A 144179-nucleotide genomic window follows, 5' to 3' on the forward strand; every position below is an offset into this window, starting at 1 on the left:
CTGTCTGAGTAGCTGTCTGCCTGCCTGCCTAATTGTCCATGAGTAGCTGTCTGTCTGCCTGTCTATGAGTAGCTGTCTGCCTGCCTGCCTAATTGTCCATGAGTAGCTGTCTGTCTGCCTGTCTATGAGTAGCTGTCTGCCTTCCTGCCTGTCCAATTGTCCATGAGTAGCTGTCTGTCTGTCTATGAGTAGCTGTCTGCCTGCCTGCCCAATTGTCTATGAGTAGCTGTCTGCCTTCCTGCCTGTCCAATTGTCCATGAGTAGTCTGTCTGTCTATGAGTTGCTGTCTGCCTTCCTGCCTGTCCAATTGTCCATGAGTAGCTGTCTGCCTGCCTGTCCAATTCGCCATGAGTAGCTGTCTGTCTGCCTGTCTATGAGTAGCTGTCTGACTGCCTGCCTGTCCAATTCTCCATGAGTAGCTGTCTGTCTGTCTGCCTGTCTATGAGTAGCTGTCTGCCTGCCTGCCAGCCAGCAAGTTGGTTAACAGATAATAAATTGTTATGGCTGAGTAAAATAAAATACAATAAACACAATTTGCCTGAAAATAGATTACCCAGCTATGACCTTTTTCATGAAAAAAAATGAGTAGTGATATGGCTGACTGAGTAAAATAAAACAATCTACCTGAAAATAGATAGCTATAAGTGAAGAGCAATTTCCGCAATTTCCGCAATTACCATTTCCGCAATTTCCTTTTCCGCAATTTCCTCAATTTCCATTTCCGCAATTTCCGCAATTTCCGCAATTACCATTTCCGCAATTTCCGCAATTTCCATTTCTGCATTTCCGCAATTTCCATTTCCACCATTTCCGCAATTTCCGCAATTACAATTTCCGCAATTTCCGCAATTTCCATTTCCGCAATTTATATTTCCAACTATTAATGGCAGCTGGGTTTCATCATTCAAATAAAATAGAATTCTGTCCGTTTAGCTATAAAATTATGTCAGGGAATAGGGATACACAGTATATGTCTTTCATTTGCATTGCATCTCCCCCCCAAGCTTTTATTTTCCTTCGAGTAATAGTACATCTCTAATAGTATTACTTATAATAATGTAATTAAAGATAACTTCATTCAGATTTATTTATTTTTATTTCATTTTCCAGATTTTTTTTTCTTCTTTTTATTTTTTTTTCATTGGTGGTCATAATGGTCCCGCGGGCCTGATGTGGCCCGCGGGCCTGAGGTTGAGTATCACTGTTCTAGGTGAAAGATCATGCCACTGATTGAGAACATTATTTCCACCTGTGCTGATTAGCAAGATCCCCTGCAGCCTATTACAAGTCCCCTCCTAAAACTTTAGTTTAGTTTGTATTTGTTGACCAAATTGTCACTATAGGCCTATTTAGTCTTGGTTTTAGTCATCGTATAGCTTAGTTTTAATTTAGTTTCCATGTAGTTTTCGTCAGTGAAAAAAGGTAGTCGACGAACATTTTTTGTCATAGTTTTAGTCGACGAAAACAACATTGTGTTGTGTTGTAGTAGGGCAGGCGGTTGTTACACAGTATCCAATCTGAGAATCCCATCGTCAAATATTCGGGAAAACAGCGCCTCCCCTGTTGTTCTTGAGAGACTACAGTATCAGAGTTGTCAAAGTCTTCTTGGCCCCCGGCTCTTCATTCATATAACATGATACAACAGCGCCCTCCTGTGTTTGAAGCGCAACACTGTCCTATATTGAGATCACGATTGAGATACAGAAGTGGCAAGAAAGAAAGAAAGAAATGCTATTCGCCCAGGGGGTTAGCAACCTTTTTGACATGAAGTGCAATGTTTTAATTTTCTTATAGACATAAGTTCAATGATGAGTTATGACACCACATCAAAAATGTAATATGTCCAACTGTTTTTGATTGTCGATGGGCTATAACCTACATAACAACCTTTATTTTTTTCTTTTTGTCAGGCATTTAACCCAAGTATCTCTCCTACCTAGACCACACATGGACCACTGGCGGCCCCCCCACCATCACCTAATGCTGCCCGCAAGTTATCACAAATTATGTTATTGATTTCAGCTGTTACAATTTCAAACATGCAAACATGACCCGCTTTAATTACGTCAGTCTAAATTAGTAGCTGAATGTCACTATAGGATTAAAAAGAATGTCTTTTTTTATGTCCAATGTATGAAGTATTTGTTATAGTTCTTCAGGATTTCAATTCAAATATAGCTAAAAAATAGCTGATCTACAAGCTCAAAACGTGTCGCAGAGCTTGTAGATCAGCTATTTTTGCTACGACTGGAGTGAGTAAAATATAGTCGTCAAGTCATAATAAATTATCGTCAAAGTTGCCTATAGACTCCCTTCCCAGTCAGAGTTATCCATTTATTGATGTAGAATAATGTGCAGGATGTCATTTGTATATACAGTATGTGAGGGCACTTCATTTAACGGACTAAACCTTTTTTTAATGCTTAATTAACACACTCCCATGTGCCAATGTTGCCACCTGTGCCTATAAGGTTGCCTATAAGAAGTGAAGTGTGGTATATCATGACAAGGAAGGAGAAATTCCTTCGTCAAAAAAGTAGAGGAACAGATATAAGTATACGTATATTATTGTCAGTCCTCTGACTCCCGACTAGTGAAGTCTTATATGAGTGTGGCCGCTTCAGTCTAAACGTCTAGCTCACTATAAAACAACAAATGAACTTGTGACAGACACCATGAGAAAACAAAGGTCAGGTGGATTATCTATTGCACGTTAACTTCATTATCTATACAGAGAGGCAAATACAGGCCCCATAAAACTCGGCTCTATAAACACATTAAGCACATTTAACAACAATATCGTATAAACACTGATATGAGATGATAAAGATAATGTTTTGAAGCATGATGAATGTGAAGGAAAAAAAATATATAGGCCTGTATTTGTATTATTGTATTATTATACGTAGGTCTACATAATACACCATACAATACATGTTGTATTCGTTATTTTCACTAGCTTTATACGTTTCTGGGGAAAAAAAGAAAATATTCACCTATAAGGGTTTTGTTTTCAATTTTTTCATTATGTGTCTTCAGAGACTTTAATCCTAACGTTAGTCACTTATGATTGTTTTGGATTACTAACTTCACCACATATTAGAAGATGCAACAGTTAGACACTACTACTACTACTACTATGAGAATGCTACTGTATATTGTTGCTTGCATAAACTGTTGCGTAAGCTGTAAAACAACCTGCTGATGACATGTCGATCGAGGGAAATGATGATGTAATTTACAACCCTCACTGGGAAAGCATAGGGAAGGAGAGAGATAGAAAGTGAATGAGGGGGAGAAGGAAACGCCGGACGTGTGTCGTGTTTTGATAACACGTTCGAAACCATCAACGTCACTAGTCTAACACATGCCTATGCCATGAAACCGGTCTAGCCTGTCTGAAGACAAATGTGTGTCACAGACATGAAAGAGATGGGAGGAAACCGAAATAGCAGGTAGAGATATTTGTAAGAGATTTTGTAACCCATTGTTCACCCCTGTGTCAATTATCTAATGTGATCCTGGGCTCTACACACCCTCCACCAACCTGGGGGGTGGCAGCGGACTGACATCATGCTTCCTTCTATGCATGAGGAGTCCAAGCTGCTTCTTTTCACCTGACAGGGGGGGAGTTTCCCTGGTTGGACGTAGCACGTGGAAGGACTATGTTATTCCGACCAGTTCCTTTCCCCTCCATCAGGCGCCCCGGCTGGCCAGGGGGAGGCAGTTGAGGGTGCGTTCGGAAATGCGCCCTGAACGCACTGGTGTGCTCTCTTGTCGTTCGTTTATTCAGTGCACTCGGTGCGTTGTCGTTCGAAAATCCAGTGCGCTGCGCACCGGGTGTGCCGAGTGCCCGCACTGAGCGACCCGGCTACCCTGAAGCTGGGGTGGTCCGGTGAGAATGCGTCGCAGCTGTGGTCGTTCATAAATAAGGCACACTGAATGCACTCTGTGACGTCACCGCCCACCACACTCAAGAAACTGGCCACATTCCCGGTGCGCATTTCCGAACGCACCCTTAGAGACCAGGATTACTGCATGTTTTTTGTGATTGTACCTACCCTAGGGGACACGGGGAGAACATGCAAACTCCACAGAGAAAGACCCTTTCGCCAACTCCACCTCGGGTATGGGGGAAGTCATAATTTAACTTAGGTTTCTGGTGGAAGGACTTCAGTGTTTTGTACCATACAATTGTATGTAAGTACAAAACAAAGAATCAAGGTTCAAGGTTCCTTATCATTTGTCTTAGACAAAGGGCCCGCATACAAACGTAGCCCTTATGCCCTGCATGTCACCGCAGAGCAGTGCCACATACATCTTTCTTGCAACATCAAACGACCGCCTTCTTCAAGTGGCAAGCAAATGTTCCTTATTTTATGAATTAAAAATAAATAAATAGTGAAAATAGTCAATCTACAAGCTCACAACGCGTCACAATGTGAGCTGTTGTGAGTTTGTAGATCGGCTATTTTCACTTGTTTTGGTCCCAGTGAGACATTACATTTCTCTTTTGGGCCTACAAGCTAATAGTTTGGGAACCACTGCTGTAGAGATCATGACAGTTTCTCTGCGTCAATCAAACCACAGGCAGACAGACGGACCTGACCAACACTTCCTCTCAAGTGGAAACTGAACTGTGGTCCTAGACCATATACAGATCTGACATGCATGTCATGTGGTCTGGCCTTCCACACATGCTGCACTATAGTAGACTAGACCTGCACCACACTGGGCCCATTTCTTCAGAAGAGGAAAGTCGAAATCAAAATGGAAGTGGTGACCCATCAATAAAATGTTTTAACCTGCATGCGTCAGAAATCTGGCTATAGGTTAGGAATTAATTCAAATTGACAAAATCTGTTGGGATGATCAACACAAACATAGAAGATAAAAGTGAAGACGCGGAAAAGTGAGGCCGCAAATTTTGATTGGCCAGAATGAGATGATGTATGATGATAAGTTATTATTAATGTGGCACTATGTGCAACTTCTTTTATGAATCAAATGTAATTTTCTACCTATAATGTATACAATATCGGTGTGGTTTTATTTCATCTCCCTCCATGGTCTATAGACATTTAGATCGTGTCAAAGGTCATGTCTCACCAATCACCTAGACCAGTGGTTCCCAACAGGGGGTCAAGGGACCCCTAGGGGTCCTTGAGAGAGTTCCAGGGGGTCCCCAGCCGAATGATCGTTTGGACCCAAATGGACCCTTATGGGTCTGTAGCTCTGAGAGTGTACAAATGGAAACTCTTATATACTCGTGGACACTCTCAGAGTTAAATTAACATTGATTTTACAATATACATTGGGGGGTCTCAGTCAGGGATATAAATGCCATTAAATGGGGGTCCGTAGCCTGTTATCATATTAAACTGGGGGTCATTGGAATGAAAATGGTTGAATATCACTGCTAGAGCTGCAAAACATCTTCTCTTATTGGGGGTCCTTGGCATATATTCTCAAATGTGGGTCCAAAGATCTTCTCTCATTGGGGGGTCCCTGGCATGTATTGTTATGGGGATCTTTTGGGTCTTCCTTAGCACCACTGTGCTAAGAGAGCCTACTCACCACTTGGCACTGGTGCAAACCAGGTTCCAATGCAGGGGAGAAGAGGAGTTATATACATATAGTGCAACTTTAAACGATAAAGGGTGTGTTTGATCCACGGAAATAAATAAATAAGTATAAACAATTCAATTATGTAATCTATCAATAGTCATTAGTTAGATGTTTGATTGTTTCAGCTATAGGACAAATCAAATTGTCACGTTAAATGTAATTACAAATAAAGCCTATATTTTTCTGCCCTATATATATTGTTCTATGGCTATATAGAATTCATCCATTATGTTTTTGTTGCAAAATCTGGCAGGACTATATACACTCCAGGATGGAGTATGGCGCATTGGAGCTCTGGGTGAAATAAATGAGGGGGCAGTTGAAAAAAGATACACTAAAAACAATATTATGAGCATAAGCCTTACTTGAGGAGGGATAATGTGACTGCAGAGCCAGCAGGCCATATACAGTTCTTGTGCAGTCCTGAATTCATGCATACTGTTGTAGGCCTATACACATATATGTCCACAATCTGTTTTGCAAAATGATTGATTGCTATAGGACATAGGCCGGGCATAGGCTAGGGTTATACATAAAGAAAGAAAGAAAGAAAGACGTTTAGAATCAGTTTACTTTTCTCCTTTAGCCTACTCCTGCCAGTACTTAGTAAATTAGATGTTCCAGAATGTATGTGATTAATTATTATTACATCATATACACATCTGAATTCAATTATCAAAAAATATGGCACAGTGTTGTAGGACCTACATGCTATGTAGCCGTGTGCATATTAGGCTATATGGCTTACACAGTAGACTAAATGATTAATTCAATATAGGCTATACTCTTATATTTTATCTGCACCAAATGAATTAACCACATCTATTAATATTTGGAAATACCTGAAAGTCTGAATTGTTGTGAATGTATTCAAGCAGATTAGGCTTGTCTTTGTTATTTTGTTCATTATAATGAATTAGCCATTGGTTTCACGCTCACGAGGCTGTCCATATCCATCACTTTCTTACCTGCGGCTTGGTTCGGCAGGTATATTGAAAGCAGCGGGGATTTCCCATTCTATTTCACTTTTCAACTCGATTTAGTTATAAACTGGACTTTACAGGTGAGAATGGCACACAACAAATCAGCAGCACTCCACCGAACAAGAGCTTCTTCTCTGCAACTCTTCATACCTTCGCCAGAACAGCGAACTGCTAATTTTATATTGAACAACAAAAAAAGGGACTCATTTCTACACCGGTATACCAGCCTACAACAGCATTTGGTAAAACAGCGATCCTCTCGTCTCCGTGGTAACTTAGAGCTATTGCAGTTTAATACAACAAAATGAACAAGCCTGTCATGATGATGAAGATGGTGATGACGGTGATGATGCTCGTGGCCGTGGTCGAGGCCGAGAGCGCGTGCATGTGGCTGAGGAAGCAGAGGGACCACACTGGGTCCCAAAGCTCCAAGTTCCAGGAGTACAACAACTACACTATCTCCATGCTCAGGAAGATGCAGGTATGTTTACTTGTTTACACTTTATTGCAATATTATTTAAAGGCTTAATTTTGCATTTGAGTTTTATGCATTTAACTATACGTTTAGTGGTGTAAAAAGCATTGTTATTATTATTATTATTATTATTATTATTATTATTTTTTTAGGCCTAAAACTATTATATCAAAACGCATTTCGTAAGTTCTAAAATGTATACAAGTCTTTTTGAAAATAGCAGATCGACAAGCTCGATGCATTGTGAGCTCGTAGATTGGCTGTTTTGTAATAGGGCTGAATGTTTAGTGCATGTTTTATAATAGTAATCAAAATCTACAAAGTAACTCCAGTTTTCAAATAACTATGGACTAAATGTACAATATCTGCCGGGATGTAGTGGGATACCTATATAGAAAAAGTACTGACAATTGGAAATACTCCAGTAAAGACATACCTCAACATTTTTACTTAAGTACTTGACTAAATGATTATACTTTATATTGTTTCAATCCAAAATCTGAGTCATGATAATGAAACATTCAAATTATCTCTCTCTCTCTCTCTCTCTCTCTCTCTCTCTCTCTCTCTCTCTCTCTCTCTCTCTCTCTCTCTCTCTCTCTCTCTCTCTCTCCAGGGTAACAGCACTAACAACAGCTCTGCAGGTGAACTGCTGCATTTCCCTCATAAACAGTACGACCACGCCTCCAAGCTGATGACGGTAGGCCTATTACATCATTTCTGGACATTGACAAAAGATGAATATTGTTCTTATTGTTGCATTATTATTCATAGTTAATAGTATAGACTATAGAGGCAAAGAGACCACCAGGTGCGCACGTACGAGTCGATAGTTTTAAACCATTTTAGACCTGACACTATAGATTCTACAAAATGTCTTCTGTAAAAACCTGTTTCTGTGTCAGTGGTGCTCAAACTATGTCATGCATTTGGCTGCGGACGCCTATCTGAAAATATGTAGTTCCGTGCAGGGAGCAAATATTTAGAGTTAAAAACATTCGAAGATTTGCGACACATTTTCATGATTTAAAAAAGAAATAGCAGATCTACAAGCTCATACCCCAGGGGTCCTTGAGGGAGATCCAGGGGGTCCCCACCTAAAGGATATTAGTAACCAAATTGACCCTTATGGGTCTGTATCCATATAGCCTCGGAAACCGGACATTTTTAGTTCCAGGAAGAAGAAAAAAGTATCCATAAGGATCAACATTGATTTTTATCAACATTGATTTGATCAACATTGATTTTACAATGTATACATTGGGGGTCCCAGAGACAGAAATGCCATTGAATAGGGGCCGTATAACCTAACGCGTGTCAAACTGGGGGTCCTTGGAATTAAAATGGTTGAGAATCAGAGCCGTGATAGAAATCTTCAATTATAGGAGTCCCTGGCATATCTTTTTCAAATGGGGGTCCGCAGGCACAATACATGTCGATTTTGACGTCCTGGACATGAAAAAGTATAGGCTATACATATAAGGTTATATAGTACAAGTATAGCATTAGTATACTACTGACCGATAAAGGTATATAGATTCAGAAGACGCAGCAGCAGACACATAAACCCTCAGCTAATACAATGGACCGCTTTGTGCTATCTACCTATATACACCAAATCTATTCAGCAAAAAAAATAGCCAATCTGCATGCTCTCAACGTGCCACAATGCAACACACTGTGAGCTTGTAGATCTATGCTATAAAGTTCCACCCAGAACATGGATGCTGCAGTGTAAGGCACTTTGATCTAATCTCCCTCTTCCTCTCCCTCTCTCTCTCTCTCTCTCTCTCTCTCTCTCTCTCTCTCTCTCTCTCTTCCTCTCCCTCTCCCTCTCTCTCTCTCTCTCTCTCTCTCTCTCTCTCTCTCTCTCTCCCTCTCTCTCTCTCTCTCTCTCTCTCTCTCTCTCTCTCTCTCTCTCTCTCTCTCTCTCTCTCTCTCTCTCTCTCTCTCCCTCAGGCCGATGAGAAGCTGGTGTTCCTCGTGGACACCCTGGACAAGGTGTCCCGCGTGTTCGACAGCGAGAGCCTCAACAACACCGACTGGCACCAGAGGGACGTGGACATGTTCGACAACGAGCTGTTCCGTCAGATCACCGAACTGCGGCACTGCGTACGTATACAAAACTGTGTGTGTGCGCGCGCGTGTGTGTGTGTGTGTGTGTGTGTGTGTGTGTGCTTGCACTGTGCAGGAGGAGGGAGCGAGAGCGAGGTGCTAATTTGTTCTTCTGATATCCATTTCAGGTGAAGATAATGGCCGTGGCTCCATCTCACTCTGTCACCAAGCTGACACACAAGACCAAACTCCACTTCAAAGCCCTGGAGAGAACCCTGAAAGACAAGGTCAGCATTGAATCTTTGAAACCTGTCTGTCTGTCTGTCTGTCTGTCTGTCTGTCTGTCTGATTTTGAATCCATGACTTGTAACCCGTTCAAACCGGAGAACAATCTCTGTCATTTTAGATTTGAAAGGTCTGAGAACGACTGATAGATATAGATGCTATTTGTAGAATGGGCCACCCTCAGGTGTTAATTAATAGAAACTTTTTTACCGAACTAGACTATAGCCTAGAGTGTTGTGATTAACTTAAAGTTAAATGTGTCTCTCTGTCTGTCGTTGCAGGACTACAGCGCTAGCGTCTGGGAGGACGTGAGAGTCACCCTCCTCACCCACCTCCAGAGACTGGACCTGTTCGCTGCAAAAATCTGATCTGACACACCACACAGACACTAGATGTGCGTGTGCGTGTGTGTGTGTGTGTGTGTGTCAGTGTGTGTGTGTGTGTGTGTGTGTGTGTGTGTGTGTGTGTGTGTGTGTGAGTGAGAGTGAGATAGAGAGATATTAACAGACTATTTATTTATTGCTTTGGTCAATTGAGGATCACATTGTTGCCTTTTTTTTTACAACAGAGCTTTATATTTATTAATATTAATATTTATTTATTATGTCTATTTATTCTGGACTCCTATTCATTTTCTTATTTGTACCGCCTGTATACAATAAACTGTGCAACTCATTGAGCTTTGTGTCCGCGCAGCTCTCTTTCAATTAAGGGGATGATGTCCGGTTCTCTTTCAAATTTGAAATGTTGATTAATTTGTCACTGTTGAGAGGAAGAAACGAGAGTGAGAAAAATAACCTGTGTTTCAATGGATCTAACGTGGAACTTCATTATAGTCACAAGCCTCTTGCTCATTGGTTACAATACCCAACCCCACACACATACTTACTTTAATAACCCTTTTCAACGTAGTGTTACTATTTTCGGCATAACCATTAAAGGCAAATCCTTTCATATTGCTAAATTGTCTCTCCACAAAACACAAGAGAATAGCAAAAATAGCAGGCAGGCAGGCAGGCAGAATGGCAGTTGTAGATTCTGATCTACCCTTATATATTTGCCACAAATGTAGTAGCCTACATTTTAGGCTACTACATTCAACTGATAAAAAGTAATTGGAAAAAGTAATAGAACCACAATAGAACGTATATGGGAAGGGAGCGTGTGTGATACAATTTATATCAACTATCTAAATACTGAATCAATTAAGAATCAACTAAGCCCACAAAAAGCCCGAGTAGATGTTAAAATGAACCCAAACATGAAATGACCTCCCTGGAAAGCATAGCATTACTGCAGTGACCAATACAGCCCGGGAGAGGGCGCTGTCATTCCACAATCCACACACACACACGCGCGCACCCGCACACACACTCGCACGCACGCGCACCGTTTCGTATCGCCTTTTGAAGTTTGACCCAGCAGAGTTGCCGTCACGACCTTAGCAAACAGGAAGCAGCATGATGCTGCAGCAGAAGTTAGAACCTCAGAGCCTCAACGTTTTATTCACACACACAGTGGTGAGTTATTCATATTAATTATAATTATAAACATACACTCAGTGAACGAAAGTTAAAACGGGGGAAACAGAGCACACGGGTTGCACGCCCCCCCCCCGGGGACACGAACTGTTGTTATATATTAAATATAATTTAGTTTTGTTTGAGATTCAAGGACAAAGCATGATTATTCTAGCATAGCCTGAGATTTAGACTCTCGTAGATAGTATTTGATCGATTTTAGACATTTTCAATCCACTCCTATCATGTCCTCTTCCCCCTGTAGACCTTGGAGTGACACTTACAACTCCAGCTCCGAACATGTATGTACACATGTAGCCCCACAAGTAGCCCCTCTCGGAACCCTCCATAAAGCTTTTATGAAATTTGGATGATCGCTTTATGTAGGGTTCCTCGACATTACAAAATTTTCTAATGCAATTGTTGGAACGCGGATATAAACAAACTCCTCGTTTAGTCTGTCTGCGCGGTATTACTACATTTTTTCCTGTTATGGTTTCCGAATGTGCGAACTATAAGTACCTATACATACCTCTGAGAATATCTCCTGTGTCGCGGAAGCCGTTAAGTATTTTTAATCCATGTTTGATTAAAAATGTCGCTTTGATTTCCTCTTGTTTATTTACCGTTTATTGTACCGCCTCCCGATGTGCGGTTGGCTTTGCCGGCTAACGTCATAGCTATAGCACCACTAGCTAGCCAGATAGGCGGTACAATGAGGTGTCAATAAACAAGGTAGGAAGAAGCGACATTTTTAATCAAACATAGATTAAAAATACTTAACGGCTTCCGCGGCACAGGAGAATTCGCAGCGGTATTTATAGGTACTTATAGTTCACACATTCAGAATAACTCAAACAAACAGAAGCCCTCAAACGGCGCCGCAACGACGTATCCGACGTATTTATGTTTATTTCTGTTCGGTACCAGGTGGCACCCGACCGTGGAATAGGACCCAATGGGGTAAAGTCTACCAAATGCCAGAACTTTAGTACCATTTGGGTTCTGCTTGTGGGGCTACCCCACAAGCAGAACCCAAATGCTACTGAAGTTTCTGACATTTTTTAGACTCAGATAGAAGCTTAAAGTCCAAATTTCATAAAAGCTTTATGGAGGGTTCCAAGAGGGGCTAGTACACATGCAAAAGACGCCAAATTGTTAAAGAGGCTACCATGTGGCTGTGCGATGCATTTTAGTCCGTCGTTTTCAATACATTATTGATTTTAGCCGCAATTTGCAACTCTAGATTTTTTTACAATTGGCTGAATCTAGAGTTGCAATAACCTCCATCGACTTCCTATGCATGGTTTTGGTTTTGCATTGGTTTGTGATCTCCTGGTCTTAAATTACGTTAAACTCACCAACATTGCAGCTGTAGTCCAAGCTTGAATTATCCTCTTTCAATCTGGTGTCGCTTGTTTATCATAAAAGTCCCCCGTAAAGATGTTATGAGCTACTTTCTGTCCAAAATATTCCAAGAGTGACAATATCGAGCCGCCATTTTGATTTTTGCAACATGCCATAAAACAAGATGTGAGGGGGAGTGCTTGTTTAATAGCGTCCCTCCCTCCCTAGGGCGTCGGCCTCTTCTTACTTAGCCCCTCTCGGAACCCTACCTAAAGCTTTTATGAAATTTGATGTCGCTTTAGGTAGGGTCCCTGGTCATGCTAAGATTTTCCAATGCGATTGTTGGAACGCGGATATACACAAACTCAACCTTTCTTCGATCGGCGCGCTATTACCGCGCTTTTTATTGTGTTTGTTTATGAATGTGCGAACTATAAGTACCTTACATACCTCTGATAAAATCTCCTGTGTCGCGGAAGCCGTTAAGTATTTTTAATCCATGTTTGATTAAAAATGTCGCTTTGATTTCTTCTTGTTTATTTACCGTTTTATTGTACCGCCTCCCGATGTGCGGTTGGCTTTGCGGGCTATGTCCCTGCCTCTGATCTGCTCCGTCATAGCTGTAGCACCACTAGCTAGCCAGATAGGCGGTACAATGAGGTGTCAATAAACAAGGTAGGAAGAAGCGACATTTTTAATCAATCATGGATTAAAAATACTTAACGGCTTCCGCGACACAGGAGATGTGTCGGTATGGTATGTAAGGTACTTATAGTTCGCACATTCGTAAGTCAATACATGAATAAACATGGTAAAAGCGTGCAGAAGTCCGTCTCATGGCGTGTTTACATTGTATTTGTGTGTGTGTAACTGGCGGCAGCCCAGCGTGGAGCAGGACCCAATGGGTAAAGTCATAAAAGTGTCAGAAACTTTACTACATTCGGGTTCTGCTTGCGGGGCTACACGGGACTGTGCAGCAGCAGGCCAGCAGCCTTCACATATCCCACTTCTGATTAATATTATGTGTACTATACTACAGTTTATTAGAACAACCTTTTCATGTCATTTGAAAATAATATGTCAGGGACTCCCATAAGAGAAGAGTTTTACGGCTCTAGCGGTGATTCTCAACCTGTTTAATTTCAAGGACCCCCATGCTGACCTGCATATTAGTCTACAGACCCCCATTCAATGGCATTTCTATCTCTGGGAAGCCCAATTTATATTGTAAAAATCAATGTTAATTTAACTCTGAGAGTGTACAAATGGAACCAAATTGACCGGTTAGGGTCCATTTGCTTCCATTTGTACACTCTGAGTTTCATTCCATTTGGTTCCAAACTATCATTTAGCTGATGGGGACCCCCTGGAACTCCCTCAAGGACCCCTGGGGGTCCCCGGACCCCACTTTGGGAAGCACTGCCATAGGCCACCTTTGCAGGCTGTGCACGTGACCCCTCAAATTAATCATATTTGAACTGGGTTCATATTTAATGTTGTATACTCAAAATGTTTTTCAAATATTTGTGGAAAGATCAGATCTACACGCTCACAAGTCACAATATGTCACGTTGTTGTGAGCTTGTAGAGCTGCTATTTGTACTATTTTCTGAAAATGTTTCACAATGCATGAACCTTTCTCAACATTATGCAAAAATGATTATCTCAAACAAGTAAGACGCGCAAACGCGGGAAGCGAACGCAGCTCGTACATATTTGGGTTTTGGACGTATAGCTGCTTTGGGGACTCCTTATATGGTTATGGCTGAGTCATGGTGACGTAACAGCGGGACAGACACAGACACACACACAGACAGACATGATCTGCTAGGTCTCATAGTTAGTGCTCACTGCGTTCGCTACAATGGAATCATTGTGACAGGTGTGCCCATATATGGATATAGCTACTGTATCTGTCTGTCTTTGTCGGTTTGTCCCTTTAATGCTCATATGTGGAGATCCCTGATGTCATCCGTATAAATGGTCACACAGGGGATGTATATTAAGTTGTATGCCCTTATATGGCATTAATGGCAATATTGTTCGGATTGGTGGTTCTAACTTCTGTACAGTTGGATGGATTTTTCCATACATGCCTGTGAGTGTGATACACACGACACATTTTAAGATGATCGCTCAGGCGTTTCTCTCGAGATGCGTGAATGTCTGAATGACGGATACGTATTATACACTAACATGCACGTAGAGATTTCGTGTAATTATACTTGGATAATATTCTGTGTCATACACTATAATCATAAATACTGAAGTAAGACCTATACCCTTCAGAAAATCAATAAATGGACTTTACCTTGCCGTAATTGCAACGTGACTATGGATGAGATATCTGTCACTCTTAGCCCAAATGAATAGACTTTTTTTTTTTTTTTTAAACCAAATCCTTTCTCTTTTGCCCTTTTTTTTTTTTTTAGATTTGAGTGTGTATGTCTGCCTGGGAGCCCTGTCGACGCGCGGCCGGGCTGCGCCGTCTCTTCCCGCCGGGCGGACGGCATTTCCTCCGGGCGCGACCTCTGCACCGGACAGCCAATCATGGCAGACCCGAGGCCTGTGGCGTCGAGCCGCCACAGGAGGAGGAGGAGGAGGAGAGAAGGGAGGCGTCCATACCAGGTAGCTACAAGCTGCTGTACAACCCCCCGTCCTACCCTCGGGTCGCCCGACCGCCGCGCGGGAGCCAGAACAGGCCGCCGCCGCGCGGGAGAGAGACGGAGTGGGGAGCGGACGACGAGCGCTGTTCGACGACGTCCGCCCTGGCCGCGGCGGGTGCCTTCAGGCAGCAGAGCAACCGCTACAGCGTGAGCTCCTCGCGGTGGCTGTCCAGCACCAAAAACACCCTGGTGGACCTGGCCTTCTTCGGCAAAGCCTCCGAGGACGAGCCGTCGTCGTCGTCGTCCTCCTCCTCCCGTGACGCCGTGCAGACACCGGACGTCGTCGCCGGGCACGACCCGCGTGCTTTCCAGCGGTGCCGGCCGGAGTACTACGCCTCCGTGGCGCTCGACCTGAGCTGCCGGCCCACCGCCGTCGTCGACGTCGACGAGGCCTTCCTCCAGGAGGAGGCCGCCATGGACGACCCCGGCGCGTTCACCGAGCTCCTCGGGCGGCTTGCCAGCCTGCGCGCCGACGACCAGACGCCCCCGGCGGTGCTGGGCGACGCGCGCTTCGTCGCGCTCCTCCGCGACCACACCGCGGCGGAGAACCTGCGGCGCTTCACGGACGCCCAGCTGCTGCGGGCGCTGCGGGCCTTCGTGTGGCTGGGGCTGCCGCGCGGACACGGCGCGCTGACGCTCTACGAGGCGGAGCTGTGCTCCCGGGCGGAGCGCGGGAGCATGGACCTCCGCCAGCTGCTGCTGGCCGCCGACCTGTGGCGCTGCCTGGGGAGACGGGCGCCCGCGTTCCTCGAGAGCCTCTACGCCGCGGTCGGCTCGCGGCGTCTACTGGGACAGGTCGGCGTCCCCGAGCTGGTCCAGCTGCTGTACGTCATGGGGGAAGGCCGGCGGTGCCCGGCGGACCTGGTCCGTCCCGTGGAGCAGCTCCTGCTGCAGCACCTCTCCGCGCTGCAGCCGGAGGAGGTCGGCGCCGTGTGCCTGGCGCTCTTCAAGTCCCAGACGTCGCTCTCCGACGCCGCCGTGTACTGCCTGGTGGACAAGGCCCACTCCGTGGTGGCGGACATGAGCGACTTCGCCGTGGTCAACGTGATGAAGCTGCTGCGCTTCAGCTGGCTCGACCACCGGCCGTGGCTGAAGGCCATGGCGCGGGAAGTGCCCCGCCGGGCCCCCGACATGAACGTCCAGGGGCTGATGCACGTGGTGCTGGCCTCGTCCGCGCTGCATTACCGCGACGACCGGGTCCTGAACGCCGTGGCCGAGCGGTTGCCCTCGCTGGCGTCGCACTGCCGGAGCAAAGACTGTGCGAAGCTGCTGTGGGCCTTCGGCACGCTGGGAGTCCTCCCCAGCCAGCACCCGGCCCTCTACTCCAGCCTCACGCAGGCCATGAGGCGGAGGAAGGACGAGTTCCAGCGTCACCCGGAGCATCTTCTCACCGGGCTCCTCGGTCTGGCCTTCGTCTCCGAGCTCCCGGAGGACCTGCTGGCGTTGGCCCTGAGCCCCGAGTTCATCTCCCTGGCGACGCAGCTCCCGAAGCTGGACCTGAAGAAGGACCTGTTCACGTTGGACGGAACGGTGGGCCTGGAGCTCCCTCGCTGGACGGGCCCTCGGCTCGGCCGCCGGCTGAGGGAAGAGGTGGCGGCCACGCTGTGGAAATACGCCCAGTCTGACGTGTGTCGGAAGCTGGAGGTCCAAGAGGCGGAGTGTGCACTGCGGGATCTCCTGGGAGGCCCGCGGTTTGTGTCCAAGCGGATGATCCTCCCGCACACGCGCTCCATCGACCTGGAAGTTCATCTGGACGGCGCCGGGCGGCCGCTGCCGTTGGAGGAGACCTCGTCGTCGTCCCCGCCGGAGACGAGTTTCTCGGCCGGTCCTTCTCCGGTCCATCACGGCTGGGAGAAAACCAACGCGGGTGTTGTGCTCACCGAGGAGCTGCTGACACAGCTGACCAAGTCCAGAAACGCCACCCGTCCCGCCGTCCACCGACACGCCCCTCCTCCTCTTCGCGGGATGGACCCCGTAGAAGGAGGAGGGGCGGATTTGGCCGAAGGGGCTTTCCCCAGGACGGTTCACGCCGGAGAGCCCGATTCCCTGAAGGCGTCCTCGCCGGTCAAGCTAGCCATCCAGGTGTCCAACAGGAGCCATTACTGTTACCGCTCGCACCAGCTGCTGGGCCTGCATGCGCTGAAGAGGAGGCAGCTGCAGCTGGCCGGCTACAGGCCGGTGGAGCTGCCCCACTGGGAGTGGATGCCCCTCCTGAGGAAGACCCGCGCGGAGAAACTAGCGTACCTGCACTCTAAGGTCTACGGTGGCCCAGCGTACCTGTACTCCAAGGTCTACGGTGGCCCAGAGTGACTGCACTCTAAGGTCTACGGTGGCCCAGCGTACCTGTACTCCAAGGTCTACGGTGGCCCAGAGTGACTGCACTCTAAGGTCTACGGTGGCCCAGCGTACCTGTACTCCAAGGTCTACGGTGGCCCAGAGTGACTGTACTCTAAGGCTGCAACTTCCCACGTGTGCCTTCTTTAGCCCGAATTATACTTATAGTTGCGTGCCGCTGTCGGGGGGGGGGGGGGGGGGGTAAAACGCGTCACAAATGGCACGCGTGCTTGTAGATCTGCTATTTACTGCGCGATTTATTATTGACTTTGCGATGTATTGAATCGTAAACTCTGTATCCGATTTTGGGTTTATCAGAGTCAACGTGTGATTTCTGTTGAAATCATATTTTTTTGACACGCGGCGAACTATCCCAATGAAACTGTTTATGCACCATTAAATGTTTCACCTCTATTCCCTGTAGTCTGAATGACAGTGGAAAGTACACTCTTGCCGCGCCGGCCGCCCAAACACCTGGAATTGAGTATGTTCCCTTGCCAGTTTTCAATGATTCACGGTCGTAGGGTAATTTATTTCTTATTTTTATTAAGATTTATTTAATGATAATGCAGACATCATCATTTAAAACAATGAATTACAGAATCATCATTTAAAACAATGAATTACAGAATCATGATTTATTTTTATTTTTTAATAATACAAGACAAACTCAAAAAAGAAAATAAAACGGCAAAAACAACAAGATCGTAGGGTAATTCTAATTCAGATACATTAATCATTGCTACAATAACATGTTTTTTTAAATGTATACAACAGAAATGATTTGATGTGTGATTCCAAATCGCATCCTGTGGTTTTGGTATTTGGTAAACGCTGCCTAAATCAAGTTTATTTCAATGCCATGCAGCAGGACGGACACACAATTACACAGTTAAAGTGTGATTCTGCAGTTTTACCATATTGGTGTTAACACCTCTCCCCATTGAAACGAATGACAGGAAATGTGCCTGTCAAAAGAGGACGTCTCTATTATGATGACAACTAATTAGGTATGATGATTTTGTTAAGGATCAAACAAGCGTGTCGGGGAAAGGATTAATACGTTCTCTTCTGGCGTCACTATTGAAATGGAAGCACTAGGAATGGATTAAAAGCACATGTGTTTTGTATTTGTGTTTGTGGGGAGACGGTATGAAGGCTCATTCATAGTCTGGACTTTCGGTGGCGGGGTGACCACCGAACTACAACATGACGTCACGAGCCGCGGTGAAGAGCAAACCACCGCCACCGCCCTTCTCTCTGTTTTTACTCGCCACCGCTCAACGTCATTCCAGTGGTCACCTCACACCACCGAAAATCCAGACTATTAAAATAGTAAATTATGCCTAAAAGGTTTAGGCATGAGGGGTAAAGTGGCGTGCAAGATAAGGCCCACCATCTGTGCTTACCAGATAAGGGCTTTGCTATACCATTTCATTGCTCAACATACCAAGTATGTTTTTTTTTAATGTCATCCAATAAATGTGTCATAACTTCCAGGGTCGTTTCCTCCTAATATTCGTAATGGCTGCAATGCATTCACAGAGGAGAAGTAATGTTTATTGTTCTTCAATGACAAACGTCTGGTGTGCAAGCAAAATGGTATTCTTGCCCTGTGTGTAAAAGTGACCATTCAATTCAAGTCAAATGTACAAGCAAACTAAGTCAAATACTGGACCTCTAAATTCACAAAATGTGGTGTAAAATGTCTGTACACACATAGCAGTATGTTAAATAATGCAACACAAAATGACATTCATGAGTAAGTAAAGATATGCTTCCATGAGCTGGCAGCAATATATCGTTGGGTGATTCTGATTTGTTATATGCAATACAAGGTTCCTCCTTATCTCAAACTAGCTCCCTATTCTGAGGCGAACATTCTCCATGAGTTCATGCGTCACAACAAGACACGTGAGCTTGTAGATCGGCAATTTTTTTGGCCAGGTTTTGGTATAGAGGGAAATGCTAGCATACCAAGTATATAATATAAAGCCCTTCGGTACTCTGATCAATAAAGTATATAGGGTTTAACCCTTTAGGACTTTAGGTCTAAACATGTCTTCTAAATCCTAGCTTTGGTATCAGTCGTTCTCAAACCTATTCGTGTCAAGGACCCTCGAAATTATATGAATTTGGCCCCAGAAGAGACCCGTCTCAAAATATTTCTATATATAGCACATTTTTTGAAGATAAATTTATAAAAAGCAGATCTACTGTGCAAGCTCATAGTGCGACTGTCTGCTATGTATATCTGCTTGTATATCTGCTTTTTTTTGAATAGCCAAAGTATTAAATAATGGTTCAAATCTAATGTTTCCCGGTTGAATCATATCACCCCTTCTACAACCTCTCAAGCGTTTCTCTTCTGTTGTCTAACAAAGCATGCATGCATGCATACTTTAATAATAATGATAGTGTTGAACTAAGATGCGTTTAGAATGGGCAAAGGTAGCTACAGTATCAGTAACTTCTCCATCCCATTTAAATTTAACTTGAAGTTCTCTTCCCGGAGGTGATTATGTCCGCGACCACGGAGCTCGTATTAAAGAATCGGATGGATGGAGTGAATCACACAGAGAGAGAGAGAGAGAATCATGTTTTCGGCCAAGAATGGGGCTCAACCACCTGTTGGACTTTAGCCACTAAAGTCAGGTGAATGGCCACTCGATTGCATCCGTATGCTTATCTCAAAGCACACTTACATTTTCCCAGTGATCCGTTCCATAATGGCACACAAGGCACTTTCCATCTAACACCTCCACCTAAACGGCGTTCCCTGTTAAGCTGCACTACAGCTGTCTTCATGGGTCCTTGACCATTGGATATCTCATAACTGCATCCCCAATACCGAACCGTAATCCTTAAGGCTTCCCTAAGGCTTCACTTAGCTTAGCTATACGTCACACTTGGCTACGTCACACACTTGTGCATTGTCAGCTGCTGCTGTTAAGCAACACATTAATGCTACTGTAACTTGGCTATATGGGAAGGGAGTCTTGCCACAATACAATACCTATAACCTCTTCACCACACAGAGTTGGTCATTATTACCAACTTAAAACCTATGCTCCATTATTATGACAAATGGCAAAAAATATTAAATTATCAGAATGTATTTTTATATTGTTTTGTTTTATGTTCACCTACATGCCTGAAACAGGGCCCCCAGCCAGGTTTAATGTGTGTTAAAGTTTTATTTAAAAAGCTGTTTTAACATTTAATAGCTAGACTGGTCATATATGTATTCCAGATATCTGTAATTCAGTTCTTGCTTAGTCAAAATGAACGTTTCAGATATCCACAATGACATTCCTCCTATCCACAACTGTCATTTAAGCTATGCACAATGACATTCGTCCTATCCAAAATGAATTGCCATGACTCCATTCTTCCTAGGAGAAATTGCGTCGCTGGTTTGATTAAAAGTTAAAATGGCTTGCCGCACGTCTTCCTTCCTATGACTGATATCCAGCACGCTACAGCGAGGGTGTGTCAGGACACACAGACCCACATGCAGATTGTTCCCTGAACTCATCCAACTAATCAGCTTTACGGCGAGCAGGTGTGAGCAGCCAGATGGAGTTGAGTTGGCTGAGAGAGAGGGTGCAACTATAGTAGAATCTGACACAGTTCACAGGACGGAGAGATAACACATTCTGGAAGAACGGAAAGAAATACGTGCTGGAAACTGTGATGCTTTTCTTCCTCTGTCGGCAGATGCACTGCAGTCATAGCCACCTTCTCCTGACACTTCACCTGAGCGACGCCGCGTGATGGCAGAGTTGCGGAACGTCCAGTACCAAGGACACTTCGGCAGGGCACGAGGAACCAAGAGGAAACTGCAAAAATCATACAGGTAGTAAGGCTATATTTCTTTTCTTTTCGAACATGCTTAATAAAATGTCTGATGTACAAGCTCACGACATATGGCATGATGTCGATAGGCTATATGTTGTGATCTTGTAGAACGTTATACGTTTTGAAAAATATGCGTTTCCATTCTTTCTTTTTCTTCCGTTTCACTCCAGTGTGCATATGGAGCACATGAACTGAGCTGAGCTGCATGTGAAACAAGCACATGTTTAACCCATTTGGGCCCTTTGGTGTTTTAAGCATTATGTTATATTTTAGCTATTGAAAAATAGCAGATCTACAAGCTCATAGCGCGCCACCGAGTGGCGCGCTATGAGCTTGCAGGTCTGCTATTTTTTTTTTGTGAAAACGTGGCACAAATCTGACATAGAAACATGGGTTTTTCAGAAAACTATTAGGATTTAGAAGCCTTATTCTTTTATCGACCTCAGTCCAAAATGGGTTTACACACACAGCTGTTGCCAAGAGTCTTTTGTTGTTTTGGTGTGCAGTTTTTGAAAGTGTCACAAGGTGGAACGTGAAGTGAATGTTCCCCTAGTAGTTCCGCGCCATACTGTTCTGTGCGTTGGGAGAACGGCTGGTGGCTGTTGTTTTTTTGAGTATTTAGTATACCATTCTACAACTTTAGGTGGTGAGAACAGGAGAGAGAGTGAATCATTTGATTCTGTGTCAAAACATATTTGAATCCTTAATTCTATAATAGCCTCTACTTTAATAGTATAATTAGTAATATATGCCCCCTTTTTTTTTGCGGTTTTCAAAATAATATCATCATTTAATATCATAAATATGAAATAATGTTCACTGCCCTATTCTACCTCATTACTGGTTTACTGTTCATAGTCATCGTTCAATAATCCAGGAGCTGGAAAGTTGAGTCCAGATATAATATCGCCAGGAGGATATCTCAACTGGCTGGCTGGATGTGTGAATATATATATTAGAACCTCCAGATAGCCAGGAGGATATCTCAACTGGCTGGCTGGATGTGTGAATACATATTAGAACCTCCAGATAGCCAGGAGGATATCTCAACTGGCTGGCTGGATGTGTGAATATATATTTCCCAGCTGGAGGAGAGGGAGGGGGCAGTGAGCCTCTGTTCCCTCGACCTTTAACCCTGACGTTCAGAAAGTCTTCTGAAAGAATATATATATTCAAAGATTTGTGCCGCATGTTCATGATTTTTCAAAAATAGCAGACCTATACAAGCTCGTATAGCGCGCCACTAGCTTGTTGGTCTGCTATTTTTAAGTAGCTAAAGTATAACATAATGCTGAATTAAAACACCAAAAGGGGTTTCGTCCAGAATGAGTTAAACATTGATTTTAAGCCGTATCTGTTGCAACTGCGGTTGTTCCCGCAGAGCAACTCGGTGTTGTAGGTCAACTGGAACGTTCACCATTCCCTCACAAACATGGAACGTCGATTTATTTTCAGCGAGAGGCTGTTGAACTAGACGTGGGCCTCTGGGGCGGCCGCGGCAGTGCAGGTTCCGGGTTAGAGTGACCGGATGGGAACCGCAAGGTTCCCAGTTCAAACCCGGGGCTCCCCCAGAGTTAGTGTCGAAGTGTCCTTGAGCAAGACTCTGAACCCCTAATTGCTCCCGATGTGCAGGTTGGTGCTTTGCATGGTTTCCTTTCCTCCGGCATCGGTGTGTGACTGTGTGTGTGTGAATGTAATACACAATCTCTGTAAAGCGCCTTGCATAAAGGCACTAGCGCTACGTCGTTTTCATTGCACTCTACTTGTAACCATTTACCCATGTTCTTTGTTTGCTATAGGGGCTCATTCCAATTACTCTGATTGTATCCCTAATAAGTCACGCTAGACAAGAGTGTCTGTGAAAATGCTTGCCAAATACCTACAGTACATTGACATGAAAACATTACACATTTGTAACATACGTGTTACATGTGCGTGATGGGTATATTGTATAGCCTTACTTATAAACTAAAATGTGCTTGTGTGTGATAGGTATCGCATATAGCCTTACTTTCTTTCAGAAACCACGCAGTCGCATATCTTAAAGCTTATCTGAGAAGATAACACTAATGCGTTCTCATGATTTGGCCAGTTAAACGGACTCAAACGGACGGTAATTCTCACAGCAGTCTTTCATTTCACTCAGTCAGTGAGTTCTCAGTTTCTCTCACACTCAAAGAACCTGCTGATTCAGTAGAGGTGTGCATTAATGGCACTGCTCTCACAATTCAATGCGATTATGATTCACCAGGTAACAGTTTAAATACTAAAATACTAAAGGGCTTTCTTACCTTTCTTTGTAGTTGTTACGTCCCCACCAAAGAGGTCCAGGTGTTATTTTGTGCAAAAGCTCCTTATTGGCTATTTCCCCTACCATAAGCCCTAAATGAATTGCATTGAATTGAATGGGGCTATGGGGTGTTGTGCTAATTCCCTTATTTCCATCGCTCAAAATTATAATTTCTTTGTATATATCCTCTCTTCATAATGTAAATAATATCCCAAGCGGCACACTTTACTACTTCTTTCGATGGAAATAAGCGAACTAGCATAACACCCCATAGCCCCATTCAATTCCCATTCAATGCAATGCAATTCATTGAGGGCTTATGGTAGGGGAAATAGCCAATAAGGAGTTTTTGCACAAAAAAACACCTGGACCTCTTTGGTGGAGACGTAACAACTACAAAGAAAGATAAGAAAGCATTCTAGCATGGAATTCTCCTTTAATTTCTATGATGCTTTGCAATGCATCACACGTTTCTATATTACTTCCGCACAACATGGCACACTTTTCATCAGTCAATATCTGACTGCTTGTATAATCATTTTTTTTTCTTCCCCCGACCGAAAGTCACACTTACTATGAAACCCTGCGTCTCGCGTCAGTCCGTCACACCACCATATACGGTTGCCAATCCATCATGCCTTGTGACATCACGTGACATCCTTAGATCTCCATGTATGGATCTGACCTCGTGACATCACGGAGACCCTTAATTAAAGCCTCCATATATGGTCACGCCTCATGACATCACACCCCCGTGACATGACATAACCACCATATATGGCCATCTCCATATATGAAGACCACGACACTGACCTCATCTAACCCTGGATAACCACACACAGAGAAGGACTGGATCATCACCTACTGTAGATCCGCATATATGGAGTCGGCCCGGCAACTCTTATTGATCTGACCTCATCAAACCCTGTACACTCAAGACACGCTCCATATATGGCCAGTACGGAATTAATTCCATATGTTGATCCGAACATATGGAATATAATAATAATAATAATAAGGGTAATAATAATACACACACACACACGCACACGCTCGCGCATGTTACCGACGTTAACTAATCTTTTAAGGACCCTCCTTGATTACAACCATTCCATAATCCCTGCCTTATGGACTGACGCAGGTGAAGGTGAAATCCCTTCTTAGAACGGGACCATAACAACGCTCTACTGGTGCCATACTGTAATGTCCAATACTCCAGTGTGCAGTGCTCTTGAAGGGCACATGGATTTCCATAATGTGAATTAGAATCTTGTAAACCTGCCATGGTGGAGAAATATTTGCTTCTGTCTGTCTGTCTGTCTGTCTGTCCTCTACTAATAGAACTAATTACTATTACAATAGAGTCTCTCTCTCTCTCTCTCTCTCTCTCTCTCTCTCTCTCTCTCTCTCTCTCTCTCTCTCTCTCTCTCTATCTCTCTCGGTAAAGTGTTTTGGTCCATTCAGGACGGGAACCCCTTTTGGTGTTTTAAAGCATTATGCTATACTTTAGCTATTGCAAAATAGCAGATCTACAAGCTCATAGCACAGCACCGAGTGCCTATATTTCCAGATGGAGGCCGGCGGACAGTTACATATAATTTGTGGGGTACTTGACATGAAATTGTTTGAGAACCACTGATATTAGCTATATTCACACGGCTGCCATCTTGCCAGCAAGGTGATACCTATAGGTGACACTTCCCATAGACAACCCATTCATCCAAACAGAAAAGTCCTCTCTAATTATATTAAACAACGTCAAAATCACCAACATTGCAGCTGTAGCTCATAAAAATCCACCGTAGACATTTTATGAGCTACTTCCTGTCAATAAATTCCTTGCAGATGATTCTTTCTAAGTGCTGGAGTTTGGAAGTGCTCGTTGACTCTCACTCAACGGCCCATGCGTACCACCTGTTTTCAATGTGCACATAATGCAGTAGGAGGTTGCTTTACTGATAACGAGCGCTTCCATACTCTGATACTTCGAAAATAATCATCTGCAAGGAATTTCTTGACCGGAAGTATAGCTCATAAAATGTCTACGGTGGATTTTTATTAAACAAAAACTTTACAGATTGAAGGAGGATGATTCAAGCTTTCCCTACAGCTGCAATGTTGGTGATTTTGACAGTGTTTAATATAATTAGAGAGGACTTTTCTGTTTGGATGAATGGGCTCTCTATGGGAAGTGTCACCTGGCCACCTTGCTGGCAAGACGGCAGCCGTGTGAATATCATCAATAGAAGATGTTCTTGTGACCACCGCGCTCTGGCTTGTCCTGATATGTAGAAAATACATTTGTTAAAAAGGAGTTCTTGGTGTGTCTGACACCGTACCCTCCTATTCTAGAACCAGTGAACCACTGACATAGAAACATAGGTTTTTCAGAAAACTGTGGATTTAGAAGCCTTTTTTTTTTTTTTTTAATCAATTTCTTTTAACTAGAAAGCAGGAGAGACGGGGAGACCCCGAGAGTAAAGTCTAATCCAACACTTCAGTGCCGATGGCGGAGATCTCTGTCTTGTGGTCAGTGGTTTATGATAGATTGTGTTCCTCGCCAAAGTATGAATGGTTCTTCTAGCCTAGGTTGCAAAAAGCAACGGATACAACCGGAAATTAACTGGAAGTTTATTTTTATTTTATTTTTTAGCATTTTGGCCCTTTTTTGACAAACATGTATTACAATACATTTCAATAAGACAATGGAACGGCACCGAAAAGGTGCAGGCTGAAGCTAAAAGCTCATCATTATACCTACCCCATTTGAAAGCAAAATCAAATAAAACAAATCAATACGTTGACCCATTTTTTTTTTTTTTTCAAAAGAACGTGCCACTTTTACACCAAGTAATGCCCTGTTTTTTTTTCCCCCCCTCTCTCTCTCTGGTGTCTCCATGCAGCCTGGACGTGGGCCCCAGCGGGCCAGCCGGGCCAGCCGGGCCTGGCCTCCCCAAGCCACCAGCCTTCAGCCTCCATCAGAGCCAGCGGAGGGAGTCCTTCCTGTATCGATCAGACAGCGACTATGAACTGTCGCCCAAGATCAGGTCCAGGGACACCGCTGCTAGCGGCGGTGACATGTAAGCTTTCGAGTGATTGATTGATTTGCATTTATTAACGGTTTGCAAGAATTACAGTACATTTACAAGCACGACTCGATAAACTGTTAACTGTGAGCGGACGACCCGATAAAGCACTATACACTTGTTTATAAGAGGGTCCACCTCATTGTTCAATTCATCATAACATTTAGAGACATACAAATATACACTTCTATATAGCCCCAAAACAGGAAATCATCATCATAGAGGAGGTAAAAAGGGAAAAGAAAACGTATACAGTGAGGGGGGGGGGGGGGGAAGGGGGTGCGTGGGGGATTCAGATTTTACGGGGGCCTGTTTCGAATCGCAGCCGTCCGTTACACCACCTGTGTGAGAGAGAAAGGGAAAACAATAAATAGAAAGAAAAGGTTGATTGACTATATTTACCTTGAAAAGAAAAAAAGAGAAAACCTGACAGCCGCATTCTGAAAAAAAGTTGTTGACCTCAAAATAAACACATCTATATTGTTTAATTCCAAAAGGTGGCATTTTCTCTGTGTCTGTGACCTATAGACCTGAAGATGCAAGTCTTTGAAATATTTTGATATTTATTTGCTAGGCCAGCTCTGCCGTCGCGAAGGTTTGAGTCTGTCATTAGTGGAAGGTGAGTGATGATGAAGCTTGCCAACGCTGGCAAATTCTGTTTAGTTTGACATTCCTTTGTCTGCAATATCATCAGCTATATAGTGAAATAAAACTGGCGGTCATAGTAGGCTGTGAGCTTATTAGAACTGGCTGCTGGCATAATGCTTGTTTCTTATTAGACTGGTATAATGCTTATTTCTTATTAGACTGGTATAATGCTTGTTTCCATGCATTACAGCTAGTTGACTAGTGTGTAAATAGAGCTGGCTAAAACATGCTTTAACAAGTAAGGGCAATATTGACAAGATATACACAAGAACATTGTGATTTGGTTTAAGAATACACACAAACACCATGGACATCATGACGAGGCATATAGTAGCCTTGTTGAAATTGTGTCACATATATAGCTGGTCAAACTCACGTGACATCTGCAATCCACAGGTTGTGAGGCTGTTTTCCCCCCCAAAACATAAAAGTCAGCATGCGATACATCATAACTAAATGAACCCATTTAGGCCTGACGTCGAAATAAAAAAAAAATCTTCTAAATCAGTGGTGCTCAATATTTCATGTCAAGGACCCCAAAAATGTAAGTGGCCACCGATCACCATCTGAAAATATGTTGTTCCAGGAACCCCTCAGAAGCAAAGATTTCTGTTAAAAACCTTCGCTCTGATAGAATATATATTCAAAGATCTGTGCCACATTTTCACGATTTTTCAAAAATAGTCAGACCTACAAGCTCGTAGTGCGGCACTCGGTGCCACGCATATGAGCTTGTAGATAACATAGTGCTTAAAACACCAAAAGGGGTTCCCGTTCAGAATGGGTTCATGTTTGAAGTATAACAAATACAAATATTATGATCGGAAGGTTAACACACTCCTGTTCTTTACAGCTACACAGGGGATCTAATAGTTACACCGTTTGCACAGGTGAGTTTTGTTGCATGCATGGCCGGGGCTTAGGTAGTGGTGTGTGTGTGTGTGTGTGTGTGTGTGTGTGTGTGTGTGTGTGTGTGTGTGTGTGTGTGTGACTGTGTGTGTGTGTGTGTGTGACTGTGTGTGTGTGTGTGTGACTGTGTGTATAAGCAATCATTCAGTTCTGCAGACTACTAGATGACGTAGATGTGTTTATAGATGTAGCCTTATTTTAAGTGAATAGCACTTCAGGGTCCTGGCCTGGTAACAAGACTATTCGCCCCGTTTCTGTTTTCCTGCCAGAATTTTCCCCAGTGAGGGGTGGGAGAGGCTGGACAGCAGACGGCTGGACTTTGAATTTCTCTAACTATAAACTTTCATGACAGCAGAACAGCCTAAGTACAAATATAATTTATGAAAAGCTACTACAGTCTGTTCACAGAAGTTGTTGTAGGATATGTGGGGATTATCTGACGAGGTACCATTTGAGGGGGCAAAACCTTACATATACTAAATAATACTAAATTGTTTATAGGTTCAATATAAGTCAAATAATACAGCCTTTCCACAGCAGTATCTTTTTATATTTTTCCAAAAAGAATACAAACGGCCAATAGCATATTACAAAGTTATCCCCCTCACTGGGGAAAATTCCTGGAGGAAAAACGGGCAAGCACCGGGGCGAGTAGTCCAGTATTCCCTGGCCTGAAGTGTCGGATCCCTGGGGGTCCTTGGAGCTCATTGGTATAGACTCAAGCGTTGCAGTCCCGCCCCCTTTCATGACGACGCCAGGCCCAGGAAATAATTCCCAATGCATTTTTCCCCATAGACATTTCGAAACGTATTTATTTAAAGACCTTATAAGCGTCATACAATGCCAACTCTTGTCGTGACAAATAATGACAAACACAATATTTTGGACCAAACAAATAATTACAATTATTATAATGAACCGTTTTTTTTCTAGTTTGGCCCAAAACATTGTGTTTATTGTCATGATTTGTCACGACAAGATAAGAGTTTGCTTTGTCCGCATAAACGTCTTTAAATAAATACTTTTTGAAAGGTCTATGGGGAAAATGAACGGCGATTTATTTTCCTGGTCTCTCGAGGGGGCGGGACTGCGACGCTCTGTAAGTCGGCCCTGGTGACATATTCGCAAAACATTTCTAAAATCACGAAACAACTTCCACCTGTGAGTTGTACGATGTATAAACAAACAGGATTGTGATTAATTATACTATGAGGTCTGTTTTTTTTTGGTGAATTTGCTGCTGCATTATTATAACTGCATCTCCCTATCACTGCACAGGTACTCGCCAGCCTGAGAACAGCACGCAGCAGATTTGCTGCATTGGCCAACATACAACAAGACAGATTCTCAAACAAGTAGGTATATCTATATTCTCAAAATCTCTCATGTTAATGATGCCTGTCCGAAGCCACAAAATGTCAACCACTTATACCCTGTACTTCGTTTATCCTTAGCTGAGTAATAATATTACAGTAATATATTACTATGCAACGGGTTACTGCCCAACAAACGAGGTCTTTGCTGAAATAGCAGACCGACAAGCAGATCTACGTACGTCTCCATTTCCGTGAAGGTTTGCGGTGCAAGTGGTTAACCTATACGAGCAGATATTTTCAGACGCTTTCTCCTGGACTGGTCTGAACCGAATCTGTGTTCCCCCCCCCCCCCCCCCCCCCCCCCCCCCCCCAACGCATTTCCCTCCTAATTCTCTTTGCTCACAGACGGACCCCCGTGTCTCACCAACCTCCAGATATCAAGGCTCCCGTGCCAGGTGAGACGCATACCGTCGTTAGCCCGACATCACACTGGATGCAAAGTAACTCAGAATCAGATTTTATCGTCACGTCCACAATATACACTGGGCACACATGGGAGCAAAAAATACCTTTCTCCTCAATTCATGACGCTTCACATTTAAAAAAAACGATAGACACATTACAAAAAAGTCTTTTAAAAACATTACAAAGACAACTTTGGCAGGAGAAAGTGCTGATGCATTCAAAGTGCAATACAGATAAAGTGCTGTTCGTCTCTCAGGACGTTGGCCTATAGGGGGCAGTATATGGCGAGCATTCAGTGTCCTGATGGTTTTGGGGGAAGAAACTGCTGGACAACTTGCTGGTGCTTCCTCCTACATGTCAAGGACTGTCTAAAGAGGACGAGACGCGAAGACCGTGCGAGCGACGCCATGTTGCTCCATGGTGCTCCATGGAAGGAAAGAAACATGCGCAGTTGAGACCTTCGCGTCTCGTCCTCTTTAGACAGTCCTTGCTACATGTAGGCTCTTAGAACCTCCTACCGGAGGGCAGGAGTTCAACGAGATGGTGGGAAGGGTGGGAGCTGGGAGGGGTCAGTCAACTCATGGCCTTCCTGACACGTCGGTCTGTGTATATGTCAGATATGTCATGACATTCTGTAGTCTCTGGGAACACACCTAAGCAGGCAGTGTTAGTTATTATAGCATTACAAATGTACAACCTCTGTAGATGAACCCTATAGTCTGGGTCTGGGGTGAACAATTCGGTGAGTAAAAAGTAGAAGAACTGGAAAGTAGCTGATCTACAAACTCTGCTATTTTCCCCCTGGGGACCCCAGGTCACTGACGTAAACCCTACATTCTGATACTATAGCGTGTCATGGTTATACTTCTGAGATGTGACGTTGGTTCTGTGTCTCTCTGTGTGTCTCTCAGCGGAGGACCAGCAGAAAGTGGCCCTGGAAACCCTGGAGGAGCTGGACTGGTGTCTGGACCAGCTGGAGACTCTGCAGACCCGGCACTCTGTCAGCGAGATGGCCTCCGACAAGGTACCGCGTTTTGCCTTTCACCTCATTCTTTACACCTTTGAAGCTGTACATTCAATAGAGGAACAGGGCCAGAGTTGGAAGATGTTTAAATGGAGGTGGTGTAATGATGGAGGTGGTATATGGAGGTGGTATATTGGTAGCCTGGCTAATAAGCCAGACTAATATCACACAACACTGTCGGGCAGGCAATTTATTTTTTGCCAACGGCTGATTCGGTCTGGCTTATTAGCCAGGCCAGTATATTGGCAGGTATAACTGTCAACAAGCTCACAACGCGCTGCTCTGGGACGTGTTGTGAGCTTTTATTTAAAAAAAAGAAATTGTCATCAAAGTTTTTTTATTGATTTTACAATAAAGCATACAAAATACACATGACTTACACAAATGAAACGGACAAGAAAAACACACAAAAAACAAAACACAACTAGCAGTCAAAAAAAAAAAAAAAAAAACACCCCTCCACATTCTGTTGTTGACAATAGTGATTATATCATCTGTAATGTTGTTACAGATGTTACAGTTGTTGTGGCTATACCGCCCGAGGCGCGGTGGTATTCCTCTTCTTAACGCGTTTATGGAACGTTGTGTCTTTGTGTTTGTCTGTGCAGTTCAAGAGGATGCTGAACCGGGAACTGTCCCACCTTTCAGAGACGAGTCGCTCAGGGATCCAGGTCTCCGAGTTCATATCCAACACATTCTTAGGTAAAACAAAAAGTTAAAAGAAAACAAAAAAGTACTATATTGTGGTTTAATAAACCAAAGATCTTAAGGGGACACTTCACCCTTTTTGCAAAAGAATATAGACAGGGATCCAGGTCTCCGAGTTCATATCCAACACATTCTTAGGTAAAAAAGTACTATATTGTGGTTTAATAAACCAAAGATCTTAAGTGATTCTGTTTAGTTAGTTAATATGTTAATATGTGCTTGTGTGTTTGTGTGTGTGTGTGTGTGTGTGTTAGGTTGCGCGCAGTTTTCGTACTCATACCCACCCACCCACACACACACACACACACACACACACACACACACACACACACACATAGTCACTTAAGGAAGTGGTTGCACCACTTAAAAAAAGGCAATACAAAAATAAAAATGGTAAAACCAAAGCAAGACAAGAAATAAACGAAACAAAAAATAAAATAAAAAAGGCTGCATTATTTCATATTACAGGATACATTCATTGACATCCTCATACATTATCGATAGGCTGGAAGAAGAGATCCCACTTGAGCTGCTACTTTGATACGATTTTACGGATTTACGAAAAAAACAAAACAAGGTTATAAGAAATAATGCTATTCTGCCTGACCACGCTAATATCAGTTTATTTCAACAGAGGGATTAAAAAGAAAATAAGTCTTCTTAAATCTTAACCGTTTCCAAAACCTTGTCAGTGGTGCTCAAACTATTTCAGGTCAAGGAGCGCCACAATTATATCTATGTGGCCGCCGACCCCCCATCTGAAAATATGTTGTTCGTATCGCGCCACTCGGTGCCGCACTACGAGCTCGTAGATCTGCTATTTTTCAATTGCTAAAGTATAACATAATCCTTGAAACACCAAAACGGGTTCCCTTCCTGAATGGGTTATAAACCCACACGTTTGTGAACTATAGCGGTCTTCATCAGGGCCGGTGAAGACCGCTATAGGTCGAAACATGTTGCTTTAATAAAGAGTCTTCTCCTCTTTTCAATATTTGAGTACCCGGATCTCCGTCTTTCTTTTTTCTTTTTCAATCTCATCCCGATTGATCCAGGAGCACCTTTTTACTATTTATTTTTTTGGTTGAGCACCTGGTTTCTTGCTAGCCAGAAGATTAAACCTCTCTCTCTCTCTCTCTCTCTCTCTCTCTGTCCCTCTCTCTCTCTCTCTCTCTCTCTCTCTCTCTCTCTCTCTCTCTCTCTCGCTGTCTCTCTATGTCTCTCTCCCCCCAGACAGGCAGCATGACGTGGAGATGCCCGTGTTGTTGCGGGAGGAGGACGAGGAGAAGAGGAGGACCAGGCGGATGTGTGAGATCAGTGGCGTCATGAAGTCCTGCCACAGCGCCGACCTCGCCGACCTCAACATCCTTCGCTTCGGGGTCAAGGCCCACACCCAGGACGCTCTGGCCAAGGTGTGTTGAACGACACCCTGAACTTAACTAGGGCTTTTTTTTTAACACACCTGTGTGAAGTGAGGGGCGCTATATTAAAGTCTAACTCATGGTTGATATGGTGATGTAATGGTGATGTAAAACAAACGGTGACAAAACAAACATTAAATTATCTAATGGCATTTAATGTTTGCGTTTAAGGGACAAGATATGACGTACATTTTCCCTTCATTGTCAATGGCATTCTTTTTTTAAACAAACCTTGAACTAAAAACAAACATTAAACCCTGTATATATAGCCTCAAAAAACACACCTGTGTGAAGTGAGGGGCGCTCTTATCTTTATACATGCGTCATACATCATCTCATGAACAGCTGAATTTATGTGATAATTGGTTAGCCGATTTGCTCGTCTACATCATGGCCTAATTTGTCCATTCATTGTCAATGGCAAATATTGAGACGTGTGGGGACGACGAGAGCTGTATATAGGAGGGGCTATAGTGCCCCTCAAAAAGAATCACACCTGTGTGAAGTGAGCGGTGCTCTTGTCATCGTACATCATCATACATCATCTCATTCAATCGCAATTTGCGTCCTCACCTTCGTCACCAAATGTTTGCCATATGCAGTGTTTGTGTTCACACAAACGCTCACAGTTGTCCATTCGTTGTCAATGGCATTTAATGTTTGTGTTGTTGTTGGGGCACAAATTGGCTTACATTGCATACACTAAAAGCTGGACATAGGATGGGGGATTATCGCCCCCTCAAAAATGTCGACAAATGCTCGAATACAGTGAGAATAGCCGATCTACAAGCTCACGGCGAGTCACGTCACAATGACTTTCGGGCTTGTAGAGCGGCCATTTTTTGAGGGCAGCTGCTATAGCCCCTCCTGCAGTATAGCCAGCTTTTTAGTGCACAAACTTTGTCCTACACAAACATTACATTCAGCATTGACATTTTGACAATGAATGTTACGTCACAGTGTCTCAGCAAATAGGCCTATATAGGCAGTGGCACAAGTGTCTATTTTTGTCCTATACACAACCATTACATTTCCAATGAATGGAAAACTGTACGTCATATTGTCTGAGAAAATAGGCATCGTGTCTCTTTTACGTCATTCATGATTGATGTACGATGATGCGAGTTTTCTATTTCTGAGCATGTTTGGAGGGAACATCTCGATATGTCGTCACAATATCAACATTGAGGTATTTGGTGAAATAAATAAATGGTGATATTTAATAATGTTCTCCATAACGCCCTGCCCTACCGTGACCAAAAACAAAAACCCTTTATTAGGCTGTAACAGTACAGTCTGTCTCTCTAGTCTACATGCATGCTACTGCAGTTCCAAATAGTGCCACAAGGTGGTGCAGGCGGTGCATCCCTTTGGTTTCTTGTGACCAGCTATAGACTAGAACGTTGTACAATGTATACATCCATGGTTTTCAACCCTTTTCGTTTAAAAGGCCGCATTATTTATTTGGCATTTGAGCCACGACTGATGACATTTAGCCTCAATATTGTGTTACTGTTGGATAAGATTTAATCCACAATTCCACAAAAACAACAATTCTTCTACAATACATTCTCTAATTGTGTAGACTAAATTAAGTAATGCAGATGTTTTCACAATAATTTAACTCTTGACACTGACTGGTCCACAACTGCCCTCTCCAGACCACGAATGAAGCGTTTACTACACGGTGAAATAAATGCAAAATGCCACTCCTTTCCATGCCATGCCGGAAGGCAGCATTCAGGAGAAATGCTTTTTTTTCCCCCCAAAGTCTCCTGAACTTGAACGCAGCATTTTGCGTTGAAAAAATTGTTTAGATATCCATGTCGTTACACCTGCATCTCCACTAGCTAAAGAGTGCCTGGTTGCGCCTCGAAAGTAGCTGATCTTCAAGCTCTCAACGCGTCGCGCTGTGACGCGTTATGAGCTTGTAGATCTCCTAAATTTTGTCCTAAAGTGCCCTCTTACGGGATTCCAGCCCCTGCCACTCTAACGCTCTCTGTTGTGCATGGTCAGTTCTGCTATACTGCTGTCTCTCCACCTACACTGACTCGCCCCCCCCCCCTGTTACCTCGTCTGCACGCGCCGGCAATACAGTGATCCAGAGTTTAAAGCCACATGTCTACTGCTTACTGTTCAATGGAGAGACTTGGAAAGTCTCACAAAAAACAAAACCACACACGTGAGACCTATTGAACTGAACACTGCACAAACTTGAGTTATTGTCTTCATCATGATACGGGAATGTAGTGAAAGCCTGCACGTGTTCGGCACAAACGGACATCTATACTGTGACAACGTCTGAATGTGGCCCCGATGTCATTTCAGGAGTTGGAGGACATCAACAGATGGGGCCTTAATATTTTCAGAGTAACTGAGTTTTCGGGAGACCGGCCCCTGACTGTCGTGATGTATGCAGTGGTTCAGGTAAACATGTGAACACATCGCACGCGCACACGCACACCGCACACGCACAATGTCAATAGCACAGTTTCAGTTTGCCTTGAAGTTGTTGCCTTGAATTCACACAAAGGCAGGTACACAAGATATATACAAAACTCCACGGCATATTTGTATCTTTGTGACTGAAGTTCAAACCAGATCAACTTTTTTTTTTTTTTTCACTTAATTTTTATTGAAGGAAGAACAGACAGACAAAAAACTCAACTAACAAGACAATACGGGAAAGAAAAAGACAGAAAGTAAAAGAAAAAAGGCTGCATTTTTCATATTACAATAAACATTCAATGAAATTCTATTGCAATATCGCTAGGCTGAGAGAAGAGATTCCACTTTTCCCATTTTTTTCTAAGTATGAATGTCCATCCATTGATCTTTCGTTGACCAGATCAACCTTTTGAGGTATTACGTCACAGCCAGCCAGGTCTCTGCATGGACTTTTAGTTTGTTTAGAGTAAATTATGACGTGATTGTGGCAGCCAAGTCTATGGTCTTTAAGGTTTGTTTAGGGTCAAATTGTGAGAGACGTCAAACCGACGTCATCTCGCTGATATAAATACATTTTGCAATTTTAGCAAATTTTGCATTTTTCACTGACACGAGAACATCAACATGCCCCACAAACATCTGGGCGCCCCTCACTGCACACAAGTGGGATTTTCTTTTCTTTTCTCTTTAATAGCTTTGTAGCTTTTGTAGCAGCAACAAACTTATATGTATCTTCGTCGCTGGCTTCCATTGGCAATGAATGGTAGCCTGTATCTTTGCATCTTCATGTCGCTGGCTTCCATTGGCAATGAATGGTAGCCTGTATCTTTGCATCTTCATGTCGCTGGCTTCCATTGGCAATGAATGGTAGCCTGTGTCTTTGTAGCATGTAAACGGAGCACGTGAATGCATTTATATAGAGCCTTTATCCAGGGCACTTTACATAGATTGTGCATTACATTCACCCATTCACACACACACACACACACACACACACACACACACACACACACACACACACGTACACACACACACACACACGCACACATTCTTACACCAATGGCGGCGGTAATCATGCAAGGCACCGACCTGCACATCCAGAGCAATTAGGGTAACTTCAGAGTCTTGCTCAAGGACACATCTCTTATCACTATAAGCATATAAATAAACAGCTTGCCTTAAGGCCACCGGAAAGGTGGTCACACCATAAGGTAACCACCATTTCATCACCTAAAACGGGAGTATGAGTAGAGCCTTTAGTTTCTGTGGGTTTCATAAAGTCTCTCTCTGTCTCTGTCTCTCTCTGTCTCTCTCTGTCTCTCTCTGTCTCTCTCTGTCTGTCTCTGTCTCTGTCTCTGTCTGTCTCTCTCTGTCTGTCTCTGTCTCTCTCTGTCTGTCTCTGTCTCTCTCTGTCTGTCTCTGTCTCTCTCTGTCTCTCTCTGTCTGTCTCTCTCTGTCTCTCTCTGTCTCTCTCTGTCTCTCTCTCTCTGTCTCTGTCTCTGTCTCTCTCTGTCTCTCTCTCTCTCTGTCTGTCTCTCTCTGTCTGTGTCTCTGTCTCTGTCTCTGTCTCTGTCTTTCTCACTCCCCCTCCCCCTCTGGAGCAGGAGAGAGGTCTGCTGAAGACGTTCAAGATCCCGTCCGACACGTTGCTCACGTACCTGATGACCCTCGAGGACCACTACCACGCAGACGTGGCCTACCACAGCAACGTGCACGCCGCCGACGTCGTCCAGTCCACGCACGTGCTGCTCTCCGCGCCCGCTCTGGAGGTAGAGAGAGAGGAGAGAACAGGGTGCATGCGTTGGTTTAGACCAGTGGTTCCCAAACCTTTTCATGTATGTCAACGACCCCCAAATTAACACTTATTAGGCCGCGGAACGGACTCCCATTTGAAAAGATATGTCAAGGACCCCCCCCCCCCATAAGAGAGGATTTTTACCGTTCTAGCAGTGATTTTCAACCATTTTCATTCCAAGGGTTCATGCGTTCGTTAGGCTATACGGACATATCTCAATTTAACGGGATTTCTATCTCTGGGACCCAATTTATATCGTAGAAATCATACGTTTATTTAACTCTGAGAGTGTACACAAATGGTAATGGTTCCATGTGTTCACTCTCTGATCTGTGCACAGATCTGCTATAGTATCTTTGATACTTTTGTTGCTGTCGCTGTAGAAGTAGAGCAGTGGTTTTTCAACCAGTGGTCCGGGGACCACCAGGCAGTTAATGCCAGGTGGTCCCCAGCTAAATGCTGGAAAGTTGGTAACCAAATGGACCCTTCTAGATCTAGAATATATGATCTATCATTCTAGAATAGAATAGTTTAACTGGACCCCGGAAGGGTCCATTTTGGTTTCATTTTACCCTCTCAAGAGTTCAATTATTGTTAAACATCTGCATTACTTAATTTACCAAGAAGTCAACACAATTAGAGCATGCAAAAATCAAACGTTTGCCTGTTATCTCTCCTGTGGCACCAACGTCAATAGAGCATGGAATTGTGGACAGAATCTTATCCGACGATAACAGAATATCCGTGGCTCAAATGCTGAATAAATGATGGGCCTTGATATGGAAAAAAAAGGTTGAAAACCACTCGAGGTAGGGCATTAATTTACGGAAAAACAAACACAAATAGTTTTAATATGGAGATGTAGGTTTCTGCCTGAAAGCAACGGATTGATCTTCTCCTCCTCCTCCTCCTCCTTCGCCTCCACCTCCACCTCCACCTCCTCCTCCACCTCCTCCTCCTCCTCCTCCTCCTTCGCCTCCACCTCCACCTCCACCTCCACCTCCACCTCCTCCTCCACCTCCTCCTCCTCCTCCTCCTCCTTCGCCTCCACCTCCACCTCCACCTCCTCCTCCACCTCCTCCTCCTCCTCCTCCTCCTTCGCCTCCACCTCCACCTCCACCTCCTCCTCCACCTCCTCCTCCTCCTTCGCCTCCACCTCCACCTCCACCTCCTCCTCCACCTCCTCCTTCACCTCCTCCTCCTTCGCCTCCACCTTCTCCTCCTCCTCCTCCTCCTTCGCATCCACCTCCACCTCCTCCTCCTCCTTCACCTCCTCCTCCTTCGCCTCCACCTTCTCCTCCTCCTCCTCCTCCTTCGCATCCACCTCCACCTCCTCCTCCACCTCCTCCTTCACCTCCTCCTCCTTCACCTCCACCTCCTCCTTCACCTCCTCCACCTCCTCCTTCACCTCCTCCTCCACCTCCTTCACCTCCACCTCCTCCTTCACCTCCTCCTCCACCTCCTTCACCTCCTCCTCCTTCACCTCCACCTCCACCTCCACCTCCTCCTCCTCCTTCGCCTCCACCTTCTCCTCCTCCTCCTCCTCCTTCGCATCCACCTCCACCTCCTCCTCCTTCACCTCCACCTCCTCCTTCACCTCCTCCACCTCCTCCTTCACCTCCACCTCCTCCTTCACCTCCTCCTCCACCTCCTTCACCTCCTCCTCCTCCACCTCCTCCTCCTTCACCTCCTCCTCCACCTCCTCCTCCTCCTCCACCTCCACCTCCACCTCCACCTCCACCTCCACCTCCACCTTCACCTCCTCCTCCTTCACCTCCTCCTCCACCTCCACCTCCACCTTCACCTCCTCCACCTCCACCTCCACCTCCACCTTCACCTCCTCCTCCTTCACCTCCTCCTCCACCTCCACCTCCTCCTCCACCTCCACCTCCACCTCCACCTCCTCCTCCACCTCCTCCTCCACCTCCTCCTTCACCTCCTCCTCCACCTCCACCTCCACCTCCACCTCCACCTCCACCTCCTCCTCCACCTCCACCTCCTCCTCCTCCACCTCCACCTCCACCTCCACCTCCACCTCCACCTCCTCCTCCACCTCCACCTCCTCCACCTCCACCTCCTCCTCCACCTCCGCCTCCACCTCCTCCTCCACCTCCTCCTCCTCCTTCACCTCCTCCTCCTTCACCTCCTCCTCCACCTCCTCCACCTCCACCTCCTCCTCCACCTCCTCCTCCTCCACCTCCACCTCCACCTCCACCTCCACCTCCTCCTCCTCCTCAGGCGGTGTTCACAGACCTGGAGATATTAGCTGCCATCTTTGCCAGTGCCATTCATGACGTGGATCACCCGGGAGTCAACAACCAGTTCCTCATCAACACCAGTGAGTGTTTCCCCCACATTTCCCATTTCAACATTCATGTGGTGGATTCATATCAGTATAGGACATGAGCACCACAAACGAGCTTCATTCCAAGCTTTGCTCACTACTTGTTTCCCTCTCTACGTTGTTTATTTCCGCCAGCAAAATAGCAATGCCTGTTTTAATCAGTAAATAATTCAGATAGTTAAACCTGTATCTGTGTTCTTTTGTAGCTGCCTGGCCCAGTGGTTCTTATTATTCTTTAAGAAAGTAGCACCTAAAAAATTAAACTATAGCCATGAATTGAGACTTCTTTCATTATCAAATAGCTAGTCATAGGGAAAATCTTTTTTTTTGTATTAATAAAGGAAATGACGATTAGTGTGCATTTTCTACTTTTTCTTTTCAGTAGACCAAAGTTGCTTCATATAAAAAGATAGAGCATCCCAATTAGACCCACTAGTGTACAAAATGGTACACAAATCCTATAAATGGACTCATTTATGGTCTCACTACCTTCCTGGACTACAATTCCCATAATTCTTTGGTGCACTGCTCCTCCTTGTGGATAGGGGGAGAGCTGTCTTACTGGGACAACATGTAGTCCAGGAAGGAAGTGAGCCCAGTGTCCATGACATCAGAGACAACAGGCTCACTGCTACAATCTAAAATATCTAAAACCACATATTACACACATAAAGACCCCCAGGAAAGTGTTCTAAAGCTCCTAAACGTCATTAACATCTTCTTGGGGAGATTGTGTAGGCACTCTTCCATCGGAAATAATGGACTCCAACCTGCTTCTTCGGTCTCCTATACTGTATGACCCGTTCAGGGCCGGGAACCCATTTTGGGCGTTTTCAAGCATTATGTTATACTTTAACTATTGCAAAATACAAGCTCGTAGTGTGGCACCGAGTACCATGCTATATACAAGCTTGTAGATTTTGCTATTTTTTGAAAACTCTTGAAAATGTGGCGCAAGTCTTTGAATATATACATTCTGTCATTTAGACTCGGAGCTGGCCCTCATGTACAACGACTGCTCCGTGCTGGAGAACCACCACCTGGCGGTGGGCTTCAAACTGCTCCAGGAGGACAACTGTGACATCTTCCAGAACCTGAGCAAGAAACAACGGCAGTCCATCAGGAAGATGGTCATAGACATTGTGAGTTAATGAACTAATGGGGGCCAGAGGGGGGATTTCTCTGGAGCTCTGTATGCCAGTGAATGGGAGCCTTTGGATGGGGTTCAGGAATGTATCCACACTTTTCCTGGGCTGTGTGTGCTCCAGCTCCTGTCGATTTGATCCAATGAAAGCCAAAGAAACTGGTCAGATGACCAATGATATCCAATGAAATCAACAGGAACTGGAGCACACACAGCCCAGGAAAAGTGTGGATACCGTGGCTAACAGGTTTTGAAAAATCGAATGAAAGTGTTTGTAAAATGTTAATTTTTACATTTTTAACTTAAATCTTCTCTTCTGGGTGGTCCGATGAAAACTTTTAGTTTTTTATCTTTGGCAGCCTATAGGGCATGTGCATACGTTGGTTGTTGTGAGGGGCTTACAAATGGCCCAGCCTTTCCAAAAGGTAGAGCCAAGCAGTCAGCGAGGTATTGCTCAGTTTCAGCCATTATAGGAAGCCGCTCAATTTGGAGGAGGCGTTGTTTCCTTTATCCATGATTTATGTCTGCTGCCCTGTGTCCGCAATGTCAGCTGTAGAGAGATAGAGATAGAGATATACTTTATTAGTCTCCCGAGGAAGAAATTTGTCTTAGACAAAGGGCCCTGACAAAGGGTACTGTATGTAACGATGCTTTGCCGTCCATGCACGTTGTAACTGGCTGCTCTCCCACTGTCAAACTGCACTGGCAGTGTTTATGTCCTTTGTACAGTAACAAGGTATTCCTGTACTTCTCATTATGTGTACATAAATAAACATTTCAAGTGTGTGTGTGTGTGTGTGTGTGTGTGTGTGTGTGTGTGTGTGTGTGTGTGTGTGTGTGTGTGTGTGTGTGTGTGCGTGTGTGCGTGCGTGCATGCGTAGGTACTAGCTACGGACATGTCAAAGCACATGACCCTGCTAGCAGACTTGAAGACCATGGTGGAGGCAAAGAAAGTGACCAGTTCTGGGATGTTGCTGCTGAACAACTACTCAGACAGGATACAGGTACGGCACTGTACCTGGATCTTTACACTGCATAGTATAGTTCAGAGTCACGTGGTGTGAGTTCAGGTCTGGTTTTTGTGACTATGAAGTAGTTCCGGGTCATTTGGTGGGGTCACTGGGTGCACACAAAACTATCGTAATTTGTATTGTTGACCTATTTGTACATTAGAGCGCCGAAGTCCTGACGTCACTCGCTCATCCCCTGGTTCTGCCCGGTTCACGGAAGTAATTCCTCTATGGAGAATAACATGGGGCTCATCTTAAAATCGTTTCATATAAGCATTGTGGTGCAAACATAAACACTGTCTCTGCGTTATTTTCAGGGAGGAAAAAATGACGAAATGACAAAAACGATGGGTTATAGCCCATGTTTTTTGAAATTTTGGAAAAAAAAGTTAGCCTCGTTTCTCATCATTTTGGACCATGGGCTATAGCCCATATCGTACGGCATACTATAGCGCGCCGTTTTTCATCATTTTTGAGGATTTGAAAAAAATGACGAAATGACAAAAACGATGGGTTATAGCCCATGTTTTTTGAAATTTTGAAACAAAAAGTTAGCCTCGTTTCTCATCATTTTGGACCATGGGCTATAGCCCATATCGTACGGCATACTATAGCGCGCCGTTTTTCATCATTTTTGAGGATTTGAAAAAAATGACGAAATGACAAAAACGATGGGTTATAGCCCATGTTTTTTGAAATTTTGAAAAAAAAAGTTAGCCTCGTTTCTCATCATTTTGGACCATGGGCTATAGCCCATATCGTACGGCATACTATAGCGCGCCGTTTTTCATCATTTTTGAGGATTTGAAAAAAATGACGAAATGACAAAAACGATGGGTTATAGCCCATGTTTTTTGAAATTTTGAAAAAAAAAGTTAGCCTCGTTTCTCATCATTTTGGACCATGGGCTATAGCCCATATCGTACGGCATACTATAGCGCGCCGTTTTTCATCATTTTTGAGGATTTGAAAAAAATGACGAAATGACAAAAACGATGGGTTATAGGCCATGTTTTTTGAAATTTTGAAAAAAAAAGTTAGCCTCGTTTCTCCTCATTTTGGACCATGGGCTATAGCCCATATCGTACGGCATACTATAGCGCGCCGTTTTTCATCATTTTTGAGGATTTGAAAAAAATGACGAAATGACAAAAACGATGGGTTATAGCCCATGTTTTTTGAAATTTTGAAAAAAAAAAGTTAGCCTCGTTTCTCATCATTTTGGACCATGGGCTATAGCCCATATCGTACGGCATACTATAGCGCGCCGTTTTTCATCATTTTTGAGGATTTGAAAAAAATGACGAAATGACAAAAACGATGGGTTATAGCCCATGTTTTTTTAAATTTTGAAAAAAAAAGTTAGCCTCGTTTCTCATCATTTTGGACCATGGGCTATAGCCCATATCGTACGCCATACTATAGCGCGCCGTTTTTCATCATTTTGAGGATTTTAAAAAAATGACGAAATGACAAAAACGATGGGTTATAGCCCATGTTTTTTGAAATTTTGAAGAAAAAAAGTTAGCCTCGTTTCTCATCATTTTGGACCATGGGCTATAGCCCATATCGTACGGCATACTATAGCGCGCCGTTTTTCATCATTTTTGAGGATTTGAAAAAAATGACGAAATGACAAAAACGATGGGTTATAGCCCATGTTTTTTGAAATTTTGAAAAAAAAGGTTAGCCTCGTTTCTCATCATTTTGGACCATGGGCTATAGCCCATATCGTACGGCATACTATAGCGCGCCGTTTTTCATCATTTTTGAGGATTTGAAAAAAATGACGAAATGACAAAAACGATGGGTTATAGCCCATGTTTTTTGAAATTTTGAAAAAAAAAGTTAGCCTCGTTTCTCATCATTTTGGACCATGGGCTATAGCCCATATCGTACGGCATACTATAGCGTGCCGTTTTTCATCATTTTTGAGGATTTTTAAAAAATGACGAAATGACAAAAACGATGGGTTATAGCCCATGTTTTTTGAAATTTTGAAAAAAAAGTTAGCCTCGTTTCTCATCATTTTGGACCATGGGCTATAGCCCATATCGTACGGCATACTATAGCGCGCCGTTTTTCATCATTTTTGAGGATTTGAAAAAAATGACGAAATGACAAAAACGATGGGTTATATCCCATGTTTTTTGAAATTTTGAAAAAAAAAGTTAGCCTCGTTTCTCATCATTTTGGACCATGGGCTATAGCCCATATCGTACGGCATACTATAGCGCGCCGTTTTTCATCATTTTTGAGGATTTGAAAAAAATGACGAAATGACAAAAACGATGGGTTATAGCCCATGTTTTTTGAAATTTTGAAAAAAGAAGTTAGCCTCGTTTCTCATCATTTTGGACCATGGGCTATAGCCCATATCGTACGGCATACTATAGCGCGCCGTTTTTCATCATTTTTGAGGATTTGAAAAAAATGACGAAATGACAAAAACGATGGGTTATAGCCCATGTTTTTTGAAATTTTGAAAAAAAAGGTTAGCCTCGTTTCTCATCATTTTGGACCATGGGCTATAGCCCATATCGTACGGCATACTATAGCGCGCCGTTTTTCATCATTTTTGAGGATTTGAAAAAAATGACGAAATGACAAAAACGATGGGTTATAGCCCATGTTTTTTGAAATTTTGAAAAAAAAAGTTAGCCTCGTTTCTCATCATTTTGGACCATGGGCTATAGCCCATATCGTACGGCATACTATAGCGCGCCGTTTTTCATCATTTTTGAGGATTTGAAAAAAATGACGAAATGACAAAAACGTTGGGTTATAGCCCATGTTTTTTGAAATTTTGAAAAAAAAAGTTAGCCTCGTTTCTCATCATTTTGGACCATGGGCTATAGCCCATATCGTACGGCATACTATAGCGCGCCGTTTTTCATCATTTTTGAGGATTTTAAAAAAATGACGAAATGACAAAAACGATGGGTTATAGCCCATGTTTTTTGAAATTTTGAAAAAAAAAGTTTGCCTCGTTTCTCATCATTTTGGACCATGGGCTATAGCCCATATCATACGGCATACTATAGCGCGCCGTTTTTCATCATTTTTGAGGATTTGAAAAAAATGACGAAATGACAAAAACGATGGGTTATAGCCCATGTTTTTTGAAATTTTGAAAAAAAAAGTTAGCCTCGTTTCTCATAATTTTGGACCATGGGCTATAGCCCATATCGTACGGCATACTATAGCGCGCCGTTTTTCATCATTTTTGAGGATTTGAAAAAAATGACGAAATGACAAAAACGATGGGTTATAGCCCATGTTTTTTGAAATTTTGAACAAAAAAGTTAGCCTCGTTTCTCATCATTTTGGACCATGGGCTATAGCCCATATCGTATGGCATACTATAGCGCGCCGTTTTTCATCATTTTTGAGGATTTAAAAAAAATGAAAAAATGAAAAAAAAAATCCGCAATTTCCGCAATTTCCATTTCCATTTCCATTAGGCTAACTTTTTTTTTCAAAATTTCAAAATTACCATTTCCGCAATTTCTGCAATTCCGCAATTTGGCGAAAATGTAACTAATTCAGTAGCAGTAACAATAGCGTTTTATCTCAATCAGTTCATATCCATATGAGTGAAGTGGCCGGGATGTTTATTTTTCAAACGCATTACTTATATGAGGCGATATAAAATCCCCCTATGGGGATTACAATGCAAATAAAAAGTACATGAACCCTTGGATTTGCACCCTCTACCGATATTGACGTCAGACTTCGGTGCTCTATATCGAGCAACAAAATAGTTTAGGATTAAGCATGGACGAGAATAGATTTATTTTTTAAATCACCCCCATGTGATGCGAGTGTCGCTCTTATCATCGTACATCATCATGATGTAAAATAGGCAAGATGCCCATTTGCTCAGACGCTGACGTAAGATTCTCTGTTCATTGTCAATGGGAATGTAATGTTTGTGTAAGACAAAGTTTGTGAACATACACTAAAAGCTGGATATAGGAGGGGGCTAGCACCCCTCAAAATCATGAAAAACGACACTATAGTTAGTCTGTTGTTTTTCATGATTTTCATATTTCTTTTGAAAACCATGAATCTGTCTGTCTATGTCTCTGACTCTCATTCTCCCAATAGACAACCCCCTGATGCAGGGATGTCAAAATGTATCTTCTTTTTTTTCAGGGATGTCCCGATCACGTTTGTTTGCTCCCGTTCCGATTCCGATAATTTAATTTTGAGCATCTGCCGATAACCGATTTTTCCCGATCGGATATTTACACACTTTATAGAATCACAATAGTACAATATCCAACATCACAGACAATATCCAGTCTAATGATATGGATATAATATTGATACTAGAGATGTCCCGATACATTTTCTTTTTGCTGCCATTCCGTTTCCGATCAATTGAGTCACGTGATCGGATCGGGACAACCCTGGTGTTTTTACATTGCTGGGTCCGTGTGGTTGCTCCTCAGGTCACCCAGTCCAGAACAGTGTTGTTTTCCTCGACTAAAACCAAAACTATTCGTCGACTACCTTTTTCCACTGACGAAAACTAAATGGAAACTAAATAAAAAAACTAAGCTATGATGACTAAAACTAGGACTAAATATACTGACAATTTCTTCGACAGACAAAAAATAGACTAAAAATGTTAGGAAGGGACTAGTGGACAAGAGATCCAGCACAAATTAGTTGCATGCTGAAAATACCCGATCTACAAAATCAGCGCTGTGGGCTTGTATAGGTCAGCTATTTCCAGTCATTGCGATCAATGCCCGCCAAAATATTTCAGTCGACTAAATCAACTGCAGATTTAGTCGACTAAAACCATATGACATTCAGTGGACTGAAACACTAAAACATTCCAGGTGACTAAAATGCGACTATTACCAAGAGTCTATGGGCTGTATTTTGCGTGTCTTAAGTACCAGGTCTTATTCCCTATAACTTGAGTAAACTAAAGTCCTGGAGGCGTGCATCAATGCTCTTTGGCCACTCAGAATAGCCAAATGGCATTGATGATCACGCCTCCAGGTCTTTAGTTTACTCAAGTTATAGGGAATAAGACCTGGTTACTTAAGTTAAGACACGCATCATACAGCCATATGACTCAAACTAAAACCAAAAACAACACCAAGTCACAGTGGGTCTGTGGGCGGTTCGGTTCCCCCTCAGGTCACATCACTCCAATCCTGGCCTCCTTGCATTGGCTTCCGGTGAACTTCAGGGTTCAGTTCAAGGTACTTGTGCTCACCTTCAGAGCGATGCATGGTCAGGCCCCTGGCTACTTGATTGACCTGGTACCTCGTTATGTGGCCCTAAGGGCCCTTAGGTCTGCAAATCAGGGGTCTATTAGACCCACCCTCCACCAAACTAATAACTAAAAGGTGACAAATAATTTCAGGCCGTATAGCAGCCAAACTTTGGAATGCTCTCCCACTAGCACTGAGATTTTCCTCCTCTGTGGGCATTTTAAAAAATAGCCTCAAAACATTTATTTTTAACCCATTCTGACCTGAGATCAGATTCATACGAGGTTTCCACTGGACACACACTGGTCTGATTAGCCCATTCTGACCTGAGATCAGATTCTAAAAATGTCAGTCGTTCTTCGATTTTTCAAAAATAGCAGACCTACAAGCTTGTAGATCTGCTATTTTTCAATAGCTAAAGCATAACGTGATGCCAATACCAAAATGGGTTCCCGTTCAGAATGGGTTAAACAAGCATTTGTGGATGGTTCAACCTAAACTTAATTAACCTACCTTTTGATTTATGACGTACGTATGATGATCATATTGTTGTCCTGGTTGAGCTGAATTGTACAGCACATGTTTTATCTGCATTGTTCTGCTTGTTACCTTGTTCTGTATTTTTAAGTGGTGCAACCACTTCTACAACCAGCTCGCAATGTCTGTGTGTTTGTTTGTGATGTACGTCAAATGAGCATGAGTGGTGTGCGCATGCATGAAATTGGAACGACAGAAGTATGTGACATTGCTGCCACCTGCTGGACGCAAATCGCTAATCTAACGGAGCAGAGAGAGAGAGAGCGAGAGAGAGAGAGAGAGAGAGAGAGAGAGAGGGGAGTTGCACCACTTGGTTCACACAGGTGTGATTTTATTGTATGTAAAGCACTTTGTGAGTCCTCTCTTCTGAAAGGTGCTATATAAATAAAATTTACTTACTTATACTTACCAGGTCCTCCAGAACATCGTGCACTGCGCCGACCTGAGCAACCCCACCAAGCCGCTGCGGCTGTACCGCCAGTGGACCGAGCGCATCACGGAGGAGTTCTTCGGCCAGGGAGACCGAGAGCGGGACATGTGCATCGAGGTCAGCCCCATGTGTGACAAGCACAACGCCTCCGTGGAGAAGAACCAGGTGACACGCTCTCGCTATCTGTCCCCGTCCCCTAGCCTCGGAAACCCAGACGTTTTTATTTCCAGGGAGGAAAAAAAAGTCTGGGTCTGAGTCCACTTCAATTCGGCATAGAGTAGCGCAAACATTGCTCACTCTCTGCTGATTTCTGATTGTCTGCACCTTTGTAAAATTGACATACACACGCACACATGTACACACACACGCTCCTCTCTCTCTCTGTCGCTCTAAGTAATTAGTCTCATGTCGCGCAGCTGCGCATATATTCTCCCGGCGGATCCTGCCGGGAGCTGCCTAGGCCATAAAAAGCATAGGTGAGTTCCAGGCTACCCGTCTCCAGACGCTTTAGCTCCACACCCGTAAGACGGTTTGGTTTTCAAACGCTGGTGTGAGCTTGTAGATCTGCTGTTTTCACTAGTTTGGGCCCCCGGGCCGGGCAAACATCTAATTTCCAGTGGTGGAAAAAGTACTCACTTTTTAAAGTACAAGTATACTGCAATGTACTCTGTACGTTACCAGTAAGACGCGAAACGCGGGAAGCGAACGCAGCTGAGACCCTGCAGATCATGTCTGTCTGTCTGTGTGTCTGTCCCGCTGTTACTGTATATGTGGACCTGGCCCCTTTTGTGCCTATATATGGAGCTGAGTGGACCTGGCCCCTTTTGTGCCCATATATGGAGCTGAGTGATTGCTGATGCAACACACTCCATATTTGGATAGCGGGACAGACACACAGACAGACAGACAGACAGACACACACACAGACAGACATGATCTGCTAGGTCTCATAGTAAGTGCTCACTGCGTTCGCAACAAGTAGCTAGAAGTTACCTTACAAAATGTACTCGAGTAAAAGTACAAAAGTATATCGGCATCGAAATGTACTTAAAGTACTCGCATTGCAATGGGTTTCTCCGGGCTTTTCATTTTTGAGCCGAATGTGAACGAAAATAAAAGCCTGGGTATAGCGAGGCGACTGAAACGTATAGTTTGACAGAAGCCTAAGTGGTGTGCTTCCTCCGAATACCTAAACGCAGACAGCATTCATCAGCAAACCACAATGAGTTTCTCATTTTTGAGGGGGCGCCATCCCCTCCTATGTCCAGCTTTGAGGGTTTGTGTATGTAAACACAAACATTGTCCTAACTCAAACATTGAATGCATTTGACAATGAATGGCCAGAGCTGTTTGTGGAAACGCAGACATTGAATGCCATTGACTATGAATGGCCAGTTTTGAGTGTTTGTGTTTTCACAATGTCTGTGTTTAGACAAACATTGAAGACAAAAGTGAGGACGCAAATTGTTATTGGCCGGGATTAAGGAGACGATATGAGCGCCCCTCACTTCACACGGGTGTGATTTTATTTAACCCATTTAGACCTGAGGAGGATTCTACAGATGCCTTCCAAATCCTGACAGTTTTCTGAAAAACCTGTGTTTTTTTCTATGTCGGTCGTTCTCAAACATTTTCATGTCAAGGACCCCAAAAAATATCTGCATTTGGCCGCCGACCCCCATCTAAAAATATGTTGTTCCAGTGACCCCCCCCCCCCCCCCATGCAGAAGCAAAGATTTGACTTAAAAACGTTATCTCTGAAAGAGTATATATTCAAAGATTTGCGACACATTTTTACCATTTAAAAATAAATAGCAGACTATGCTAGCTATGAGCTTGTAGATCTGCTATTTTTCATTAGCTAAAGTATAAACGCAATGCTTCAAACACCCGAATGGGTTATAATAAACCGATCCCCTTGTGTCCCACGGCGTCCATCTTGTCCTCCTGTGCAGGTGGGCTTCATCGACTACATCGTCCATCCTCTGTGGGAGACGTGGGCCGACCTGGTGCACCCCGACGCTCAGGACATCCTGGACACGCTGGAGGACAACAGGGAGTGGTACCAGCGCCACATCCCCCACAGCCCCACCTCCTCCCTGGACGAGGCGGAGGCGGAGGACGCCCGCTACCTACCCCCAGGCGGAGGGAACTTCCGCTTTGAGCTCAGCCCGGGAGAGGAGGAGGAGGAGGAGGAGGACAGTGGGTCTGACATCGAGGAGACTGACGGCAGCACCAGCCATGGCAAAGGTTGCCGCGTGCAGGACTGCGATGAGTCGAGGGGAGTCGAGGCAGGCGTGGGCGAGGAGGAGGAGGAGGAGGAGAAGGAAGGAGGAGGACAACGACATGTGGGACTTTGCAGAGAACCTAGCATGGTGGACTTGGAGGAGGACGAGCAGGAGGGGCCAGGTGGTTTGACACTGGTTCTCAATGTGGGCCCAGGGGTCCTTGAAGGGGGTTCCAGGGGGTCCCCAGCAAAATGAGGAACAGTTTAAACCATGCGGGTCTTCAACAGGGGGCAACTTGTTGCTGCACAATGTGCTGTGAGGTTGTAGATCACTATTGGTCCATACAGGTTTGAGAAGTTCAAAGTCAGGTTTCTAAATAATAATACTAATGTATACTTAAAGGTAGAGTAAGTGATTTCACTCAAAAAACCTTAGGTTTCGTTTTTGGCTGTGGGACCTAAGCCTTCGTCCAATCAGGATAGAGAGTAAAAAACGAAACCTAAGGTTTTTTGACCCCCAGGGGTTAACTGGGGACAGGGAGGAACTCCTTATATGGTCAGCACACTCTATAGTAGAGAGGATTATCACAACAAAACAAAAAAATAAGTGATATTTGAATTAAGTGAAATCACTTACTCTACCTTTAAGTTAGAGTACTTTATGATTATTATCATCAATGTATGATTATTTGTCCGTTTGTTTGTTTTACGTCATCACACTCATGTCACCGCGACTCAGCCATACCAATATAAGGAGTTCCCAAAGAAGCTATGCCCAAATATGGAGTGTGTTGTCTTAACAGTATCAATCACAAGCAAATCACTTGGCTCCATATGAGTGATGTCACAGGGGCACACAGACAGCCAGTTGGTGCAGGAAGATCCTTTCACTTTACAATCTACTACAGATCAACAGTGTGACATCCTAACAGACACAGAGCTCAAACTACTTTGTGATTGATTTCCCTACTTGAGCTTGCACAGATAACCTCTTTTTTGCTTTTTTGTTTGTTTTGAAGTTGTTCTTCTGGAAATTGGTCTTGCACGTAAAGACTTGAGTGGGGTTTGAACCCACAATATCCAGATCATGTGGCCAGTGTGCTAACTCACTGAGGAACTTTCTACCTGCCACAACACAAACTTCCTTTGCCTTTGAGTAACAACATTGATACAAAAAAGAAATAAAGTAAACAGGAGATTTGTCTATTGTTTGTTGTGCTGTTGTTTATTTAGACGTTTGAATGTATGAACCACAAGACGATTACAAAAAATCTTGAAAATCATGAAAAAACTGCACAATATAGGCTATGGGCTATATAGCCCTTGGCCTCGGACGGCATACTATACCACGCCATTTTTATACATTTGAGGATTTGAAAAAAGACACAAATCCCCCATGGTCCAAAATGATGAGAAACGAGGATAACTTTTTTTCAAAATTTCAAAAAACATGGGCTATAACCCATCGTTTTTTTCATTTATTTCAAATCCTCAAAAATGATGAAAAACGGCGTGCTATAGTATGCCGTACGACAGTGATACTCAACCTCAGGCCCGCGGGCCACATCAGGCCCGCGGGACCATTATGACTGGCCCACCAATGAAAATCTAAAAAAAAGGAAAAAAAAATCTGGAAAATGAAATAAAAATAAATAAATCTGAATGAAGTTATCTTTAATTACATTATTATAAGTAATACTATTAGAGTTGTACTATTACTCGAACGAAAATAAAAGCTTGGGGGGGGGGGGGGGGGAGATGCAATGCAAATGAAAGACATATACTGTGTATCCCTATTCCCTGACATAATTTTATAGCTAAACGGACAGAATTCTATTTTATTTGAATGATGAAACCCAGCTGCCATTAATAGTTTGAAATGGAAATTGCGGAAATGGAAATTGCGGAAATTGTAATTGCGGAAATTGCGGAAATGGTGGAAATGGAAATTGCGGAAATGGAAATTGCGGAAATGGTGGAAATGGAAATTGCGGAAATTGCAGAAATTGCGGAAATGGAAATTGAGGAAATTGCGGAAATGGAAATTGCGGAAATGGTAATTGCGGAAATTGCTGAAATGGTGGAAATGGTGGAAATGGAAATTGCGGAAATGGAAATTGAGGAAATTGCGGAAATGGTTTAAATGGAAATTGCGGAAATGCGGAAATGGAAATTGCGGAAATGGTGGAAATGGAAATTGCGGAAATGGAAATTGAGGAAATTGCGGAAATGGAAATTGCAGAAATATTAATTGCGGAAATTGCTCTTCACTTATAGCCATAGGCGGCGGGTGCGTTTTACCTTTGGGTAGGCTATAGAATTGCGTTGGGGGGGGGGACTCTCGCGGCCGAGCGAAGCGAGGCCGCCGCCGCGGATTTATTTATTTATTTCTTTCCCAGATGGTCTAAAAATGAGTTATTTAGCATACTTTTACCAATGAATTAGCCTATACAGACAACGACTTTTGGACGTCTTTTTCTCAAGTCTCGAGTCAGTCAGTGTAGATTACCCGGCGGTGTTGCTGCCCCTCCGGGAGTCGCGGCTCATGGCCCTTCACAGACGGCACAGAGACAGCAGTCACTCCGCTGAACGTGTCAGTGTTGCTGCAGTGGTGTGAACTGTGAACCGTGCGGGCACTGAGTTCTGACAGCCGACTCACAGCTTCTTCTTCTGAATTAGGCTACTTTATCTTTGCCTTGAAAAATACATTTTGCGTTTTGCTGTTTCCCAAAACAAACCAGCGTGCGCTACTCTTTGCTACAAAGCGACTGGAAGGACGAGGTTTACAGACACACCAATAGTAGTCAATCATATGCTGATTAGGCCAGTTGCTGTAGTGTATAGCCTATATCCGATCAGCGATCACCAGGGGGCAGCGACAACACACACACACACACACACACAATAGCCTTCTATAATGCTGCGCACATATATTATATATATTTAAAAAAATACCCAGGATAATTTTTGGGAAGGCTAAGCCTTCCCTAGCCTTATGCACCCGCCGCCTATGCTTATAGCTATCTATTTTCAGGTAGATTGTTTTATTTTACTCAGTCAGCCATATCACTACTCATTTTTTTTCATGAAAAAGGTCATAGCTGGGTAATCTATTTTCAGGCAAATTGTGTTTATTGTATTTTATTTTACTTTATTTTAACATGGGGCTCAATGGCAGCTTTATAGGCACTCAAAAATCACATTCACCATGCAGGTGTCTGTGCAAATGCAAACATCAATTTTTAGATTCCCCATGTTCTGAACATTAAGAAAATGTATATTGTTTTGCTAATCTCCACACATTTTGAACGAAATTATATTAGGTGACATAGTGAACCTGACTATATTGTAGGCTATTGACTTTTTAAATGAATCACCATTAACCTGTCAGACCTAAACGTTATCCTTAAAACAATTAGTTCAGAAACAATTAAAACTCAGAAGCATGTGAGATAGATGCAACGTAGAAATGCATGTACTAACTTTATTTGTGTGAATTGCTGGATGAGCAATTGTCTTGAATCATGTTTGCCTCAACACATGGGTATTGTAGTACCTGTGGCAGTAACCAGTGGTTCTCAAATGTTTTAATTACAAAAAGTGTACAAATGCAACATGTGTACTCGCAAGAATAGAGTTCCAAACCTGTTCCAAGACCACTTTGAGAACCAGTACAGTAGACTGAGACTCTATGACAGGCCTTCTTTTAAACAATAAGCCAGCATACCGTGTTCCCTCGAGAAAGCCTCGTCCACGCCCTGTTGCTAATGTTTATACATCAGAAAATGTTGAAAAATAGCCAGATCACATATTTAAAAAAAAGTGCATTTGTTAATTCTCTATGAGTTGTGAAGTTGGTGTCTGTTTCTCAAGACCATCCAACTCCAAGGCCTTATTAGCAGACATAACTTTTTATCCAACAGTGGGTTTTTTGGAATACTTTGAAAATACAAATTTCCTATGTGATTAAATCAACAGCCTGGAGCAAAATGTCCCGTTTTAAAAGTATATGAAATAAGACACACACACAAACCGCAGACAATAATTGTCTCATATGACAATGAGATTGCCAAGCCCCAATTCTACACCAGTGGTTCTCAAAGTGAGGTCCGGAGACCCCCAGGGGTCCTTGAGGGGGTTTTCCCCCATCTAGATTGATATTTAGGACCCAAATGGACCTTTCCAGGTCTGTAAACTCCAATAGTGTTCAAATGGAACCTTACGGGTCCACTTGGTTCCATTTGTACACTTGTTTAGTTATTATAATTGGGGTCTGTGGCCTAATGGTATACAAAACTGAAGATCCTAGGAATAAAAGAGCAGAACTGGTCTACAATGGAACACATAGAACAACATAATGGCAGTCTGATCTTCCAAGAGGTAGCGGTTTCTTTCCTATTTTTAACACGGTATATCATTTTACCTTGTACTTATATTAAACGCTGGGACCAGAAGTCACAAACTAGCAGGCGTATAGAAACATTTTCTTTTATCCTGAATATATATATTTTATATATCACAAACTGTGCAAAACATATGATTGTGGTCATTTGCTCCTAATATACTTTCACACAGAAGCTATATGCTATATGTATGTGCTAACTATGACACAAACATTATGGTACCATTATTAAGGGACGCTTTCGACATTTTCACTTTGACCTGTTTTCAATTTGTTCAAGACACTTGGAAAGTGTTCAATTGAGTATACACGTGCACTTTCCACACATTAACTTAAAGTAGGGATGCATGATAATGACAATTGAAGCAGATATAACCAATTGATAATATGCAAATTTGCAATGCATCTTTAAGGAGAATTCCATGCTAGAAGGCTTTCTTACCTTTATTTGTAGTCGTTACGTCCCCACCAAAGAGGTCCAGGTGTTATTTTGTGCGAAGGCGCATTATTGGCTATTTCACCTACCATAAGCCCTCAATGAATTGAATTGCATTGAATTCAATGGGCATTGGGGTGCTGTGCTAATTGGCTCATTTCCATCGCTCAAACATATTTTTTTTTTGTATATATACACTTTCTTCATAATGTAAATAGTATTGGCACACTTTGCTACTTATTTTGATGGAAATAAGCGAATTAGCACAAAAACACAAACCCCATTGGAGGGCTTATATTAGGGGAAATAATGCACTTTTGCACAAAACAACACCTGGACCGCTTTGGTGGGGACGTAACTACAAATAAGGTAAGAAAGCCTTCTTGGAACTGTCCTTTAAACCTGTTACCAGTTGTAACTATAATAACTCTGGGGTGTAGATGCAGACTTAAAAATGTCTTAGGCCTACTGTTGCACACATAAGCTCAAACAACTTAAAAGTAGTAAAGATGTAATACATATTAGGACTGAGGCCGAATGTTGCTATATGCTGTAGATGAATGGGTAAAAAAATTATAATCTTAAAATGTTGTACAACTCGATTTTAGACCCTTTTGAAAGCTTCGCCCAAAAACACCTCAAAATATATTTTTTACGCTCCACATTTCAAATATAAATATAATAAAACAATGGCTAAAATACCATAATTATTTTGGCGATAAATATTTGAACCTTAAAATTTTAAGTAAAATAACGTCCCGATAGAACGTATACTAATATGATTAATCGAGCATCCCTACTTGAAAGTTTTTACATTTTAAACGACCATGTTCTGGTTCCGTTGAGGAAAGAAAATCAGCTAGCCATCAGTAACTACTCTCTTGCACACTGACACAAGTGTCTGGTGAAGGAAAAAACAAACACATTTAAAATGTCCAAGTATCCTATCAGTATGGCATTTCATTTACACCAAGTACCATGAAGGAGAAAAAAGAAATAAAATAGATATACACAATATAATATTATGCAAAATTTAACTAAATGTTACATGGGAGCACAGACAAGCCTTTGGCATATCAGTCCAAAAAACATAACGCGTATAGCCCGACCGATATGTTGGCCATATTTTTTCCCCGGTACCAGCAATGATATAGCCCATGTGTCCCGATTTTTTTACCACTTTATTTATTTTGAACATTTTCAAAATTGTTGCAAACTAGATCGGCTATTTTTTTTTAAATGTTTGAATAGAAAAGGGGATTACCGGACGGTAAATGAAATAAAGTTTACTTCGTATTCATTTTTTTCCACTTTCTTATAATTAAAATGTTCTCAAGCTGAAACGGAAATCAAAATTCTAATTCAGACAAAAATCGGACCAAAGAAACTTGCCATCGGCCGGGCTCTAATATATTCCTTTCAGCTCAGCCATTTGATAGAAAAAGCATCATATAATTAAAATGTATTGCAGTGACACTTGAAGCATGAGGACGTAACTAACAACACATGTGGAGGGCAGAGGCTGAACCGTCTCTTCCTCTGGGGGGGCCTGGTGAACGTTCAAGAGAGGCACAAAATCAACATCCCTCTTCCGTCTCCAAAATAAAAACAAAACTCCCTGGAGTGGATACAGCCGGCCAAGAATGATGTCGGTCGAAAACTGAAACCTCTCAATTGCTTCTCATTTGTTTTATAAAGCAATTGCCCGACTTATACTTGGGTGGCGTGACAGAAATTGAAATCTACAAGGTCACAATCTGCCATGTTTGGTCGCTTTCACACCTGTACTTTGGTAGATGTGATTGGCATCATTCTTACATTTTTTTGGTTCATCCCCTATATTTATGCGATTGCATTCACACCTGCGGTGATCCGCACGCTGGTGCGCTTTCAAGCGAAGCGAAACCACCGTTTCTTTTGTCGAATTAAAATGCATTCGTTTGATCCGCACCAGAATCCGAATGAGCCTTCACACCTGCCCAAACAAAGCGCATTTTCCGACAATACACACAGGCTAGGATTCGTTTTAATCGCAGTAAAGCATTCCTGGTGTGAAGGGGGACGTATACATGCAGGTTAATCTGTGTTCAGAGTGACAGGGGACCTGTGTCATTCTTTCAAAAATGAATTTCAACGTGAATACTTTTTAACTATGTAAGTAATGAGGGACTTCCCTTCACAACTTATGCATCTCCTTTTGGTGCCTTTACCAAGACATCTGAATTTGTTCTCCTTCTAAAAAATGTGGCACAAGAGAGACCGCGCACAAGTGAAGCTCTAATGTTAGTACTTAGCGGATTCACAGGGAATAACAGATATTTGGAGGTAACGGAGCAGGCAAAGCAGACCGATGACAGAATGACAAGTTATCCCGCACAGCTGTGCATCATTTCCTGTTATAAAAAGCGACACACTGGACTTCGTGTCTATTCAACCTATACTAGATGGACCATTTGAATTTAAAGGGACACTTCACCCTTTTTGCAAAAAGATATACCGGTATGTTAATGACGTTTAGAAGCTTTAGATCACTTTCCTGGGGGTATTTATGTGTGTAATATGTGGTTTTAGATATTTTAGATTGTAGCAGTGAGCCTGTTGTCTCTGATGTCATGGACACTGGTCTCACTACCTTCCTGGACTACAATTCCCATAATTCTTTGGTGCACTGCTCCTCCTTGTTGATAGGGGGAGAGCTGTCTTACTGAGACAACATGTAGTCCAGGAAGGAAGTGAGCCCAGTGTCCATGACATCAGAGACACTGGGCTCACTGCTACAATCTAAAATATCTAAAACCTCATATTACATACATAAAGACCCGCAGGAAAGTGTTCTAAAGCTCCTAAACGTCATTAACATATATTTTTTTGCAAAAAGGGTGAAGTGTCCCTTTAAGAATCAGGTCAGGTTTTGAAAATAGATGTGTGAAGCGGATCAGCGCAGTGCGTCTCAAATTAATAACTGCACTGCAGGTAAAAAAAAAAGATCCAAACACACTCATCATCATTACTGCACATTACAGCAATGTTTCTCAATGCCGGGTCCGGGGACCCACCAGAGGTCCAAATTGTCCCGCCTGGGTCTGTATAACTCTGGAGAACCATGTTGTACACGGTACATGCTTTGGTGATTTTAGAGCATAAACTGGGTTCGCAGAGCTAAACTAATGGTATCAAAGCGGTCTAATGCAGATCAAACTGATGATCCTTGAGAATCACTTCATTCCAGGATGTTTGCATCCTGCACGAGGGAGGGGTTTTGTCACGCGGTTTGCTTCCTGCATGGTGTATTTCACTATAACGGGGAGTCAGTCAGTTACCGACGTCCACCATACTAGGCCAGCCCCCCCCCCCCCCCCCCCCCCAGGGTCCGGTGGAATAAAAAAAAAGAAAGAAAGTATGAAAGAAAATACTATTTGATTAGATAGATACACAGAATACAAATGTGACAAGAGGTGGAGACAAATAATACGTTTAAATGATCGCGGAGCGGGGCGCGCGGCTGTGGCTATACGCGACCCACTCAAAAGAGAAAAAAGGAACGAATGAGAAAATGAAATACATTTTTGTATTTGTGGACCCTGCGATGGAGGAGGAGGAGGAGGAGGAGGAGGAGGAAGGAACAGAGGGACGGACGGCCTCAAACGGACAGGGAAACGAAGCTGTTGTACTGCTGGATGTTTCTCTTCAGGATGTCGGAGCAGGGCCCCAGCACGCGCTCAAAGCGCGGGCGGTCCAACTTGACGCACTTGAGCGGCCCGCGGGACACCACCGTGGCGGCGCGCGGACGGTTCATCAGCAGGGCGATCTCACCTGTGTGTGGGGGAGAAAGGGGACCACTCCGTTAACCCATGTCGACCGAGAACCGATTCTACAAAATGTCTAAATCAAGACAGTTTTCTGTTTCTATAGGTCGGCCGTTTTCAAGCATTTTCATGTCAAGAACCCCCGAAAAAAATATATGAAATTGGCGGCCGACTCCCATCTGAAAATATGTAGTCCCAGGGACCCCCACCGCCTGGAAGCAAAGACTGGAGTAAAAAGCGTTCGCTCTGAAAGAATATGTTCAAAGATTTGCGGCACATTTTCAAAAAAAATAGCAGACCTACAAGCTCGTAGTGCGGCACTCGGTGCCGCGCTATGAGCTTGTAGATCTGCTATTCAATAGCTAAAGTATAACATAATGCTTTAAGTATAACAATGCTTTAAAAACACCAAAAGAGGTTCCCGCCCCAAAATGGGTTAAAACTAAAAACAGACGGAACCAACTGTCTACTCTATACACACACACACACACACACACAACACAAGATATTCATCTAAACACCTGTGTGGTAATTTGTGGTAATCTGTCTATTGTAGGTAGCAGTGTGGACGCAGCATAGGAGCCCCGGGTGCAGGTCTTTTTTCCCCCCCGACAGCATATTGATCCGAAACCTCAATCCTATAACCTAACCCTAACCGCAAGCACGGGAGCAGCGCATGTCGGACCATCGCTTTTTCGCATCGCAGCGAATGTCCCCCCCGCTGCGGATCGGATCGTTGCCCCGTCGGCTAGAATGCTGTCGGGAAAAAAAAAGGCCGCCTCCCAGGAGGCGCCCCGCCAGATCAACGGCCATCGTCCCACTCACCAAAATAGTCTGACGGCCCGAGTCGGCCGACCTCCACAAACTCCTCGTTTTCAGAGCGCCTCTGCAGAACCGCAGCTGAGCCCTGGACCGCACGGGAGAAGGAACACGTTGAAATGACACTCTGCAAAAACAGACGTCGACAAAGATACCATGTGGAAGAACAGCTGGAATAAATAGCTGTATATAGTTGGAAATAAACTGAACATGCTTGGGGGAAATAAGTTCTCAAGTTTCATTCACCTGCTAACAGGGTGGGGGGCGATATGGATTTTTTTCAAATACCACAATATAAATGTATTTTTATCTAAGACTTTTAAATGATGTAATGACATCGTAACCCCAGAAGGTTCAATTACGTTTGATCTCATCTTTAACCAATTTAGAGCCAAGGCAGATTTTAAAATATATAGCAACAACCACACACAGGATGTATCTGGCTTTAAGTAACATAAAATTAGGGCTGCAACTATCCAGTTTTAAAACAAAATCTAAATGTATTTTACATGTCGTCAAAGTGAAAATAGCAGATCTACATGCTTGTAGAGCAGCCATTTTAACTTTTTTTTCTCCCCCCTCAACGTTTTTGAAGCATTTGGCCAATACTGACATGCCCAAAACAGGGACGACATACCATTACATTATTTTGTCATCAATTACATCAGTTGGATTAAAGGGACACTTCACCCTTTTTGCAAAAAGATATATGTTAATGACGTTTAGAAGCTTTAGAACACTTTCCTGGGGGTCTTTATGTGTGTAATATGTGGTTTTATATATTTTAGATTGTAGCAGTGAGCCCAGTGTCTCTGATGTCATGGACACTGGGGCTCACTTCCTTCCTGGACTACAATTCCCATAATACTTTGGTGCACTGCTCCTCCTTGTGGATAGGGCAGGTCTGTCTTACTGAGACCACATGTAGTCCAGGAAGTAAGTGATCCCAGTGTCCATGACATCAGAGACACTGGGCTCACTGCTACAATCTAAAATATCTAAAACCACATATTACACACATAAAGACCCCCAGGAAAGTGTTCTAAAGCTCCTAAATGTCATTACCATATATTTTTTAGCAAAAAGGGTGAAGTGTGCCTTTAACCTCTACATGGAGTGATAATATGTGTGAGGCCTGACCTCCAGAATGATGAAGAACTCGTCTCCGGGTTCTCCCTGCACCACGATCTTCTGTCCGTCCTCGAAGTGCACCGTCTCCAAGGCGTCCGCCACCGTCAGGCGCTCCCACTTGTCCAGAGATTCTGTCACACAAACACACCCGTTCAGATCATTGACCCATTCTGGGCTGGAAGTACGCCCTATTGGCGTTTTAATTAAGCATTATGTCATACTTTAAGCTATGGGGAAAATAGCAGATCTAACAAGCTCATAGCGAGTGCCACACTATGATGCTTATAGGTCTGCTATTTTTGAAAAATCGTGAAAATGCGGCACAAATTTGGAATATATATTCTTTCAGAGCGATTTTTTTTTTTAATCTTTGCTTCTGGGGGGTCCCTGGAACAACATATTTTCAGATGGTTGGGGTCCTTGACATGAAATATTTTGAAAACCCACTGAGAAACATGGGGTTTTTCAGCAAACTGTCATGATTTAGAAGACATTTGTAGAATCTGGTGTCAGTCCTAAATGGGTTAATCCATTTTAGACCCGAGACCAGATTCTAGAAAATGGCTTCGGAAACGTTTTTCAAGTCAAGGACCTCCAGAATTGCTATGTAATTGGCCGCCGAATCCCCATCTGAAAAGATGTTCTTCCAGGGACTTGGTGCCGTGCTATGAGCTTGTAGATCTGCTCTTTTCCCCCCAACAGCTAAAAATAATGGTTAAAAGCTATAAAAGGTTACTCAGAGCGTCCACGGGTCTAAATGGGTTAAAATACATACAGTGCATTATTAAAAATAGACAAATAATTAAAATGCACAAACACCCATTCATTGTATTCTGCGGCCACCGACAAAACACACAGAAGACCCTTACCTAAAATGGACACTTTGCTAAGGAATTCCTCGTACATCTTGCGCTTCCTTAAGGTGCTCCCCTGAAAAGAAATAAAGACAAATGTATGAAAGATAACTTTAAAAAAAAAAAAAGATATATGGATTTAGATTGAATTGTTCCGTTGCAAACACATCTGGTTGTTAAGAATGTTAAGCCACACGAAAATGTGATATTCCTATAGTAGTGTGACACTCCGGCCAAGTGACCGACAGACGGCGAGACGTTGCCCTGGTGTGTGACTGTGACTGACCATCAGTATTCTGCGGTAGCTGTCTCTGTCGATGCCCCACAGCTTGACGTTGGACTTGGCTCGGACGGTGGCCGCACGGGGCGTCCCGTAGATCAGGGCCAGCTCCCCGAAGCTGCCTCCCTCGCCGATGTTGGTCACCAACTCACTGTTCACGTACACCTAGGGGCCAGGACAGGACAGGACAGGACACGACGCAGCACAAGAACACAGACCCCGGGGCAGAACAGAACAGAACAGAGAGATTCCAGTGTTTAAGATGCGAGGCCGATTCTACAAATGCCTTCTAAATCTCAACAGTTCTCTGAAAATAAACCTACAGGTATTACTGCTACACGTCATTGCCGTCAGGCAGAAACCTCTTATCTCCATATTTTTTGCAGATCCACCAGCTCTAAACGTGGCACGAAGTGACGTTTTGAGATTGTAGATCATGCTACCTTTCATCATTTTGAATTTGAAATCGGGGAAAAAATGACAGTGTTCGTCCCTTTTCACCCGAAAAAGTGACGAAACCACAATCTAAAATGACACGGATGGCTTTCCCGGATTGAATGGGTCGAGTATCCTTCAACGGGGGGCTATGCCAATATTTCCACCGACGTTATGAAATTACAAATTTGGCCATTCAGCATATAGTCTTAGCCAAAGCGAGACACGGTATAAAGCACACTAGTAAAGATTGCAAATAACTAACATGCAGGTTAACTACTCCTCTGTGCTGTGTAGGATGAGCTCATTAAAGGAGAGGCCAAGTTTAGATTAGACGTGGATTGTTTGTTTTTTTATCACAAATTGTGATAAAATGACACCCATATAAACAGACCAAAATAAACTTACGTCCATATCCCCTTGATCGATAACATAGAAGTTGTCTCCTTCATCACCTGGGAAAAAAGACAGCAACACAGATGAAGTCAGCCAGTGACTAAATCCCTTTAGAGACCCCAGGCCAATTACCTACAAATCCCATTATTTTAATACGCATGCTGTATATGAACATATTATTGGCTAATCAGAGACATGTGCGATACTTAGGGGCTGTATTTTGCGTGTCTTAAGGACCAGGTCTTATTCCCTAACTTGAGTAAACTAAAGACCTGGAGGCGTGGTCAATGCTCTTTGGCCACTCAGAATAGCCAAATGGCATTGGTCACGCCTCCAGGTCTTTAGTTTACTCAAGTTAGGGAATAAGACCTGGTACTTAAGACACACAAAATACAGCCCTTGGTCCCCTATTTATTTGCCTTTAAACCTCCAACACGTTGGTCCCTATATGGACCGAAACACTGCGACGTTTAAAAGAACAACGGAGCGGAAACAAGAAAGAAAAAGAAATAAAAAAAAGCCGGCACATTAGAGTGTGAGAGAGTCATGACTCAGGATGGGAGGGGCTGTGTGTGTGTGTGTGTGTGTGTGTGTGTGTGTGCGGATATATAAAAATATTTTTTCAACACCACTAGTAGCTTGCGAGCTTGTAGATCTGCCAAATGTTCGCCACATAAGAGGGATGTGCTGGGGTTCATGTGGGTATAAGACCGGTCTTTAAGTTTATGTATTTGAATGTACATTGTACACACGGTCGAAAAGCTATGCTGGTCAAACGGGCATATGGGGGGGGAAAAACTGCACAAATGCATAATAAATAAATTTATCCCCCTTCAATTTGCTGCTGGACACTCACCTTGCTGAATGACCGTCTCTCCAGCAATGTAAGTGACGGAAAACATGGCATCAAAAATATCACTGGAAAAGAAGAAACGGTACAATTACAGTGAATAAATTGGATTAAAGCTATTAAAAAAAAGTCTCACGACCGAAACATTTTGTGTGGACGTCCTATGCAATTTGTGAAACAGTGTGAACGTATCCCACCAAAATTTGCGCAAAACAATAACACCACTAAAATTAGGATGTTGCATAATTTTAGCTGCTGTCCTACATACTGCCAAATCAGGTGAAATAAAATATCACAGATTGAGGCTTTAACCATTGCTTTTATGAAATAGCCCGAGATCATTAGGTTTTTATGGAAGATGCTCCTGAACAATTTATAGTTGTTTGATATAATAATAACCGGAAATAGTCTTTCTACGAGCTCTTAAAGGAGAATTCCATACTAAAAGGCTTTCTTACCTTTCTTTGTAGTTGTTACGTCCCCACCAAAGAGGTCCAGGTGTTATTTTGTGCAAAAGCTCCTTATTGGCTATTTCCCCTACCATAAGCCCTAAATGAATTGCATTGAATGGAATGGGAATTGAATGGGGCTATGGGGTGTTGTGCTAATTCGCTTATTTCCATCGCTCAAAATTATAATTTCTTTGTATATATCCTCTCTTCATAATGTAAATAATATCCCAAGTGGCACACTTTACTACTTCTTTCGATGGAAATAAGCAAACTAGCATAACACCCCATAGCCCCATTCAATTTCCATTCAATGCAATGCAATTCATTGAGGGTTTTTGCACAAAAAACACCTGGACCTCTTTGGTGGGGACGCAACAACTACAAAGAAAGATAAGAAAGCATTCTAGCATGGAATTCTCCTTTAATGTGTCGCAGCCGGATTGAGAGCTTGTAGATTGGCTGTTTTTGCTGTGCAACATGCTTCCATGGCGGACACCTGTGTGTCCATGGAGGACACCCTGGCTTCTATGCAAACCAAATGACGACTGAGCATATAAAACCATGGGCTGAACCCCTTGCCATCACAATTAGATCTGAGGCCCAAGACGCTACAAACAAAGACATGCTACGAAACAATATGAGACACATTAAATATGAGGACCATTACCTTCTCTCATTGTCATCCAGGTGTGCAAACAGAACATTCTTCTCGATAGACTTCGCCAAAGCAGCCATGGTCTTGTAGTCTTTAGGGATAACCTGGGGTGAAACATCCTGTTTACATCAAGTTTACAAAAAGCTTTACACAGTCAATGATGTCAGCATATCAGAATGCCTGAACAGCAAATTAAAACAATCATAGATGCTAAGAACTAGTTGGTTATAGTAAACCTTAAAATTATAATTGCCAATAGTAATGTTATTAATCCAAAAGATCTTGAAGAGGAATATCTATTCTGAATGTAATACCATAACCAGCCTGTATTTGTCTTTCGAGAACTGTCCCATGTCGACACATTTTATTTATGTTTCACATAGAGATAACAAGCATGCACCTCAAGATACCTCAACGTACAGCTGATTTAGGCCTCTTTTAGACGGCGATCATCTCCGGATAAAACGGCAAAGTCTCGTTGCGTTCTAATTTTGCATTGACCCTTTACACGAGAACGCACACTTTATGAAAACGCTCTAATGTCGCTAGGTGGCGGTAACGGGCTGCCAAATAGACCAGTCACCCACGACTCCGCCACGTACAAGAAGAACCAGGTAGCTTCCCCCTTCACGCAACCCTATCAGGGTTTTTAATGACTCTTCCAGAACACAACAGGGTTGTGGCCGTCGCTCGCTGCCTGCTTTCTATAACGCATCGAGGTGACACACACAGGCTGACAGGCAGCCCAGAGCAAGCAGGCAAGAGCGCGCCACGGGATCGGGATGGTTATATATTTTTTATAATACATCAGGCTACATAAATGCTGCTGCCGCCTATCAGAAAGGGGGCATTTTATTTACATCATGGTTTTACATTCGCCATCGCTGATGTTGCGGCGTTTTGTAGGCGAGGAGGGAGCTGGCTTGTTCATTGTAGGAACTCCATTATATCATATATGGCTCTGCATCAATGTAATAAACGTAATGCGTTGTGAGCCAACGTGAGCCATGATGTCGTAAGTTTTGCGGATTTGCCGTTTTGCCCGTTTACACAGAGCCTGGTAAAAATGGCGTTTTCAAAAGATTTCCACTCTGGAAGGTGGTTTCACTTTGTTGCGTTTTCACCTCCCCCAAAACATTCTTGTCTAAAGGGACCCCAGCAAACGAGCCGTTTCCTATGAACACCGTTCTCGTGTAAAGACCACCTTAAGTCGACTAAAAACAAGCCTGCACCTCAAGATTACAGAGATCATCAGTCAACACATACAGTTAATTTTGTCGTGACCAATGTTTGGTTCGTGAAAAGAAATCTATGATATTTCAAACATTTTGCAAGATAATTGAATACATTTAAACATGACATTTCACGAACAATTAATTAATAATTGAATAAAAGAAAAAGAGCTTTTATTTTCTCTATATAGTTTGAGTTCCGGTGAGACATAACCCTTCTCTTTTGGGAACCACATGCAGTTAAAGGGACACTTCACCCTTTTTGCAAAAAGATATATGTTAATGACGTTTAGAAGCTTTAGAACACTTTCCTGGGGGTCTTTATGTGTGTAATATGTGGTTTTAGATATTTTAGATTGTAGCAGTGAGCCTGTTGTCTCTGATGTCATGGACACTGGGCTACATGTTGTCTCAGTAAGACAGCTCTCCCCCCTATCCACAAGGAGGAGCAGTGCACCAAAGAATTATGGGAATTGTAGTCCAGGAAGGTAGTGAGACCAGTGTCCATGACATCAGAGACGACAGGCTCACTGCTACAATCTAAAATATCTAAAACCACATATTACACACATAAATACCCCCAGGAAAGTGATCTAAAGCTTCTAAACGTCATGAACATATATTCTTTTGCAAAAAGGGTGAAGTGTCCCTTTAAGAGGGAAGGCATTACGTCAACAGACAACTGTTAACATCCTATAGACCTATACCATACAATTGGTCAACTGGGTGCCCAGGGGCTACACTATCACATATTGTGGCACGCAGGTTAATATCAGAATAATAATAATAGATATATTATTCATTTCAGCTATAATTCCAAACATGACCTGCTTTAATTACTTCAGTCTATATGTGTATAGCTTAATAACTAGAATTAAAATGTCAAATGTATTTGCATTTAGTTCATGAAGTTAAACTATAACTAAATACATTTAGAATTAACACCCCGAACGCCTGGGGGGTATTTAGGACCATTCAATCAGAGCGCCCAGTGATTTGCAGCAAAGGAGCACATTTCAAGGTGCAACAGGCGCCATCTTGGATGTAGCTGAAAAGTAGCTAGATGTAGCCAAAATACCCCTGAGGCGATTAATTAATTCTAACACGGCTAGCGACGGGCCGTCAAAAACAAGATTTTAAGGTCTCATCCACTAAAATGGGGGGGGGGGGGACATTTTGGTTGACGTCTCAACCGGAAATGACATTGAACGTTGCCCAACAGGCGCTCCTCCCAGCCTGCGGAGCTCGATTAATTATGATAATGATATCAATAAAGTTCCATCCTGTGATTAATCTCCGTCCTGAGCGTCACCATTTGATAGGACGGAGACCTCCGTTTATGCCACTCAGGGTGTTAAATACAAATGTTACTTTCCAGGATTCCAATTTAAAAAAAAAACAGCAAAAAACATTTTCAGGATTTCAATTCAAATATAGCAAAAATAGCTGATCTCTACAAGCTCAAAATCATGCCGCAGTGCGACACGTTTCGAACTTGTAGACCGGCTGTTTTTGCTACGACAGAAATATGCAATGTGGCCAGTTTGGAATGAGTGTGGAAATAGAAATAGTGTGTCTCTCTCCGTCGTCAAAGTTGCCCATCCCTGCTCTATCCACACTTTTCCTGGGCTGTGTGTGCTCCAGTTCCTGTCGATTTGATCCAATGAAAGCCAATGAAACTGGTCAGATGACCAATGATATCCAATGAAAATGAGGAACTGGAGCACACACAGCCCAGGAAAAGTGTGGATACAGTACTATACTCAGGGGTGCGCATGCGTCGTCAAAACGTCTGGTGTGCGGTAAGATCAAAGGCATGGAGGCGCATTTGCGCACCCAACAGCTGAGAGACAGGGATTTATTAGAGAATGCTGACAGGCACTCAAATGAGATGTTAACGTCCTGTAAAGTAGACTTAAGAAATAAAACTAGAGTTGACTAATCAATACAAGTGGCTCTTATTTTGATGAGGCAGTTTACGCACAGGAAGTTCCGTTTCACTTGTAAACAAGCTATACGATGGATGAGCTGTCAAAGTGCTAGTCGCTAAACCACGTTAGCGAGCATGTTTACAATATGAAAACTGTCACTTAAACAATGCAGGTTACACAGGAATTAAACATGGAACCTGCAGGCAGCATTAGGAGAGTAATTCATTGTATATATGTGTTGGACGTATGTGGTTGTGTTAGTGATAAACGGACAGCTTAACGACGACACTGTCTGTGGGCAGGTTATACTAGCCCAAAATAATAGTGGGCACGCCTGACTATACTGTAGTGGGTCAGTAGCAAGAGGTTAAAGGGACACTTCACCCTTTTTGCAAAAAAATACATGTTAATGACGTTTAGAAGCTTTAGATCACTTTCCTGGGGGTATTTATGTGTGTAATATGTGGTTTTAGATATTTTAGATTGTAGCAGTGAGCCTGTTGTCTCTGATGTCATGGACACTGGTCTCACTACCTTCCTGGACTACAATTCCCATAATTCTTTGGTGCACTGCTCCTCCTTGTGGATAGGGGGGAGAGCTGTCTTACTGAGACAACATGTAGTCCAGGAAGGAAGTGAGCCCAGTGTCCATGACATCAGAGACAACAGGCTCACTGCTACAATCTAAAATATCTAAAACCACATATTACACACATAAAGACCCCCAGGAAAGTGTTCTAAAGCTCCTAAACGTCATTAACACATATATTTTTGCAAAAAGGGTGAAGTGTCCCTTTAACCCATTTAGACCTGAGATCGGATTCTACGAATGTTTTCTAAATCAGACGTTTTTTGTTGTTACTTGTTTTTTTTTGGGTGCTCAAACAATTTAATGTCAAGGACCCCCAAAAAAATGATACAGTGAGTATATATATGTTTGATACATATTTGACAATATTTTTTTCCCAGGGAGTCCCCAGAAGCGAAGACATCAGTTAAAACCTATTGAAAAATAGCAGATCTACAAGCTCATAGCGCACCACCGATTGTCGCGCTACGAGCTTGTAGGTCTGCTATTTTTGAAAAATCAAAGAACGACTGACATTTTTTAGAATCTGATCTCAGGTCAGAATGGGGTTAATCAGACCAGTGTGTGTCCAGTGGAAACCTCGTGTGAATCTGATCTCAGGTCAGAATGGGTTAAAAGCTATATAAGGCGACGTGGACGTTGTCCTCAGGTCTGAATGGGGTTTTTTCAAGCGCTGACCTTTCGGACGTAGGAGTCGGCGTCCTCCTCGGTGTAGACCTCGGCGCTGATGGCGCCTCGCCGCCGGCGGCCCTTCACCACGGGGTTCATGGGCGGCGACACCTCGTCCTCGCGGGAATCTGACCGGCAACTGTTGGACCGCTGCGCCTGGTGCGCCGTGATCTGTCTGGCCTCCTCCTATACACGGTGGAGACACACAAACACACACACACACACACCATTGATTGAGAAGACAACATTTTAACCGGTGTGATGATTTATGTATATTCAATTTGCCGCAACTCTGATTTCTCATCTGGGATCATGTTTATGTACTTCTTTTTATAGATATTTTTTTGTCTATCTAATTGCAAAGACGGCAATACCTTGATCAACGATCATCAAGAGTGCATATATGCCCGATCTGCAGCAGAGATGTACGGATTACCGATCCGGGGTCCAGGGACTTACGGTCTGAGATGCACCTAATTCCTAAAAGGCCTGAGCTTATTTTGGATGTGCAGAGAAGTAATGGGGTTGAATGTCCGTGGGCACGGAATTGTCCCGCAACGCGTTTGTTTCGTACACACGGCCGTGGGCGACCAGACCTGGGCCTTTTGTTTTATTCGCCGTTTTGGATAACTTTTAAAGACATACATGGTTCTACCTCGGAAACTCAATCATACGTCACATGTTTGGGATCACGTGACAGGAGGGAAAATTCCACCAAAACAACTTATCGGGGTTTTTGGGGAAATTAGTGAATAATGGCACCCTCTCTGAGGAACTCTGAGAGTATGCAAATGGAACCATACTCTCAAGAGTTATGGGGGGTCCTTAAAATTAACCCATTTACACCTGAGGCCGGTTCTAAAAAACACCTCATAAAACCTAACTTAAGGTTTTCTGAAAACCTTAAAATTGTTTTGCTATATAAGACACAGAGATGTGACATAGAGGGCGGCATAAAAAGTTAAACGTATAGGTAGCATCAGGTCTAAATTGGTTAAAGGATTTGAGAACCACTGATCAACAGTGGAAATAGCCATGCAAAAAGTGTGACGTCATGTGAGCTTGTAGATCTGCTATTTCGGCTATTTATGAAAATCTGATAATATATGAAACATTTTTAACAAAAAAAAAAAAGATCATTGATTATCTCAAATAATTACAACTATGTAATAACTGTGTAACAGGTCCGAGGTTATGTCTGAGTAGGAGTGTCATCGCAGGTCTGATTGGCGGGCCACCAGAGACATCCAATAGAAGAGTTGGGATATTGGGGCAGAAAACAGCCCCGGTCACGTGTTTCATGTACCCATTGACTCCAATGCATTGCGTAAACCTCCCGGTTGTCCCAATTTGAAGCCTTCAATTAGGGACAAACCAATAGAAGTCTATGTAGAAGAGCCGCCATTGGACTAAAAAGCCCCATGAAGTGAACAGAGTTTGCGTAACTCCGTCTATACTCACACGCACACAACAACCCACCTTCTCTAGCCTCTCAAAGTGCTCCCTGAGGAAGGCCATGGGCCGCTCGGGCCTGGAGGTGCACAGCTGCACGATGCAGTCCTTGAGCAGCTGCTGGATGTTGTGTCTCTGCACGTACTGCTCACACTCCCGAAGGCTGCGCTCCTCATCACTGCCTGGACCAGAAGACGACGCCATCATCCCCGTCTGGAGAGACACGAGAAAGGGAGAGGGAGAGAGAGAGAGAGAGAGAGAGCATAAGGGCCCATTGCAACGGCTCCGTGTCTAAATCTGTCTTGTCTATAACACAAGTGAAACTAGGGCTGTATTTTGTATTGATCGAATACGTATTAGTCATAAATGTAAACAGCACATGGTACAGTCATTAAGGGATAACACAATTAGGCGATTGTGTAATCGTCGTTTGCGACACGGTACAAACAGTAAACGCTCAAATGAAAAGACAAAAGACACGTTTACACACCGTCCTTATTCTGGACATAACGGGTCGACGACCACCACCACAATGTTCACGTAATATGTGAACATTCGCCGTTCAACAACACGGCATGGTGTGAGTTTGTTATGCAGATCTGCTGTAGCCTGTTTTCACTGTGTGATGTGCAACAGTACAGTATCGTTTGTGGTCAAGGCGCATTACCGGTACGCAAAACATGTTCCATCCTTCTTAAGCGAGGTGACAAAACCAGCATGGGCGTGGCAAAGCCCCTCAGTCACAGCTAGGAGGGAGATGTGACGTAACAGTGATGAAAAATAGCCTGCATCCTTTAGACTCACTACATTGAGAAATGTCACCCTTCCGGGGGTCCTGGGATGCAATACTGTACTCAGTATTGTACTCAGAAGACCACCCCTGGAGCCTGGACACAATTGAGACCAGTGGTTTTCATCCTTTTTCGTAACCATTATTTATTTGGTATTTAAGCCACGGACCACCATTGGATTTTGTCCACAATTCTTTCCAAATTGATGTTGGTACTATAGCATAGGAGAGACAACAGATAACAATTATTCTACATTCTCTAATTGTGTAGACTTGTACATTAAGTATTAGTAGGCTATATTAGTAACACTAGTTTAACTCGAGAGGGTAAAATGACACCATTTGGTTTAATTTTACGCTCTCAAAGATCTAATGGTCTAATTTGGTTACAAACTCTCCATCAATTCACCCTTTGTCAAGTCCCGCCCGCCCGTGGTTGTGCCCCTCTTTGCACCCAGTGTGGTTGCAGTTTTGTGGTTGGACAAAAAATCCTCTCTCTCCATCCACTACCATTGAAATAACATGTTTTTCAGTTGCTTCGTATTGAAATAGACTTGGATGGTTAGAGCGGCGCGATTACATACAAAGTTCAATGCAAGACGAGAATTGCGCAAGCGGGCGCTGCGCGACCTGGTGCGGTACAAGCGGGACGAACCGAGGCGAATATATATATATATATATATATATATATATACACACACACACACATACATACACACACAGGTCCAATTCCTCATGGGGACCGAGATCCCGGTCCCCACAGACTCTACGTCACTGATCACAGGTGCAGCATGGTGACTGGGCACATCATGTTTGTTTTTAGTTATTTTTCCCAAAAATGATGTTTTAGCCAAGTCAACATAAACAAGGCGGCACGAGGGCGGAACAAGGCAGAACGAGCCTGCTGGTTAGTCGGTCAGGGACCAATCAGAAGGCTGACAAAGGACCACTGGTGGTCCCCCGGGCCACCGGTTGAAAACCACTGATTTAGACCGTTGGACGTGGAAACACAGTCTCCTGTGCAGCCTGTACCAGGCAAAGTGTATAACCATAACACACAGGCGTGAGATCTAGCCTGTTTAGACTGGCTAGATCTCACGTTTGTGTTATGACTGTACATATATATACACTTTGCCTTGTGTAACACGTCGAGAGAAACCATAGGAGGGGTTTGAATACTTTAAGAATGTGAAGGCACACAGCCACACCGTAATGGTAGCACGCACGCCTCGTTCTGCGAGGCGTTGTGAGCTTGTAGATCTGCTATTTCTGGCAAAAAGGTTTGGTGTAGGTAGCAGATAAAGTAAAAGCTTTGAGGGTTGAAGTTATTCTGCAACATAATGTTATACAATATGTAGTTGCTCTCTAAATCTCTCCCTCTTTGAAAGACCCCCGCTTTACGTAGTACAAGGGACGAGAAAGCTTTTCGAGAAACGCTAGACCAGAGAAGTGCTTTTAGCTTTTCAAGTTGTCATGAGTGAAGAGCATTGTTCACGTTTACCCCTATAACCAAACAGCAGTCACCACCACCTCCCTCAGCTCAGTGAACAGGGAACACACCCTCGCGGTGGTCATAAGATGAGCTGAGGATTGAACAACAACAAGAAGAAATCTTAACCAGACGCCCTTAGGGCCCTGAAAAAAACAGGTTATATTTTCGGCAATGTCAGTGTTAACCTATGCTACTATGTATGTGTGACTATGAGTACCAGTAGGGGCAAAAGTGGCGCTGTTGTGCCAGAAACAGAGAGAGAGATAGTGCTGAACTGTTGCCTGCTAATGAGGAGAGAGGAGAGTTGCACCACTCAGTTCACACGGGTGTGATTTTTTTAAATGTGTCACTCGGGGGTCTCACACGGATCTCTCTCTCGTGAACAACAATAAAGTGTGACAATTGATCTATAGTGTGGGAAACGGCAACCACACTAACTGACAGACTACAGTCTACAATAAGATGACTGCAGTACAGTTAGCCTAATATTTAGACTCTCGTAGATGTATTTGATCGATTCTTTGTGACATTTGAAAATGTCAGAATCGACGATAAAATACATCTACGAGAGTGTAAATCAGAGAGACAGTACAATATTAACCAGAATAGTCTATAACTAAAACTCTGATGGTCACTGCACTGGTTTGCATCAACACTCAAGTCAGTCAGTCAAGACAGTGCACTACGGAAGCGACCTAAAAAGGAAAAAAAACAAAAAAAAAACACCAGCAGCTAACTTGGGGAAGTTAGCTTTAGCAGTTCAGCTAACGTCGGTTAAACAGTATAAAAGAACAAAAGGGAGAAAAGGAGGAGGAAGGAATTGTGCCGCACGAGCTAGCGTTCAGCATTGAGATTATACTTATTATTATCCTGTTATTTGGATAAGAGTGCACCTTCTGTCGTGGAATCCAGAAGTCAACAATAACAACAAAACAGCCATTTTGGAGCTAGAACGCTAACCTTGGCTAACGCCAACAAGCCCCGTTCGTTCACTTCAGCCAGACAGAGACGGCTGTATCAACACAAACGTTAGCAACAACCTGTATGTTTTATTTTTCGTTTGAAAATAGTTTGCTTACGCAGAGCAACTTACCGAAATTGAACTAAAACGTTTTCTTTGGTCTTGGAAAAATGACGTTGACTTACTTGACGCGGTGACCGTTGATCTGTGTTGTTTTGACTGAGTACAGGGGTAGTGTTGCCAGATTGTGTGAGAACTAAGCAGCCAGGTTTATTAAAACAAGCCCAAAAGAAGCGACTACTAGGCTATTTGAAACAAATAAATAACGGACAAAATGTGACAAATTATGTTTTTTAATACATTTTAACATCCGAGTAAAAGGTAGCAAAGGGCATTAGGGCTATGGATCAGAGCTACCAGGCTGACACATGGGGGGAGGTCCTTGGATAAATACACAGGGCTATGGTACAGGGTCCACATGGCATGGAAATATGTGAGAATCACTGGACAGTGGACATTCACAATAGGAAACAAGCCAAAATAAGATTAACACCAATAATTAAACCTCAAACCACACCAGTTGCAACTCCTTGCAACTACCGCCCTATTTCTATTCTAAGCTCCATCTCGATTCTCGAAAGTGATGGAAAAAATTGTCTATGAACAGGTTGAAAAGTATCTTGCCACTAACAAATTAATGTACGAGTTCCAATCTGGTTTCAGAACATCCCACTCCACTGACACAGACACATGTCTCCTCTGTTTGAGCGACCACATCAAACACGAGGTGGATGCTGGCAAATACTGCGGCATGGTCATGTTGGACCTCCAAAAGGCTTTTGACACTGCGAACCACTCCATACTGCATGGTTAACAAGCTTAAAGCTATTGGTTTTGATAGCACATCAGTGAGCTGGATGCAATACCTGGAGGGGAGAGAACAGATGGTGGAGGTGAACGGAACACTGCCCCCATCTTGCAATGGGTCTGGTCCACAAGATTCGATACACCACCAAGATACCCATGTACCTGTCTAAATACTTCCTTAATGTAAACAAAGTCCACACCCACAACACCAGAGGGAGTGCAACAAACCATGTACAACCCAGATTCGGCACAAACAAGGGACTACATTATTTTCGCTCCTATGCCACCAAACCCCCACCCCCCCACTTTTCCCCTCACTGTATATGTTTCCTTTCCCTTTTTGCTTCCTTTATGATGAATTCCTGTTCTGTTCTTTAACTATAGTTATGTGGTGGAGTTCACCTCCACCATCTGTTCTCTCCCCTCCAGGTATTGCATCCAGCTCACTGATGTGCTATCAAAACCAATAGCTTTTAGCTTGTTAACCAGTATGGAGTGGTTCGCATTGTCTATTTGCAGCCTACGTCTCTAAATGTTTTGATTAATTGAACATGGTGGACCCTGTTGTAAACAAGTGTAATGCTTAATTGGGTCGTCCACTCACAGTTAACAGTCTTTGTATTGAGTGTGTGCTTGAAATGTACTGTAATTCTGCAAACTGTTAATAAATATTTCAATCAATCAATCAAAGCATTGGTGTGGTTTGGGCATAGGCCTGAAGCCCAAAGTCGCCTATAATAAGCCGACGTGGCAACACTGTTTCCGCTCTACACCGGAAACGGGCTGAAGGCCAATCGAATGCAGCACTTATTATTTATGTATTAAGTGACGACTCGAGGACTACAACAACAAATTTATATTTTTGCTATTTGGGTTATATTGCCATTACTAGTGTTGATGATGTCTAGGATATAGTATTAGTATTAGTGTATATTATGTCTTTACATGTCTATGAATTGAATATCATGGACTCCCTGTTATTTGCACTACAGCACTAAGTCCACAAGGTGGAGAAAAAGGCTCAGGAGAGACAGCCGTGGAGATGGAGAACCAGATATTTTCTACTATAAAGTATAGCTATATCAGAGAGAGAAGTATTGACAGCTCAAGTGGCTGTGTCTTGAAAATACACATTAATTACCGTAATATGAATCCAACATACAATGGTGACAGTGCTGTCAAACAAGTCTCTCAGCTAAGGGGTGACCTCAAAAAAGACCCCTAGCCGGCGGTCTATAGGATTTGGCTGGTAATAGTTTTGTGTAGCACATAGGTTATTAGGAGTATAGTTTACCACCAAAAAATACTGATGTTCTATCAATTACACACCCTATGAACAGTAGTGGACATATTTTGTCAATCGAATTAAATAAATGTAACCAAACAAGCTATACACTTCTTTCTTTCTTTTTCTATTTTGTTTTGTTTTAGCCCTTTTCTGCCTTTTTTGATAGTTGAAGTGAAGATGCACAGGAAAGAGGGAAGGAGAGACACACGCAGCGAGTCGTCGGGACATGCGACAGGCTGTCAGGCTAGCCTATTAGTGGATAAGGCAATGAAGGCATCATGATCTGTCACAAAACGTATGCTCAGCAAGGTTTTTTTAGGCTTTAGGCTTGTAAATGACATTAATCGATTTGAAAATATTGTTTATTGTACCTGTGTAATATGTAATATACTGTGTAATACAGTATAGGCAGGGGCGGCCTTAGGAATCTGGAGGCCCGTTTCAAGACCAAATATGAGGCCCCCATATACCTATGACATCATTATTTGGTTGATACAGCCGTATTGATACAAATAGTTTGAGATGTTCGAGTCACCAGGGGTTTTGTGTGATTCTGATTTTGATGTATTTTGCGTGTCTTAAGTACCAGGTCTTATTACTTAACTTAAGACCTGGAGGCGTGAACAATGCCATTTGGCTATTCTGAGTGGCCAAATAGCATTGACCACGCCTCCAGGTCTTAAGTTAAGTAATAAGACCCTGGTACTTATACAGCCCTCTGTCTTCTCTCTCTGCTTTTTGCTCTTATATGCAGATCTGAATCTGTATCTGTATTTTTTATTTTTTTTTGTGATCATTTCGCCCGGTCTCTTCACCGTGACAGCCAACCCGCCATTTAGAATATAGAATATAGAACTTTTTATTTGTCATTGTACAGGTACAACGAAATTTCAAGTAAGCAGTCCTTAAAAGTGCATAGACAAAGATCTACAACAAAAAACAAAAAAAGACATGGCAAGAATAAAAACACAAGGTGAGCACGACACATCCTATACTAAAAATACATTATTGCACAACTCCAATACCATATTGCACATCCCCATATTGCACATATTGTCAATTTTGCCTGGCTACATTCAGTGCAGCTATGGCTCTGGGGTACAGGCTGTTCTTCAGTCTATTTGTGCGGGTTCTCAATAGTCTGTAGCGCCTGCCAGAAGGCATTAAGTCAAAGTGCGTGTGACCAGGGTGGGAAGTGTCTTTGAGTGCCTGGTTTGATGTGTATGCAAAAAAAACAGCAAATCTGTGCCTGGTTTGCTGGGACCAGATTACATAAATGACCATATGTCTGACTTACGTCATCATTTAGAGCTAGTCATACGTATACTATATAATCAGTAAAATAAAATAGCAAATTGTGCCTGATCTGCTGGGACCGTCTGTATTCCCTGATGAAGGCTTAACCACCGAAATGTTGGTTTCATGATGTCTTAACCTGCTGCGTCCTAATAAAGCACTGGCACTCTGCATGCTATTGGCGTGTGCGGCCACTGTAATGTAAGAACCACAGCTACAGCTACTGATATTAATAACGGGTGTGTTGCATTTACGTGTGTGACCCACCTATTCTGCCCTAAAAAAACGCAGTAACTACATTTGTGGTTGAAATTGAGGTATACAATGAACTCCTTGGTCTGTTTTACCTTGTGACAAAGTTTCAGAGTTACATTTTGCTTACGTTTGAGAGAAAAAGCTCCCTCAAAAAGGTTCGCTCATGCCAACAAAAAGAAAGGTGGATGCTGAATGCAGAGGTTTCAACAAAATATGGACTAGGCTACTAAGTATTTATTTACTGAAGTCTGAAGTATACTAATACTCTTACCAGCTTGTCAAAACAATGCCAGTAGGCTATCTGCTTTTGATGATATTTGTATTTAGAAATACAATAAATTTTATGCAGAACGATTTCAGCATTTTGGCCCAGCTAGCCACCACCATATTTTCTGTTTCTCATATGAGATGATGTCTTACAAAGTAACCATGAATTATATTCTGCCCATGATAAGATTCTTAGCCATTTAGCAGCAATGAAGCCAATTAAGCCTACAGATTAGATATACTGCGTATGATTCAATTTAGTAATCGGCAATTATTGGGAAAAATAATTGCCCACTACCCCTGCGTTAAATTCATGTATTTAGCATTTCATGTTGTAGAACTGTTGGGACACATTTAGGGCCCTATTTTTAAATAGTTCAAATAGCCCGATCTACAAGCTGTACAACGTGTTGACGTAGATCGGCTATAGTTGATCAATTTAAATGTTTTTCAAAATAATAACAAAGGCAAAGAAGTTTAGAGGTAAGGGGTTCAGCACTGACAAAGATAGGGCCCGTGCCCTGAAGTGATCGAACCACACAGTCTACTCTAACCCTAAAACCCCCCGTTTCAACCCGTAGTTGTAGCCTACAGACACCAGACCCCCACTTAAGTTCCCATCCCAAATATAAACATGCCAACATTATCAAAACGACAGAAGACATTACAACAATGTTGTATCCTACTGACTCACCTGCCAGTGAGGCGCACCCACCCAGGAGGACATAAGGCCTTCATCCCACTCCTCCCAGCCCAACACTCCCCGCTGACAGGTGCCGCCCCACTGCGCCTCAAGCCTGTAGAATTACATAGCCTGGGCAGGTTTATAATCCGGTCGGGAGCGGATAACTTTCGTCATGTTGTAGTCAATGATTTGTAGTCATCTGGCAGAATCAGTACTTCTTATTCCGCCTTGTGGGTTCCTGCCTAAATGACTACAAATCAGTGACTACAACATGATGTAAATCACCATCCACTCCGGACCGGTTCACACAGCAATTTTGGAACTCAGACCAGCATAGGCTTTCCTCCGAGGTGGAAAGCCTGCATGGTGACACGAGGTGACGCAAGGATTACATGCTGTGACACATACTGTATCACCCTCTCTCCCTGCCCAGCTTCCCTCCACCGAACACGGGCCATTTGTGTTCGTATAGATGCCCGACAAAGCCAGATGCACCACGGTGGATTTTCACTCTAAAGCATAGACTGTAAAAGATATGGACAAAGCGTTCCGCGGGTCTAACATGAACATAAAATGAAGCCTGTCAGTCCTTGCAATGGAAGTCGCCATCTTTCTAGATCTGTTTGGGCCCAGCTGGCCCATTGGCTGGCCCAGACAACGAGGCGGGACTTCCCCCCTTCTACTTTGTTGGTTTTTATTTTGACTCGAGTGGGTCGGGGATCCCGTTCATAGACTGTAACGGTAGCCACGCCCCTCAGAACATGGGCGACTTTATGGTCATTTCTTTTATAAATGGGACCATAATTTTCCAAAAAGAATATTATGACATTAGAAATGAGACTTTAAACTAGTGACTGGAAGCAAAAAGTATTCATGACCATGTTTATTAAGGTAATACAGTCTAGGTGAAGTTGGGCCCAAATACATGGACTTCTATGGGGCTATGGTTTTTTTTGAGCCCAATGACAGCGCCACAACAGGCCATTATATGAACTTTCATTTCCTTAGTGGCTTCACAAAATATCTGTCTGACTGCCCCCCTGCTCTAAAGACACATGGTATATGCACCGTAGTCTGACTGGCGTCACAAGGGGCACTGTTTTTCCTTTATTTTTTGACGGTGGATTCTCAGATTGTACGCACTGTAATAGTATGCATTAGTGTGCACGTATGGCATGGCCACAAGCAGCAATATTAATGCATGTCATCAATAATTTACAATTTTACACCATGACGTAAAGTTTTCCATTAATTGTCAATGGGAATTTAATGTTTGGGTATAGGACAAAGTTTGTGGACACACTAAAAGCTGGACATATAGGAGGGCCTCAAAAAAAGAGAATTGCTTGAATGCACTTTGAAGAGTCTATCATTTATTTCAGGAACCTATATAATAACAGTTACAAACATACAATCTGCTTTGGTAAAACGAGCATGTATCAGACTCCAGACTCCAGCAGCTGCTCTATATAGAACTGTTTGATATTGTGATTGAGTACAACATCATAACAATAAAACATGCAGTGTAAGCAGAAATATATAATGTAGATCAGGGGTAGGCAACTTTGACCATGGAGAGGGTCGCTATATTTCCACACTCACTCCAGAGGGCCACTGTCATAGCACAAATAGCTCAAATGGATAGATAAGCTATTTTTGCTATTTTTAATTGAAATCCTGAATTATCTTCTGACATTTCTTTTATTGAAATCCTGAAAAATGACCTTTTTATTTAATTGCGAATGCATTTAATTATAGTTACGTTAACTTGACGAAGTAAATCCAAATACATCGTACGCAAAAAAAAGACTAACATTTAATAGACATTAGGCTACATATAGACTGAAGTAATTAAAGCAGGTCATGTTTGCATGTGTGGAATTGTAACAGCTGAAATCAATAACATATCAGTATTCTGATGAACCTGAGGGCCACATTACTGTGATGGTGGGCCAGTTGCCCGTGTATGATGTAGATACTAGATAGATTGATGCAATGGGGAAAGAAACATCACAATGACAGAAGAAAAGATGGTCTCTAACAGAGTCAAACTCAGGTCACCACCATACTTTTCTGTTCTAATAATTTCTCAGATAACTCTTGGACCCAGTCAATAAGAAATACCACTAAAATGGGTCATAATGCACGTTTACGTGGAAAGTTTCTCTCAAGGGTGAATTATCTAGTGGCGTTTATAAGGCGGGACATTTCAGAGACACTGATCACATCCATGGGGATTCTCTCCACTGTAATTCCCAGTATGATTTCTCTGGTGGCTTTTAAGGCCGTCCAAACGAGAGAAGTGTTGTCCACATTGATCACATCCATAGGGTTTCTCTCCAGTGTGAATTCTCTGGTGTGTTTTAAGGTGGGACAATTGAGAGAAGTGTTGTCCACACTGAACACATCCATAGGGTTTCTCTCCAGTGTGAATTTTCTGGTGGGTTTTAAGGCTGGACATTTCAGAAAAGTGTTTTCCACACTGATCACATCCATAGGGTTTCTCTCCAGTGTGAATTCTCTGGTGGGTTTTAAGGCCGTCCAAACGAGAGAAGTGTTGTCCACATTGATCACATCCATAGGGTTTCTCTCCAGTGTGAATTCTCTGGTGGGTTTTAAGGGTGAGCTTACGAGAGAAGTGTTGTCCACACTGATCACATCCATAGGGTTTCTCTCCAGTGTGAATTTTCTGGTGGGTTTTAAGGTCGTTCAAACGAGAGAAGTGTTGTCCACATTGATCACATCCATGGGGTTTCTCTCCAGTGTGAATTCTCTGGTGGGTTTTAAGGATGGCCAATTGAGAGAAGTGTTGTCCACACTGATCACATCCATAGGGTTTCTCTCCAGTGTGAATTCTCTGGTGTATTTTAAGGGTGAGCTTACGAGAGAAGTGTTGTCCACACTGATCACATCCATAGGGTTTCTCTCCAGTGTGAATTCTCTGGTGTATTTTAAGGGTGAGCTTACGAGGGAAGTGTTGTCCACACTGATCACATCCATAGGGTTTCTCTCCAGTGTGAATTCTCTGGTGGGTTTTAAGGCTGGACATTTGAGAGAAGTGTTGTCCACACTGATCACATCCATAGGGTTTCTCTCCAGTGTGAATTCTGTCGTGTGTTTTAAGGCTGGACATTTCAGAGAAGTGTTGTCCACACTGATCACATCCATAGGGTTTCTCTCCAGTGTGAATTCTCTGGTGTATTTTAAGGGTGAGCTTACGAGAGAAGTGTTGTCCACACTGATCACATCCATAGGGTTTCTCTCCAGTGTGAATTCTCTGGTGGGTTTTAAGGCTGGACATTACCGAGAAGTGTTGTCCACAGTGATCACATCCATAGGGTTTCTCTCCAGTGTGAATTCTCTGGTGGGTTTTAAGGTGGGACAATTGAGAGAAGTGTTGTCCACACTGATCACATCCATAGGGTTTCTCTCCAGTATGAATTATCTGGTGTGTTTTAAGGTTGTCTAAATGAGAGAAGTGTTGTCCACACTGATCACATCCATATGGTTTCTCACCAGTGTGAATTATCTCGTGTTTTTTAAGGCTGGACATTACAGAGAAGTGTTTTCCACACTGATCACACCCATAGGGTTTCTCTCCAGTGTGAATTCTCTGGTGTTTTTTAAGGGTGGGCTTACGAGAGAAGTGTTGTCCACACTGATCACATCCATAGGGTTTCTCTCCAGTGTGAATTCTGTTGTGTGTTTTAAGGCTGGACATTTGAGAGAAGTGTTGTCCACACTGATCACATCCATAGGGCTTCTCTCCAGTGTGATTTCTCTGGTGGCTTTTAAGGCCGTCCAAACGAGAGAAGTGTTGTCCACACTGATCACATCCATAGGGTTTCTCTCCAGTGTGAATTCTCTGGTGGGTTTTAAGGTTGGCCAATTGAGAGAAGTGTTGTCCACACTGATCACATCCATAGGGTTTCTCTCCAGTGTGAATTCTCTGGTGGGTTTTAAGGTTGGCCAATTGAGAGAAGTGTTGTCCACACTGATCACATCCATAGGGTTTCTCTCCAGTATGAATTATCTGGTGTGTTTTAAGGTTGTCTAAATGAGAGAAGTGTTGTCCACACTGATCACATCCATAGGGTTTCTCTCCAGTGTGAATTCTCTGGTGTGTTTTAAGGGTGGGCTTACGAGAGAAGTGTTGTCCACACTGATCACATCCATAGGGTTTCTCTCCAGTGTGAATTTTCTGGTGGGTTTTAAGGCTGGACATTTGAGAGAAGTGTTGTCCACACTGATCACATCCATAGGGTTTCTCTCCAGTGTGAATTTTCTGGTGGGTTTTAAGGCTGGACATTTGAGAGAAGTGTTGTCCACACTGATCACATCCATAGGGTTTCTCTCCAGTGTGATTTCTCTGGTGGGTTTTAAGGTTGGCCAATTGAGAGAAGTGTTGTCCACACTGATCACATCCATAGAGTTTCTCTCCAGTGTGATTTCTCTGGTGTATTTTAAGTTTGGAGATGTAAGTGAAGTGTTTTCCACACTGATCACAGCAATGGTGTCGTTTCTTTGCCAAGCTCCTTTGTTCGTCCACCTCTGGTAGGTCAGGGCAGTCAGACTGGTGATGCGACACTGGAATGGAAACAAATACAAAGGAAAGATTGTTGGTAGTTAGAAAGACTACAGAGAAGTAGAAGAACTTTGTGGATGTTCGACAAATCTCTGTCATGTAGCTAACCAACAGTGACCTTAACAACTGTAGCAGGTACTTTCACCTGCTGATGCAGAAATTAACTAGATAAAGTGCCCCTCGGAGCAGGTTGTGCTATAATAGGCCAATGTGAAAAGGGTGCCATTTCTTCTTATGCCTTGGATGGCAATTGGATGATTTCAGGCATTTTGTTCCAAAAATGTGTTTTGCGAAAATCCACCTGTTGGTGGCGCTATAACATGTCAATGTGAAAAGGGTGGGATATATTCCTCAGCCTAGTAGGAAAGTCAGTGAAAGATTTCACGTAAATTGCATGCTGCGTTCATGATTCCAGGCTTTTTGTTTAAAACGGGCCAATCCTGCAAACTTTGAAAGCCAATGTTAGCCAATTAGGATGGAATATGAAATATGGGACGGATCCGTCTTGAACACATGACTATACAGATAGTGTGTAACGATTTGCGTTACACATTTTTTGCGTTATATTTTTTGACAGAATCTGGAGGAGTAATATACAAAATGTGTTTTTTTTGTGTGTGTGTGTTTGTCTGTTTGTTTGTTTGTTTGTTTGTTTGTGTGTGCGTGTGTGTTATACTGAGTATCATTTCTATAGGGTTTGTGACACAATGGCGATTGATACAATGGTAACTATGGCCCAATTCAATAGTATTTTACAAACTTTGTCTGACCGTTTTGGCTACTCTCTTCCTCACTTCCTTGACTTCCCATTGTACCGCCTCCCGCACAGACACTGGCTAGCTGCGACAGAGCAGATCAGAGGTAGGAAGGTAGGGACACGCAGCTAGCCAGTCCCGGTGCTAGAGGCGGTACAATGGGAAGTCAATAAGGAAGTCAAGGAAGTGAGGAAGAGAGAATTTCAGAGCAGCCAAAACTGTCAAACAAAGTACTTAACGGCATCTGCTCCAAATGAAAATTCTCTCACGTTTCCGTTGTCTCCTATAGCAGTTGTATGCATCTTTTGAAACATCTCACCACCACCACCAGGCCGCAGCACGGCCGCAACGGAGGGTTGTTGTTTGTTTACAAACATGGAAGGGACCCTACGTAAAGAAGAGCTTTACGGAGGGTGCCGAGAGGGGCTATGAATACTTATACACTGCATGCGTGAAAAGAGTGTGGTAGCCTATTCACACCCTTTGATATGACACAAAAAATTGAGCAGAGGTGCATCCTGTTCCTACTGATGATTGGAGTCTGCCTAAGTATGGTAGCCTATGTTATATTCGTTACGTACTTTGGCTGCCATATTTTCTATATTATCTATTTACTACGTTTCTATATTATCTATTTACTATGTACACTATCGTTATAATGACCAGGCTTCAAGAGTTCAAGTTCACTTATATGACGTCATTTCCGTTACGTCCACATATAGGGCGTAGACTAAGCGCCGCACAGAACAATCACGGCGCTTCCGCGGAGCGTGTCGCAATGAAAGGTTCGTTTATTATGTCGGTGTCATGTCATTCAGTTATTTGTCAACATTTGAGTTCCTTATTGCAAAACATTATAAGGTTTATTGATCGTTTTTGTCTATTATGTTTCTTTGCAGTCCTGGTTGTTATGATTGTTGATGAATTCAACAATGTGGACCCTGTTGTAAACAAGTGTAATGCTTAATTGGGTCGTCCACTCATAGTTAACAGTCTCTGTATTGAGTTTGTGCTTAAAATGTACTGTAATTCTACAAACTGTTAATACATTTTCAATCAATCAATATGATGAAGTTGTATGGTTCCTTTCCTCATGCCTTTTGAGTTATGGGCAGCCAGTGAGGTAAATAACGTTTGTTTTGAGTATTTGTTTGTTACGCTTACGCTATGATTTATTTCGTTGTGTGTTTGATTTGGTACTCATGCTAATCATGATTTATTCTTTGTGTTTTTCGTCAGTTTGACGTAGGCTTTGGGCCATTCATATAGGCATAAAATAAAGCCTCCAGTATCCAGAAACAAACTGCCTCGTTCATCGTTAATTTCATGATCAAAGGGTGTGACACGTACGTTAACCTGATGTGACATCATTTAGAAAGGCACACACATGGTTCCATCAGGTCCCACAGTTAACATTGCATGTCGGAGCACAAACCAAGCCATAAAATCAAAGGAATTGTCTTTAGACCCCTGAGAGAGGATTGTATGGAGGCGCGCGCACGCACGCACCCCCCCCCCCCACACACACACACACACACACACACGTGACACACACACACACACACACACACACACACACACACACACACACACACACACACACACATTTTCTGTCAGTTCTGTTTTCGTTAGTTTTGTTTTCTCTTGTCTCAATTGTTTCCTCTGATTTGTTTGATCATCTTGTATTTTAAAATGGAATAAAAGTAAATAAAAACATTATAAATATATACATAATAGCCTTGTCATTTTACTCACTCTTCTAGGTTTCAAGAATCGGGAGGGTTTTCCACCACGGGCTGGTGAATGGATGATATTCTACAACAGAATGATCTCTCTGTCTCTGTCTCTCTCTCTCTCCGTCTCTCTCTCCGGACAAGTCTCCACAGCTGACGCACACACACACACACACACACACACACACACACACACACACACACACACACACACACGTGACACACACACACACACACACACACACACACACACATTTTCTGTCAGTTATGTTTTCGTTAGTTTTGTTTTCTCTTGTCTCAATTGTTTCCTCTGATTTGTTTGATCATCTTAAAATGGAATAAAAGTAAATAAAAACATTATAAATATATACATAATAGCCTTGTCATTTTACTCACTCTTCTAGGTTTCAAGAATCGGGAGGGTTTTCCACCACGGGCTGGTGAATGGATGATATTCTACAACAGAACGATCTCTCTCTTTCTGTGTCTCTCTCTCTCTTTCCGTCTCTCTCTATCTCTGGACAAGTCTCCACCTGGTCTCCACAGCTGACGGTCGACAACAGTTGGTTTTAGTGCGCCAGGCTCTAGCTCTACTGCTCTAGTCTAGTCTAGACTTTACAAATATGAACAGAGAATACTTGCGCCAAGACTCGACATGTATTTCTGTCTACAATACTGTCTGGATGCGTAAAAGTTGCTTTTCTGCCTCGCAAGTGAAGCCAGTGCCACAGTCAACTCAACATATGAAAACCTCTCTTTCTGTCACTTCTTTCTGACTTTGGCCAAAGAGATTCTATATAAAGAGGCGACACTCTCATTAAACCCCATAGTAACAACCAGCGCCCAGTGCCTCCGCCATATTGGTGTGATGACGCAACTTCCGGTTGCTCTAAAAAACATGGGTGCGTTCGCAAATGCTCACCGGGAGCTCACTCTCGTATTAGTTTGCATTGCACAGTGCGCTCTTTCCGAACGCTTCCAAAAAGAGTCTTTGAAGTCATTCTATTCCACTTCTAAGATTATCCTCTCCCGCCGCCATCTTGGTGTGATGACGTCAAAGCGCTACCGATGCGCCATCTAGTGGTGATTCCAAATATTTGAGAGTGTCGCCTCTTTATATAGAATCTCTTTGCTTTGGCGCCGTGCAAAAACACAATAGCAGGGAAGCCCCTCCCCTTCCCTCTCGCAGTGTTGCCAACTCTCGCGAGAGACATCTTCTTGCCTACAAACGAACTTTAGCGCCACCATGCGCCTACATGTGTGCATGCCATGCGCACAGAAGAGCTGATTATAACCCGTGCCTGCTATATTGTTTAATACTAGTGTATGAACGTTTTAGACAAAATACTTTAAATAATCATATAAACTTCTTTACTGTTCTGCAGTAGTGAAACTACAATATAGCAGCAATCCACTTCTGTAGGCTACTGCACAGTTTACCCAAATATTGATTGATTGATTGATTGAAATATTTATTAACCGTTTGCAGAATTACAGTACATTTCAAGCACAAACTCAATACAAAGACTGAACTGTGAGTGGACGACCCAATTAAGCATTACACTTTACAAGAGGGTCCACCATGTTCAATTCATCAAAACATTTAGAGACGTACAAATAGACACTTCTATATAGTTAAAGAACAGAACAGGAATTCATCATAAAGGAAGCAAAAAGGGAAAAGAAACATAAATACAGTGAGGGGGAAAAGGGGGGGTGGTGGGGGGGCGGGGGATTCAGATTTTACGGGGGCCAGTTTCGAATTGCAGCCGTCCGTAGGTGCCCTTTGAGAGCGGTTTTAAAGGAGTCAAGGGATTCACATGTCTTAATGACTGTTGGTAGGGCGTTCCACATTTTGGTGGCATAGGAGCGAAAATAATTTAGTCCCTTGTTTGTGCCGAATCTGGGTTGTACGGTTTGTTGCACTCCCTCTAGTGTTGTGGGTGTGGACTTCGTTTACATTAAGGAAGTATTTAGACAGGTAGGCCTACATGCATATCTTGGTGGTGTATCGAATCTTGTGGAACAGACCCATTGCAAGATGCTGTACTCTGTCGTCGACCCTAAGCCATTCCAGCCTGTCAAAGTGGGCAGGGGTGAGGCCAAGTAGGAGCCTGACCAGTTTGTTTTGGGAGGTCTGTAGCCTTGTTTTAAGGGCCTTTGAGGTGCTGTGGTACCAAGAGGTGCATTCATAATCAAAGAAACCTTGTACGAGGGCTCCTGTTAAGGTCTTCAAGGTGTTTTTGTTGACCAGCGAGGAGATCCTGTAAAGGAATCTTGTTCTTTGATTGACTTTTTTGATTACGTTGGTGGCCATTTTATCACCGGAAAGATTGGCCTCCAGGATGGAACCTATAGGTAGGTAATTTGGTAACAAGACAACTCACCCCGTTTCTGTTTTCCTCCCCGAATTTTCCCCAGTGAAGGGTGGTAGAGGCTGGACAGCAGACGGCTGGACTTTGAATTTCTCTAACTATAAACTTTCATGACAGCAGAACAGCCTAAGTACAAATATAATTTATGAAAAGCTACTACAGTGAAGTCTGTTCACAGAAGTTGTTGTAGGATATCTGGGGATTATCTGACGAGGTACCATTTGAGTGTGCAAAACCTTACATACAGTATACTAAATAATACTACATTATTTATAGGGTCAATATAATTAAAATAATATTTTTACTGAAGTCTGAAGTATACTAATACTCTTACCAGCTTGTCAAAACAATGCCAGTAGGCTATCTGCTTTTGATATAGAAATACAATTAATTTTATGCAGAACGATTTCAGCATTTTGGCCCAGCCCACCACCATATTTTCTGTTTCTCATATGAGATGATGTCTTACAAAGTAACCATGAATTATATTCTGCCCATGATAAGATTCTTAGCCATTTAGCAGCAATGAAGCCAATTAAGCCTACAGATTAGATATACTGCGTATGATTCAATTTTAAGTGCACATACGGTAATCGGCAATTATTGGGAAAAATAATTGGCCACTACCCCTGCGTTAAATTCATGTATTTAGCATTTAATGTTGTAGAACTGTTGGGACACATTTAGGGCCCTATTTTTAAATAGTTCAAATAGCCCGATCTACAAGCTGTACAACGTGTTGACGTAGATCGGCTATAGTTGATCAATTTAAATGTTTTTCAAAATAATAACAAAGGCAAAGAAGTTTAGAGGTAACTGTTCAGCACTGACAAAGATAGGGCCCGTGCCCTGAATTGATCAGAACACACAGTCTACTCTAACCCTAAAACCCCAGGGTTCAACCCGTAGTAGTAGCCTACAGACACCAGACCCCCACTTAAGTTCCCATCCCAAATATAAACATGCCAACATTATCAAAACGACAGAAGACATTACAACAATGTTGTATCCTACTGACTCACCTGCCAGCGAGGCGCACCCACCCAGGAGGACATAAGGCCTTCATCCCACTCCTCCCAGCCCAACACTCCCCGCTGACAGGTGCCGCCCCACTGCGCCTCAAGCCTGTAGAATTACATAGCCTGGGCAGGTTTATAATCCGGTCGGGAGCGGATAACTTTCGTCATGTTGTAGTCAATGATTTGTAGTCATCTGGCAGAATCAGTACTTCTTATTCCGCCTTGTGGGTTCCTGACTAAATTACTACAAATCAGTGACTACAACATGATGTAAATTACCATCCGCTCCGAACCGGTTCACACAGCAATTTTGGAACTCAGACCAGCATAGGCTTTCCTCCGAGGTGGAAAGCCTGCATGGTGACGCAAGGTTAAGGATTACATGCTGTGACACATACTGTATCACCCTCTCTCCCTGCCCAGCTTCCCTCCACCGAACACGGGCCATTTGTGTTCGTATAGATGCCCGACAAAGCCAGATGCGCCACGGTGGCTTTCCACTCTAAAGACACATGGTATATGCACCGTAGTCTGACTGGCGTCACAAGGGGCACTGTTTTTCCTTTATTTTTTGACGGTGGATTCTCAGATTGTACGCACTGTAATAGTATGCATTAGTGTGCACGTATGGCATGGCCACAAGCAGCAATATTAATGCATGTCATCAATAATGTACAATTTTACACCATGACGTAAAGCTTTCCATTAATTGTCAATGGGAATTTAATGTTTGGGTATAGGACAAAGTTTGTGGACACACTAAATGCTGGACATATAGGAGGGCCTCAAAAAAAGAGAATTGCTTGAATGCACTTTGAAGAGTCTATCGTTTATTTCAGGAACCTATATAATAACAGTTACAAACATACAATCTGCTTTGGTAAAACGAGCATGTATAAGACTCCAGACTCCAGCAGCTGCTCTATATAGAACTGTTTGATATTGTGATTGAGTACAACATCATAATAATAAAACATGCAGTGTAAGCAGAAATACACAATGTAGATCAGGGGTAGGCAACTTTGACCATGGAGAGGGCCGCTATATTTCCACACTCACTCCAGAGGGCCACTGTCATAGCACAAATAGCTCAAATGGATAGATCAGCTATTTTTGCGATTTTTAATTGAAATCCTGAATTATCTTCTGACATTTCTTTTATTGAAATCCTGAAAAATTACCTTTTTATTTAATTTCAAATGCATTTAATTATAGTTACGTTAACTTGACAAACTAAATCCAAATACATCGTACGCAAAAAAAAAGACTAACATTTAATAGACATTAGGCTACATATAGACTGAAGTAATTAAAGCAGGTCATGTTTGCATGTGTGGAATTGTAACAGCTGAAATCAATAACATATCAGTATTCTGATTAACCTGAGGGCCACATTACTGTGATGGTGGGCCAGTTGCCCATGTGTGATGTAGATACTAGATAGATTGATGCAATGGGGAAAGAAACATCAAAATGACAGAAGAAAAGATGGTCTCTAACAGACTCAAACACAGGTCACCAGCATACTTTTCTGTTCTAATAATTTCTCAGATAACTCTTGGACCCAGTCAATAAGAAATACCACTAAAATGGGTCATAATGCACGTTTACGTGGAAAGTTTCTCTCAAGGGTGAATTATCTAGTGGCGTTTAAGGCGGGACATTTCAGAGACACTGATCACATCCATGGGGATTCTCTCCACTGTAATTCCCAGTATGATTTCTCTGGTGGCTTTTAAGGCCGGCCAAACGAGAGAAGTGTTGTCCACATTGATCACATCCATAGGGTTTCTCTCCAGTGTGGATTCTCTGGTGTGTTTTAAGGTGGGACAATTGAGAGAAGTGTTGTCCACACTGATCACATCCATAGGGTTTCTCTCCAGTGTGAATTCTCTGGTGTGTTTTAAGTTGGGACAATTGAGAGAAGTGTTGTCCACACTGATCACATCCATAGGGTTTCTCTCCAGTGTGAATTTTCTGGTGGGTTTTAAGGCTGGACATTTGAGAGAAGTGTTGTCCACACTGATCACATCCATAGGGTTTCTCTCCAGTGTGAATTCTCTGGTGTATTTTAAGGGTGGACATTTCAGAGAAGTGTTGTCCACACTGATCACATCCATATGGTTTCTCTCCAGTGTGAATTCTCTGGTGGGTTTTAAGGCTGGACATTACCGAGAAGTGTTGTCCACAGTGATCACATCCATAGGGTTTCTCTCCAGTGTGAATTCTCTGGTGGGTTTTAAGGTGGGACAATTGAGAGAAGTGTTGTCCACACTGATCACATCCATAGGGTTTCTCTCCAGTATGAATTATCTGGTGTGTTTTAAGGTTGTCTAAATGAGAGAAGTGTTGTCCACACTGATCACATCCATATGGTTTCTCACCAGTGTGAATTATCTCGTGTTTTTTAAGGCTGGACATTACAGAGAAGTGTTTTCCACACTGATCACACCCATAGGGTTTCTCTCCAGTGTGAATTCTCTGGTGTATTTTAAGGGTGGGCTTACGAGAGAAGTGTTGTCCACACTGATCACATCCATAGGGTTTCTCTCCAGTGTGAATTCTGTCGTGTTTTTTAAGGCTGGACATTTGAGAGAAGTGTTGTCCACACTGATCACATCCATAGGGTTTCTCTCCAGTGTGATTTCTCTGGTGGGTTTTAAGGCTGGCCAATTGAGAGAAGTGTTGTCCACACTGATCACATCCATAGGGTTTCTCTCCAGTGTGAATTATCTGGTGTCTTTTAAGGTTGGCCAATTGAGAGAAGTGTTGTCCACACTGATCACATCCATAGGGTTTCTCTCCAGTGTGATTTCTCTGGTGGGTTTTAAGGTTGGCCAATTGAGAGAAGTGCTGTCCACACTGATCACATCCATAGGGTTTCTCTCCAGTGTGAATTCTCTGGTGGGTTTTAAGGTTGGCCAATCGAGAGAAGTGTGTTCCACACTGATCACAGCAATGGTGTTGTTTCTTTGCCAAGCTCCTTTGTTCGTCCACCTCTGGTAGGTCAGGGCAGTCAGACTGGTGATGCGACACTGGAATGGAAACAAATACAAAGGAAAGATTGTTGGTAGTTGAAAAGACTACAGAGAAGTAGAAGAACTTTGTGGATGTTCGACAAATCTCTGTCATGTAGCTAACCAACAGTGACCTTAACAACTGTAGCAGGTACTTTCACCTGCTGATGCAGAAATTAACTAGATAAAGTGCCCCTCGGAGCAGGTTGTGCTATAATAGGCCAATGTGAAAAGGGTGCCATTTCTTCTTATGCCTTGGATGGCAATTGGATGATTTCAGGCATTTTGTTCCAAAAATGTGTTTTGCAAAAATCCACCTGTTGGTGGCGCTATAACATGTCAATGTGAAAAGGGTGGGATATATTCCTCAGCCTAGTAGGAAAGTCAGTGAAAGATTTCACGTAAATTGCATGCTGCGTTCATGATTCCAGGCTTTTTGTTTAAAACGGGCCAATCCTGCAAACTTTGAAAGCCAATGTTAGCCAATTAGGATGGAATATGAAATATGGGACGGATCCGTCTTGAACACATGACTATACAGATAGTGTGTAACGATTTGCGTTACACATTTTTTGCGTTATATTTTTTGACAGAATCTGGAGGAGTAATATACAAAATGTGTTTTTCAAAAGTCCGCCTCCTGGTGGCGCTATAATAGGCCGTTGTGGAAAATTTGGGGCAGAGGTTCATCGTTGGCATCCAGGGAGTGTGTGTGCAAGATTTGGCATCGACCGGGTTAATTCAAATTCAATTCAGAATCAATAATGACCCCCAAGTTCTTTACTGTACTGTTACTTTCTACAGTTAGGTTGGCTCTGCATTTCCTCAACAAAATGAAGAACACAAAAAACACGTTTATATTACTCCTAAACATTTTGCCAAACATCACACACACTCCTATCCTCCTGGTGGAGACCTGTGCCCAGAAGGGCACTTTTTCTAGTTTTACTATAATTTTATTAAGGACAAAGCATAGTTACCGAAGGTCACTCCAGTGCTAGTCATCCCAAGAGCTCAGAGCTTCTCTGGACATTGGTTGTGTGTGTGTGTGTGTGTGTGTGTGTGTGTGTGTGTGTGTGTGTGTGTGTGTGTGTTTGTTTGTTTGTTTGTTTGTGTGTGCGTGTGTGTTATACTGAGTATCATTTCTATAGGGTTTGTGACACAATGGCGATTGATACAATGGTAACTATGGCCCAATTCAATAGTATTTTACAAACTTTGTTTGACTGTTTTGGCTACTCTCTTCCTCACTTCCTTGACTTCCTTATTGACTTCCCATTGTACCGCCTCCCGCACAGACACTGGCTAGCTGCGACAGAGCAGATCAGAGGTAGGAACGTAGGGACACGCAGCTAGCCAGTCCCGGTGCTGGAGGCGGTACAATGGGAAGTCAATAAGGAAGTCAAGGAAGTGAGGAAGAGAGAATTTCAGAGCAGCCAAAACTGTCAAACAAAGTACTTAACGGCATCTGCTCCAAATGAAACTTCTCTCCCGTTTCCGTTGTCTCCTATAGCAGTTGTATGCATCTTTTGAAACATCTCACCACCACCACCACCACCAGGCCGCAGCATGGCCGCAACGGAGGGTATGTACAGCTGCGTCCTATTGTTTGTTTACAAACTTGGAAGGGACCCTACGTAAAGAAGAGCTTTACGGAGGGTGCCGAGAGGGGCTATGAATACTTATACACTGCATGCGTGAAAAGAGTGTGGTAGCCTATTCACACCCTTTGATATGACACAAAAAATTGAGCAGAGGTGCATCTTGTTCCTACTGATGCAAGTATGGTAGCCTACGTTATATTCATTTATATTCGTTACGTACTTTGGCTGCCATATTTTCTATATTATCTATTTATTACGTTTCTATATTATCTATTTACTACGTTTCTATATTATCTATTTACTATGTACACTATCGTTATAATGACCAGGCTTCAAGAGTTCAAGTTCACTTATATGACGTCATTTCCGTTACGTCCACATATAGGGCGTAGACTAAGCGCATATCAATTTCACTTCAGTGTTGAGAGACGGGAGCAGTCGCTTTATACGGAGCGTGTCGCAATGAAAGGTTCATTTATTATTTCGGTGTCATGTGAGTCATTCAGTTATTTGTCAACATTTGGTTTATTGATCGTTTTTGTTTATTATGTTTCTTTGCAGTCCAGGGGCCTATTTCACGAATCTTGGATTAACTAATCCAGGATATAGGCCAAAGCGAGGCTTTTTAAATCCTGATCTTTACAGCCTGGTCTATTCCGTTCCACTAAAGCCAAGCGAGGCTCAGAATTGGCGGATTTGGCGAGCCGGGGTCAGCAAGCCTCGCTTACAAGCGCGTGCACGCATTCCTTGAAAAGCCATGATGCCGATCATAGATTTCTTGAGCGAGACCAATCATGAGCGAGGCGAGCAAATCTGCAGGGAGAGCTGCAGCTTTCACCGATGAGGAGCAAGAAAATCTTATGAGGAAGCCAAGGAAATAAAAATAAAAAAAGGAAATACAAGCGCCATTAATAAGGCGAGGGAGAGAGCGTGGCAAAATATTGCCGACAGATTGAACGCGTAAATTGTAAAGCATATTATATATATAGGCCTATAGTCGAAGTCCATAAATATATAATTCAGTGAACCTATAGCCCCGAGTTGTGGAGGGTGAGCTATAGTTCCAAACGAGCTTAAACTTTAAGGGCACTTTCTCGAAATAGCGCACTGAGCTCATTTGTGCAATGCAGAACCTTCCTGAGGGCCCCCGGGCTGGACCAAATTTGAGGGCCCCCCTTGGGGGGCATATTACGATTCGACCGATCGGCGCAGCCGCGAGGCCAAATTCTTTTTGGGCTATTTTGTTTTCATTTTGGGGTACCCAGGCCCAATGTTCCTTCTAAAAGAAAATCGGTCTGAGCAAACACTCAAACCTCCTGAGCAGACATCAGCAACTAGTAGCAAACATACCGGTACATCACCTTGGCTATTTTCACAATTGTTGCCTTTTTCTTTATTATTTAATAATCTGGCCAATGTTTGACCAGTTTTTATAGCATGCATGGTTTGCTGATTACTTTTGATGCAGTAATGTTTTTTTTTCTTTTAGAGCCTTTGAGGTATTATAGAAGTCTTAAAAGTCGTTAAATTGTCACTTTCACTGTCATCTGGGGTCCTCCCCCCACCCCCAAATCATGTGGGGACCCACAGGTTGAGAACGACTGCTATATGAATACTCAATTGTGCATTACATGGGGGGCATGAGAACGTAAAAACTTTATTGGGACACACACACGGGCTACATACAGTTGCTCTACATAGCAGACTAGACCGCTAGAGATTAATGTTAGCTTCCACGTGTTGTTTCATTCACAAGTAGCTACACCGGACTGGAGGCTTGTTGTGCTGTAGTGATAACCACGTTAGCTAACCAGCTAATACGAGGCTAAGTGGCTAACGTTAGTTCCCCTCTCGTTGTTGTTTTTATACACACTTCCATCCGTTCGCCTTTTAAATCTAAATGTCCCATCAACGCACGGGTCCAAGGCGCAACGCGATCTTATCTGGTTCATGGGGTTTCATTAACACGGACTGCACTGCTGCCTGCTCTGCTGTCTCCAGACTCTCCACCTCTATCTACAGTCAGAACTCGCCGGAGTCGCCGCGCATACGGCACAGTCATACACAAGAGGAGAGGAGAGGAAACCAAAGAGTCAAAAAGGGAGGGGAGGAGACCTGTCTGTCGCCTCGCCTGTGTAATCTAAATAAACTGTAAAGTAAATAGAAATAAAGTTTCACACATTTCACTTGAATTGGATTTCAATAGTTTACAATTTTATAATATATATAAAAAATAAAAAGAAAGATTATAATATTATATATATTTTTTTCTTAATTTTTTTTCGGGGGCCCCCCTAGCTGTGGGCCCCCGGGCTTCAGCCCACCCTAGCCCAACGGTAAATCCGCCTAACGCCAAACTAAATAGGCGAGTGCGCTCCGGATTCGGTACGGTATGGAATTATATCCTACTAATCTACATGTAGGCTATTGTGCGCCATGAAATGTTACATTAGGGACTGATCGTTATTTATCAAAGGTTGGTATGGTGCAAAAAAGGGGGGGGTCATTAAACTATGTTTTGAGCCTGAGGGGGGGATATGTTTATTTTTATTTTGGCTTGGGGGAGGTTGTACATCTTTATTTTTCTGAATTTTGTATTAAAAAAATGTTTTGATTATTTTGTTTTTCATATATATACACTATATCTATCTATATAAAGTTTACCCTGTGTGGCGACTCTGGCGAGTGTACTTGGTATCTTCCATGTGTGCGCAACTGCGCATGCAAATAGAACAGATCTACAAGCTAACAACGTGTTGCTTGGTGACACGTTGTTAGCTTGTAGATCTGATTCTGTTCTACCAGCAAAGGTCCCTCCCCCGGCCGCTGATGTAGTTTGCTACGTCTGACGTGTACCCACTTCAAAACAGCGCGGGACAGATTGATTCTGCGTTCATAACATTTCCAGTAGAAAAAGCGAAAAATGTTTCAAGCTATGAACCGCGATGTTTGAATTGTGGGCCAGCAGCAGCAGGCCGCTGAAAAGAGCGAGTGTTGTCGGTCAGAGTCAGAGAGGAGGAAGGCGAGGAGCTGCTTAGCCAGCAGGTTGACAGCACCGCTGCTGAGGTTGCGTTGCGGTGGTGGTGAGGTGTCTCGGTGAAACCCAGCGCCGCATCACTGAGTCAGGAAAATGTCAGACTGAGATGATAATAACATCAATAATAATAATGTTGGGGCTGAGGTCGTGGATGATGTTAAGATATAAACTTCTCACAAGTTACTGTTTGTGACTGAAGTTGCTTGTGAACGAAGCTCCTCCACAGAGAAAGTAGCAAAACATCACAGGAACACCTTGAGGCCTTTATGTTGATGGGCATGGAACATTTTGATGGATGAGACTCTACCGTCTTTGGACAACGCATCGTCAACAACTCAACATGCTGGCAGGCGAGACAGATTCTCATTCAGAATACGGTAGGGCTGGTCTAAAAGCATGCAGCTATCATGTGCATCTTTGCGCACTCGCATTGCAATGGTGGATTGTTGGTGTGTGCGTCACAGTAGCCAGGGCTGCCATGTCTCACCCTTTGAGTGTGACAGTCACGCAATTTAACCCTGCGGTGCCATGTACTTTTGTCTGCGTATGTGGTTGTAATAGATTAAAGAAAGTTATACTATTCAGTGGTGCCTGGCTGGCTAAATGAGCCGAGCAGGCAGTTGAACGTTGGGGTTGCGCAAATTGTGCTTTTCTCTGTGGAGTATGACGCTGTAGTATAACTAGTATTATGGTATGCGACTGCGTGACATATTTATTTAGCATTCATTCATTTTCATCATCCTGGGCTTGGGCACAGAGGCGAGGGGTGCCCACTGCCTTGGCAGCTTGGCTAGAATGACTTTACGCACGAGGCTCACCTTAAAAATAGCCATGTAAGCTCATACATTTGCGTCGCGTCATCAGCGTGTTGTTGTGAGCTTGTAGGTCTGCATATGCTATTTTCGAAGCTGCCAGATTCATATTTAAATCTTTAGTTGGAAGAATGCAATGGCATATCATCAGTGTTGAGTGTTGACTATAATGTAATGACGGATATGGAACCAAATGAACCCCAGACGGCCGCCGCCTAATAAACGATTACGTCATGCTGCTATACTGTTGGTGTGAATATAAAATAAATATGGTCTATGGTGTTTGGGGGGGGGGGAGGTCATATATATTCTTCCAGTCCCTGAGGGGGGGTCCCGAAACAATATTTGGAGGCTGGGGGGGGGATGAGGTAAAATAAAAAAATGAAATCACATCTGCACCACCCCCCCCTGGTGGATAAATAACGATCAGTCCCTTACATTAAGTCTGTCTGTCTGTCTATCTATCTGTCTGCATGCACTGTAGTGTCACGATTGCATGGCATGGCAATACCGATTTTTCAGAATGTATTATTCCATCATAATTTGAGCCTATAAATGTCTCAAATTTGAAAGCACTATATTTCTAAAACTATGAAACATTTCAAAGATTCCTTTTCATTCACACATGTCCACCGTAGGATGAACCTAAATAGGTTTGAATGGGGTTTCTAGGTGTAAGTATGTAGGACTATGGCCCTGGGTGAAACGTTATAATGGTAATATGTTGTAAAACAATGAGTAATGGTAATATTTAGTGGTTTTCACTTTTACAAAAATAAATAAAAATAATAATTCTTCTTAACCGACAGCAAACCTATTCATGGGAAACATTCACCAAAAGCAGCTGATCTACATGATGTCATGATGTTGTGCAGCCTATATATTTTGGTTATTTGATTTTATATAGTGCTTAAATTAGTCCTTTAATGCAGACCGATACAAATAAGGCAACATAAACCCATAATAATTGAATAAATCTGGAAAACATCATTGGTTTGTGATCAGTTTGACTGCTTAATGAACAGTAAAGACATCAGGATTAGGTTAAACCTGGCTGTTAGCCTGGTCCGGAGCAGGCTAAGTCCAAAGCATAAGTTCCCATGGTAACTTATGTAGCATCCCTTTCATGAAACCGAATCAAGCCTCAACATATCCAGGTTAACTGGTTAAGTTAATCTGGCAAGATCAACCAGCTTTCATGAAACCGGTTAAGCACTGATCCAGGATATATTAAGGCAGGATATGTGTTAAAGCCCGGCTTAATCTCTAATTCAAGTTTCGTGAAATAGGCCCCTGGTTGTTATGATGAAGTTGTGTGGTTCCTTTCCTCATGCCTTTTGAGTTATGGGCAGCCATAGCCCCTCTCGGAACCCTCCGAAAGCTTTTATGATTGGACTTAGCTTTGCGTAGGGTTCCTGGACATTACAAAATGTTCTAATGCGATTGTTGGAACGCGGACATAAACAAACTCGTCATTTAGTCGATCTGCGGACTCTGACGATTTTCTTTTTTGTGTTGGCTTCCGAATGTGCGAACTATAAGTACCTTACATACCTCTGAGAAAATCACCTGTGTCGCGGAAGCCGTTAAGTATTTTTAATCCATGTTTGATTAAAAATGTCGCTTTGATTCTTCTTGTTTATTTACCGTTTTATTGTACCGCCTCCCGCGGTTGGCTTTGCGGGCTACGTCCCTGCCTCTGATCTGCTCCGTCATAGCTATAGCGCCACTATCTAGCCAGATAGGCGGTACAATGAGGTGTCAATAAACAAGGTAGGAAGAAGCAACATTTTTAATCAAACATAGATTAAAAATCACACCTGTGTGAACCAAGTGGTGCAACTCCCCTCTCTCTCTCTCTCTCTCTCTCTCATATTAGAGACACAGCACTACCCCTCTCTCTGTTTCTGGCGCCCCCTACTGGTATAAATGAGTAACATACTCGTGCTCATAGACACAGGTACACAGGTACACGGACAAAGCTGGATGTAGAAGTGGTTGCACCACTTAAAAATACTTAACGGCTTCCGCGACACAGGAGATATTCTCAGAGGTATGTATAGGTACTTATAGTTCGCACATTCGGAAGCCATAACAGGAAAAAACGTCGTAATACCACGCAGATTCTTTTCTCCTTACGTGTTTACATTGTATTTATGTGTGCATACCTGGTGGCATCCCGGCGGTGAACCAGGACCCAATGTACTGAGTCTAAAAAGTGTCAGAAACTTCAGTACATTTGGGTTCTGCTTGTGGGGCTAGGGCAGCCAGTGAGGTAAATAGCGTTTGTTTTGAGTATTTGTTTGTTACGCTATAATTTATTTCGTTATGTGTTTGATTTGGTACTCATGCTAATCATGATTTATTCTTTGTGTTTTTCGTCAGTTTGACGTAGGCTTTGGGCCATTCATATAGGCATAAAATAAAGCCTCCAGTATCCAGAAACAAACTGCTGTTGTATATTAAAATACCATACAGGAGAGTAAATGTGCACGGCAGACAGAAGACGAGATGATGTTCCTTGACGTTAGCCCACGGTCGGGTCCGCTGGAAATTCTTCGTCGCCGTCCACAAAAACTCCCCGTTTTCGAATTAGACTGAATAATTAGACTGAATAAAAAACCGCTGGTTCTGCTCCTAACTGGCACAAAAAGACACCATGAAGGTCGGGTTTCGGCACCATCTGTTGTATATTAAAATACCATACAGGAGAGTAAATGTGCATAGGTCCGACGGCCTCATGCCGTCGGGGAGCATGCCCAGTTACATGGTAGAGTGGGGGAACAACCGGCCCAGATCTTTCTTTGTCTGGCATTATATCTATCGTGCGTTCATGTGTTCATATGGCTCTCGGCCTATCAGGATGGTCCACGATCTGACCACCGCCTTGGCTCTCAACCCCTAACAATGACCCCAGTTACTGATTATTCATGGGCCTTTGTCTTGGCTTTCTGTTCTGTGCCAAACCCTGATCATGTTTCACTATTATCAGGTCTTATGTGTCCATGTGCATGCAGTGGTTCCAGGCATCATTAGCTGGTCTGTGTGTTCTCAAATTACACTACACTGCCTCGTTCATTTCATGATCAAAGGGTGTGACGCGTAGTTAACCTGATGTGACATAATTTAGAAAGGCACACACATGGTTCCATCAGGTCCCACAGTTAACATTGCATGTCGGAGCACAAACCAAGCCATAAAATCAAAGGAATTGTCTTTAGACCCCTGAGAGAGGATTGTATGGAGGCGCGCGCGCACGCACGCATGCCCCCCCCCCCCCCCACACACACACACACACACACACACGCACGCACACACACACACACACACACACACACACACACACACACACATTTTCTGTCAGTTCTGTTTTCGTTAGTTTTGTTTTCTCTTGTCTCAATTGTTTCCTCTGATTTGTTTGTGATCATCTTGTATTATAAAATGGAATAAAAGCAAATAAAAACATTATAAATATATGTAATAGCCTTGTCATTTTACTCACTCTTCTAGGTTTCAGGAATCGGGAGGGGTTTCCACCACGGGCTGGTGAATGGATGATATTCTACAACAGAACGATCTCTCTGTCTCTGTCTCTGTGTCTCTCTCTCTCTCCGTCTCTCTCTCTGGACAAGTCTCCACAGCTGACGGTCGACAACAGTTGGTTTTAGTGCGCCAGGCTCTACTGCTCTAGTCTAGACTTTACAAATATGAACAGAGAATACTTGCGCCAAGACTCGACATGTATTTCTGTCTACAATACTGTCTGGATGTAATGGATAAAGTTGCTTTTCTGCCTCGCAAGTGAAGCCAGTGCCACAGTCAACATATGAAAACCTCTCTTTCTCTTTCTGACTTTGGCGCCGTGCAAAAACACAATAGCAGGGAAGCCCCTCCCCTTCCCTCTCGCAGTGTTGCCAACTCTCGCGAGAGACATCTTCTTGCCTACAAACGAACTTTAGCGCCACCATGCGCCTACATGTGTGCATGGCATGCGCACAGAAGAGCTGATTATAACCCGTGCCTATATTGTTTAATACTATAGTGTATGAACGTTTTAGACCAAATACTTTAAATAATCATATAAACTTCTTTACTGTTCTGCAGTAGTGAAACTACAATATAGCAGCAATCCACTTATGTAGGCTACTGTACAGTTTACCCAAATATTGATTGATTGATTGATTGAAATATTTATTAACCGTTTGCAGAATTACAGTACATTTCAAGCACAAACTCAATACAAAGACTGAACTGTGAGTGGACGACCCAATTAAGCATTACACTTTACAAGAGGGTCCACCATGTTCAATTCATCAAAACATTTAGAGACGTACAAATAGACACTTCTATATAAGAACAGAACAGGAATTCATCATAAAGGAAGCAAAAAGGGAAAAGAAACATAAATACAGTGAGGGGGAAAAGGGGGGGGGGGATTCAGATTTTACGGGGGCCAGTTTCGAATTGCAGCCGTCCGTAGGTGCCCTTTGAGAGCGGTTTTAAAGGAGTCAAGGGATTCACATGACTGTTGGTAGGGCGTTCCACATTTTGGTGGCATAGGAGCGAAAATAATTTAGTCCCTTGTTTGTGCCGAATCTGGGTTGTACATGGTTGGTTGCACTCCCTCTGGTGTTGTGGGTGTGGACTTCGTTTACATTAAGGACGTATTTAGACAGGTAGGCCTACATGCATATCTTGGTGGTGTATCGAATCTTGTGGAACAGACCCATTGCAAGATGCTGTACTCTGTCGTCGACCCTAAGCCATTCCAGCCTGTCAAAGTGGGCAGGGGTGAGGTGGGGGTGAGGCCAAGTAGGAGCCTGACCAGTTTGTTTTGGGAGGTCTGTAGCCTTGTTTTAAGGGCCTTTGAGGTGCTGTGGTACCAAGAGGTGCATTCATAATCAAAGAAACCTTGTACGAGGGCTCCTGTTAAGGTCTTCAAGGTGTTTTTGTTGACCAGCGAGGAGATCCTGTAAAGGAATCTTGTTATTTGATTGACTTTTTTGATTACGTTGGTGGCCATTTTATCACCGGAAAGATTGGCCTCCAGGATGGAATCTATAGGTAGGTAATTTGGTAACAAGACAACTCACCCCGTTTCTGTTTTCCTCCCCGAATTTTCCCCAGTGAAGGGTGGTAGAGGCTGGACAGCAGACGGCTGGACTTTGAATTTCTCTAACTATAAACTTTCATGACAGCAGAACAGCCTAAGTACAAATATAATTTATGAAAAGCTACTACAGTGAAGTCTGTTCACAGAAGTTGTTGTAGGATATCTGGGGATTATCTGACGAGGTACCATTTGAGTGTGCAAAACCTTACATACAGTATACTAAATAATACTACATTATTTATAGGGTCAATATAATTAAAATAATATTTTTACTGAAGTCTGAAGTATACTAATACTCTTACCAGCTTGTCAAAACAATGCCAGTATAGGCTATCTGCTTTTGATATAGAAATACAATTAATTTTATGCAGAACGATTTCAGCATTTTGGCCCAGCCCACCACCATATTTTCTGTTTCTCATATGAGATGATGTCTTACAAAGTAACCATGAATTATATTCTGCCCATGATAAGATTCTTAGCCATTTAGCAGCAATGAAGCCAATTAAACCTACATATTAGATATACTGCGTATGATTCAATTTTAAGTGCACATACGGTAATCGGCAATTATTGGGAAAAAGAATTGGCCACTACCCCTGCGTTAAATTCATGTATTTAGCATTTCATGTTGTAGAACTGTTGGGACACATTTAGAGCCCTATTTTTAAATAGTTCAAATAGCCCGATCTACAAGCTGTACAACGTGTTGACGTAGATCGGCTATAGTTGATCAATTTAAATGTTTTTCAAAATAATAACAAAGGCAAAGAAGTTTAGAGGTAACTGTTCAGCACTGACAAAGATAGGGCCCGTGCCCTGAATTGATCAGACCACACAGTCTACTCTAACCCTAGAGACACCCTAGCCTACAGACACCAGACCCCCACTTAAGTTCCCATCCCAAATATAAACATGCCAACATTATCAAAACGACAGAAGACATTACAACAATGTTGTATCCTACTGACTCACCTGCCAGTGAGGCGCACCCACCAGGAGGACATAAGGCCTTCATCCCACTCCTCCCAGCCCAACACTCCCCGCTGACAGGTGCCGCCCCACTGCGCCTCAAGCCTGTAGAATTACATAGCCTGGGCAGGTTTATAATCCGGTCGGGAGCGGATAACTTTCGTCATGTTGTAGTCAATGATTTGTAGTCATCTGGCAGAATCAGTACTTCTTATTCCGCCTTGTGGGTTCCTGCCTAAATGACTACAAATCAGTGACTACAACATGATGTAAATTACCATCCGCTCCGGACCGGTTCACACAGCAATTTTGGAACTCAGACCATAGGCTTTCCTCCGAGGTGGAAAGCCTGCATGGTGACGCGAGGTTAAGGATTACATGCTGTGACACATACTGTATCACCCTCTCTCCCTGCCCAGCTTCCCTCCACCGAACACGGGCCATTTGTGTTCGTATAGATGCCCGACAAAGCCAGATGCGCCACGGTGGCTTTCCACTCTAAAGACACATGGTATATGCACCGTAGTCTGACTGGCGTCACAAGGGGCACTGTTTTTCCTTTATTTTTTGACGGTGGATTCTCAGATTGTACGCACTGTAATAGTATGCATTAGTGTGCACGTATGGCATGGCCACAAGCAGCAATATTAATGCATGTCATCAATAATGTACAATTTTACACCATGACGTAAAGTTTTCCATTAATTGTCAATGGGAATTTAATGTTTGGGTATAGGACAAAGTTTGTGGACACACTAAAAGCTGGACATATAGGAGGGCCTCAAAAAAAGAGAATTGCTTGAATGCACTTTGAAGAGTCTATCATTTATTTCAGGAACCTATATAATAACAGTTACAAACATACAATCTGCTTTGGTAAAACGAGCATGTATCAGACTCCAGACTCCAGCAGCTGCTCTATATAGAACTGTTTGATATTGTGATTGAGTACAACATCATAATAATAAAACATGCAGTGTAAGCAGAAATACATAATGTAGATCAGGGGTAGGCAACTTTGACCATGGAGAGGGCCGCTATATTTCCACACTCACTCCAGAGGGACACTGTCATAGCACAAATAGCTCAAATGGATAGATCAGCTATTTTTGCAATTTTTAATTGAAATCTTCTGACATTTCTTTTATTGAAATCCTGAAAAATGACCTTTTTATTTAATTGCGAATGCATTTAATTATAGTTACGTTAACTTGACGAACTAAATCCAAATACATCGTACGCAAAAAAAAAAGACTAACATTTAATAGACATTAGGCTACATATAGACTGAAGTAATTAAAGCAGGTCATGTTTGCATGTGTGGAATTGTAACTGCTGAAATCAATAACATATCAGTATTCTGATTAACCTGAGGGCATCCATAGGGTTTCTCTCCAGTGTGAATTCTCTGGTGGGTTTTAAGGTTGGCCAATTGAGAGAAGTGTTGTCCACACTGATCACATCCATAGGGTTTCTCTCCAGTGTGAATTCTGTTGTGTGTTTTAAGGCTGGACATTTCAGAGAAGTGTTGTCCACACTGATCACATCCATAGGGTTTCTCTCCAGTGTGAATTCTCTGGTGGGTTTTAAGGCTGGACATTTGAGAGAAGTGTTGTCCACACTGATCACATCCATAGGGTTTCTCTCCGGTGTGAATTCTCTGGTGTATTTTAAGGGTGATCTTACGAGAGAAGTGTTGTCCACACTGATCACATCCATAGGGTTTCTCTCCAGTGTGAATTCTCTGGTGGGTTTTAAGGCTGGACATTACCGAGAAGTGTTGTCCACAGTGATCACATCCATAGAGTTTCTCTCCAGTGTGAATTCTCTGGTGGGTTTTAAGGTGGGACAATTGAGAGAAGTGTTGTCCACACTGATCACATCCATAGGGTTTCTCTCCGGTGTGAATTCTCTGGTGTATTTTAAGGGTGAGCTTACGAGAGAAGTGTTGTCCACACTGATCACATCCATAGGGTTTCTCTCCAGTGTGAATTCTCTGGTGGGTTTTAAGGCTGGACATTACCGAGAAGTGTTGTCCACAGTGATCACATCCATAGAGTTTCTCTCCAGTGTGAATTCTCTGGTGGGTTTTAAGGTGGGACAATTGAGAGAAGTGTTGTCCACACTGATCACATCCATAGGGTTTCTCTCCAGTATGAATTATCTGGTGTGTTTTAAGGTTGGACATTTCAGAGAAGTGTTGTCCACACTGATCACATCCATAGGGTTTCTCTCCGGTGTGAATTCTCTGGTGTATTTTAAGGGTGAGCTTACGAGAGAAGTGTTGTCCACACTGATCACATCCATAGGGTTTCTCTCCAGTGTGAATTCTCTGGTGGGTTTTAAGGCTGGACATTACCGAGAAGTGTTGTCCACAGTGATCACATCCATAGAGTTTCTCTCCAGTGTGAATTCTCTGGTGGGTTTTAAGGTGGGACAATTGAGAGAAGTGTTGTCCACACTGATCACATCCATAGGGTTTCTCTCCAGTATGAATTATCTGGTGTGTTTTAAGGTTGGACATTACAGAGAAGTGTTTTCCACACTGATCACATCCATAGGGTTTCTCTCCAGTGTGAATTCTCTGGTGGGTTTTAAGGCTGGACATTACCGAGAAGTGTTGTCCACAGTGATCACATCCATAGAGTTTCTCTCCAGTGTGAATTCTCTGGTGGGTTTTAAGGTGGGACAATTGAGAGAAGTGTTGTCCACACTGATCACATCCATATGGTTTCTCACCAGTGTGAATTATCTCGTGTTTTTTAAGGCTGGACATTACAGAGAAGTGTTTTCCACACTGATCACACCCATAGGGTTTCTCTCCAGTGTGAATTCTCTGGTGTTTTTTAAGGGTGGGCTTACGAGAGAAGTGTTGTCCACACTGATCACATCCATAGGGTTTCTCTCCAGTGTGAATTCTGTTGTGTTTTTTAAGGCTGGACATTTGAGAGAAGTGTTGTCCACACTGATCACATCCATAGGGTTTCTCTCCAGTGTGAATTCTCTGGTGGGTTTTAAGGCTGGACATTTGAGAGAAGTGTTGTCCACACTGATCACATCCATAGGGTTTCTCTCCAGTGTGAATTCTGTTGTGTTTTTTAAGGCTGGACATTTGAGAGAAGTGTTGTCCACACTGATCACATCCATAGGGTTTCTCTCCAGTGTGAATTCTGTTGTGTTTTTTAAGGCTGGACATTTGAGAGAAGTGTTGTCCACACTGATCACATCCATAGGGTTTCTCTCCAGTGTGATTTCTCTGGTGGCTTTTAAGGCCGTCCAAACGAGAGAAGTGTTGTCCACACTGATCACATCCATAGGGTTTCTCTCCAGTGTGAATTCTCTGGTGGGTTTTAAGGTTGGCCAATTGAGAGAAGTGTTGGCCACACTGATCACAGCAATGGTGTTGTTTCTTTGCCAAGCTCCTTTGTTCGTCCACCTCTGGTAGGTCAGGGCAGTCAGACTGGTGATGCGACACTGGAATGGAAACAAATACAAAGGAAAGATTGTTGGTAGTTAGAAAGACTACAGAGAAGTAGAAGAACTTTGTGGATGTTCGACAAATCTCTGTCATGTAGCTAACCAACAGTGACCTTAACAACTGTAGCAGGTACTTTCACCTGCTGATGCAGAAATTAACTAGATAAAGTGCCCCTCGGAGCAGGTTGTGCTATAATAGGCCAATGTGAAAAGGGTGCCATTTCTTCTTATGCCTTGGATGGCAATTGGATGATTTCAGGCATTTTGTTCCAAAAATGTGTTTTGCAAAAATCCACCGGTTGGTGGCGCTATAACATGTCAATGTGAAAAGGGTGAGATATATTCCTCAGCCTAGTAGGAAAGTCAGTGAAAGATTTCACGTAAATTGCATGCTGCGTTCATGATTCCAGGCTTTTTGTTTAAAACGGGCCAATCCTGCAAACTTTGAAAGCCAATGTTAGCCAATTAGGATGGAATATGAAATATGGGACGGATCCGTCTTGAACACATGACTATACAGATAGTGTGTAACGATTTGCGTTACACATTTTTTGCGTTATATTTTTTGACAGAATCTGGAGGAGTAATATACAAAATGTGTTTTTCAAAAGTCGGCCTCCTGGTGGCGCTATAATAGGCCGTTGTGGAAAATTTGGGGCAGAGGTTCATCGTTGGCATCCAGGGAGTGTGTGTGCAAGATTTGGCATCGACCGGGTTAATTCAAATTCAATTCAGAATCAATAATGACCCCCAAGTTCTTACTTTCTACAGTTAGGTTGGCTCTGCATTTCCTCAACAAAATGAAGAACACAAAAAATCACACACACTCCTATCCTCCTGGTGGAGACCTGTGCCCAGAAGGGCACTTTTTCTAGTTTTACTATAATTTTATTAAGGACAAAGCATAGTTACCGAAGGTCACTCCAGTGCTAGTCATCCCAAGAGCTCAGAGCTTCTCTGGACATTGGTTGTGTGTGTGTGTGTGTGTGTGTGTGTGTGTGTGTGTGTGTGTGTGTGTTTGTTTGTCTGTTTGTTTGTTTGTTTGTTTGTTTGTTTGTTTGTGTGTGCGTGTGTGTTATACTGAGTATCATTTCTATAGGGTTTGTGACACAATGGCGATTGATACAATGGTAACTATGGCCCAATTCAATAGTATTTTACAAACTTTGTCTGACCGTTTTGGCTACTCTCTTCCTCACTTCCTTGACTTCCCATTGTACCGCCTCCCGCACAGACACTGGCTAGCTGCGACAGAGCAGATCAGAGGTAGGAAGGTAGGGACACGCAGCTAGCCAGTCCCGGTGCTGGAGGCGGTACAATGAGAAGTCAATAAGGAAGTCAAGGAAGTGAGGAAGAGAGAATTTCAGAGCAGCCAAAACTGTCAAACAAAGTACTTAACGGCATCTGCTCCAAATGAAAATTCTCTCACGTTTCCGTTGTCTCCTATAGCAGTTGTATGCATCTTTTGAAACATCTCACCACCACCACCAGGCCGCAGCACGGCCGCAACAGAGGGTTGTTGTTTGTTTACAAACTTGGAAGGGACCCTACGTAAAGAAGAGCTTTACGGAGGGTGCCGAGAGGGGCTATGAATACTTATACACTGCATGCGTGAAAAGAGTGTGGTAGCCTATTCACACCCTTTGATATGACACAAAAAATTGAGCAGAGGTGCATCCTGTTCCTACTGATGATTGGAGTCTGCCTAAGTATGGTAGCCTATGTTATATTCGTTACGTACTTTGGCTGCCATATTTTCTATATTATCTATTTACTACGTTTCTATATTATCTATTTACTATGTACACTATCGTTATAATGACCAGGCTTCAAGAGTTCAAGTTCACTTATATGACGTAATTTCCGTTACGTCCACATATAGGGCGTAGACTAAGCGCCTCACAGAACAATCACGGCGCTTCCGCGGAGCGTGTCGCAATGAAAGGTTCGTTTATTATGTCGGTGTCATGTCATTCAGTTATTTGTCAACATTTGAGTTCCTTATTGCAAAACATTATAAGGTTTATTGATCGTTTTTGTCTATTATGTTTCTTTGCAGTCCTGGTTGTTATGATTGTTGATGAATTGAACAATGTGGACCCTGTTGTAAACAAGTGTAATGCTTAATTGGGTCGTCCACTCACAGTTAACAGTCTCTGTATTGAGTTTGTGCTTAAAATGTACTGTAATTCTACAAACTGTTAATACATTTTCAATCAATCAATATGATGAAGTTGTATGGTTCCTTTCCTCATGCCTTTTGAGTTATGGGCAGCCAGTGAGGTAAATAACGTTTGTTTTGAGTATTTGTTTGTTACGCTTACGCTTATTTCGTTATGTGTTTGATTTGGTACTCATGCTAATCATGATTTATTCTTTGTGTTTTTCGTCAGTTTGACGTAGGCTTTGGGCCATTCATATAGGCATAAAATAAAGCCTCCAGTATCCAGAAACAAACTTCCTCGTTCATCGTTCATTTCATGATCAAAGGGTGTGACTCGTACGTTAACCTGATGTGACATAATTTAGAAAGGCACACACATGGTTCCATCAGGTCCCACAGTTAACATTGCATGTCGGAGCACAAACCAAGCTATGAAATCAAAGGAATTGTCTTTAGACCCCTGAGAGAGGATTGTATGGAGGAGGCGCGCGCACGCACGCACCCCCCCCCCCCCCCCCCCCCCCCCCACACACACACACACACACACACACACACACACACACACACACTTTCTGTCAGTTCTGTTTTCGTTAGTTTTGTTTTCTCTTGTCTCAATTGTTTCCTCTGATTTGTTTGATCATCTTGTATTTTAAAATGGAATAAAAGTAAATAAAAACATTATAAATATATACATTTTGATTGATTGATTGAAATCTTTATTAACAGTTTGCAGAATTACAGTACATTTCAAGCACAAACTCAATACAAAGACTGTTAACTGTGAGTGGACGACCCAATTAAGCCTTACACTTGTTTACAACAGGGTCCACATTGTTCAATTCATCAAAACATTTAGAGACAAACAAATAGACACTTCTATGTAGTTAAAGAACAGAACAGGAATTCATCATATAGGAAGCGAAAAGGGAAAAAAAGTATATATACAGTGAGGGGAACAGGGGGATAAAAGAAAAGAAAACGAAAGACAGAGTGTAGGGCGCCTGCACACAACACCATGCGTTGATGCCATGTGTGCATATGTGCAGGCACCCAACACCACGTCCATACAAAAACATAGTACAATCCATAGTACAAAGACAGAGTGTAGGGCGCCTGCACACAACACCATGCGTTGATGCCATGTGTGCATATGTGCAGGCACCCAACACCACGTCCATACAAAAACATAGTACAATCCAGATACAAATTCAGCTTTTACAGAGGCCAGTTTCGAATTGCAGCCATCCGTAGGTGCCCTTTGAGAGCAGTTTTGAAGGAGCCAAGGGATTCACATGTCTTAATGACTGTTGGTAGGGCGTTCCACATTTTGGTCGCATAGGAGCGAAAAGAATTTAGTCCCTTGTTTGTGCCGAATCTGGGTTGTACATGGTTTGTTGCACTCCCTCTGGTGTTGTGGGTGTGGACTTCGTTTACATTAAGGAAGTATTTAGACAGGTACATGGGTATCTTGGTGGTGTATCTAATCTTGTGGACCAGACCCATTGCAAGATGCTGTACTCTGTCGTCGACCCTAAGCCATCCCAGCCTGTCAAAGTGGGCAGGGGTGAGGTGGGTTCGGGGGGTGAGGCCAAGTAGGAGCCTGACCAGTTTGTTTTGGGAGGTCTGGAGCCTTGTTTTAAGGGCCTTTGAGGTGCTGTGGTACCAGGAGGTGGATGCATAGTCAAAGAAACCTTGTACAAGGGCTCCTGTTAAGGTCTTCAAGGTGTTTTTGTCGACCAGTGAGGAGATCCTGTAGAGGAATCTTGTTCTTTGATTGACTTTTTTGATTACGTTGGTGGCCATCTTATCACCGGAAAGATTGGCCTCCAGGATGGAACCTAGGTAGGTAATTTGATCCTTCCGTGTGATAATATCATCACCAACTCTAACCAAGAAGCCATCTGCCTTTTTGAGATTACTATTTGATCCGAAGAGAATGGATTCAGTTTTTCCCAGGTGTAAGGATAGTTTGTTATCAGCGAGCCAGGTGCAGATTCTACCGAGTTCGGAGCTGAGGGTCTTTTCAACCTGCAGTTTGTTCCTGTCCGAGACCAGCAGTGCTGAGTCGTCTGCGAACAGGAACAAGTTGCAGTCACAAGCTGAAGTCATGTCGTTTACATATATTAGGAACAGTAAAGGCCCTAGTATGCTTCCTTGTGGGACGCCACAGCTCACTGGGAGGGGGGGGGACAGTGTTCCGTTCACTTCCACCATCTGTTCTCTCCCCTCCAGGTAGGATTGCATCCAGCTCACTGATGTGCTATCAAAACCAATAGCTTTAAGCTTGTTAACCAGTATGGAGTGGTTCACGGTGTCAAAAGCCTTTTGGAGGTCCAGCATGACCATGCCGCAGTATTTTCCAGCATCCACCTCGTGTTTGATGTGGTCGCTCAAATAGAGAAGGCATGTGTCAGTGGAGTGGGATGTTCTGAAACCAGATTGGAACTCGTACAACAATTTATTAGTGGCAAGATACTTTTCAACCTGTTCATAGACTATTTTTTCCATCACTTTCGAGATGGAGCTTAGAATAGAAATAGGGCGGTAGTTGCCGGGTTCTAATTTGCTCCCTTTTTTGTACAGGGGGGTTACTTTGGCCAGTTTAAAATCTCTGGGGACCTGTCCTTGTTTGATGGAGAGGTTAACTATGTGGGTGATGACTGGAGCTATGGAAATGGCTGAGTCTCTGAGAAATTTGGAGGGAATATTGTCATGGCCAGTGGCCTTGTGGGGTTGGAGGGCACTCAGTTTCTTAAGTACCTCCTCAGTTGTTACCATTGTCATTTTAAAATCATCTTTACAAACACCTAGGTTTTTGTAGAAGCCTTTGATGTGCTCTACACCAAAACGCCCAGAGTGGGAGGGCAGTTTGTTAACCAGCATTGTTGCAATGTTTGTAAAGAAGATGTTCAAGTGATTGGCTACATCAACCTTGTCAGTGATGAGGGTGTTATTTGATTTGATGTTTATGTTAGTAAACCTGGTTTTAAGTTTCTGACCACAGCCTAGTTGGTTGTTTAGTAGCTTCCAGAGCTCCCGAGGATTGTTTTTGATTTCCTCGGCTTTATCATTGATAAAGTTACTTTTGGCTGATTTGGTCATGGCAATTACACCGTTTCTTAGCTTGTTACATTGGGTTTTAAGGATGCACAGTTTGGTTTGGAGATCACTGTCGAAGCGCTTAGCTAGCTTGGACTTGCATTTAAGAAGTTCAGAGCATTTGTTGTCTCTGGCTTTCATTGCAGTCAGTATGTTCGAATTCATCCATGGCTCCGAGCGGGTTTTGACCCTGATGGTTCTCAGAGGAGCCATGTTGTTTAGTACTGTTGTAAATTTGGTTTTAAAGCCAAGCCATGCTTCTTCGACTAGTGAGCTCCTGAGCACATCGGACCAATCCAGTCTCTCCAGTTCTAGGTTAAAGGCCTCACTAGAGTAGGTTTTGAGGTCCCTAGATATGACTGTTTTGTGACAGCCTTGATAGCCTTGTCATTTTACTCACTCTTCTAGGTTTCAAGAATCGGGAGGGTTTTCCACCACGGGCTGGTGAATGGATGATATTCTACAACAGAATGATCTCTCTGTCTCTGTCTCTCTCTCTCTCTGTCTCTCTCTCCGGACAAGTCTCCACAGCTGACGCACACACACACACACACACACACACACACACACACACACACACACACACACACACACACACACACACACACACACACACACACGTGACACACACACACACACACACACACACACACACACACACACACACACACACACACACACATTTTCTGTCAGTTCTGTTTTCATTAGTTTTGTTTTCTCTTGTATCAATTGTTTCCTCTGATTTGTTTGATCATCGTGTATTTTAAAATGGAATAAAAGTAAATAAAAACATTATAAATATATACATAATAGCCTTGTCATTTTACTCACTCTTCTAGGTTTCAAGAATCGGGAGGGTTTTCCACCACGGGCTGGTGAATGGATGATATTCTACAACAGAACGATCTCTCTCTTTCTGTGTCTCTCTCTCTCTTTCCGTCTCTCTCTCTGGACAAGTCTCCACCTGGTCTCCACAGCTGACGGTCGACAACAGTTGGTTTTAGTGCGCCAGGCTCTAGCTCTACTGCTCTAGTCTAGTCTAGACTTTACAAATATGAACAGAGAATACTTGCGCCAAGACTCGACATGTATTTCTGTCTACAATACTGTCTGGATGCGTAAAAGTTGCTTTTCTGCCTCGCAAGTGAAGCCAGTGCCACAGTCAACTCAACATTATGAAAACCTCTCTTTCTGTCACTTCTTTCTGACTTTGGCGCCGTGCAAAAACCTAACTCTATGGCAAAAACACAATAGCAGGGAAGCCCCTCCCCTTCCCTCTCGCAGTGTTGCCAACTCTCGCGAGAGACATCTTCTTGCCTACAAACGAACTTTAGCGCCACCATGCGCCTACATGTGTGCATGCCATGCGCACAGAAGAGCTGATTATAACCCGTGCCTGCTATATTGTTTAATACTAGTGTATGAACGTTTTAGACAAAATATTTTAAATAATCATATAAACTTCTTTACTGTTCTGCAGTAGTGAAACTACAATATAGCAGCAATCCACTTCTGTAGGCTACTGCACAGTTTACCCAAATATTGATTGATTGATTGATTGAAATATTTATTAACCGTTTGCAGAATTACAGTACATTTCAAGCACAAACTCAATACAAAGACTGAACTGTGAGTGGACGACCCAATTAAGCATTACACTTTACAAGAGGGTCCACCATGTTCAATTCATCAAAACATTTAGAGACGTACAAATAGACACTTCTATATAGTTAAAGAACAGAACAGGAATTCATCATAAAGGAAGCAAAAAGGGAAAAGAAACATAAATACAGTGAGGGGGAAAAGGGGGGGTGGTGGGGGGGCGGGGGATTCAGATTTTACGGGGGCCAGTTTCGAATTGCAGCCGTCCGTAGGTGCCCTTTGAGAGCGGTTTTAAAGGAGTCAAGGGATTCACATGTCTTAATGACTGTTGGTAGGGCGTTCCACATTTTGGTGGCATAGGAGCGAAAATAATTTAGTCCCTTGTTTGTGCCGAATCTGGGTTGTACGGTTTGTTGCACTCCCTCTGGTGTTGTGGGTGTGGACTTTGTTTACATTAAGGAAGTATTTAGACAGGTAGGCCTACATGCATATCTTGGTGCGTATCGAATCTTGTGGAACAGACCCATTGCAAGATGCTGTACTCTGTCGTCGACCCTAAGCCATTCCAGCCTGTCAAAGTGGGCAGGGGTGAGGTGGGTTTGGGGGGTGAGGCCAAGTATAGGAGCCTGACCAGTTTGTTTTGGGAGGTCCTGGAGCCTTGTTTTAAGGGCCTTTGAGGTGCTGTGGTACCAAGAGGTGCATTCATAATCAAAGAAACCTTGTACGAGGGCTCCTGTTAAGGTCTTCAAGGTGTTTTTGTTGACCAGTGAGGAGATCCTGCAAAGGAATCTTGTTCTTTGATTGACTTTTTTGATTACGTTGGTGGCCATTTTATCACCGGAAAGATTGGCCTCCAGGATGGAACCTATAGGTAGGTAATTTGGTAACAAGACAACTCACCCCGTTTCTGTTTTCCTCCCAGAATTTTCCCCAGTGAGGGGTGGTAGAGGCTGGACAGCAGATGGCTGGACTTTGAATTTCTCTAACTATAAACTTTCATGACAGCAGACAGCCTAAGTACAAATATAATTTATGAAAAGCTACTACAGTGAAGTCTGTTCACAGAAGTTGTTGTAGGTCTATAGTATATGTATACGTATGTCTTACGTCATCATTTAGAGCTAGTCATACGTATACTATATACATAATCAGTCAAATAAAATAGCAAATTGTGCCTGATCTGCTGGGACCAGAATACGTGGTGTGTATATGTATGACTAGCTCTCAATGATGAAACACATCTGCTGTTTTATTTGCATACGCATCAAATGGCGGGTTGGCTGTCACGGTTTTTGGCGCAAAGTAACCACAGTATACCGCTAATCAACTTACAACTACATACTCTATATAGTATATGTATATATTATGTATACGTATGTCTTACGTCATCATTTAGAGCTAGTCATACACACACCACGTACTCTGGTCCCAGCAGATCAGGCACAATTTGCTATTTTATTTTACTGATTATTGCGAACGCAGTGAGCACTAACTATGAGACCCTGCAGATCATGTCTGTCTGTGTGTCTGTCTGTCCCCCTGTTACACCACCCGCCCGGCACCAGAGGGCGCAGCTGTATCACACACACAAAATAAACATGCACGCAAAATAAAAATGAAAAAAGATCTGTGTGTTTGTGTGTGTGTGTGTGTGTGTGTGTGTGTGTGTGTGTGTGTGTGTGTGTGTGTGTGTGTGTGTGTCAGACTGCCACAACAGCAGCGTTCGCTTCCCGCGTTAACGCATCTTACTGGTGTATATAGTATACGTATGACTAGATAGAAACTTGAACCATACTTAATAATACTAGGTGTTTATATGCATAAAGTAGGTAGGTAGCAAATAGTTACACCTAATAATTATACATTACGTTAGATAACGTATATTATATTCCTTCACAGAGATACTGAGATTTGACAGTTTACAGCGGTCGAAAGTACTTGCGCGCTCTGCTTGCGCACTAGTTGGCCATTTATGGCCTACTAGTGTGCAACAAGCAAGTATGCACTCGACAGAGTGCAGTTCTAGATACTTGCGCAAGCAGAGTGCGCAAGTAATAATTTCGCCCGGTCTCTTCAACGTGACAGCCGTCAACCACTTTTCTGTGTAAGCAAATGCGTGCCTGGTTTGCTGGGACCAGATTACACAGATGACCATTTCTCTTACGTCATCATTGAGAGCTAGTCATACATATACACACCATGTACTCTGGTCCCAGCTCTCAACGATGACGTAAGAAAAATGGTCATCTGTGTAAACTGGTCCCAGCAAACCAGGCACAGATTTGCAAACACAAAAAAATGGTTGACGGCTGTCACTTTTTGGCACCAAGTAACCACAGTATACTGCTAATCAAATTACAACTACATACTCTATATAGTATATGTATATGTACACGTATGTATACCAGAGTACGTGGTGTGTATATGTATGACTAGCTCTCAATGATGACGTAAGAAAAATGGACATCTGTGTAATCTGGTCCCAGCAAACCAGGCACAGATTTGCTGCATTTCTTGCATACCCAAACAAATGGTTGACGGCTGTCACTTTTTGGCACCAAGTAACCACAGTATACTGCTAATCAAATTACAACTACATACTCTATATAGTTTTATATTTAACGCTGTGATAGTTACATTTTCTTAATGTTATTTGTTTGTACAGAGATACTGAGATGTGACTGTTTACAGCGGTCGAAAGTACTTGCGCGCTCTGCTTGCACACTAGTTGGCCATTTATGGCCTACTAGTGTGCAACAAGCTAGTTACTTGCGCAAGCAGAGCGCGCAAGTAATCATTTCGCTTGGTCTCTTCGAAGTGAAGCCAAGTTTTCTTCAACCGTAAGTCTGTGCCTGGTTTGCTGGGACTAGTTACAAGTTACAACATTACGTCATATACACACCATGTACTCTGGTCCCAGTTCTCAACGATGACGTAATGTTGTAACTGGTCCCAGCAAACCAGGCACCGATTTACGGTTGAAAAAAACTTGGCTTCACTTTTTGGAACCAAGTAACCACAGTATACTGCTAATCAAATTACAACTACATACTCTGTATGTAGTTGTAATGTGATTTGTAATTTGTAAATCTGTGCCTGGTCTGCTGGGACCAGACTACACAGATGACCATATCTCTTACGTCATCACTGAGAGCTAGTCATACATATACACACCATGTACTCTGGTCCCAGTTCTCAACGATGACGTAATGTTGTAACTGGTCCCAGCAAACCAGGCACAGACTTACGGTTGAAAAAAACTTGGCTTCACTTTTTGGAACCAAGTAACCACGGTATACTGCTAATCAAATTACAACTACATACTCTGTATGTAGTTGTAATGTGATTTGTAATTTGTAAATCTGTGCCTGGTCTGCTGGGACCAGACTACACAGATGACCATATCTCTTACGTCATCACTGAGAGCTAGTCATACATATACACACCATGTACTCTGGTCCCAGCTCTCAACGATGACGTAATGTGTAATCTGGTCCCAGCAAACCAGGCACAGATTTGCATATACATAAAAACGGTTGAAAAAGACGGCTGTCACTTTTTGGCACCAAGTAACCACAGTATACTGCTAATCAAATTACAACTACATACTCTATATAGTATAATGTATATGTATACGTATGTCTAGTCATTAGTCATTGCTGGGACGGTGCATACGCATCGAAAAGGCTGGGACGGTGCATAGGGCGCAAAGTAACCACAGTATACTGCTAATCAAATTACAACTACATACTCTATATAATATATGTATATGTATACGTATGTCTAGTCATTAGTCATTGCTGGGACGGTGCATACGCATCGAAAAGGCTGGGACGGTGCATAGGGCGCAAAGTAACCACAGTATACCGCTAATCAACTTACAAATGACATATAAATAGAGGCAGAAACTGAGATTTGACAGTTTGTAGCGGTTTGTAGCGGTCGAAAGTACTTGCGCGCTCTGCTTGCACACTAGTAGGCCATTTATGGCCTACTAGTGTGCAACAAGCAAGTATGCACTCGGCAGAGTGCAGTTCTAGTTCTGATATAATTTGGCTTCATGGAATATTTACAGTAGGCCTACTGTGCAAATTGGCATTGTTTTAAATGCATGTCAGTGTTACAGTATGTGTTATGAGTGACATCGGATAAGAACCCTGGTCAGCCTATATAATGTGACAACGGACATTTAAAATGTGATTGAGAGAGACTGAGAAGAGAAGGAATTATACGGTTAAGAGACAGAGACACACGGACAAGACAGAGGAAGAGGAAGAGAGAGGATGTTGTGCTGGGCGGTGTCCCTGAAAAGACAGCTGGTGCATCCGAAACCAGGACAGATTTACTATCCTGCAGTGCCAGTGGGGCACATGGTGTACTGCTTTGGAGGTTTCCACCACGGAACGACCCCCAACAAGGATCATATTGGTGTGCACGTCTTGAACACAGTGTCTATGGTCTGGATGGAGTTGCCTCCAGTGACAACTGGAAGGCCCATTGAGGTCCCCTCCTCGCGTTGGGGCCACACAGCTGTGCTTATAGGTGATACAATCTACATCTGGGGCGGGATAGTGAATTGTAGGATAACGGAGGAGGAAGACAAATGGTTTACCATCGTTGGGGACTACCAGGACAACCTTATTTATGCATTTGATGTTGACAATCTGAGATGGTTCAAGCCCAGGATGTCTGGGTCTATTCCAGAGGGGAGGGAGGACCACTCAGCATGTGTCTCTGGGAAGGTCATGTATATACATGGAGGACGCATCAGGAATGCAATAACTAATGACCTCTACAAGTTGGACACCACCATAATGCTCTGGTCTTTAATTAAAACCAGAGACATTCCGCCACCTGCTTCAGAGTGCCACTCTGCCACAATCATCGGGACAAAGATCTTTGTATTTGGGGGCTTTGGGGGTGGAGCTTACTTAAACAGCGTCAGAGTGTTTGACACAGATACCGACCTCTGGCTGAGCACGCCTTCTGCACAGCTTCTCCCAGAAGCACGCATGCGTCATGCAGCCTTTGCCTACAAAGGAGAGCTGTACATATTTGGCGGCTACAACTATGCTCTGAAACTGTCCTTCAATGATCTGTGGAAATTCAATCCAAAGACCTTCACATGGAAAAAGGTTGAGCCCAAGGGAGTAGGACCAGATTGGCATTGTAATATCTCCTGTTCTACGGTGGGAGATCAAGTCATCATCTTTGGACACAAGACTAATACTGTCTGGATACAGATCTTATACTTAAGACCTAGTCTGAAGACATTGTGCAAGCTAGCAGTGATTCAGAACGGCCTGGAGCATTCAGGACTCCCACACAACATCAGGTGGGAACTGTCAACGATGACAACAATTCAAGAAAAAAGAAAAATAAATACATACACACGATTGATGAAAATTTTAGGGGTTCATAAATAAAATAAAATAAATTGACTGTGTTCTCAAATTTGTCTATGGATAGATGAACGTCAGCACTTCTGAGGAGCAGTGTTGCCAGATTGTGTCAGAGAAATAAGCAACCAGGTCTATGAAAATAATCCCAAAGGAAAGCCACTATACCAGCGGTCTGCAACCTTTTTTAAATGCAGGAGTTAAACTATTAATCTGGTGTCATTGAGGTCAGATGTAGAGTTGATGGCCCGCTCCATATATTCAGATCTAGTATGTCAGACCATGTATGGCTATCCAGGGTTTGATGAGGTCAGTGTCGTGATCTTCATAATACTGTATCCAGGTGACGATAGTCAGCTCCGCAGATGAAGATCCATGTGTTGTACCGACTTGGTTCATTTGTCAAGTGTGACTCGCGTCGCGGCAACCACACTGGTTATCATGAGACTGTCACGATATGGTCATACCGGTATATTCCCATATATGGGCTTAATATTGATGACATCAGGGATCTCCATATATGGGCATTCCCAGCCGATGCCCTAATGCAATGCCCTGTGGGGGAGTGTATGGTGTGAATTTTGGTGAATTTTTTCTTTTCCAGTGTGAAGCAAAGCAGCAGTGTGTGGTGGAGGGATGTGAGAGCGACCATTGGTCACCTGAATTGGCTCCCTGGTTTCCAATGTGGGGGTTGGGTACTACTACAATTGGTCGTCCATCCATCCATCTTCAACCGCTTATCCGTAGTCGGGTCGCGGGGGCAACGGCTCCACCAGAGAGCTCCAGACTTCCCTCTCCAGAGCAACATTAGTGACTTCCTCCTGGGGGATTCCGAGACGTTCCAAGGCCAGTGAGTCGATGTATTTCTTCCAACTGCGCCTTGGTCTGCCCCGGGGTCCCCTCCCAGTGGGACGTGCGTCGATGATCTCCCTAGGGAGGCGCCCGAGAGGCATCCTAACAAGATGCCCGAACCACCTCAGCTGACTCCTTTCCAGGCGAAGGAGCAGCGGTTCTACTCCGAGTCTCTCGTGTGACTGAACTTCTCACCCTATCTCTAAGGGAGATGCCAACCACCCGTCGAAGAAAACTCATTTTGGCCACTTGTATTCGGGACCTTATTCTTTCGGTCATGACCCACACTTCATGACAATAGGTGAGAGTAGAAACGAAGATTGCTCGGTAGACAGAGAGCTTTGACTTCTGGCTCAACTCTTTTCGTCACAACATTGCGGTACAGCGACTGCAATACCGCCCCTGCAGCTCCGATTCTCTGGCTGATCTCCTTCTCCGTTCTCCCCTCACTCGTGAACAAGACCCCGAAATACTTGAACTCCTTCACCTGGGGTAATGCCTCATTCCCTACCCGGACTGCACAATCCACCGGTTTCCTGCTGAGAACCATGGCCTCAGATTTGGAGACGCTGATCCTCATCCCAGCCGCCGTGCACTCGGCTGCGAACCGGTCCAGTGAGAGCTGAAGGTCTTGGACCGATGGTGCCATCAGGACCACATCATCTGCAAAAACAATGATTCAACACTTAGGTGAACGAGCCGAATACACTCTCCGCCACGACTACGCCTGGAGATCCTGTCCATGAAAATCACAAACAGGATAGGTGACAAAGCGCAGCCCTGGCGAAGGCCAACCCCCACCGGAAACAAATCCGACTTACTCCCAAGCACACGGACACAGCTCTCGCTTTGGGTGTACAATTGGTCGTAAGTTTTGAAAATGTTCTGTTCCCGTCATGGCTACGGAGGCTGAGCTACAAGAGCTCAGGGACCTGGTAGCGCAGCTAAGGGCAGATAACAGTTCGCTGAGGCAGGAACAGAGAGATGCACAACCAGGTAGTAGTAATATTGTCTCCTCTGAGGTGTCAGTCCCCTCCATTTTGGCAGCCAAATAATAAATTATATGGGGTTTGTAGCTGTAGCTAATTTCAATGTTATGTTGAAAAACGAGTAGGTAAAATGGCTTTGTGTTGGTTCAATTTAGTGGTTACTACTGTGACTTGGTGTGAATACCGTCATTTGTGTCAAAGAAGAACATTAGAAGCTCAATGTGTTATTCTGATATAATTTGGCTTCATGGAATATTTACAGTAGGCCTACTGTGCAAATTGGCATTGTTTTAAATGCATGTCAGTGTTACAGTATGTGTTATGAGTGACATCGGATAAGAACCCTGGTCAGCCTATATAATGTGACAACGAACATTTAAAATGTGATTGAGAGAGACTGAGAAGAGGAGGAATTACACGGTTAAGAGACAGAGACACACGGACAAGACAGAGGAAGAGGAAGAGAGAGGATGTTGTGCTGGGCGGTGTCCCTGAAAAGACAGCTGGTGCATCCGGAAACAGGAAGGATTTACTGTCCTGTAGTGCCAGTGGGGCACATGGTGTACTGCTTTGGAGGTTTCCACCACGGAACGACCCCCAACAAGGATCATATTGGTGTGGACGTCTTGAACACAGTGTCTATGGTCTGGATGAAGTTGCCTCCAGTGACAACTGGAGGCAACTTCATTAGAAAAATAATGAAACAGCCCATTGAGGTACCCTCCTCGCGTTGGGGCCACACAGCTGTGCTTATAGGTGATACAATCTACATCTGGGGGGGGATAGTGAATTGTAGGATAACGAAGAAGGAAGTCAAATGGTTTACCGTCGTTGGGGACTACCAGGACAACCTTATTTATGCATTTGATGTTGACAATCTGAGATGGTTCAAGCCCAGGATGTCTGGGTCTATTCCAGAGGGGAGGCAGGACCACTCAGCATGTGTCTCTGGGAAGGTCATGTATATACATGGAGGACGCATCAGGAATGCAATAACTAATGACCTCTACAAGTTGGACACCACCATAATGCTCTGGTCTTTAATTAAAACCAGAGACATTCCGCCGCCTGCTTCAGAGAGCCACTCTGCCACAATCATCGGGACAAAGATCTTTGTATTTGGGGGCTTTGGGGGTGGAGCTTACTTAAACAGCGTCAGAGTGTTTGACACAGATACCGACCTCTGGCTGAGCACGCCTTCTGCACAGCTTCTCCCAGAAGCACGCATGCGTCATGCAGCCTTTGCCTACAAAGGAGAGCTGTACATATTTGGCGGCTACAACTATGCTCTGAGACTGTCCTTCAATGATCTGTGGAAATTCAATCCAAAGACCTTCACATGGAAAAAGGTTGAGCCCAAAGGAGTAGGACCAGACTGGCTTGGTAATATCTACTGTTCTAAGGTGGGAGATCAAGTCATCATCTTTGGATACAAGACACAACCCATCTGTTGTTATTTACAGATCTTACATTTAAGACCTAGTCTGAAGACATTTTGCAAGCTAGCAGTGATTCAGAACGGCCTGGAGCGTTCAGGACTCCCACACAACATCAGGTGGGAACTGGCAACGATGACAACAATTCAAGAAAAGAAAAAGGCCAGCAAGCCCACTGTAGGAGCCAAAGAGTGCTTTGCTATAGTGGTTGTCACTTGGTTGGTGATGGGTGTGGGCACCGCATTGACGTTCCGTTATTGGTGGGAGCGTCACTGTGGGTGGCCCTTGGTAGTCGACAAATATGGGTGTCTGAACCAGCTCACGCCTAAGGCTGTTTGAACTTGGAGGCAGGGTGAGCTGGGAGGATACACTTTGTTGACCGCACAATATACTTTATAGTTTGATTCATTCACGTTTGTTTGCTCACTGTTTGATTGTTATTTATTAGATTCTTTGCACATATTTATTGCATATATATATATTTATTTATTGTATTATAATATTTTGTGCACTGAGCTATATAAACGTTTTAAACTTTGAGCTTGTTTGGATATGAATCATTTTATCATTGTTTTGTCGCGCGTCATTACAGTTTGTTTTTAGCTCCCAGGCTTAGCCTGCCGGCATGAGTAATTTATTGGTAAATTATTATCAGCCACAACACCCACTGTAAAATAAAGACATACATACACACGATTGATGAAAATTACAGGGGTTCATAAAATTTAAATTAAAAAAAAATTGACAATGGGTTCTCTGATTGTCTGTGGATAGATGAACGTCAGCACTTTGCCAGATTGTGTCAGAGAAATAAGCAACCAGGTCTATGAAAATAATCCCAAAGGAAAGCCACTATACCAGCGGTCTGCAACCTTTTTTAACACCTATTGTGCTAAGGACGTTTCCAGACGTCCTCTCAATAAAATCCGTGGGGTGCTAATGACGTCTGGAGATGTCCGGAGACGTCCTTAGGTCCTTTTTAATGATCTAAAACGGGATAGCTGTAATTTTTTAATATATATATAATTTTTTTTTTGCTTGGCCATGCCTTCTTCAGCATTCATAGACATGTTTCATGGATGCGCACTGCTTTTCACTTCCTTATTTAATTTTTACGGACCGACTAAACTGTCTCTTTACTCTACTAGCCCTTACCCGTTGTGGCCGGTGGGGGTACTGCTCATTTCTGACTTAACCAATCATCTTGTTTGGAATATTATCTCTTCTAGAGAGAGGTCAGATGAGTGCGAGGAAGTAAAGGAATATTATGCCTCCCGGTGTTGGGGGGGGGGGGGGGGGGGGGGAATGGAAGGCGGGGCTTTTCAGAGTAACATCTGCCCAACCTGCTTGACACTATAGCGCCATAATTTTTGAAAAATTCTGCCGCATTCAAGGTGTTAGATGCAGGAGTTAAACTATTAATCTGGTGTCAGTGAGGTCAGATGTAGAGTTGATGGACGCTCCATATATTCAGATCTATTATGTCAGACCATGTATGGCTATCCAGGGTTTGATGAGGTCAGTGTCGTGATCTTCATAATACTGTATCCAGGTGATGATAGTCAGCTCCGCAGATGAAGATCCATGTGTTGTACCGACTTGGTTCATTTGCAAGTGTGACTCGCGTCGCGGCAACCACACTGGTTATCATGAGACTGTCACGATATGGTCATACCGGTATATTCCCATATATGGGCTTAATATTGATGACATCAGGGATGTCCATATATGGGCATTCCCAGCCGAGGCCCTAATGCAATGCCCTGTGGCATTTTGGGTGGATTTGTTCTTTTCCAGTGTGACGCAAAGCACCAGTGTGTGGTGGTGGTGGGACGACGTGAGAGCGACCATTGGTCACCTGAATTGGCTCCCTGGTTTCCACTGCGGGGGTTTGGGTACTACTACAATTGGTCGTACGTTTAGAAAATGTTCTGTTCCCGTCATGGCTACGGAGGCTCAGAGCTCAGGGACCTGTTAGCGCAGCTCAGGGACCTGGTAGCGCAGCTCAGGGACCTGGTAGCGCAGCTCAGGGACCTGGTAGCGCAGCTCAGGGACCTGGTAGCGCAGCTCAGGGACCTGGTAGCGCAGCTCAGGGCGGATAACAGTTCGCTGAGGCAGGAACAGAGAGATGCACAACCAGGTAGTAGTAATGTTGTCTCCTCTGAGGTGTCAGTCCCGTCCACTTTGGCACCACAAGTGCCAAATAATAAATGATATGAGGGTTTGGTAGCTGTAGCTAATTTCAATGTTATGTCGAAAAACGAGTAGGTAAAATTGCTTTGTGTTGGTTAAATTTAGTGGTTTACGGTTATTACTGTGACTTGGTGTGAATACCGTAATGTGTGTCAAAGAAGAACATTAGAAGCTCAATGTGTTATTACTTGCGCAAGCAGAGCGCGCAAGTAATCATTTCGCTTGGTCTCTTCGAAGTGAAGCCAAGTTTTCTTCAAACGTAAGTCTGTGCCTGGTTTGCTGGGACTAGTTACAAGTTACAACATTACGTCATATACACACCATGTACTCTGGTCCCAGTTCTCAACGATGACGTAATGTTGTAACTGGTCCCAGCAAACCAGGCACCGATTTACGGTTGAAAAAAACTTGGCTTCACTTTTTGGAACCAAGTAACCACAGTATACTGCTAATCAAATTACAACTACATACTCTGTATGTAGTTGTAATGTGATTTGTAATTTGTAAATCTGTGCCTGGTCTGCTGGGACCAGACTACACAGATGACCATATCTCTTACGTCATCACTGAGAGCTAGTCATACATATACACACCATGTACTCTGGTCCCAGTTCTCAACGATGACGTAATGTTGTAACTGGTCCCAGCAAACCAGGCACAGACTTACGGTTGAAAAAAACTTGGCTTCACTTTTTGGAACCAAGTAACCACGGTATACTGCTAATCAAATTACAACTACATACTCTGTATGTAGTTGTAATGTGATTTGTAATTTGTAAATCTGTGCCTGGTCTGCTGGGACCAGACTACACAGATGACCATATCTCTTACGTCATCACTGAGAGCTAGTCATACATATACACACCATGTACTCTGGTCCCAGCTCTCAACGATGACGTAATGTGTAATCTGGTCCCAGCAAACCAGGCACAGATTTGCATATACATAAAAACGGTTGAAAAAGACGGCTGTCACTTTTTGGCACCAAGTAACCACAGTATACTGCTAATCAAATTACAACTACATACTCTATATAGTATAATGTATATGTATACGTATGTCTAGTCATTAGTCATTGCTGGGACGGTGCATACGCATCGAAAAGGCTGGGACGGTGCATAGGGCGCAAAGTAACCACAGTATACCGCTAATCAACTTACAAATGACATATAAATAGAGGCAGAAACTGAGATTTGACAGTTTGTAGCGGTTTGTAGCGGTCGAAAGTACTTGCGCGCTCTGCTTGCGCACTAGTAGGCCATTTATGGCCTACTAGTGTGCAACAAGCAAGTATGCACTCGGCAGAGTGCAGTTCTAGTTATTATTATTTTCCCGTGGTATACTATTTGGTAGGTCTGGCATGTCCAACGGCATAATGCAGGCACACAGGCAGAACTTCAACGTTATAGAGATATTTTTTAATGAATACTAATAATGATGTATTATCATTCGAGTCACACCATCCCGTTACAGAATCATAATCCTGTGACATTCCAGTCCGCGATGACGTCACATCTTGTCTACAGTGTTGATGCCCAGGATGTGGAAGCCTTTGGCCATGACGGCCGCCGTCGCCTCACACAGCAGCATCCTCGACATGTCGACCTTCACCACCTCACGCGTCTCTCTGTCCCTCTCCACGCAGTAGCATTTGTCGTAGAACTCCGTGAAGGTGGTCGCCAGTTCATACATGTACTCACACAGCGTGTGGAGCAGCAGGTCTTCCACGATCTTGTGCAGGACCTCGGGGAAGCGCAGGATGCATTTGCCTAGCTTCCACTCCTTGTCGTGGTCCAACCGGACCTCTGTGGTCTCTGCCGCCTTCCACAAAGTGGCCTCGTTCAGGCCGGCCAGACGCGCTATGGACCTGATGCGCACAAACGCATACAGCAGGTACGCCGCCGTGTTTCCTCTGTCGTCCAGCATCCTCTCGAAGGAGAACACGTAGTCGCTCACTCTGTTCTGGGACAGGTCTGCGTATTTGATGCAGCCGAACGCCACGGCGCGCTGAGCCTTGTGCAGCTCATCGTCCGTCAGCACCTTATCTTGTCCTCTCCCTTTCAGTTTGTCCATGGACCTCTTCAGCCCTTCCTCCAGCAGGTCCATGAGCCTCACTGTCTCTCCGGAACGAGTCTTGAACTTCTTCCCGTCCTCCCCGAGCACCACCCCGAAACCTGTGTGTTCCACCCTGGTGACCTTAGGGTCGTACCAGCCGATCATCTGAGCAGCTGCAAACACGGCCTGAAAGTGGATGGCTTGTCCGCTGTCTGTGACATAGATGATGATGTCGGCCTTTTCCTCACAGATTCGATGTTTGAGCGCAGCCAGGTCTGAGGTGTCATACGTATAACCGCCATCAGTCTTTACCACAGTCAGGAAGGAAGGAGGAATCATGTCGGCCAAAGGCTTCACGACCTTACGACCGGCATCAACTTCCACCAGCCCTCTGTCTTCAAACTCTTTGACCACATCAGTCATCAGGTCCTGGTAGAAAGACTCTCCTCTCTCAATGAGCCTAATGTCCAGACAGGTGTACACCTTCTGGAACTCCCTCCTAGAAACATCACAGATAAGGTTCCAGGCTTTGATCAAGTCGTCCTTCCTGCTCTGCAGGTAAACGACACACTGATACGCTCTCTTCTTAAAGTCCTCGTCCTCATCGAAGCGCTTCTTTGACTCCTTGTAGAATGCTTGCAGGTCTCCTATGTCAGGACTGACAGACAGGTAGTTTGGGAAGTTGTCCTGAAGGTGAGCAATGAGCATTCCAAACTGAGTCCCCCAGTCTCCTACATGGTTCAACCTGAGGACCTCATGTCCCAGGAACTCAAACAGGCGACACACACTGTCTCCTATGATGGTGGAGCGGAGGTGACCAACGTGCATCTCTTTGGCGATGTTGGGAGACGAGAAATCTACCACTACATTCTTCCTGAAGGCCAGTGGAGGTGGCTGGACTCCATTGACCAGTAGGCCGGAGAGCAGTTTGGACACAAATGCCCTCTTCAGATGGATATTTATGAACCCTTGGCCTGCTACCTCCGTCTCCTGGATGAGCTCGTTCTCAGGAATGATCTGCACGATTCTCTCGGCGATCTCTCTGGGATTCGCACGGGTCTCCAGCATCTTAGCGAGGGCCATGGCGCTGTTACACTGGTAGTCTCCAAACCTGGCTTGCTGGTTGAGCGTGACAGACACAGGAGGGTTGTCCAACCCTGGATAAGCTGCCCTGATGGCCTCGCCAAAGATCTCCACCAGCCGCTGGTTAATGTTCACCATAAACATACTGCTCTTCTTCTCCTCCTCTTGTAGGCTCCTCTTCAGGATCTTGAGTCTGTATTTCAGACGAGTGTTCTCTTCTCTCAGTTCGTCCAGCAGTGAGAGTGACGACTCCGGGGACAGACACTCCTGGATCTCCGCAGAGAGAGACAGGATTTCACGCTCTTGTTCCTGGAATCGGATTGTGTATTCAGAGATTCTGTCGGGCATTGTTACCTCAAAAAGTTATATTGGAAGTAATGTGGAAATGTGCGTTTTGACTGTGCAGGCCAGTCCTTTATGACACATGCTATGCTTTTTGTGCTTGAAAGATGGACATGCTTATTGGCAGAATGATGTCAGAGTTTGTGCAACCTTGCATTTTGATTGGCTGAGAGGGGCATTGTCAACATTTCAGAATTTCCCTGTACACGACCTGAAAGTGGATGGCTTGTCCGTTGTCTGTGACATAGATGATGATGTCGGCCTTTTCCTCACAGATTCGATGTTTGAGCGCAGCCAGGTCTGAGGTGTCATACGTATAACCGCCATCAGTCTCAAGGATCCCTGTATCCTAGCAACGGCCGCTCCAAACCATACACAATTGAGAAAGAGAGAGAGAGAGGGAGGGGGGAGAGAAGGAGAGAGAGATACGACCATTGGAGATGCTTGTGATGCTTTGATCTGACTGCAAAGTGATCACGTGTTGTATTGTATTGTGCGTGCATGCTTCATCAACACCCATTATGAGTATTCCGTTTCGGAAAGCGAAAGCAGAGAGCGTATACTCTTCATGCCCTGACCTATCCATCCTGCAGGGCAGCACAGTATCATCAGGAATCTGGCACAGTGAAGGTCAGGACTGAACCATCTTTTTATGGGGATCAAAGACATAATTATCGCTTGAAGTGCAAGTGAATGGTGACAGGCTGAGAATGAGCTTATTTGGCCTGCTCCGCTTTGGCCGCAGCACCTTCTCCTTTCTTCTTAGAGACAGAGGACAGCAATTGCTTGGTTTCTGGACGAAGACCCTCTGGTATTTGAATCTTGAACTTCCCACTGTGGTCGAACCCACCGCCAATGACGCCGACCTCACCCATCGACAGCGTGACTTTCAACGACCACGAAGAGCTGCAGGTCGGTATCTTTCTTAAACAGATTCCGGCCAATGGCAATGTAATCTTCGGTCAACCGTTCCACCTTGCCCTCCCTGTGCTTGATCTTGAAGATAATTAAGCGGGTCAGGGCCTTCTCAACATAACCCTTGTTCTCAAATCCCTCCAGTAGACGCCTGTGAAAGTCCAACCTGCACACGTTGGCATGAATGTTTGTGTCAAGCTTGGACCCAATCAATCACCAGGCAGAGCGAGGGAAACGTGACTCAAACTCCAACAGTGCCCACTGTTCAGGGTCAGGTCCCGCCGGCCCTATAGCTGCCTCTCCCCGACCTGTGACATAGTCATCCTGGTAGAAGTACTCCCGCTCGAAGGAGAAGGGTGTGTCCAGTGGGCCTGGCGGAGGTTTTCGATGAGGCGAGCGGTTTGGCATCTGAGAGAGACTCATGAGGGTTGTCCGCAGGCGGCGGGCCAAAGAAGCTCACCCTCGCCATTGCCGTCTCGTGGCCCACAGTGACGTGAAACTTGGCGCGCGCGGCGCGTGGAGAGAGCACCCCGGAAGTATACCCGATCTTCCTCATAGAGATGAGCGCTGCATGGAGCGTGCGCTGCAGCGAACCAGGGCTGCACACCACCCCGCGCTCCAGCAGTTTGGGGTCGAACTGTGTCACACACACACTCCCACGCGGTCACCCTGCATTGCACCCGACACCGGCTAATTTCGGAAACCTCTGCACCAACTTCACCTTCTTGGTCACCTTGAGGGTATAGGGATCTCCACTGTGTCGCCGACGGCCAGAGAGCCCTGCAGCACGGTTCCTGTCATCACCATGCCCTGACCATGGATAGAGAAGCAGTGGTCTACAGCCATCAGAAAACCACCCTTAAGGGTCTCTGTGAGGAAGGTATGTCTGCCCCTTCAACAGCTCTATAGGTGTTGCACTCGGGCTCCGCTGCATCAGGGGCCTCGCGTCCCTGGCTTCACTACCACGGCAATTACAGGACAATCATTCAATCTGGTACTCTCCGGGGTTTTGTGTATAGTCTCTTGCTCATTTTCGCGATGGCGCCTGGCCTCTTGTCGGCAGCAAGGAGATCGGTCTTGTTCATGATGGTTCTGATGAGAGACGCATGTGAACTGCAGGCTGTCATACTGGTGTCCTCTGCTCACCTGCGCCAGGTGTTCTGGAAGGTCCACGGTGAAGGAGGAGAAGCCCAGTTCCATTGTGATGCCTCTCTCTCTGGACTGAGGCTTCTTGTCGAAGGCAGCTGTGGAGGCGGTGGTGCTTAGAGCCCTGGCCAGAGACGTCTTTCCACTGTCCACTTATTTTTTGAGTGGCGTTGGCCCCTCCTATATCAAGCTTTGTCCCACACAAACATTAAATTCCCATTGACAATGAATGGAGAATCTTATGTCATAGTGTCTGAGCAAATAGAATATAACTATTTTGATGTACTATGATAAGAGCGCCCCTCACTTCACACAGGTGTGATTTCTGTAATGCAAATAAAGACGCTTTTCCAAGAGCTATAATTATTACACATCCATTGGAATTTGCTTCAACATACCAATGGCATTACATAAAACTCCCCGACATTACAAAAAATACATACAGTATAAAGTATAAACTGTGTATAAATCAAATATCTAAAATTATACATTACTGCAAGGCCATGTTTAGACTATATGTACATGTATTACATAATTATGTACTACCGGTATATGTTGTATGTATTTTTGTTTGCTTGCTGCCCGGGTGCCATCAGTATATATGGGCATATACTGTTGATATCAGGGACCTCTATATACTGTATGGGCAGGCAGGCAGGCAGGCAGATCTGACCATATACCTGTATGCGACTAATCTAATTCAAAATCGACGTGCATATCAACGAAGACATGATGTGCCAAATTTGTGGGAAGTTACCATATATGGAGTACCTGATATCATTGCTTGCCTCAAATCAACATTTGCCTGGACCCCATCTTTGAGCATGCCTGACACGGAACTCCGGACAAATAGAGTATAATCTCCATATGGGCATAAAAGTAATGCAGACAGGAAAAAAAAGTAATGCAGACAGAAACCACCATGTATGGGCAAATAATATGGGCAAATGCGGGACAGGGGACATAGCCAGACACAACGGCTACTCTGACGGGGCTCTGCACGGTTATTGCCTAATTGGCAGGGGCACCGGTCAGTGCTGTTTGGGCAAGGCCTCGTTTGGGCATGGCCATATATGGCATAAAAAGGGATATATACAGACAGATACACATCTCCATATATGAACATATACAAAGGACACAGAGGAATCTCACGCTGTGTTTACTGGAAGCTATATTGTACAGAGTTTCACTCCAACGGTACATACTTTCCCCAGTGTGCCATTTCCATTTGTTCTCCATTTATTGCTGCTAAAGTATTAACTTTTTACTTCCTTATTGCGAAGGCAGTGAGCACTTACAATGAGACCTATAGCAGATCATGTCTGTGTGTCTGTCTGTCCCGCTTTTGTGCCCATATATGGAGCTGGGTGATTACGTCACCATGACTCAGCCATAACCATATAAGGAGTCCCCAAAGCAGCTATAAGTCCAAAACCCAAATATGTACGAGCTGCGTTCGCTTCCCGCGTTTGCGCGTCTTACTGGTGTTAATTGCGAACGCAGTGATTGCGAACGCAATGAGCACTTACTATGAGACCTAGCAGATCATGTCTGTCCGTGTGTCCGTGTGTCCGTGTGTCTGTCCCGCTATCCAAATATGGAGTGTGTTGCATCAGCAATCACTCAGCTCCATATATGGGCACAAAAGGGGCCAGGTCCACTCAGCTCCATATATGGGCACAAAAGGGGCCAGGTCCACATATACAGTAACAGCGGGACAGACACACAGACAGACAGACAGACAGACAGACATGATCTGCAGGGTCTCAGCTGCGTCCGCTTCCCGCGTTTGCGCGTCGTACTGGTGTTGACAATACATAGGCCTAAAGTCTATAAATACCTTTTTTAAATATATGCCATTGACACAATTAGGACACATACTGTTTAGCAGTGCTGGTTCTCAAACGTTTTCGTGTCAAGGACCCCTAAATTGACACTTATTAGCCTATACGGACCCCCATTAGAAAATATATGCCATGCAGGGACCCCCATAAGAGAAGATTTGTATGACTCTAGCAGTGATTCTCAACAAGTTTGTCATGCAATAGGCTACGGGCCCCCTATTTTAATGGAATTCCTATCTCTGGGACCCCAATTTATATTGTAAAATCAATGTTAATTTAACGTTGAGAGTACACATGGAACCACTCTCTGAGTTACTGTATATAAGGGTCCATTTGGTTCCTATAACTATAATTTCGCGATATTTCATTGCATGGAGTGCAGTTGCATCATGTCTGTCTGTCTGTCTGTCTGTCTGTCTGTCTGTCTGTCTGTCTGTCTGTCTGTCTGTCTGTCTGTGTGTGTCCGTGTGTCACGCTTTTGTGCCCATATATGGAGCTGCTTTGGGGACTCCTTAGATGGTTATGGCTGAGTCATCGTGACAACTTAAATATGTACGAGCTGCGTTCGCTTCCCGCGTTTGCGCGTCTTACTGGTTAGTATAGGTTCAAATCCACTTTTTGCAAGATTGTCACTCTGCATGTGATTGTGAATCCCACTCTATCTAAAATGTAGTTAGATCACTTAACATTTAGATTCTAAATGTTAAGTGATACAGACTCATATTATGTATCACATATAGGCAAAGCACACACACACACACACACACACACACACACACACACACACACACACACACACACACACACAGAGAGAGAGAGAAAGAGAGAGAGAGAGAGAGAGAGAGAGAGAGAGAGAGAGAGAGAGAGAGAGACAGAGAGAGGGGGACCACTCATGTCACCGTGACTCAGCCATACCAATATAAGGAGTTCCCAAAGCAGCTATATATGGAGTGTGTTGTCTAACATTACAAACAAATCACTCAGCTCCATATGAGTGATATATGTCACAGGGGCACACAGAAAGCCATTTAGGTGCAGGGAAATCCTTTCACTTTACAATCTACTCAAGACCAAATGCTCCCATGATTTCCACGAACATGGGAGCTACAGGAGAGGTGCATTTCAGCAGCCCTACTCAGGCTTGCACCGACCACATCCTGCGCTGGGATCTGAGCCCTGAACAGATCCTGCAGATGTCTGACGAGCTCATTACCAAGTCCAATAAGGTGTTTGATGCCGTGGGTTCCCTGGACCTGGAAAGTGTCACCTTCAACAACACCCTGAAGCCCCTGGCCGGCCTTGAAGCTGAGTACACTGGCCAGTCGAACACGTTAGGATTCCTCATTCTTGTGTCTACCAGTAAGAAGGTGAGGGCTGCCTTGCTGCCCTTGTTTCACAAGGTCGTGATGAGAAGGAGAAATGTCCTGTCGAGGATTACAGCTCTGGCATTGACGGTGGATGAAGTCAATCTTGCTGTGGAGGAAAAGAGATATATGGAGAGAATGCTGGCTTGGAATAGTATCAAAGAGATACAAGACAAGTACTATACCCATATGTGCATCTCAAGCAAGACCAGGGCACTATTTTGACCTTCAGCAGGGATGAACTGGGAGGTGTTCCTGAGGACGAACTGAGCTACCTGGAAGCAGATGGAGACAAGTTAAAGATCAAATGTCACAAATATGTGTATTTTATGAAGAAATGCTATGTCCCTGAAACACGCAAGAAACTTGGGGAAGCATGTAACCAAAACAAGATGGAGTTTTTGAAGGAAGCTCTGGAATTGGAAACCTACCCTGACTTTTTCCTGCGTCAAAACATGGCAAAGTCTGCCAATAAGCTCTCCATCTTCCTGGAGGAGCTGGCCCACAAGCTCAAACCACTTGCAGACAAAGAGAGAATTAACCTCCTCCAACTAAAGGAGGATGAGTGTCAGGAGAGATCTCTGCCATACGATGGGAAGCTGTATGAATGGGACCTGCCATACTACAAGGCACAGGTGATGAAGCAGTATGGAGTGGATCACAGCCAGTTGAAGGAGTATTTTCCATTGGAGGTTGTGACCCAGGGCCTGCTGGACATCTGCCAGGACCTGCTGGGTCTGTCATTCAGCCTGGTGCACGGCGCCTCCGTGTGGCATCCGGATGTCACTCTGTACTGTGTTACCGACCTCTCCTCTGGGCAGACAATCGGACAGTTTTACCTTGACCTGTTTGACAGAAAGAGAAAGTACCCTGTTTGTTCCTCTTTAGGATGGTGCGTTGGGCTTCAGCCAGGCGGTCTACTGTCTGATGGGAGCAGACAGATGCCTATCGCTGCCATAGTGACCTATTTCAGCAAACCCACGGCCGACGCCCCCCTTGCTCCTGAAGCACGACGATGTCCGGATTTACTTCCATGAGTTTGGTCACACCATGCACTACCTCTGTGCTCAGGTTGACTATACGTTGCGTTCAATGCATTCAATGCAGAAAATGATTTTACTGAGGCTCCGTCCATGATGTTGGAGAACTGGGTTTGGGAGAAGGAACCACTACAGAGAATATCTAAACACTACAAGACAGGAGCTCCGATTCCTGATGACCTGCTGGACAAACTCATCAAGTCTCGTCTAGCAAACACCGGTATTATCTACCTGGAGAAGATAGTCCTGGCTAAATTGGTCCAGACTCTTCACGCTCAGCCTGGTTTGGACCCAGCTAATGAATGCAGGAGGCTCAGCAAGGACATTCTGGGATTCGCTGCTTTTCAAGGGCCTATCATGTCATCTATCTTTCACGGAGTGTTGGATGGCGACAGTGCCAACAAGTTCTATCGCTACCTGTGGAGTGAGGTGTTGTCTATGGACATGTTCTACAGTCGTTTCAAAGAGGAAGGAATCATGAACCCTAAGGTGGGTTTGGACTACAGGAACTGCATCCTGAGGCCTGGTGCTTCTAAGGATGCCAAAGAGATGCTGAAGAACTTCTTGGGTCGTGAACCCCAATCAGGAAGCGTTCCTCCTGAGCAAAGGAATAAAAGCTCCAACGTGTTCAGGTAGGAAACCCCGTCTCAGATGCTGGAGAAAGGACTAAAATTCTCAACATAGAGGACTAATGGTTTCAACATCAAAGACAAATAAAAGAAAGAAATAAACTAAGAAAGAAACAAAAAGATAAACACATTGAATAAATGTAAAGAAACTAAGCAGGAATTATAGGGTCAGGAACTTTGGAACACTCTCAGTGACCCACTACACCAGGGGTGCCCACACTCTTTTGACCACCTCAACCAGATCTACCCCCCAAAAAAGGTGATAATCCCCCTTGCTTTTTTTTGTGACCAACCTTTTTTCTTTATTTTTTTAAGAAACCCGGGTTAGCACAGACATTACAGGAGAGGGAAACAACAATGGTGCATACGTATAAAATAATACATGTTTCTTTTTTTCTAACAAGACAATTATGACGGAAACCAAAACAAAACGTGGCAATGATGTTTTAACAGACACTCAGACAGACAAGAATTGGTCAGACTTTGTTTACAGGAGTATTCAACCTAACGGAGTCCTGATTTTCCCCCTTGCTGAAACTGTGTAGCGGCGCATTTGGGATGGGAAATAGAGGGGAGGAAATGGAAACAGTAGGGTTTTTTTGTAACTAACTTGATAACGCAACTGACGTCTGCGTGCTCAACACTCTTAACAAAGTATTGCATTGTGGGTTTGAGCAGGACAGGCCCTTTTTGATGTCAATCAATCAAGTCACCTTAATTCAAGTGTCAGATGCCAATTCTTTCTTTAATTTTTAGGGGCATGCCATGTGGTCTACCTGCACAGCCTTTGTGATCTACTGACAAGCAATTTATACAAATATGGCTTAAGTATGTTCCAACACAAACACATGTGAAAGGAGGGACATCCGCACACTGCCACTTGCTGGTTCAGAGCATTTTATTGAGCAACGTTTCGGTCTTGCGACCTTCCTCAGGCTTAATTCAAGAATGGGCTGACATTGTCACTAAATACATTTCAGGGAGTATAAACAACCAATCAAAATGCATGTAATTTCTCCAAACAGATAACAGCTGCAGTGAAAAACCTTGTCACATGACTTGAAGGTGCAGTGTTTCTGTAAACATTCCCCATATATATATATATCATTGAAAATAACAGTTAACAATAATACAGGGGGAAAAAAAAGAATTATACATAAATGTCATGCCAACATACAAGGAAGACATACAGTAAGAAAACACAAACACATGAAATGCCATTGACAAAGTAAAAATATGACAAACATAAAACCCAATGAAGCCTATGGTCTGTTATGTGAAATCTACAAGCTCACAAAACATGACTCATATATAGGCTATGTTTTACGTGTGCTGTTGCTGTATGAAAGAGTGTGGATTTACAGTACTGGCATTTGATTACAGTATGTTATCACCTACTACTACCTGTAAATGCAGAGTCATGTGCATGTAAAGGACCACTTTACCAGCACCCTTGACCAGTAAGCTCCGCCCTCAGATTTTCCTTAAACATGTATACAGACAGACAGACAGTTTGAAAGTTTGAATCTGCTTGCCTATTGAAAATGTACAATGTACATTTTGCGCGCATATCGTGCACGCATGTCACCAGTCTACTATAGAGCGTTGCCAGGGCCAAGGAAATGATTCCCCATTCATTTTCCTCATAGACATTTCAAAAAGTATTTATTTAAACACTTTCATGGCGTTGTCATGAAAGGGGGAGGGACGTCGCAGTCCCTCCCCCTTTCATGACAACGCCAGGCCCAGGAAATAATTCCCAATGCATTTTTCCTCATATTCATTATAAGTAATAGCATCTTCCACTCACACTCGGCAAAGCTTTTCCATTGTTTTGACATTGCAGAATTTGTAAGGGCCGGCGATGTTACCATATAACTCAACCAGCCTGCAGAACCATGGCATTCCAAATGCATCCACGCCCAAATATGTAGTGTGTTGCCTATATAACCTCAATGTGTCCGCATGGCATCAGGTGCAAACAAATCAGGGATCTCCATATATATGGGCATAAAGGGACAAGGATTGACGGATACAGAGATCTCCATATATGAGTACCGTATATCAATCGGATCGACTGTGTGACATACAGTAGGTGTGAGGGCTGTGTGACATGATGGGGGAATGAGGACCGTTGCCTGTGTCCATATTTTCCCATATATATAGTGGTTGCTGTATCTGTCTGTTTGTGTCCCTTTTGTGCCCATTTGGAGATTTCTGTATCTGTCTGTCTTTCCCTTTTATGCCCATATGTTGTTCTGTCAGCCATGCCCAAATATGGAGGCCACAGGCCAGGCTCCCAATGTATTGCGAACTTCACAATGCAATGTGTTGTGAGCTTGCATATATATATATATATATATATATATATATATATATATATATAAAATCACACCCATCTGAAGTGAGGGGCGATAATATATTAAAGTCTAACTCAAGTTGCTATGATTAGGTAATGTAATGATGATGGAAAAAAAACAATCATTAAATTATCTTTATTGTTAATGGGATTTTAATGCTTGTGTTAGGGACAAAACAAACATTAATCTCCCTCCATTGTCAATGCCGTTTTTAAAACAAACATTGAACTAAAAACAAACATTTAACCTATATAGGAGCGGCTATAGCGCCCCTCAAATCTATGAAAGAAAATAAATAATAATTACACGCGACCTATGGGTCCCGAGTCCCGACCCTAGTGTTTGGGAAACACAGGACTAAGTAAAGTAAACCAGTAAGACGCGCAAACGCGGGAAGCGAACGCAGCTCGTACATATTTGGGTTTTTTAAAGATTTGTCCCCAAAGCAGCTCCATATATGGGCACAAGTTGGACCACGCCATCACAGTCATGTCACCATGACTCAGCCATAACCATATAAGGAGTCCCCAAAGCAGCTCCATAATATGGGCACAAAAGCGTGACACACAGACACACTTTGCATATCAGCCAATCACAATAGTGACTCTGATGTCACTCTGATGTCACATTGTCAATATCAGCTCATGCAGCTCAATTTCTCAGATCATCTTGACGTTCATGTGTACTTGTACTTTGCAAAACAAAAATGCCTAAACGCACCATTCCCAACGACCGGCAGGTAGCAAGGAAAGGACCCCCCCGCAGCCTCACGGGGACCACAAAGTCGGCAGGCAAAGGTGGAAAGTGGAGCTTCTACACAGGAGAGTTGTTCAAGGTGGGTCCATGGACGGTGCTGGCGATGAGCGGCGTCTTCGTCGTGTCCGTCTTCCTGATGCACGTCGTGAAACTCTACGTGAACTCCGGCCCTCTCTAAGCTCCTTCTGACGTTTAACCTCTGCCCCTCTGTATGGCTCCTCAACATTTAAACACTTTTCCTCCCCTGATTCTATGGGGTGCAGGCACACCCCCCTCTGCCATCTTCTCATACAAACTGGGTGTACATGATGATGATGATGATGATGTCAGCCAGGGGACAGCAGCGGATGGATCTGTGAATATTCACTTCGCACTACTTTCTTGGCCTTTTTGAGCGGTGCAGCCTCTCCAATGCACAGCCTTGTGTGTCTGTCCGTCCGTCCGTTTGAGTACGGAATGTCCGTTTCATCCGTGTGATGAAAGGCACCGCTCACTTCACAAGAGTGAGATTCTTTTTTCTGCTGATCAGTCCAGGATTAGACACGCCTTTCAGTCTGCAGACAAATTATTTTTGACCCGAAACAATGACCACCACCAATTTGTCCAGTTCAACTAAACTAAAAAAAATAAACTAAAGAATTAAATTAAGTAGAGAAAAGAAGTGTGTCTGAGCGTATGCGTGCGTACACGTACGTACATGTAAGAAGCCCCTTTGTTCGTGGATTTGCAGATTGCATTATATAAACTCAAGTGGGTATTTCTGATATGAACACAATTTATAACATCATGGAACTTGAAATACTATTAGAGAATGAATGGGAAACAAATTAATAGGACCCTCTGAATAGACTTCTCAAACCACCAAAATCATCCTATCTTGCCTTGGAGGCTTGGTCTGGACTAGCCCTGAAACATGACTGCCATGATAATTATCATGACAGTCATGAAGTAACTGCACCCTGTTTTTGGCGCTCGCTACATTTACAACGTTTCCGTATATATAAACATTCGGAATTCAAATATAAAGTACTCACAGTTTGTCCCACGGGTGTTTTAATAGTTAGTTGCACCAGCGATTAGAATTGCGTTGTTTAATAAAAAGCATTTTTGTCCGAGCGCCCCGGCTACTTTTTTCAAACGGGGTTCGTTTGGGAAATCCACAGTTGCACACCGGGAGCGCACTCGCCTATTAGTCTGTATTGGCAGGGCGGTCAGCGTACCTATATCGAACACACCGAGTGCCACCCCTCCTCCCGACCGATATAGGGGCGCGTAGTTGAAAGCCAATGGCAAAATAACAGCTCAGATAAAAATGCTTTTTATTAAACAACGCAGGATGCAGAAATTCTAATCGCTGGAGCTGCAACTAACTAACACCCGTGGGACAAATTGTGAGTACTGTGGTGGATAGACACACACTGAACAGTTATTAATGACATTTATAATTCACTGCGTTCCTGTCCATGTTATATATGGTTGTTCCTCTCACTTTAATGCAAGGCATAGTGTGTTACCTTAGGAGCTTTGACGTAGTAACAAGTTGACGTTTTATCTATGCGACAAGTTTGTTGTTGTCTCTCTCTTCTGTTAAAATAAACGGAGTGCCACCATCGTTGGCTTTTCCAATACGAGAATAAATCTCTCTTTTCTCTCTGCCTACATCGGCACTCCTACATTGGTGACCCCGATACTCTTGGACGTTTCCGGAGTTTTATTATATACTGAACATGTCAGCCTCGCTCAAATTGCCCGACTTTTGGGAACAGAATTCCAGCGCTTGGTTCGCACAGGCGGAGGCGCAATTCGCCATCAAAGAGATCACAGTTGATGAAACAAAGTTTTATCATGTGGTGGCAGCTCTTACGAGCGCGACTGCGGGGAGAGTGGTGAGTCTACTAGAACGTCCGCCGGCGAGGAATAAATACGGCACTTTGAAGGCGCATTTACTGGAGACTTTTGGACTTAATGAATCCGAGCGTGCGCGCCAACTCCTCTCGCTTCCCGGTCTCGGCGACAGTAAGCCGTCGGAGCTGATGGATCACATGCTGGCTCTGCTGGGAGACCATCAGCCTTGTTTTCTTTTCAAGGAACTCTTCCTGCAACAGCTTCCAGACCAGGTTCGTTTGGCACTCGCAAATTCTGCTATTACTGATTTTCGTCTGCTGGCCAGGGAGGCAGATAAATTTTTCTCAGCCGGCAAGAAATGTTTTGCAGCCACGCCCACTACTACCTCCAGTGATGACAATGCGTATCAGCCATACTCCATCTCTGCCACTAACTCTATGCCCCGACGTGCAAAGCAGTCAGGAGGATTATGTTTCTACCATGCCAAGTTTGGCAATAAAGCCAAGAAATGCCTTCCTCCCTGTACATTCAGTGCGTCGGGAAACGCACCGGCCGCCACCTATTAGCAGCCGTGGGTGACGGCCATACCAGCGGCTTGTTGTTTATCACTGACGCCCTCTCCGGTCGTCGTTTTCTGTGTGATACAGGCGCCCACATGAGTACGTTGCCAGCTTCAGCCACAGACATTCGCACAGGGCCACGCGGCCCCCCCCTTGTGGCAGCCAATGGCAGCACAATCCACACCTTTGGCACACGCACTGTGACGGTGTGTTTTGCTGGTCGGCGTTTCACATGGGATTTTGTGTCGGCGGAAGTCTCCACCCCCCTCTTGGGCGCTGATTTCTTTTTTGCCAATAAACTTCTGGTCGACGTGAGGAACCGACGCCTCGTCCATGCCGAGACGTTCAGCTCATTTCCGTGTGAGCACAGTGGCACTGCCCCGACAAGGCTGTCCAGTGCCCTCTCACCTGCTGATGACTTTTCTCACCTCCTCAACGAGTTCTCAGACATAACCACGCCTACTTTTTCGTCCGCCTCCACCAAACATGGCGTGTTGCATTACATCTCCACCGAGGGCCCACCTGTGCACGCCAAGGCCCGTCGTCTTGACCCACACAAGCTCGCCATCGCTAGGACGGAGTTCGATGCAATGGAGCGCCTTGGAATCGTGCGTCGGTCAAACAGTCCCTGGGCCTCCCCCCTTCACCTGGTGCCCAAGTCCAATGGTGGTTGGCGCCCGTGTGGCGACTACCGGCGCCTTAATGCTGCCACTACGCCTGACCGCTACCCTATTCCACACATCCATGACTTTTCGGCCCATCTGGCGGGTGCAACTATTTTTTCAAAAGTGGACCTTGTCCGAGGCTATCACCAGGTGCCTGTGCATCCTCAGGACATCCCAAAGACAGCGGTAATCACCCCGTTTGGGCTTTTTGAGTTTCTCAGGATGCCGTTCGGACTAAAAAATGCTGCCCAAACCTTTCAGCGTTTGATGGACACGGTTCTGCGCGACTTGTCATTCGTTTTTGTCTACCTCGATGACATTTGTCTGGCCAGCTCGTCGAAAGCGGAGCATCTGTCGCACCTACGGCTTCTCTTCAGTCGTCTCAGGCAGCACGGCTTGATCATCAACCCGGCGAAGTGCCAGTTTGGAGTTTCTGCTATGGATTTCCTGGGCCACCACATCACTACAGCCGGAGCGATTCCACTGCCCTCGAAGGTGGAGGCAGTGCTGAAGCTCCCACGGCCTCTCACGGTCAGGGCTCTACAGGAGTTCTGTGGCATGGTAAATTTTTACCACCGTTTTGTGCCTCGTGCTGCCGACCTGATGCGGCCCCTGTACAGCGCTCTCAAGGGGAAAAACCCTCCTAAGCACCCCATTTCTTGGTCCACAGAGATGTTGGCGGCTTTCTCTGCGACAAAACATGCCCTCGCGGGGGCGACCATGCTGGCTCACCCAGTGCCGGGGGCTCCTGTTGCTCTCACCACGGACGCGTCGGATTATGCTGTGGGTGCTGTTCTCCAGCAGTTGGTCAAGAGCGTTTGGCAACCGCTCGCTTTTTTCAGCCGCCAACTTCGTTCCAGCGAGCAGAAATATAGCACTTTTGACCGTGAGCTCCTCGCCCTGTATTTAGCGGTTCGCCACTTCCGTTTCCTGCTGGAGGCTCGTCCGTTCACTGCCTTTGTTGACCACAAGCCTTTGACTTTCGCCATGGCCAAGGTGTCGGAACCATGGTCGGCCAGGCAGCAGCGCCACCTGGCGTTCATCTCTGAATTCACCACGGACGTCCAACACGTGGCAGGCAAGGACAATCCCGTGGCTGACTGCCTCTCTCGTGTAGTCATTGGAGCTGTGCATCTAGGGATCGATTATACCCGGATGGCTGTGGACCAGGCCTCGGACCCTGACATTCAGGCTTACAGGACAGCGGTCACTGGCCTCGAGTTGGCCGACGTACCTTTTGGCGATGACGGCACGACACTACTGTGCGACGTGTCTCTGGCACTACCACGTCCTGTGGTGCCGCAGGTCTGGCGGCGGACTGTTTTTGACGCCATACATGGGCTCTCGCACCCAGGCAGTAAGCCGTCACAACGTCTTGTGGTGGCAAAGTTTGTCTGGCATGGCATGAAGAAGGACATTCGCGAATGGGCCAGAACCTGCGTGGCATGCCAACGTGCAAAGATCCATCGTCATGTTAAGGCCCCTTTGGAGCCCTACACTGTTCCTGAACGGCGTTTTGACCATGTCAATGTTGACCTTGTGGGACCCCTTCCTCCCTCCAGGGGATTTACTCACCTCCTGACTATGGTGGACAGGACCACCCGTTGGCCGGAGGCAGTCCCACTGTCGGCAACAACAGCGGCTGATGTGGCACGGGCCTTCATCGGTACCTGGGTCGCCCGGTTCGGTGCCCCCTCTGATCTGTCTTCCGATCGTGGCCCCCAGTTCACTTCCGAACTCTGGACTTCTGTTTCTCATCAGTTGGGTGTCTCGCTCCACCGCACGGCGGCATACCACCCCCAGGCCAACGGCATGTGTGAACGCTTTCACAGGGACATGAAGGCTGCGCTTAAGGCTACTCTCCAGGACGACACCTGGATTGACAGACTCCCCTGGGTGATGCTGGGGATTAGGACTGCGCCTAAGGAAGACCTCCTTTCTTCCTCGGCGGAGTTAGTTTATGGCCAGACCCTCAGGGTCCCAGGGGATTTTATTCCCTGCACTACTGTCCCCTGGTCTGCTTCTGACCAACGCCGTACTCTCCTGGATGCTGCTAAGACTTTCCTGCCCGTCCCGACCTCACACCACTGCCTGCCCCGGGTGCACATCCCCCCTGACCTGCGAGCGGCGGGGTATGTGTTTATCCGCCATGATGCCCATCGTGGACCCCTGCAACCGCCTTACGATGGTCCTTACCGGGTGGTGGAGGCTGGCGACAAGACGTTTGTTGTTGATGTTGGGGGCAGGTTGGACCGCATCTCAGTGGACCGGCTGAAGCCAGCCCACCTGGATTTGAGCCGCCCGGTTGAAGTGGCTCAGGCACCGCGCCGCGGTCGTCCCCCGGGTGGGGCTCCCTTGGAACGGGTCCGACCACCTTTGGATCTCCCACACGGCCGCCCGGCGCCTGCTTGCCGTCAGCACCCGTCGGTCGCCCTCCCGCTGCGGCCCCCTCTGCCTGCCCAGGAGCTTCGGAATAGCTTTGGGCGGGTCATTCGGGTCCCTGGTCGTTTCACTGGGCCAGTTCTTGTGAATTCTGGGGGGACGTGTGTGGTGGATAGACACACACTGAACAGTTATTAATGACATTTATAATTCACTGCGTTCCTGTCCATGTTATATATGGTTGTTCCTCTCACTTTAATGCAAGGCATAGTGTGTTACCTTAGGAGCTTTGACGTAGTAACAAGTTGACGTTTTATCTATGCGACAAGTTTGTTGTTGTCTCTCTCTTCTGTTAAAATAAACGGAGTGCCACCATCGTTGGCTTTTCCAATACGAGAATAAATCTCTCTTTTCTCTCTGCCTACATCGGCACTCCTACAGTACTTTATATTTGAATTCCGAATGTTTATATATATA

At 43.8% G+C, this 144179-nt stretch overlaps 4 protein-coding genes and 2 pseudogenes across 14 annotated transcripts; 3 read left to right on the forward strand and 3 right to left on the reverse strand.

Moving 5' to 3' along the window:
* The first annotated feature begins 10873 nt into the window (after window positions 1-10873).
* Window positions 10874-17466, forward strand: fastkd5 (FAST kinase domains 5). Of its 3 annotated transcripts, XM_080776540.1 has the most exons (3): window positions 10874-10946; window positions 14726-17215; window positions 17348-17441. In XM_080776540.1, the coding sequence occupies exons 2-3, from the start codon at window positions 14738-14740 to the stop codon at window positions 17399-17401; spliced, it is 2532 nt and encodes an 843-aa protein (XP_080632666.1). In that variant the 5' UTR covers window positions 10874-10946; window positions 14726-14737; the 3' UTR covers window positions 17402-17441. The 3 variants fall into 3 exon arrangements, with proteins under 3 accessions (XP_080632666.1, XP_080632664.1, XP_080632665.1); XM_080776538.1 differs by having other exon boundaries at window positions 14726-17466; XM_080776539.1 differs by having other exon boundaries at window positions 10912-10946; window positions 14733-17466.
* A 2345-nt stretch (window positions 17467-19811) lies between these two features.
* Window positions 19812-51397, forward strand: LOC308324496 (3',5'-cyclic-AMP phosphodiesterase 4C-like). Of its 3 annotated transcripts, XR_013964920.1 has the most exons (18): window positions 19812-19948; window positions 21014-21152; window positions 26348-26524; window positions 27105-27149; window positions 28032-28068; window positions 29366-29442; window positions 29809-29858; window positions 30780-30892; window positions 31501-31594; window positions 32834-33012; window positions 35350-35448; window positions 37074-37238; window positions 39503-39602; window positions 40596-40750; window positions 41634-41756; window positions 47949-48131; window positions 49922-50601; window positions 50849-51397. XR_013964920.1 is itself a non-coding variant. In XM_080776541.1 (17 exons), exons 2-17 carry the CDS (start codon window positions 21070-21072, stop codon window positions 50447-50449), a joined length of 2208 nt encoding a protein of 735 aa, XP_080632667.1. In that variant the 5' UTR covers window positions 19812-19948; window positions 21014-21069; the 3' UTR covers window positions 50450-51397. The 3 variants fall into 3 exon arrangements, 2 of the variants coding, with proteins under 2 accessions (XP_080632667.1, XP_080632668.1); XM_080776541.1 differs by having other exon boundaries at window positions 49922-51397; XM_080776542.1 differs by lacking the exon at window positions 27105-27149 and having other exon boundaries at window positions 49922-51397.
* A 2260-nt stretch (window positions 51398-53657) lies between these two features.
* LOC308324595 (cAMP-dependent protein kinase type I-alpha regulatory subunit-like) lies at window positions 53658-74056 on the reverse strand. 5 transcript variants are annotated; one of them, XM_080776708.1, is made up of 11 exons: window positions 74011-74056; window positions 70610-70795; window positions 69140-69316; window positions 64722-64828; window positions 63609-63670; window positions 62765-62811; window positions 61928-62086; window positions 61657-61717; window positions 60797-60918; window positions 59663-59783; window positions 53658-58844 (listed from the first exon to the last, which is right to left on the reverse strand). In XM_080776708.1, the coding sequence occupies exons 2-11, from the start codon at window positions 70787-70789 to the stop codon at window positions 58672-58674; spliced, it is 1209 nt and encodes a 402-aa protein (XP_080632834.1). In that variant the 5' UTR covers window positions 70790-70795; window positions 74011-74056; the 3' UTR covers window positions 53658-58671. The 5 variants fall into 5 exon arrangements, with proteins under 5 accessions (XP_080632834.1, XP_080632837.1, XP_080632835.1 ...); XM_080776711.1 differs by having other exon boundaries at window positions 59663-59744; window positions 64722-64813; window positions 73958-74039; XM_080776709.1 differs by having other exon boundaries at window positions 64722-64813; window positions 73958-74039.
* Window positions 74057-126225: 52169 nt separating this feature from the next.
* Window positions 126226-128202, reverse strand: LOC308323874 (arginine--tRNA ligase, cytoplasmic-like; the record flags this gene model as incomplete). Its single annotated transcript, XM_080775730.1, has 1 exon — window positions 126226-128202. One exon carries the CDS (start codon window positions 128200-128202, stop codon window positions 126226-126228), a length of 1977 nt encoding a protein of 658 aa, XP_080631856.1.
* A 625-nt stretch (window positions 128203-128827) lies between these two features.
* LOC308323455 (selenocysteine-specific elongation factor-like) lies at window positions 128828-131038 on the reverse strand (annotated as a pseudogene). The gene is made up of 2 exons: window positions 131029-131038; window positions 128828-130409 (listed from the first exon to the last, which is right to left on the reverse strand). The product of its transcript is annotated as a selenocysteine-specific elongation factor-like (transcript).
* Window positions 131039-133198: 2160 nt separating this feature from the next.
* On the forward strand, window positions 133199-135175 carry LOC308323456 (thimet oligopeptidase-like; annotated as a pseudogene). Its single transcript has 2 exons — window positions 133199-133468; window positions 133669-135175. The product of its transcript is annotated as a thimet oligopeptidase-like (transcript).
* The last annotated feature ends 9004 nt before the right edge of the window (window positions 135176-144179 follow it).

The sequence above is a fragment of the Protomyctophum bolini genome, assembly GCF_963924005.1.
Source record: "Protomyctophum bolini genome assembly, chromosome: 11".
Lineage (NCBI taxonomy): Eukaryota > Metazoa > Chordata > Actinopteri > Myctophiformes > Myctophidae > Protomyctophum > Protomyctophum bolini.

What these genes read in the sequence shown, in the direction of transcription:
- fastkd5 (XM_080776538.1), top strand. Translation starts at nt 14,738, where the DNA reads ATGTCTGCCTGGGAGCCCTGTCGACGCGCGGCCGGGCTGCGCCGTCTC.
- LOC308324496 (XM_080776541.1), top strand. Translation starts at nt 21,070, where the DNA reads ATGGCAGAGTTGCGGAACGTCCAGTACCAAGGACACTTCGGCAGGGCA. An exon ending in GCTGCTAGCGGCGGTGACAT is followed by an intron (nt 26,525 to 27,104) that starts GTAAGCTTTCGA and finishes TTTATTTGCTAG; the next exon opens with GCCAGCTCTGCCGTCGCGAA. An exon ending in GCGAGATGGCCTCCGACAAG is followed by an intron (nt 30,893 to 31,500) that starts GTACCGCGTTTT and finishes TTGTCTGTGCAG; the next exon opens with TTCAAGAGGATGCTGAACCG.
- LOC308324595 (XM_080776708.1), bottom strand. Translation starts at nt 70,789, where the DNA reads ATGATGGCGTCGTCTTCTGGTCCAGGCAGTGATGAGGAGCGCAGCCTT. An exon ending in GCTACCGCAGAATACTGATG is followed by an intron (nt 61,718 to 61,927) that starts GTCAGTCACAGT and finishes ATTTCTTTTCAG; the next exon opens with GGGAGCACCTTAAGGAAGCG. An exon ending in AGTTCTTCATCATTCTGGAG is followed by an intron (nt 59,784 to 60,796) that starts GTCAGGCCTCAC and finishes CTGTTTTTGCAG; the next exon opens with AGTGTCATTTCAACGTGTTC.